This window comes from Bidens hawaiensis, unplaced genomic scaffold (assembly GCF_021521415.1).
Source record: "Bidens hawaiensis isolate Kalapana, Puna unplaced genomic scaffold, B.hawaiensis_p1.1 tig00001016_1, whole genome shotgun sequence".
NCBI lineage: Eukaryota > Viridiplantae > Streptophyta > Magnoliopsida > Asterales > Asteraceae > Bidens > Bidens hawaiensis.
The window spans coordinates 3162005-3306183 of NW_027491059.1; the positions used below are offsets into that span (position 1 = coordinate 3162005).

At 37.8% G+C, this 144179-nt stretch overlaps 5 protein-coding genes, 5 non-coding genes and 4 pseudogenes across 13 annotated transcripts in view; 6 read left to right on the forward strand and 8 right to left on the reverse strand.

Moving 5' to 3' along the window:
- LOC143551793 (ubiquitin receptor RAD23b-like) overlaps positions 1-205 on the forward strand; it is a 3509-nt gene extending 3304 nt beyond the window's left edge. Inside the window, exons 11-12 of the mRNA XM_077042146.1 lie at positions 1-55; positions 129-205. The exon at positions 1-55 is cut by the window's left edge and continues 89 nt beyond it. Coding sequence (XP_076898261.1) covers positions 1-28 — 28 coding nt within the window. The 3' untranslated portion in view covers positions 29-55; positions 129-205. The remainder of the gene's footprint in view (positions 56-128) is intronic.
- Positions 206-6642: 6437 nt separating this feature from the next.
- LOC143551128 (uncharacterized) lies at positions 6643-9309 on the reverse strand. Its single transcript, XM_077041637.1, has 5 exons — positions 9090-9309; positions 7639-7856; positions 7121-7249; positions 6898-7029; positions 6643-6804 (listed from the first exon to the last, which is right to left on the reverse strand). Exons 1-5 carry the CDS (start codon positions 9307-9309, stop codon positions 6688-6690), a joined length of 816 nt encoding a protein of 271 aa, XP_076897752.1. The 3' UTR covers positions 6643-6687.
- An 8664-nt stretch (positions 9310-17973) lies between these two features.
- On the forward strand, positions 17974-21326 carry LOC143551137 (tubby-like protein 8; annotated as a pseudogene). Its single transcript, XR_013138446.1, has 9 exons — positions 17974-18379; positions 18784-18898; positions 19155-19331; positions 20075-20127; positions 20224-20320; positions 20546-20635; positions 20716-20808; positions 21028-21095; positions 21165-21326. The product of XR_013138446.1 is annotated as a tubby-like protein 8 (transcript).
- Positions 21327-39518: 18192 nt separating this feature from the next.
- Positions 39519-44991, reverse strand: LOC143551802 (AP2-like ethylene-responsive transcription factor At1g16060). The gene is made up of 7 exons (XM_077042155.1): positions 44864-44991; positions 44402-44484; positions 43567-43655; positions 43374-43447; positions 42610-42660; positions 42431-42507; positions 39519-40067 (listed from the first exon to the last, which is right to left on the reverse strand). Exons 1-7 carry the CDS (start codon positions 44989-44991, stop codon positions 39544-39546), a joined length of 1026 nt encoding a protein of 341 aa, XP_076898270.1. The 3' UTR covers positions 39519-39543.
- A 20307-nt stretch (positions 44992-65298) lies between these two features.
- LOC143551813 (putative folate-biopterin transporter 3) lies at positions 65299-68617 on the forward strand. Its single transcript, XM_077042165.1, has 4 exons — positions 65299-65614; positions 66694-66953; positions 67028-67123; positions 67778-68617. Exons 1-4 carry the CDS (start codon positions 65356-65358, stop codon positions 68540-68542), a joined length of 1380 nt encoding a protein of 459 aa, XP_076898280.1. The 5' UTR covers positions 65299-65355; the 3' UTR covers positions 68543-68617.
- A 671-nt stretch (positions 68618-69288) lies between these two features.
- On the reverse strand, positions 69289-71652 carry LOC143551823 (protein HEADING DATE REPRESSOR 1-like; annotated as a pseudogene). Its single transcript, XR_013138558.1, has 3 exons — positions 71511-71652; positions 70040-70370; positions 69289-69632 (listed from the first exon to the last, which is right to left on the reverse strand). The product of XR_013138558.1 is annotated as a protein HEADING DATE REPRESSOR 1-like (transcript).
- Positions 71653-72684: 1032 nt separating this feature from the next.
- LOC143552350 (U5 spliceosomal RNA) lies at positions 72685-72804 on the reverse strand. Its single transcript, XR_013138640.1, has one exon. It is a non-coding gene; the product is annotated as a U5 spliceosomal RNA (small nuclear RNA).
- Positions 72805-74401: 1597 nt separating this feature from the next.
- On the reverse strand, positions 74402-74522 carry LOC143552337 (U5 spliceosomal RNA). The gene has a single exon (XR_013138637.1). It is a non-coding gene; the product is annotated as a U5 spliceosomal RNA (small nuclear RNA).
- A 4263-nt stretch (positions 74523-78785) lies between these two features.
- On the reverse strand, positions 78786-78898 carry LOC143552380 (U5 spliceosomal RNA; annotated as a pseudogene).
- Positions 78899-92734: 13836 nt separating this feature from the next.
- LOC143552387 (U5 spliceosomal RNA) lies at positions 92735-92854 on the reverse strand. Its single transcript, XR_013138646.1, has one exon. It is a non-coding gene; the product is annotated as a U5 spliceosomal RNA (small nuclear RNA).
- A 5860-nt stretch (positions 92855-98714) lies between these two features.
- On the reverse strand, positions 98715-98833 carry LOC143552446 (U5 spliceosomal RNA). Its single transcript, XR_013138658.1, has one exon. It is a non-coding gene; the product is annotated as a U5 spliceosomal RNA (small nuclear RNA).
- Positions 98834-102432: 3599 nt separating this feature from the next.
- Positions 102433-105222, forward strand: LOC143551160 (4-coumarate--CoA ligase-like 9; annotated as a pseudogene). Its single transcript, XR_013138449.1, has 6 exons — positions 102433-103461; positions 104173-104359; positions 104440-104585; positions 104654-104721; positions 104859-104961; positions 105052-105222. The product of XR_013138449.1 is annotated as a 4-coumarate--CoA ligase-like 9 (transcript).
- A 608-nt stretch (positions 105223-105830) lies between these two features.
- Positions 105831-105954, forward strand: LOC143552365 (U5 spliceosomal RNA). Its single transcript, XR_013138644.1, has one exon. It is a non-coding gene; the product is annotated as a U5 spliceosomal RNA (small nuclear RNA).
- A 7478-nt stretch (positions 105955-113432) lies between these two features.
- LOC143551170 (mitogen-activated protein kinase kinase kinase 20-like) lies at positions 113433-114728 on the forward strand. Its single transcript, XM_077041666.1, has one exon. It carries the CDS (start codon positions 113433-113435, stop codon positions 114687-114689), a length of 1257 nt encoding a protein of 418 aa, XP_076897781.1. The 3' UTR covers positions 114690-114728.
- Positions 114729-144179: the final 29451 nt, after the last annotated feature.

A 144179-nucleotide genomic window follows, 5' to 3' on the forward strand; every position in this document is an offset into this window, starting at 1 on the left:
GGAGCATGCTGCTGATTATGAAGACTAAACAGAAGCCATCAGTGACTCTTGAAAGGTTAGTATTCAGTTTCTCTAAAACAAAAGCTTTTGTGCGAAATAAACGGACAAAAATCTTTCATTCTTTTCAGGTGATTTTGACTTGAACCAGTTTTAGGTTGGTGATTGATACAGATTGGACGTTTATTGTATTGTCCATTGAACTGAAGTTTTTTTGTTTTACTTAGTTTTATTGCACTTTTTTTTTTTTTTGCACTTGTCACCAAATGTGTGAAGGGATCAAGAGGATTTTGTTTGAGAAGAATTATGTGGTCTGACCAGTTTGATACTGCTAATATCCCAACTTCCATTTTTTTAAGTGGTTCATTTTTGTTTTAGTTTTTATCTTGTTGACTACAACTCTCAAACATTTAATTGATTTTTTTTTATCATTTTTCACTAAATGAAATAAATACTCTACATTTTCATGTGCGTACACGACACATCAGTCCCTTTCTTGTCTTCAAACCCGCCGTGAGTGGACTACTGCTATGTGCCATCCCCACTGTTACTCTCTGCTTTCTCTCTTTTTTTAGTGACATTTTTACCAGCCGCCCCTATTGGAGCTGTCACGTTTGCTAGGCTATATGTAGTGGGGCGATATCGCCTAGAACACCGGTTTCACATTGAAAATAATATCATTCTAATAATGTGTGTGTAATATTTATATATGATGTGATGAGGCAATATTGGGCTACAAACCATTAAACACTAGAATGAAAATCGCCCCCCTGCTGATGTGGTGCTACATGTAAAAAATCATCCCTTAATGTATTCCCTTCACTACACATAGCCTTATGCACAGATGGTTTTGACTGTTTTGGTTAATTCGTTTGCAGATTTTTACAAATACATAGGGTTTTCGGTTTCCAATTGGTTTTGTTACTGGCGTGTACTTAGAAGTGTTGGTTTTGGTTCTTGTTACAATTTTCCAACCTGTTTCACCCTCAAATTCATAAATAAATCAAAGCCCCAAATCCCAATAGCTGAATTCAGACCCCACATTACAATGTTGCTGGAGGCCTGAAGGTGCATTTAGGTTGACAAATGAAAGCGGGTTCTAATTAAAACGAGTCTGAATTAAAAACATGCCATTTTGGAAAAAAAAAACGGGTCTAAACAGGTGCTAACCAAAATTGTTGAATCGGTCGATTTAGAAAAGAATTTCACCTGCAATGCTTCTTTGTCTACCAGTGGCCACAGGAGGTGGAGACTAACCATGATCATGCGCAGTGCTAAGTCCCAACAAATTATTTTAAGCTAACATATTGACATAATTTGAGCATACCTAAGTTGGCATGTATATTTTAAGTTAAAAGGAACTTAACACTCTTACCTGTTTTGTTTTTTTAATTTTTGTTTTAAATTTTTTTAACATAAATCTACAAATCCTTAAAAATTGTTTAATAACTGGCAAGCAGACCCGCGCGTTGCGGCGGACTCTTGTGTTTTGTAAATTTCAAACATGTCTATATTTAGCCAAAATGAGAACAAACTGCTGAATAGCTGCAACAACATAAGGTTATGCATTTACATCATAGTTGGATGATTAGTTGCTAAATACATGAAATAATATTGTACTTTTGATATATACACAGGAAGTTTGCTGATACTAATATACGTTCTACTTACAACTTATATCGAGGATAATGCAATTTGGTGAAGAATGAATAAAAAAACGCCAATTGCCTTTAAAGCACTTTCACATGTCAGACATTGGGCATAGCTACAAAGTTAACAATATCTCATTCTCATTAAAATCGAAACGATTACAATAAAGTGGCAGACAAACAGGCAACAAGCTGCGCCGCAAAGTTTGATCAATACTTAAAAGTTTAGTAATGAAGCAAAGAAATAATGAGAATATATAAGCAATGTTACATTTGATTCTATAAATCACATCTTTGTGTAGATTTTGCAACAAAAAACAGAGTAATACTTTGTAGCAAAAGAGTGCGTTGATCTCTTTGCTTATTTTTTACTGCAAAATCACGCTACTACAAATGAGCGTCATATCTAAACATCAAGTTAGTAGAGGCAACAATGCACAAAACAGAAGATGCAAATAAGCAATCAACATACAGGGAAAGTAGGAAAATACAACATACAACAATAGACAAACAAAAATATGTATAGCAGTAGAAACATAGTCCAGTATATGCAGTGAATTCGAAGACTTGATAAATGACTTACCAGTTGCCTCTAGTCTTACTGTAGGCTTCTTTCTTATACTTTGAGAATTGTTCACTCATCAACTTGCCAACTAAGGTATAGTATCTAGCCTTCAACTGTCAAGTCCACATCTTGAACCCATACGATAAAAACAAAAACTTTTCAGATGACGAATTGTAAGAATCGTTATCTTGAGATAACTTTACGCTAAAATACTAAAACCGATTCGTCATATATGAGAATGACTTAAGAAGATATTTATTGCCCTAATTAGAGTTAAGATGGTGAACCATATAACTAACGAAATCTATAATTGGTAATAAAACGGAGAAAAATAACGATGAGGCTGAGAAGTAAAGAGTTGGCTTTGTACCAGCTACATCAATAAAAGAAGAATTCTGCAATCTGTTATCAAGATGAAATGCTTCTCAATAAGCTTTCCATTAAAGATACAAAAAAAAAAAGTGTGAAGCAACCATTTCCATGTGAATATGTCAACTTTAGGCAGAATTAGCACAACAAAATGAGTTCAAAAGTTCAATTTAGTAAAAACCATGCAGCACCAATTCGTAAACGCACCCACGACCATAAGACAAATGAAGCAACAGTAATGAAACAGAAAACAGACGAAGACGAATTTCAGGAGATAACCTTATAGCATCAGCGGAGAGCACAATGAAAATTCATTGATAATGAAACATCCTCACCTTTGTGGAGGTGAAGTCTGCAGAAGAGGATGGTGATATGGTTGTCTGATTACATTTGGCGATGGAGGTGCCCTTAAGGCTATAAGTTTAAATTTTAATAATTCGAACGATCAAACTATTCTAATAAAGTAAAATAATGGTGGACATGTATCAGTTTGTGGTTAAACCTTATAACCTTTTTCCCTCCAAACTAATAATTATGTCATAGATCAATAATTATTCACTTTTCTTTTACACTACATTTATATTATATCTATAACATGATTAAGTTATTCACTTTTCTTTAAACTCTATTTTATTATATATACTATATATTTTTATAAAAATAAATATTCTTATAAATTATAAATATATGCTTTAAATCTATTCATTTATTTTTTCAGTTAATTTACTAAACTACATATATGTTAAAATGTAATAATATATACCATTCACTTTCATATATAATAAAGTTTATCATAGTCAGTTTCTCGGTTTTTTTATCAATGATTGTTTCAGGTTTTCTTTTCCGTGGGACTTAAATTTGATTGTTACAGGTCAAAAGTTGATAAATAGATGGTGTGGTACAAATTAATTACATTTTGCTCAAAATTTGTTACGTGTCAAAAAAGGGTAATATGGGTATTTTTAAAAGTTTAAAAACACAAGTAGATTTATCATCAAATTTATTACGGATTGAGTTGAAAATATCAAAAAAATAAAAGTTAGAATTTTAAAGGTTATTTAGGTTTTGAATTTATTTTAAATGACATTTTTGGAAATAATGAAAAGATTTAGGATTTGGCTAATTAACTTTTTACCCACAACTATTAAAATTTAAGAAAAGACGGCGAACACTTTCGACATGCTACCTCCATGCCTATCAATGCTTCTAACTTTTATCAAATTTGAAACATTTGTGTCAGCATTGACTTTTCTTTTAATGATGATTACAATGTAGTGTGTGAAACATGTCATACAAAATTATGCTCAAATGAAGCAAAACATTCACAAAATTGAACAGGTTAACGTATTATTTTTATGTGTTGTCATTATGGCAAAGTCGAGAAGCCCCCCCTCAAAATTATAAAAATCATTTTCTTGATGTAGAGCTCAAAACTATTATTGTATGAAAAATCTTTTTTGAAATTGATTAATAACTAAAATTCTTTCAATTATATATATATATATGGTACTGAGAATCAAATTTCCAATAGATGGATCGTTCTCAGGTATGTTTTTGCACTTGCGTTATTATTATTATTATTTTTTATTCAGTTCATTTTTTTTGAAAAAAATCATTTTCCGATTTAAATAAAATCAATTTATGTACACATAGTATAGATATAAGAATAGATGTAATCCTTTTTTCATATAAAACATGTACTTATTTGCTTTATTTATAACTTTGTTATTTGGACCATCTCGTGTGTTACACGGGCTCTAAAGCTAGTTACTTTAATATTAAAGCATTTCTGGCAGATCCTCTATCTCTACCTTTGTAATTACACTAAAAATTGCTATTTTTTCTCTCTTCTTTTTAATTAAATAATATTTTTTTATATCTTTATCGTTGTCTTTTTTTTCTCCTCAACTCAAAATCATTTTCAACAAATATTAAAAAATTATAAATTATGAATAGTTTTTTTTTTAAATTTACTCATAAATAGTAACAATTCCCATTCCCTATCCATATTCATACAATTATACAAAAAATCATTACGTAGTCTATCTTCTATTTAATTAAATAATGCATTTTGATACATTTATTATTATTTTTTCTTTTTCTTCACTTATGACCATTTTTAAAAAACATTAAACATTATACGATGTCAACAGTGTAACCTCAAATTTAGTTTTCCTATATAATATTTTTTCTCTCTCACCTACTCACAATCACTCATAACTAGGGCTGAGCACGGTTCGGTTCGGTTTTTAGGTGAAACCGAAAAGTTGGTTTTTCAAATACACAAACCGATCGGCTTTTAATTTATCGGTATTTCGGCTTTTTTCGGTTTCGGTTCGGTTATAAATTGCAAAAAAATTCCTCAAAAATGAAAATGCATATTAGATCCAAAAACAAAATTAGGCATTTATTACTGGAACCAAATGAATACAAACTTGCAAGAGTACTAGAGTTTAAAATTTAACAAAGTTCTTAATAAAAAAACACTAAAAGTTTAGTTCCAATCTTTATTATTCATCTTATTCATCTTCAAAGTTTACTCCCAATCTTCATCATGTTCATAATCTTCATCACCATCAATGGTAAATCCTTTTGGTGTTTTATTTCCGTTCTAACACCTAAAAAAACACACATAATTGTATTAATATTTAAGTAAAAACACATATCGGTTCGGTTTTTTAAAAGTGGAAAACCGAACCGAAGCCGAAAATTCTGTTTTTCTAAAAAACAAAAAATTAACCGTCAATTAATACTTCGATTTAGTTATTTCAATATAGTTTTTTTGGTTAATTCAGTTTCGGTTCAGTTAATTCAATTTGTTGATGGTAACTATGGCTTATAACTTACAAATCTCCCTTGCATCACACCCTCAACTATTGGGCCTATCATCAATCAGTATATATAATTTAGTTGTCTATATTATTCGGCCTTTGGATCCAAACGACCCGACCCCCACAGGCCTCCAAGCGACGCTGCACGTCGTGACGTGGTGTTGTGTCCCACCCAAATCTTTATTTACTTTACTCTAGAAGACGCGTGCGTCTACAACCACCATCGTATTCGATCCAGTTTGTTCCTTGGTCGTCTTCTTTACTTAACAGATCACTATTCCGGTAAACATTTAGATCCGGTTTGTTTCTTTACCCTCTTTATTTTGCTGCTGTCTATGAAACCAAAAATACTGATTGATATAATCAAACCAAAACAATAACGGAAGGTTTGGTTTTATGTTTTTGTACAGTTAGTTTTATGTGTAATTAAAACCAACGATATATCCGAATTGAAACAGAAACTTATAAATTTTCATGTTTTTTTATTTGGAATTTTAAGTAATTTTTAATAATAATAATAATATTGTTTTACTTAAATATTTTAGTAATTAAATAATAATCAAATAAATTATTAACTCACAGAAAAATTTCGAAAGTCGTTATTTTGGCTAACTTTTTAATTTTTTTGGTACCAGATGCAAAACCAAGATAATCAAAACCGAAAAACCAAAACGAACATTTATAATAAAAACACAAAAACCGAAATTTTAATAATTTCGGTGGTTGGTTAGGTTTAAGCTCAAACAACCAACATGACCCCAGCACACCCCTACACCTCTATTTGCTGGTATTATTTTCAATAATTGGTTCTTATATGTGTTTAGTGATCATCAAACAATGGTTCTAGAGGGCATAATAACTTCACCGCACCGTAGATCGCAAACGACTGCATTTTCGACATCCACATTCAAAAAACCACACACAAAGGAGGATGAACTGGGTGACTTCTCAACCGTCGTTAGGCGGCACCGGTTCCTGCTAACCGCCCTCGTACTCCTCACTGTTTTATGCACGGTTTATCTTTATTTCGCGGTTACTTTAGGTGACGTTTGTTCTGGCTTAAACCCAACTCAAAAGGCTCTTTGTCGCGTACAATTAGCCAAAGAATCAATCGCCAAACGAAAACTGTTACTATAAGTTCTTCATTCATTCCCATTACTTGTATGATGATGCTTGTTATAGAGAAATTATTATTTGTTACAATTTATGAACAAAAATGTCAAATGTATGATTATTTAATATAAATAGTTATATCTGAAAGTTGAAACATTATGATTTATTGAACAATGTTTAGTTCTTTAAGCCAAGCTGTGTGCAAAGGACATGGATCTTGTTTCCCTTGAGCAATTGCTTTCTCCGAGAGCGAATAGAACCAACCGTTTCTCCATTTGAACTGTAAGATTTAGACCGCTCGGTGAATAGCAGATCAAGTGCAATAACTAACTTTGATATTATCATTCTTAAAATTGTTACGAATGACGCTTACCTCTTTCACGGCCGTTGGGAAATGGGAAACTGCTCGAGCATAAGCACATAATCGATCCTCAATCCCTTCATCAAAAACGACTCCTTTCTCTTCGGTTGCTACTGCTGCCAGCTCACCAATGAGGCTATTCACCTGAAAAGTGTAAATGATTGTTGCTTAAAATTATATGGTAGTAATATGAAAATTCAAAATTGAATTATAATGTCGACGAAGGTAATCTTACCTCAGAACGATAGTCCTTCTCGACCACTCCCACGGTGGCTCCAGGATGGCGGGCCCCAACGAGCATGAATGCTGATATCCATATAAGTTTTTCTAGCATTTGCTTCTGAAAAGCTTCTTTCTCAAGAACCTGGTTTCCATATTTTTACAAAACCAAAATTCAGATCAAATAAAGTCAAAATTATCAACGATTACGCTATGTGTGGTGGAGGGCTACAAACTCTGTGTGTGTGTGTGGGGGGGGGGGGTGGTTCGACACGTGGCAACACATCAGCAGAGGGGCGATTTTCATTTTAGGGGTGTAGTGGTGTTATAGCCCTTTGTCGCCCCCTTTTTAATTTTTTATTATTATTTTCATAACACATCCGAGAGACAAATCTATGTCCCCCCCACCCACCCACACTTATCGCGGGAATATCGCCTAGAAGGGCGGTGCTGTAGCCCATTGTCGCCCAAAAAACCACCAACTTATCACCCACTACGCATAGTCTTAGGATTTTAAAACTACTTATTAAATACCTTGCAAGAAAGACCGCCTGCGTGTAACCTAGCAGCAACAGCAGAACTCCATTTGCCAAAAGCTGCAGTTAACCCCTCGGGATTGGTATCGGTTATACCGTCCACAGGGGGTTCACCGAGCTTAGAAATAGCAAAATATGCCAAAACTTGGTTAGCATCATCAAGACCTTTGCTTTGGAGCCATGGCTCCAGCATCCCGTTCTGGAAAAACACCAAATCTGCTAGATTGTTATGATTCATTATAAGATGTACAGCAGTCATCTGATTCTGATTACTAAAACTGCTTTATTTCTCAGGTTTCAAGCAAAATGCTTATGATTGATTATCTGTTTACTAAAGTTGCTAATTCAAGTTGCTCATCTGGTCTTGACCTTAAAATATATAAAACTTGAAGAGTAGCGTTTATATCAAAATCAAAGGCAAACGGGCAACAGACTGTCCGCTAGCCCTTTTTGAATAGCAAAACAAAGTCTTTTCAAAAGCACGTTTATAGAAATTGGGGTCATAATATTATTATGCATGACCCGTTGGGACTGGTCTGGACCAAGTAACTCACTAAGTAAGCAGAATTGCCAAATCACAGCAGAAGCAAATGTGGTTATCTTATTACTTATTACAGCAGACTAATCGATTATCACAAAAGCATGAGCAGATTTAGCAATCAATCTGATTATCACAACTCGAAACAGCAGAATCACAATCAAAATTTGCAGCTGGTTTACTATAGCAGATTAAAATGCACAGCCACAATACTGGTTCCATGAACTATTTTAACTTGTAAAGCATAATATGCAGTATGGGTGCAAACGATCTGGGCGGCCCAAAATCTGATCGATAAAAAGCTCGAAACAAGCCGATCGAGCCCGAGCCACAAATAAGCTCGTTTAGTTATCAGGCCTTAGCTCAAGCTTTGTATGGGAAGATCGTTTAGACTGGTCGAGCCTTAATGAGCCTTGTGTATTTTAAGTTTCAAGTCTTTTAAGCTTCAATGTAGTAACTTCACACTTAACAGCCAAGCTCGAGCCGACCCTTACTCATGTAAGGTACTACATAGGAGCTTGAGCTGAGCTTACACTCGTTTAAGTTTTTTACTCAACATATAAAAGTAAATAATCATGTACATTAATTAATTTATAACTAATAAATGATCCAAGCCCGAACCGAGCTCAAGCCTAGCCTAGCTCGGCTCATATCATTTAAACTCTTAAATTATGCATGGATATTGAAGAAAATTAGAGGTGTAAATGAGCCGAGCTCGTTTTCACTTACGAGAGCTCGAGCTCGAGCTTGGCTAGTTTGGAGCTCATTTTTTTAAAGGCCGAGCTCATGAGTTGTTTTTTCAAGCTAGAGCTCGATTATAATAGGAATAATAATAACAACAACAAAATATAGAATTATTATTATTATTATTATTATTATTATTATTATTATTATTATTATTATTATGTTACCATTCCAACGGGACTGGGGAGTGAAGTGAAGCACAGCATCCAGATCATCGTTACGGGTGCACACTAATATCGGGCCTGGGAAATCAACTGGAACAGATTCGCCTCGTTTCACCAGAAAATCATCGCCGACGCCCAGTTTCTGTAAGGCTGTGCCGACACGCCCACTGCCTACAATGATTGAGGGTATTACTTTAGTGGCAGTTGTACTCGTAGCAGCCATGGAAGGTATTGTTGAAGACTGGAGTTTAGAAGAGTAGTTTGTTTAAAAGTGAGTTGCAGTGCCAGTGGTAACAGAGAGCCACGAAGACAACCCATATACCTGTTTGTGTCGGGTCAATGGGATGGGCTTATTGGAAAATCCCGGTTCAGCCCCAATCGACCGGTTGCAGCTCAAATGAGTTTGGCTCAAATTTTACCAGTTCGTAATCCGATTCCCTCAAACTGGTTTGGACCCGACCTGATTTGGAAAACAAGCCAAAAAAAAATAGTTATTCGTATGATCCTGACCGATTTGATTGGGCTGCACCTTCTTGCCCCTATACTGGTTTTAAACCTGATCCGGTTGGGTCACAAGGGCGAAGCTCTTTAGAGACATGGGTAGCCCCGATCACTGCAGCTTTTTCTGTTAGTAGGGTAAATTTGGTGATTTTTTTCTAAAAATTTTTATAGGTATTAAGCGCGGTCACCCCGATTAATTTTTCCAAAATGCAACCGGACTACTGATTTTTTTTTAAATATAATACCCCATAGTTTGATTTTTTTTATTATACCTCGCAATTTTTACGAACAAAAGTTACAAAATAGTAGTCGAATAGTAAAAAACTTTGTTTTTATAAAACTCAAAATTGAGGGGGCTATTTGTAAAAATAAAAACTTGTTTAAACAAAACATAAAAAAAGAGCAAGGATTGATTAGGGAGTAGGAAATTACTCTTTTACAGTATCAATTGCAGAATTTTAATTTTGAAATGCCAAAGAATACCAATCTAAGTGGTGTTTAAAGTATTTCTGATTTATGCAAAAGTCTTATAAACTAGTTTGGTTGATAGAGTGGTTCCGCTTAATCTTGATACTTCCAGTTTCTACTAAAACAGAGAAGGGGGTTTTCAACAATGAAAATATTCAAGAATCGCCTTCGAAATAAGATGTCAGATGAGTATCTCGCGAATAGCTTGATGGTTTACATGGAAAAAGAAATTACCGAAACATTTTACTCAGAATCCATAATTGAGGAATTCAAAAATCTTAAAGTTCGTCGAGCTGCTTTGTAATTCTTCTTCTAAGGTACTCACCCTTCCTCTCGGCTCTCGCATTATTATGAATATTTTAGGTCTTTGTTAGTTAAAAAATATTTAGTTTTTTTAATTGTAAGAACAATCGTTTGAATGAATGAAAAAAAAAATAGATATAGATATCATATTGTTCGATCCTGTGACATTTGTCAATTTCGGGTCTTGTTTGTATTCGTTTTTGTATTTGTTTATTATGTAAACCGACCCGATTTGTAAACCGAAGCTTATGTTATAATCAAAATGATGGATTTATGTTACAATATTGTTTCACACTTGTTGGGTCTTGAAAACATCCTATTTTTATTTTTATTTATTTATTTATTTTTTTGTTGTTTTGTGTTTTTGTCTTGATCCATTTTGCATGAAAACTCTTGTGTCTCACACCCATATTTGACCACCAACATTACCCTATATATACACCACATTTCCTCTTCATTTTCCCTTGCTACAACTCCAAAAAAAAAACTCTCTCAAACATCAAAGATTCAAGGTTATCTTCTTAAGTGTTCTTGAATGATTTTTGTCTTTCATCTTAATTAGTTTATGTAGCCTTATTAATACTTGTTTATGGTTGTGCAACATATATATAATATACACCCCTTGTTTACCTTTGGTAGTTACTTCTCCGATTCCGGTCGGTGAGGTTTCGGACCCCATAAGGCAAGGCTTCATGGAGGACTTCGTGTCCTTGATATATATACATCTATATAACTTGTTCATACATATTAATCTTGCTTATTTTAGTTTGTTGGTCATGTTTACAAGTTCCATGGTTATGGGTTTTTAAAAGTCTATGCTTCGGTTTAACCGTAAATAACTCTAAACCGTAAACCGAACTTTGTTACTAGTTTTGTTTGTTTAAACATACTTAGTGTTAGATCTAAGTTTCTAAAATCATTTTTACAAATTCTATGGTTATGGGTTTGTAGAATCTTACCGCGGTCTTAACCCGAAACACGATCCGAACCGAAAACCGAACTTTTGTTTAAAGACTTTATTGTTAACTTTTGGTATTTTTTTTTATTTGTACATTATTATACAAGTTCTTTAGTGTTTGGACATGTGGAAACCATCTATGAACTTGTTGTGAGATGGAAACTGAACCAAACCGATTCTTGCTCGCTTAAGACACACAAATGTGTTTTTTTAGCCATCAAGACTTGTATATTTCTTTAAAAATAGTTACAAATTGATTTTTAAATATTTTCTTAAGTACTTGGAAATGTTGGATCCAACTTGATCTCATAACAAAGTTTGGACCGACAAAACCGAACACTCGCTTAACGTGCGTTGTTAGTTCTAAAACAATGGAACTACATACTTGGTTAAGTCTTATTAAATTTTATTGAGTTATCTCATAACATTCAATATTTTGGAAAGTTGACTTTGGGTTTGACCAATTATCAAGACCCGAACCGACAATCCGAACACTCGATAAAAAAAACCCATTTTAGTATCTTTATTCCAAAGGGATTTGCATTCTTGCATTTTACCCATCTTATTACTTAACATAGGTTGAGTAAATATTAAGGTTAGATACTTTAACCCGGTTTCGAGCAAACTTACATTTTTAAAGGGTTATTATTATAAATTCTTAAATAGTCACATTTTAAACCTTGAACTTTAATTATTTACATTTCTCAACATTTATTTTGTTTAAAGACCTTCAAGACAACCTTTCTAAATTCAAGACTTCTTTTCTTTTTAGGCATTGTGCGTTAAACTCGTCGTTCCGACAAATCTCCAAATTATCATCTTTCAAATTTACCACTTGAAGGTGAGTACTTCATACCCCATTTTCCATCTTTTATTTTGGGGGTGACATTTCATACTTATTCAACAAAATGCTTTATATTTGAATCTTAAAACACAAACGTAGTTGTATACTTTACCTAAATAATTGCTCGATTTGGTGTTCTATGCTTATATGCCTATGTGTTTATCGCTTTTGGTTGGTGGAACTATAAAATCCTAGACTATTTGGCATCCCCTTATAGCAAGGTGTCGTCAACGTAATGCAATTAACGATAACTATAAAATCCTAGACTATTTGGCATCCCCTTATAGCTAGGTGTCGCTAATGTGTTTAGCGATATCTATTTATCCAAATTACCACTTTTATTTATCGTTTCGTATGCAAGTTTTGTGGCTATCTTTATTATATACTAATATGATTAAACTTATGAATTGCTCACCGACCTTTGTGTTGACAAACTTTATTTTATGAAATGTTGCAGGTTTGCATTTTGGTTGATTTATGATTGTGAAGAAAACGACATCAAAGACCTTAGGATATTAGTAAAAATGAACAATATCAATTTGCCATATTTTGTGATATCTTGTTTATGGTTATTTTATGGATAATTGTTATGTGACATTTTCGATGTTGTGAAATGAAATGAGTTTATTAAATACTGTCACTTTAATTAGTGTCATGTGCTTATGGACAATCGTTACACCTCGGCATGTTCCGCCGCCTTTGGTCGGGGTGTGACAGATTCGCCCTGAATTGAACCACCAACACGAACCGAATCGTCGACCCAAAATTTTTTGGGTCCGTGACGAAGCACAAGCCTCGCCACCGCTTGGGGATAAAACCCAATTTGTGCATGTCTAGCTTTAACACCCACTTGAATAGAGGTGCACAAAATACCTTGTTCCGGACCCGACCAGGAACGGATTCCCATCCGTACCCGACCCGCAAGTACGACCAGGTATAGGGTTTCTCACCGGAGGCGTACCCAGACCCGCCGAAACCAGAACCGGAAATACCCGGTTAAAACCTGACCCTACCCTACTCAAAACCCGGGAAACCGGTCAAACACTCGACTATAACCAGAATCGGTTTCTACCGGACCCGGTTTTGACCTTTGTTGACCATACCCAGCATCGGTTCCGGTTCCTGAAAATACCCGATTATGCATCTCTACACTTGAATAAGGCCCTATTTTTAAATATATGTAGATGCGTATTCAGTGTATATTAGGTTTACTCTGTGAGTTAAAAACCAAAATGTCTAAAACACACCTTTAGTATAGTGATAAGACTCTACGTTTGGTTTTGAAGAATGCTGTAACATTTCGAATTTTTTAAACCCGTATTCGTTTACGAACGAAACATTTTTAGACCTTTATTATTATTGAAAATCAAGTGTTTATAAATAATTAAGTTTATAATTTTCACTTTAGGCCCCTTATACTTTATATGTTGTTCAATCTTAAACTATGCATAAAAAGTTCGTTATATGACCTAAATCCAAACTATAAGGACTAAAGTTGACAAATGATGATATTTTCATCCTTTTGGCCGGAACACCACGTGGTGGGGTGGCCTAGGCCCACCACGCGGCGCTATGGGCTACCTGCACAGCTCGTTTCGTTTATTATTGTTTCCTAGTTCGTTTTTGGCCCGAAATCGCTTATTTTAGGACATAATCGAATGTTTTAAGATCCAAGAAGACTAATATATCTTAGATACATGTTCATACTCATTAACCCTTGATCAATAACGAAATTTACTGGTTATAATGTTGATTTGATCATTAAAGGCCCATCTAGTTCTAAAACGAGTAAGTTACCATATTTAGTTCGATTTTGGTGTATCCTATATAAACATATCATTATTTCTCTACCACAAATCATCCCTAAACCCTAATTCACAATTCCTAGCCGTCACCTACCTCCAACCTTCATCATCTTCTTCGGTTTTTGCACTATTGTTGAAGATACACTCATAAACGGTTGACTTTACTTATGCACCGACCTTTGACTTCCGTTTCTCATCGATCCATTCACTTTTCGGGTAAGTTGTAAACATAGGAAACATTCATATATATATTCCCTAGTCAATAAACTTCAATTAATTTCGGTGGTTGAAGGGTATTGACTGGTCAATTCGTTTAAAACTCGTTAAAGGGCAAAATAGTCAACAAGTTTGACTATCTGTTTTCTCGTACTTCTGGTCGGATTCAACGTTCGGTCCAGAAGACTTTTATTCTCGTAACGTGATTTTAAGGCTACTGACCAAAACCCGACTTCCGACTCGCTGTTCGGATTCTGGTCAGTACCAGCTCGCTTAAACGTTTAATTCAACATAACTAGAGTTCTACTGATCCGTTTGGATTGATTCTAGCGGCATTAAGTTCTTTTTTATTTATAGTTTCATATCACAAAGTTTCAGGTTCTGATTAATTATCTCGTTTGACGCGTATTGGACGACTCGCTTATCCGTTTACTCGTTTATTTTTAATTATATTCACTTGCCTTCCATCTAAGGTGAGTTTTATCATTCCCCTATTTTACTCAGTTTTCTAAATCGTTTTGGGGACATATGCGCATATCATACTACATATATACATATCTATACATACATATCAACAAATAGCAAACGTGTAATTGTGTGTGATTAATCAAATCTACTTGTTATGTGTTTATTTGTTTTTGTATGCAATCGTTTGACATATCCCCTTGGAGAGGGTTCTCATTCTATCGACCACCGCCCGATTCGCTTGGGAACGGTCTTGTTCTATTTATTTGCTCATGGTTGATTTACCGGAGCCCGATTCGCTTGGCAATGGTTTTGTCAACAACTTATTTGCTTATGGTTTGATTTCATAACCGCATTTATTACGTTTTGCTTATTTATTATATTAACATTATTTTTGGTGTCAAAATTGGTGGTAAACTCACTCAACATGTTTGTTGACAAAACTCCATTTTCTACACATATGCAGGTTGTCTGAGTTGAAAGATGAACACACTTAGAGTTATATTGAAGACAAACTTAAATTTAAATGATTGTACTTATTTATTTGAATGGTTTTGTTGTATTTGATTATTGTGTGTATTATTTGAATAAAATAATTAATTAGATATTGAAGACAAACTTAAATTTAAATGATTGTACTTATTTATTTGAATGGTTTTGTTGTATTTGATTATTGTGTGTATTATTTGAATAAAATAATTAATTAGATATTGTCATTTATAATTATGATAGTATCTTCGAGCTGTGAGCAATCGGATCACGCCCCGGCATTTCCGCCTTAGGTTGGGGTGTGACAGGTGCAAGTTCAAGTCTCATAGTTCCCAACTTCGTTTTTTAATGTTCTTTACATCTCATGAAAATGAATTTCGCAAGTGTGAACCTATCTTTTAAATGCCTTGGAAATTTTTTTCCACTTTAGGCTCATAAAAGGGTTTGAGCCACCTTGTTGAAACCAACCCTTAATATTCGAGTTCGACTTTATGAGACGGGATGTCAATCGTCAATAATGATAAACTTAAAATTGGTTCTAAAAGATATAATACATCTAAATAGATATGTTTTAAGTGTTTTAAAATGGGCCAATTAAGAACCAAGGCGTCCATATTTTATGATTGGGTCAAGTGAATCTTTACACTTTAGTGACCAAACGGTTAATATATATGTAAATCAGTAAATGTGCATAAGATTCACCACTGTTTTTTGCTAGTAGGGTAAATTTATGCTTTTTCATACAACAAGCTTGAGCTTGGCCACCACGATTTATGATTCTTTTTATACGTATTGAGTCCAGCCACATTGATATTTTCGTCCAAACTTCGCCACTGGATAGACTCACAGATAGAAACTAAAAACAAGAGATGCGTACATACGATATCATAGAAAATGTAGTGTGCCTAAAAGACATGTCATGGTATGATTATGTGCTAAAGCAGAATATACATCTTTGGAAAACTTTTCAAAATAAGTCAAATGGGAGAGAGAAACCCAAATTAATTCAAATTTCCAAAAAATTCCCATAATAGTCCAAGCAAAACTCATGGAGGCGCCGCATTTGGTTTCCCCCGTCAATGGATTTCGGTCGCCACTAAAATACTGACGTGTGTAAAGAGTCTGACCCCGACTGATAACTTTCTGATTAAATCCGTCTCCTTCGTTATTTTCGGTATGAAAAAGTCTTCGCAAAAACCATCTTATCCGTGATGTTAGGTCATATTTTCTTCTCCTCCGTGAGTTTTCAAAAAATATCGAAGATTGTGTTTTTTTGAAATTCGTCTTCAAAGACGAATTTCACGTGAATTTCGTCTTTGAAGACGAATTTCAAAAAACATGCATACACCTTAGGATCTACGGGGATATGCATAATCTTTAGGTTGCTCTCAAGTAGAAGAATGAAAATTTTGAGTTACTTGTGAATTACTTAGCAGGCACCATATCAGGATCCATGAGTATATGCTTTGTTATTGACTATAACATGTGAAAACAACCTCATGGTCCCAGAATCGATACCAAAAAGGGATTACTCTATGTTTTGAAGGTTTGGTGAAGATAAAAGTGGTGGGGAAGAAATGTGGGGATACATGCATGTTTTTGAAATTAGTCTCCAAAGACGAAATTCATATGAAAGTCGTCTGGTCAGACGAAATTCAAAAAAGCAAAATTTTTGATGTTTTTTGAAAACTCACAGAGGAGATGAAAATAGGACCAAACATCACGGAAGAGATGGCTTTGGCGGAGACGTTTTTCATACCAAAAACTCACGGAGGAGATGGATTAGATCCGAAAATCATCGGGTGGGATCAGACTCTTTACACGTGTCATTATTTTAGTGGTGGCCGAAATACGTCGACGGGAACCAATGTTGCGCCTCTGTAAGTTTTGTTTGAACTATTATTGGAAATTTTTAAAAAATTTAGATTAATTTGAGTATCTCACTCTATCATTGGAAAATTTTCTCTACATCTTCCACAATCAAAATAAGTTCTCTCATCTTTGTTTTAGACTATAATCATTTCAAAAAAATACCAATCATAATAAAGTTTAAGTTTTATTATTTAAATGTAAAAGTGATACATTATTTCAAATAACTGGTTGAACCAAAATTTAGAGCCTCTTCTATGACCTAGAGATCATCAATTTGAGTATAAAATTTGTTCTCTGTTCAAATTGCACAAATAAATTAACAAACATAATATTTTATTCAGACCTTAAAAGTAGCGAAATTTTGATTTGGATCCATATATGTGATTTCCTATTAAGAAAAAAAGATTTGTACAAAAATTTAATTAAAAACAAACATGTTTACTCCTTTATGTTCAAGGTAATTTTTTTTCCAGAACAAGCAACATGAATTTATATTTGTTTTGTAAAAAGTATCTGAAGGAACAAACAAATAGAAACACGCAAAGATATACATGCAAACACTTACAAACATATATTTACTTTTTATAAAAGAACCAAAGTAGTTTTCAAAAATCTACTTCACTACACATACAAACATTTTACCAAAGTTAACCTACAAGTTAAAATCCCAAATTTCTCTCATTTTTCGTACACAATTTTTACTATACCTTTAGACAAAATCATTTCAATAATTGAATTCTTTTACTAGAACATATAATAATAACTTGTGACCCCACCTAACATTAATTACACACCAACCTATTTACCTGTTCAAATATTATTCCTGCTTTATGGACGCACACATTCCAAATATATGTTACCGTTATTTGTAACCAAACTACACACACATAAATCCAACAACGTTTTAAACTCACTTCCCAACATGTTTCAAATTCAAATTTCTTACCTTAATATAACTTTATAACATCCGGACTCTCATACCAACCCGTTACAGTTTCTCAATAATGTCACAATCCAAAAATGACACCGCCTTACTCGCAGAGGTCAACAACTGTCAAAATCGGTCGGATGATAAAGAGAATTCGGAACCGAATAGGGTTAAAAAGAGTTTACACCCGGGTGTGGATAAGGAGAATGTGGAGTCTAATATTCTTGTGTCAAAACAACCGCCTATGGCGAAGTCTCGGGTGAAGGATCGAGCGTGGAAGCCGTCTTCGTTGCAGCTTTGTATGCAGTTGAATGACCCGAACCCGAATTTTGGGTTGGGGTTTTATGAACCGGTTGATTCGAGCAAAAATAATTCGGGGAATATTTGGGATTATTCAGATTCGGAATCCGCTCCTGCTTCATCTTGGTCTACAATTCCTAATAGGTGTGTATTAAGAACCTTTATTATTATTGTTGTTGTTATTATTATTATTATTATTAAGAACAAATAACTAGAGTAATTATCCTAACAATGTAGTACTTACAGTTTTTCAAATAGAGTAATTTTTAATAATGTAGTTCAGGGTGTTTGGGATTGCTTATTTTAGTCTACTTATAACTTTTTGAAAAATTAAAAAGGCGTTTTTGATTGCTTATTTGGTGTTATTATTTAGTTCAAAACTGTAGAATAATAATTACTATTATTTGTATGTTTAACCGGTTAATTTTACTTGTATCGGATCTCACCCTATCATCATCATTAGTATTATTATTATTATTATTATTCATAACTTATTAATTCATTTCAAGAAATAATAATCAATTAACAAAGTGTATGTTTATTTTCAGGTCTTTGTTATGTAGACCGTTACCGGTGGATATTGGAAGGTGTACATGTATCATTGTGAAGGAAAAATCAGTTGAAGGGTTAAATGGTGGGAGTGTTTACACACTCTATACAGATGTAAGCTTTAAGGTTCTAGTAATTAAAATGATTTTATAATGTTGATGTTTTGTGATTAATTATATGTAGGAGGGTCAAGGAAGACAAAACAGGAAACTTGCTGTTGCTTATCATAGGCGTCACAACCGAAGATCCGAATTCATAATTGCGCAGAATACGAAAGGGATATTATGTTGTGCAGATGACAGTTTTGTAGGGAGTGTGACTGCCAATCTCATGGGTTCCAAATATCATATATGTGATTAATTATATGTAGGAGGGTCAAGGAAGACAAAACAGGAAACTTGCTGTTGCTTATCATAGGCGTCACAACCGAAGATCCGAATTCATAATTGCGCAGAATACGAAAGGGATATTATGTTGTGCAGATGACAGTTTTGTAGGGAGTGTGACTGCCAATCTCATGGGTTCCAAATATCATATATGGGATCAGGTAACATTTTCTCAACAATTGTTACTATGCCACTTTGACTCGTTTGATTATTAGTTGTTGATTTGGGTTGTGTTGTATCGGACCAAAAAAGCTTTCACCTAAGGTGTGTGTTAAATTTTGCTAACCTAGCAGGGCATTGGTGGGTCAAGTGAGTTACACGTTTAAAGATTACTATGCAACTTTATTGTTTATCTTAACTTTATTTTATTGATTAGTTTGATTATTATTATTATTATTATTATTTTGATTTGGGTTGTGTTTTATTGGATCAAATAAAACACTTCACCTAAAGGGTGTTTATGAAATTTCGCTAAACGAGTAGGGTATTGGTGGGCCAGTGAGTTACACGTTTAAAGATTATTATGCAACTTTATTGACTCGTTTGATTATTATTTTTTTGATTTGAGACTTTGAGTTGTGTTTTATCCGATCAAATACAAATTTTCATCTAAAGAGTGTTTATGAAATTTCGCTAAACTAGCAGGGTATTGGTGAGTCAAGTGATTATTGTTTATCTTAACTTTATTGTGACTCGTTTGATTATTATTGTTTTGATTTGAGACTTTTGAGTTGTGTTTTATCCGATCAATTAAAAATTTTCACCTAAAGGGTGTTTATGAAATTTCGCTAAACTAGCGGGGTATTGGTGAGCCTAGTCAGTTACACCCTTACACGTTTAAAGACTATTATGCAACATTATTATTTATGCTATCTTTATTGACACGTTATTTTTTTTGGTCTAGGGAAGGCGACTTAACCCGGTGACCAAACAATCTAAACTTTTAGCGATGGTTTCGTAAGTTCCATCTCTTTTCACATTTCAAAATTCAGATGGTCATAAATTCATACTTTGAACTTATTTACTAATGTCTTTAAACCTCTTTTATTACAGATTTGTGCCTACAATAGCAACATGGTCAGGAAGTTATAGGAGCATGAAGGCATGGCTTCCCAAACACCAATCTATGCAGTTGAAGAATACAGCTCAGGTAAATAGGCTTGCTGGGTCACGCATAAAACGGGCCGGGTCGGGTCAGACTGGTTTGGCCCAAAAAATTTTTTGGTCCAAAGCTTACTCTTTCTGATTTTATGATCAATTAGTGTCAAACTGCCAAGAGTGATACAAAAGTATACTATCCAAACAATAATATGATTGCATTTGTTTATAAATATTACAACGAATAATGGGTCTAATATTAGATACTTTTGTTCAGGCACAACATATAAATGGGCTAGCTAAAAACTGGGAAGAGAGAATGGATAGAGTGCATCAGCTGTATTCAAAAGTTCCACACTACAACAATGTAAAGTTCAAATTAATCTTAAAGCTAAATAGTTTCGAGAAAAATAAATATTATCGGCTAAATATCATGTTCGGCTTCAGATTACGAAGCAATAAGAGTTGGATTTCAGAAATAGGGGAAAAGCGGGGCTTAAAATCCAGAGTTCCGTCAAGAATTTCTAGTTAACCATGGAGGTAAACTCGACTTTCCTTCGAATATTAATAAAATTGTCAGGCGGTATAGTTGCAAAACTTATGTTATAGCAAGTCAGGTTGGTTTGGTTAAATGTAGTTGCAAAACTCATGTTATAACAATAATTCTAGTTAACTTGTTCATAGGTAAATTGGTCGAAAATCGCCTCTAAAATGTGGAATTGATGAACCTTATATAAATTCATGTTTTATTTTGTTCAGAAAGATGGAAGACAAACAATTTTGCAACTTGGGAGGGTGGCAAAATCCAAATATGTGATGGACTACAGGTAAAAAAGAGCTGCAAGATTATTTATAACTATATCTTCAAATAATTATAAACCGCGTTTGGTTTTCAGATACCCGCTAACTGGTTATATCAAGCCTTCACCATATGCTTGGCTTCTATCGACTCAAAGCTTCACCATATGCTTGCCTTCACCATATGCTTGGCTTCTATCGACTCAAAATTTGAAATGAAAGTAATATTTTTGCTTTTAATTACTTACCATTCCTTATGATGATTGAAGAGGTATGTACCCGCCTCAACACCGAGCGAGGCGGGTCAACCCACAAGATACAGACAAGAGGCTTGAAATCAAGACATTATGAAGGCACAAAGCCAAAACCTATGCGCATGGCGCATATCACATATGCTCATGCATCACATGCTCGCATATCACATATGCTCACGCACCACATATGCTCACGCGTATCATATGCTCACGCACCACATATGCTCACGCGTATCACATCTGCGCGTGGCGCATCCGCGCGTGGCGCATATCACATGCTTGTGCATATCACATCTGCGCATGAAACATCTGCGCGTGAGAATAAAGAGAAGACCTCGCGCATCCTCAGGATAGGCGCGTATCACACATGCACATAATCAACCTCATCCTTATCCCAATCAGGATTAGGGCAACCTTGATTGTGCACGTCAGACAACCTTCCAGAAGGTATCATTGGAAACCCTAGCACTATAAATACCACATCAACTCCACAAGGAGAGGTATGCCCTGTCACACAGTATTCAGCTATATTAAGCAATACACTCCAATCTCCTTACTCGGATATTATTATCTTATCCTACAAATCTCTTATTCTCACACCGGAAGGTTACCCCAAAGAGGACCCCTCTGTCCCTTTCTGAGGGGTAAGTTTACGGTGCTGTTCATTTTGTAGGTGGAAGAATCCAGATCCCAGAGAACCATCGGTGAAATAGCATAATCACACCCGAGGAAAGTAGATCGTCTACCAGTGAGTCGATCCACGTTTCTTCATTGGCGCCATCACCTGTTACAACGGCAACAAAATCTCATCAGATCTCTAAAAAAAAAAATTTTTCACCATGGCTTCTGGTGTTCGTAACAGCGATCAAGTTCTGGAGGATATTGAACGTGAGGATGTTAATGAGGGACAGCAGTTTCTGAGGGTGCCGCGTGATTCTACGCGCACCACCAGTAACCATCCCTTCATCACAACTCCTCATGGCCAGACTGAAACTCCTCCAGACGATCTCACGTTCCAAAATCTTACCGGCGCGAAACAAAAAGGACCAATGGGTCCAGAAGATGAAACCAATGACCCTAAAGAATGGCTCATAAACGAGCAACGACGTCTATGGACAAGTACAATGAGATGGTCAAACAAAAAAAGTTAGCCTACTTAACACAAAGGCTAGCGTTTGATAAGCAAACCGTTCATGGAACAAGAAGGGGGCGCGCGCCGGAAGAGGGTCACTCTGTTCACACTGAACACGCTGAGTTTAGTGATGAAGAAGTGTGTGATGAGGAGGACGCGAGATACTCATGCAGGAGGCTCACAGCTCCGCGCGCACATGAACGTGGCGCCTGGAGCCAAAGCCGATCTGGATCTGCACACACCATACAGCCCACCAGTGAGAGGGCAAGTGGATGTAACCACACCGTACATACCAGCCATCTTGGTGAAACATTCAAAATTCACTGAGCGCATCGCGAAGGCCCCCAATCAGCACAAAACCAAGATGCCAAGTGGTTTGGGCAAATATGACGGCACAACAGATCCAGACGATTTCTTATAAGGTTTTTACAACATTGGAAACCTAGAAAGCTGGACGATGCCAATATGGTGTCACATGTTTGCTCGCTGCCTCACGGGCGCGGCGCGTGTCTGGTTCGAAAGCTTGCCCACTGGGCAAATCGATGGGTTCGAGGAATTATTGGAAAAGTTCCAAGCTCACTTCGTACAACAGCGCAGACACACGACATCATGCACTGCGTACGCAGGAATGATGAAACGATTGAAGACTACATAACTCGTTTCAATCAGGAGTCTCTGGCAATCGGAGGTATCACTGAGCAACTATTGCGCGTGGCCTTTAAACAAGGCGCGCGCAGTGATCAACTCCGCCGAGCTCTCGTGAGCAGAGATGGCATGCGTTGCACTTGGGCCAAGCTAATGCGTTGCACTTGGGCCAAGCTAATGAAAAACAAATTGCCCAAGATAGAGCGAGAGAAAGGGGGCATCAAGCAGAGGCACCGCGCAGCAACGAAAGAAGGGGAAAACAGAACACTGTATGGTCCAGGTTGCAACCAACCAGTTTTTCTCCCGCAGAAAAGCAGGCGCAACCAAGCTCACATCAGCCCCAAAAAGACATTCGTAATCGCGGGGAAGGTGATAAGAGGGAAGGCGGCAGAGATCCTAGCAGACCTCTGCCAAGAATATGGACTCCCCTCACTAAAACGCCTTCACAAGTGTTAAGCACTGAGAATGTCCAGTTCAAAAGCCCCAAGCCACTACACTACAAGGGACCATCAAACAGTGGCAAGTACTGTGAGTTTCACAAGTCCACAGGACACAACACTGATGCATGCCACCACTTGAAGGATGCAATTGAAAAAGATGTGAAATCAGGCAAGCTGGCTCACCTGGTAAACAACTCAAGACCAGAAAATGAACAACCAGAAGGAGCCTCTGCCAGTAAAAAGTTCAAAAGAATCTGTGTAGCCGAGGGAGGAACGCAAGGGCAAAGATCAAGAAAGAGAAGCGCGTAAATCCAAGGAGATTGGCGCGAGCAACAAGTAATCTTCCCAAGAATCAGGGGAGGCCCTTCCATCAGCAGTCCTCTTGTCATCACTACACACATTGCTCACTATGAAGTGTCAAAAGTCCTGGTAGACACTGGCAGCGAATCAGACATCATGTATGAGCAATGTTTCAGAAAACTGGATCCGGCAGACCAAGCAAGGCTTGAAATTGTGAAACACAAGCGAGCCGAAGTTGTCAACTTCTTGGTCTTGCCCACCACTTCATGCCACAATATGATCTTGGGTAGGGGAACGATTGCCCAATTCAACGTCATATACAATTTCAAATGAAATCATTCATCCCCTAGGTCAAATACAATTTGAACTAACCATGGGGGATGAGAAACACAAGCGAGCCGAAGTTGTCAACTTCTTGGTCTTGCCCACCACTTCATGCCACAATATGATCTTGGGTAGGGGAACGATTGCCCAATTCAACGTCATACCGTCGCCAGCGCACGGCGCGTTGGGGTTCCCAACACCAACAGGTGTAACTTTTGTATACCGAGATCATTTGTGTGCCACTAAGTACTCCGCGGGAAGGGAGAACGAAACTTCCAATGGCAGACAACGCGCCAGAGGAATGGATTCTCAACCCAAAATTCCCGGAGCAAACAATTACAATTGGCGCTATGATATCAGACGACACGAGGTTGAGAATGAAAAGATTGCTCACAGCATATATGTCGGTCTTCGCGTGGCAACACTCTGATATGACTGGGGTTCCGCGAGACCTGGCGCAACATTCTCTCAACACGTTCAAGTCTGTAGAGCCAATTGCTCAAAAGAAGAGAGTCATGGGGGATGAGAAGGCGAAGGCCATGAATGAGCAGGTTGAGGATCTACTGCGCGCAAACATCATCCGCCCGATACGATACCAGACATGGGTAGCCAATCCTGTGATGGTAAAGAAAAGTAATGGGTCGTGGAGGATGTGCATTGACTTCAAGGACCTCAACAAAGCATGCCCAAAAGATTGTTACCCCCTCCCAAACATCGACGCAAAGGTGGACTCCGTGGCGCCATTCAAGCTCAAATGTTTCCTGGATGCCTACAAGGGCTATCACCAGATTCAAATGGCACCACAAGACGAGGACAAGACTGCCTTCAGAACCGACAAGGGTGTTTTTTGTTACACAAAAATGCCCTTTGGTTTGAAGAATGCTGGAGCCACCTACCAAAGACTTATGGATGCCGTTTTCAGCGAGGAAATTGGAAGAAACCTAGAAGTCTATGTGGATGATTTGGTGATCAAAAGCAGGGAGGAAAAACAAATGCTCAAAGACATCGAAGAAACCCTTGGGCGCCTAAAGGAAGTTAACATGAAGCTCAATCCGAGCAAATGCACTTTCGGCGTACAAGAGGGAAAATTTCTAGGTGTAATGGTCACCAAGGATGGTTTCAAGGTGAACCCTGAGAAGGTGGAGGCCATCCTTGACATGCCCTCGCCATCCACCATGAAAGAAGTCCAGAAGCTGAATGGTAGATTGGTATCAATCAACAGGTTCTTAGCAAATCATGCAAGCAAATCTACCCCATTTGTCAACACATTGAGAAATTGCTTAAAGAAAAGCCAATTCAAATGGACTCCTGAGGCCGAGCAAGCTTTCAGTGAGATAAAAGAATGTTTGATAAATCTGCCCGCGCTCACAGCTCCACTTCCTGGTGAAATTTTGACATTGTACCTATCAGCAGGAGAGCGCGCCATCGGCGCAGTATTGTTGGTGGATCGCAAGGGAATCCAAACGCCAATATACTATGTGAGTCGGGTGCTGACAGATCCTGAGACGCGCTACTCCATCATGGAAAAGTTAGTTTTGTCACTAACACACGCGTCGCGCAAGCTTCATAGATATTTCAATGGTCATCCCATTGAAGTTCTGACTGGTTACAACATCCAGCAAGTCTTGCGGCGCCCCGCGCTCTCAGGAAGGCTGACAAAATGGGCGCTGGAATTAGGAGAGCACACGCCGCCTATAAGCCCCGTCCAGCAATAAAGGGACAAGTCTTAGCTGATTTCATCGCAGAAATCCCCGAGGGAAAAATTGAAGAGGCTCAGCGCGAGGTAGACCCTCCGCGAGCCAATGATGAAGAAAATATTTGGAGATTATTCACTGACGGAGCTTCAAACAACGAAGGATCCGGCGCAGGCCTCAAACTGGTGGATCCAGAGAATCATGAATATACTTACGCCATCAGGTTGGACTTCAAGAGCACCAACAATGAAGCTGAGTATGAAGCCCTGCTGGCTGGCCTGCGCATCGCGCACAAATTCGGAGTTAAAAAGCTAGAGGCCCTTGATTCATACTTGGTAGCAGCACAGGTCAATGGCCTTTCAGCCAAGGAGAACACCATGCCTCTATATCTAGAGCAGGCGAAAAAGCTCATCGAGCAATTTGACTGCTTCAGAATCATTCATATTCCGCGCAGTGAAAACAAATCTGCCGACGCGCTGAGCAAGATGGCATCAACCAGCTTCGATCACTTTGGCAAAGATGTCAGGGTAGAAGTAATGAGCAACCCGTCGGTGGTAGCGAAGTCTGTCCTTGTAACTCATACAACCCCTTCATCATGGATAACTCCAATAATGGAATTCTTGAAGGAGGGAAAGGTACCGAACAATCGCGCGCACAGGCGAGGAAGATAAGACACAAGTCGCAGAACTATGAACTGCTTGATGGTACATTATATCGACGCTCTTATCTTGGACCGCTCATGAAATGCCTAGATGCTGAGGAAGCAAGCTATGTGATCAGAGAGATACACGAAGGAATCTGTGGAATACATGCTGGCCCGCGTATGGTGGTTGCCAAGGCAATGAGCGCAGGTTACTATGTTTGGCCAAGGCAATGAGCGCAGGTTACTATTGGCCAGGCATGTACTTGGACGCTCTAAAAGAGATCCAAAAATGAAAAGCATGTCAGAGCTATGCGCCAAACACCATGCGGCCAAAGAACAACTTGATTCCGGTGACCTCCGCATGGCCTTTCCACAAATGGGCAATCGATATTTTGGGTCCCCTACCGCAAGCGCAAGGGCGAGTAAAATTTTTTGTAGTGGCAGTAGACTATTTCACAAAATGGGTCGAAGCCAAGCCACTAGCAAAAATCACAGCCGAGGCGATGAAGCAGTTTATCTGGAGCCACATCATATGCCGTTTTGGCTTACCCATAGAAATTGTGAGCGACAATGGCAAACAATTCACTGACAAGAAGATAACCAGCTGGCTCAAGGAATTGATTTCCTCACTTCAGTATACCACCCTCAGGGGAATGGTCAAGTGGAGCGCGCGAACCAAAGCTTGCTAAATGGGCTGAAGAAAAAGTTGGAGGGAGAATCCCATTCTTGGGTCGAAGAGCTACCTAATGTCCTGTGGGCGCACAGGACATTAAGCAAAACCAGCAATGGCGAATCCCCGTTCAGCCTAACCTATGGAACGGAGGCAATGATTCCAGCAGAAATTGGATGCCCATCCCATAGAGTGCTCATGATGAGCAAGATTGATAACGAGCGCGAAAGAAGGTTGGATCTCAACTTACTTGAAGGGCGCAGAGAGGCGGCTATCATCAGTGAAGCCAAATACAAGAAAAAACTGGAAAAATATTACAATCAGCGCGTGAAAGAATGCCACTTCAAGAAAAATGATTTTGTCCTTCGAAACAATGAAGCTAGCCGCGCGATACCCCCGGGAAAAATGTCCCCCAATTGGGAGGGACCTTATCAAGTCTCGGAAGAATTGGGAAAAGGCGCATACGCTTTAAAAGATTTGAATGGAAAGAAGATCCCACGCGCATGGAACGCGGCACAGCTTAGAAGATGTTTCATGTAAAAAATGTCAAGTTTGTAATCAAGGCTTTTTAAGCCATTATGAATAATGATACGCGCTATCTTCTCTTAATGTGGGTTCTATTACCTTTTGCATACATGTTTCACACTTCTCTTTATTAATTTTGAGCAATATAACAACATTGTATTACATCACAACAAAAAATAAAACGAAGTAAAACATACATGTGCGAGCTTCAAGCCATTATGAATAATGATACGCGCTATCTTCTCTTAATGTGGGTTCTATTACCTTTTGCATACATGTTTCACACTTCTCTTTATTAATTTTGAGCAATATAACAACATTGTATTGACATCACAACAAAAAATAAAACGAAGTAAAACATACATGTGCGAGCTTCAAGCTCAAACGCGTTAACGAGTCTTAACTCTAAAACGTCAGGGCCTTAGCCCAATAATATGAGCCTTAGCTCAGGGCCTTAGCCCAATAATGTGAGCCTTAGCTCAAATCACTCACAACATCCATCCTACATGCTGCGCAGCCTGACCATAAAAAAACCTAAGCGCAACTAAGGCAAAGCAAATGCCAAAACATAGTTGTTAAGGTCTCAGGTCGAGGTCGCGCATGAAATTGTAATGGATATCTGAGTAACACATACTGACACGTAAAGGCTAAAAAACTCATAATCCCCTATAATAAATGCGCGATAACGTCGCGCAAAAGAGGAATAATGTTTGCCAAGGCACGTGTCAACATAATCAAGATATGGCAAAATCACTTACAATATGACAAGAATTAAGTATTATAAATTACTTACAACCTTGTTCTTATTTAAAGCATTGAAATTTACAAGTTTACAAGATGAGGAATAAAAAAAAAACATGAAGGGCTTCTTAATTCTCCACGTCGACGTCAGCCTCTTCATCGTCCTCATCACCGCACTCAGCATCTGGCGCAGCCTGCTCCTCGTCATCTCCAAACTGACCATAGTCAAGTTGTTCGTCCTGAATGGAGTCTTCTATCTCAATAGTGTCAGGAGCGGATCCTTTGGCCACGCCAGAGCCGCTAGCAGGGGCAGCATTCCCCGCGCCATCATCGCCGCCACCAGCCCCTTCGCACTCGTCAAGTAATTTCTTTAGCGCGCCGAGATCGGGCTGGTCAGCAAGCGCGGATATCTGCAAATCATAAGGAAAAGTATGAGTACAAAAAGACTTGGAAAATAAATCAAGGTAATCTCATTAAGGTTAAAATACCTGCCCAAGGATGTGAATGGGAGTATTCAAATACTTCTCCCCCGACCATATCCGCGAAGACAACGTCGAGCTGGTAAGGGTAGTCGGATGGGTTCTTCTTCAGTGCGCTATATTCACAACCATCCTTGAACCCTTCAGCTCGACCCACCAAGCGCGAGGCAGCGTTGCAATCCATCACAAGGGCCTGAAACTCGTCTGAGTATTTCATCGCATAAGCGCAACGAGTCATACCCTGTGAGACTAGCCATTGGCGATCCTGCGCGAATGAAGAAACAGTCGTCTCGAGGGCAGGAATCTGAGAGTTTAACAACTCAACAGTTTCCTTGGTCTGTTTCAGCTCCTCTTTGTCGGACGCTGCTGCCGCCAAGGCTTCTTCCTTTTCCGCTCGCGCTAGCTCGAGTGCTTCCTGGCTAGACGCTGCCGTCGCCAAGGCTTCATCTTTCTCGGCCTGCGCAGTCTTCTCGTGGGGCTGGCGCTGACTTTTCTGCTTCATCCCCGCAGGTATTGGTTCGTTTTTGCTCCGCTCCGCGGACTTTCATATTAGTGTTTTGATGACTTAGATCATTACTTTGTGTTTGCAGGAAGCCGATCACATTTACCGCCCGAGATGGAATATTACTGAGGACAGCTCATTTCAGTCCATGGGTGTGTGTGCGGACTTCTGGGCTCATTCTGTGCCTCCAGCTGAAAATCATAAGGAAAAGTATGATTTCTTTAGCGCGCCGAGATCGGGCTGGTCAGCAAGCGCGGATAGGCAAATCATAAGGAAAAGTATGAGTACAAAAAGACTTGGAAAATAAATCAAGGTAATCTCATTAAGGTTAAAATACCTGCCCAAGGATGTGAATGGGAGTATTCAAATACTTCTCCCCCGACCATATCCGCGAAGACAACGTCGAGCTGGTAAGGGTAGTCGGATGGGTTCTTCTTCAGTGCGCTATATTCACAACCATCCTTGAACCCTTCAGCTCGACCCACCAAGCGCGAGGCAGCGTTGCAATCCATCACAAGGGCCTGAAACTCGTCTGAGTATTTCATCGCATAAGCGCAACGAGTCATACCCTGTGAGACTAGCCATTGGCGATCCTGCGCGAATGAAGAAACAGTCGTCTCGAGGGCAGGAATCTGAGAGTTTAACAACTCAACAGTTTCCTTGGTCTGTTTCAGCTCCTCTTTGTCGGACGCTGCTGCCGCCAAGGCTTCTTCCTTTTCCGCTCGCGCTAGCTCGAGTGCTTCCTGGCTAGACGCTGCCGTCGCCAAGGCTTCATCTTTCTCGGCCTGCGCAGTCTTCTCGTGGGGCTGGCGCTGACTTTTCTGCTTCATCCCCGCAGGTATTGGTTCGTTTTTGCTCCGCTCCGCGGACTTTCATATTAGTGTTTTGATGACTTAGATCATTACTTTGTGTTTGCAGGAAGCCGATCACATTTACCGCCCGAGATGGAATATTACTGAGGACAGCTCATTTCAGTCCATGGGTGTGTGTGCGGACTTCTGGGCTCATTCTGTGCCTCCAGCTGAAAGGAGGTTTCAGGAGGACCGCGCTCGCGATGACTTGCTCAACGATCATCTGTTTGCTGGGTCGGCTTTCTTTGCTGCCTCCCAAGAGCTTCGCTATACTGAAGTGAGGATTTGGTTGATGCGCAATTCCTTGAGCCAGCTGGTTATCTTCTTGTCAGTGAATTGTTTGCCATTGTCGCTCACAATTTCTATGGGTAAGCCAAAACGGCATATGATGTGGCTCCAGATAAACTGCTTCATCGCCTCGGCTGTGATTTTTGCTAGTGGCTTGGCTTCGACCCATTTTGTGAAATAGTCTACTGCCACTACAAAAAATTTTACTCGCCCTTGCGCTTGCGGTAGGGGACCCACAATATCGATTGCCCATTTGTGGAAAGGCCAGAGGTCACCGGAATCAAGTTGTTCTTTGGCCGCATGGTGTTTGGCGCATAGCTCTGACATGCTTTGCATTTTTGGATCTCTTTTAGAGCGTCCAAGTACATGCCTGGCCAATAGTAACCTGCGCTCATTGCCTTGGCAACCACCATACGCGGGCCAGCATGTATTCCACAGATTCCTTCGTGTATCTCTCTGATCACATAGCTTGCTTCCTCAGCATCTAGGCATTTCATGAGCGGTCCAAGATAAGAGCGTCGATATAATGTACCATCAAGCAGTTCATAGTTCTGCGACTTGTGTCTTATCTTCCTCGCCTGTGCGCGCGATTGTCCGGTACCTTTCCCTCCTTCAAGAATTCCATTATTGGAGTTATCCATGATGAAGGGGTTGTATGAGTTACAAGGACAGACTTCGCTACCACCGACGGGTTGCTCATTACTTCTACCCTGACATCTTTGCCAAAGTGATCGAAGCTGGTTGATGCCATCTTGCTCAGCGCGTCGGCAGATTTGTTTTCACTGCGCGGAATATGAATGATTCTGAAGCAGTCAAATTGCTCGATGAGCTTTTTCGCCTGCTCTAGATATAGAGGCATGGTGTTCTCCTTGGCATCATAAAGGCCATTGACCTGTGCTGCTACCAAGTATGAATCAACATGGGCCTCTAGCTTTTTAACTCCGAATTTGTGCGCGATGCGCAGGCGCAGCAGGGCTTCATACTCAGCTTCATTGTTGGTGCTCTTGAAGTCCAACCTGATGGCGTAAGTATATTCATGATTCTCTGGATCCACCAGTTTGAGGCCTGCGCCGGATCCTTCGTTGTTTGAAGCTCCGTCAGTGAATAATCTCCAAATATTTTCTTCATCATTGGCTCGCGGAGGGTCTACCTCGCGCTGAGCCTCTTCAATTTTTCCCTCGGGGATTTCTGCGATGAAATCAGCTAAGACTTGTCCCTTTATTGCTGGACGGGGCTTATAGGCGATCGTGTGCTCTCCTAATTCCAGCGCCCATTTTGTCAGCCTTCCTGAGAGCGCGGGGCGCCGCAAGACTTGCTGGATGTTGTAACCAGTCAGAACTTCAATGGGATGACCATTGAAATATCTATGAAGCTTGCGCGACGCGTGTGTTAGTGACAAAACTAACTTTTCCATGATGGAGTAGCGCGTCTCAGGATCTGTCAGCACCCGACTCACATAGTATATTGGCGTTTGGATTCCCTTGCGATCCACCAACAATACTGCGCCGATGGCGCGCTCTCCTGCTGATAGGTACAATGTCAAAATTTCACCAGGAAGTGGAGCTGTGAGCGCGGACAGATTTATCAAACATTCTTTTATCTCACTGAAAGCTTGCTCGGCCTCAGGAGTCCATTTGAATTGGCTTTTCTTTAAGCAATTTCTCAATGTGTTGACAAATGGGGTAGATTTGCTTGCATGATTCGCTAAGAACCTGTTGATTGATACCAATCTACCATTCAGCTTCTGGACTTCTTTCATGGTGGATGGCGAGGGCATGTCAAGGATGGCCTCCACCTTCTCAGGGTTCACCTTGAAACCATCCTTGGTGACCATTACACCTAGAAATTTTCCCTCTTGTACGCCGAAAGTGCATTTGCTCGGATTGAGCTTCATGTTAACTTCCTTTAGGCGCCCAAGGGTTTCTTCGATGTCTTTGAGCATTTGTTTTTCCTCCCTGCTTTTGATCACCAAATCATACACATAGACTTCTAGGTTTCTTCCAATTTGCTCGCTGAAAACGGCATCCATAAGTCTTTGGTAGGTGGCTCCAGCAATCTTCAAACCAAAGGGCATTTTTGTGTAACAAAAAACACCCTTGTCGGTTCTGAAGGCAGTCTTGTCCTCGTCTTGTGGTGCCATTTGAATCTGGTGATAGCCCTTGTAGGCATCCAGGAAACATTTGAGCTTGAATGGCGCCACGGAGTCCACCTTTGCGTCGATGTTTGGGAGGGGGTAACAATCTTTTGGGCATGCTTTGTTGAGGTCCTTGAAGTCAATGCACATCCTCCACGACCCATTACTTTTCTTTACCATCACAGGATTGGCTACCCATGTCTGGTATCGTATCGGGCGGATGATGTTTGCGCGCAGTAGATCCTCAACCTGCTCATTCATGGCCTTCGCCTTCTCATCCCCCATGACTCTCTTCTTTTGAGCAATTGGCTCTACAGACTTGAACGTGTTGAGAGAATGTTGCGCCAGGTCTCGCGGAACCCCAGTCATATCAGAGTGTTGCCACGCGAAGACCGACATATATGCTGTGAGCAATCTTTTCATTCTCAACCTCGTGTCGTCTGATATCATAGCGCCAATTGTAATTGTTTGCTCCGGGAATTTTGGGTTGAGAATCCATTCCTCTGGCGCGTTGTCTGCCATTGGAAGTTTCGTTCTCCCTTCCCGCGGAGTACTTGTCACTGCACACAAATGATCTCGGTATACAAAAGTTACACCTGTTGGTGTTGGGAACCCCAACGCGCCGTGCGCTGGCGACGGTATGGCGTTGAATTGGGCAATCGTTCCCCTACCCAAGATCATATTGTGGCATGAAGTGGTGGGCAAGACCAAGAAGTTGACAACTTCGGCTCGCTTGTGTTTCTCATCCCCCATGGTTAGTTCAAATTGTATTTGACCTAGGGGATGAATGATTTCATTTGAAACACCAGAGATTGGTGCATTCACAATTTCAAGCCTTGCTTGGTCTGCCGGATCCAGTTTTCTGAAACATTGCTCATACATGATGTCTGATTCGCTGCCAGTGTCTACCAGGACTTTTGACACTTCATAGTGAGCAATGTGTGTAGTGATGACAAGAGGACTGCTGATGGAAGGGCCTCCCCTGATTCTTGGGAAGATTACTTGTTGCTCGCGCCAATCTCCTTGGATTTGCGCGCTTCTCTTTCTTGATCTTTGCCCTTGCGTTCCTCCCTCGGCTACACAGATTCTTTTGAACTTTTTACTGGCAGAGGCTCCTTCTGGTTGTTCATTTTCTGGTCTTGAGTTGTTTACCAGGTGAGCCAGCTTGCCTGATTTCACATCTTTTTCAATTGCATCCTTCAAGTGGTGGCATGCATCAGTGTTGTGTCCTGTGGACTTGTGAAACTCACAGTACTTGCCACTGTTTGATGGTCCCTTGTAGTGTAGTGGCTTGGGGCTTTTGAACTGGACATTCTCAGTGCTTAACACTTGTGAAGGCGTTTTAGTGAGGGGAGTCCATATTCTTGGCAGAGGTCTGCTAGGATCTCTGCCGCCTTCCCTCTTATCACCTTCCCCGCGATTACGAATGTCTTTTTGGGGCTGATGTGAGCTTGGTTGCGCCTGCTTTTCTGCGGGAGAAAAACTGGTTGGTTGCAACCTGGACCATACAGTGTTCTGTTTGCCCCTTCTTTCGTTGCTGCGCGGTGCCTCTGCTTGATGCCCCCTTTCTCTCGCTCTATCTTGGGCAATTTGTTTTTCATTTCTCGCGAAGATTCGCGATGCTTCCATTAGCTTGGCCCAAGTGGTTGGCATGCCATCTCTGCTCACGAGAGCTCGGCGGAGTTGATCACTGCGCGCGCCTTGTATAAAGGCCACGCGCAATAGTTGCTCAGTGATACCTCCGATTGCCAGAGACTCCTGATTGAAACGAGTTATGTAGTCTTCAATCGTTTCATCATTCCTGCGTACGCGGTGCATGATGTCATCAGGGTCGCGCGTGTGTCTGCGCTGTTGTACGAAGTGAGCTTGGAACTTTTCCAATAGTTCCTCGAACCCATCGATTTGCCCAGTGGGCAAGCTTTCGAACCAGACACGCGCCGCGCCCGTGAGGCAGCGAGCAAACATGTGACACCATGTTGGCATCGTCCAGCTTTCTAGGTTTCCAGTGTTGTAAAAACCTTGTAAGAAATCGTCTGGATCTGTTGTGCCGTCATATTTGCCCAAACCACTTGGCATCTTGGTTTTGTGCTGAATGGGGGCCTTCGCGGCGCTCAGTGAATTTTGAATGTTTCACCAAGATGGCTGGTCTGTATGGTGTGGTTACATCCACTTGCCCTCTCACTGGTGGGCTGTATGGTGTGTGCAGATCCAGATCGGCTTTGGCTCCAGGCGCCACGTTCATGTGCGCGCGGAGCTGTGAGCCTCCTGCATGAGTGTCATCCTCATGCTGTGCATTTCTTCATCACTAAACTCAGCGTGTTCAGTGTGAACAGAGTGACCCTCTTCCGGCGCGCGCCCCCTTCTTGTTCCATGAACGGTTTGCTTATCAAACGCTAGCCTTTGTGTTAAGTCGGCTAACTTTTTTTGTTTGACCATCTCATTGTACTTGTCCATTAGACGTCGTTGCTCGTTTATGAGCCATTCTTTAGGGTCATTGGTTTCATCTTCTGGACCCATTGGTCCTTTTTGTTTCGCGCCGGTAAGATTTTGGAACGTGAGATCGTCTGGAGGAGTTTCAGTCTGGCCATGAGGAGTTGTGATGAAGGGATGGTTACTGGTGGTGCGCGTAGAATCACGCGGCACCCTCAGAAACTGCTGTCCCTCATTAACATCCTCACGTTCAATATCCTCCAGAACTTGATCGCTGTTACGAACACCAGAAGCCATGGTGAAAATTTTTTTTTTTTAGAGATCTGATGAGATTTTGTTGCCGTTGTAACAGGTGATGGCGCCAATGAAGAAACGTGGATCGACTCACTGGTGGCACGATCTACTTTCCTCGGGTGTGATTATGCTATTTCACCGATGGTTTTCTGGGATCTGGATTCTTCCACCTACAAAATGGACAGCACCGTAAACTTACCCCTTAGAAAGGGACAGAGGGGTCCTCTTTGGGGTAACCCTCCGGTGTGAGAATAAGATATTTGTAGGAGAAAATAATATGAGAGTAAGGAAATTGGAGTGTATTGCTTAATATAGCTGAATACTGTGTAATTGGGTTGTACCTCTCCTTGTGGAGTTGATGTGGTATTTATAGTGCTAGGGTTTCCAATGATTGGGCTCAGACCCAATTAGGGCCTTTTTGGCCTCCTCCTATTGCTTCGCGCCACGTGTCCTTGGGACACCTGGTGCTTTTTCATTGATTATTGCACATGGGTTTTGCTGAGTTGTCCACCTTTCATTGGCAGCTGTTAACATCAGCATATTCTTATTCCTTAAAAAGATACCTTCTGGAAGGTTGTCTGACGTGCACAATCAAGGTTGCCCTAATCCTGATTGGGATAAGGATGAGGTTGATTATGTGCATGTGTGATACGCACCTATCCTGAGGATGCGCGAGGTCTTCTCTTTATTCTCACGCGCAGATGTTTCATGCGCAGATGTGATATGCACAAGCATGTGATATGCGCCACGCGCGGATGCGCCACGCGCAGATGTGATATGCGTGAGCATATATGGTGCGTGAGCATATGATACGCGTGAGCATATGTGATGCCTGAGCATATGTGATATGCGAGCATGTGATGCATGAGCATGTGATATACGCCATGCGCATAGGTTTTGGCTTTGTGCCTTCATAATGTCTTGATTTCAAGCCTCTTGTCTGTATCTTGTGGGTTGACCCGCCTCGCTCGGTGTTGAGGCGGGTACATACCTCTTCAATCTTCTCCTACAAATCTCTTATTCTCACACCGGAGGGTTACCCCAAAGAGGACCCCTCTGTCCCTTTCTGAGGGGTAAGTTTACGGTGCTGTTCATTTTGTAGGTGGAAGAATCCAGATCCCAGAGAACCATCGGTGAAATAGCATAATCACACCCGAGAAAAGTAGATCGTCTACCAGTGAGTCAATCCACGTTTCTTCAATGATGATTGTATATTTTTGCAGTTATCTATTTGCTGTGATATGCATTTATTAATTATCAAGTTGCATCTAATTTCTTGTTGTGACACTAGCAGCTGGCTAGCTTAGCACTTGATGTTGATGTAGAACACATATTAAAAAAAAGTCAAATAAAATTAGGCTCTCCAATTGGCATTTATGAGGCCTTAACTAATAAATTGTGTGCCATCTTATTGCTTATTATTCCAATGCTAGCTACTACCAAATGTAGCTTTTATAACTCAACCCCAATAAGATTCTGGTAGGCTCTCCAATTGGCATTTATGAGGCCTTAACTAATAAATTGTGTGCCATCTTATTGCTTATTATTCCAATGCTAGCTACTACCAAATGTAGCTTTTATAACTCAACCCCAATAAGATTCTGGTTTGACATTTTTGGAAGGTTTTGAAATTTCAAATTATCAGTTCGAAATTAATGTTTAAACGGCTACCAATCAAAACGGCTATAACTAGTTAGAAACAGCTAGTTATTGTGTCACGTAGACAGTGGGACTATAACTTAACTGGTATGTTGTGGGTTAACCTGGTTTAACTAATATTTAAAGTAGAAGAAAAAAAATAGAAGCAATTAAATATGTGTGTGTTTGAATGTGATTATGATTGGTGAGTTTGAAGTGTACCCCATCCGCTAAGAGCATCTCCAATGGTTGGTTCATCTTGGTTCAAACCAACCCCAACTATTAGAGTGGTTGGTTCAAACCAAAAACTAATGTTTAAGGTTTGGTTTTTTAAACCACCAAAAACCATTCATTGTGGGCCTCAACATCACATCTTTCACGCCACACACACACACACATATATATATATACACATCATTTTATATTTATATATATGAAAGTATTATATATATATATATAGGGGAGGGATATTTTGAGAACCATGTTGAGTTGTAAGAACTTAAGAATTCCATTCTATGCCACACATTTAATATTAATTGGAATATGTGTTGAGATTAAATCTAGCAAAAGTCAAAGTAGGAGAGAGAATAAATATGTAACTGATTACACTAACCTTTACGTCCGTTACACATGTGTAAAAAGTCGACTCGGTGCGTAAAAAATTCTGTAATTTTTTTATGTGTGTGTAACATACATATATTACGCATGTGTAAAAAAAATTCGAAAAAAAAATCGTTAAACTGAGTTCTTTCGAGTTCTTAAAACTCAAAGGGGTTCTCATTTGAAATATATATATATATATATATATATATATATATATATATATATTTCTTTCAAAATTTATGTATTTTTTTGTTTGTGTATTTTTTTACATAACGGTTTTAACGTTTAAATTCTTTAACGGCTAGTTTTTAATGATTTTATTATCTATTTTACATTGCTTAATTCGAATAAAAAACATGACAAGAAATCTTAGAAAAAACACCAATAATAGGGGCCGCAATAACAGATTGGTCGAATAATGAAGATGAACCACATGAATCGTCATTTCATTGACCAACATCTGATTTCCAAGCGTACATGAAACGGTTCACGGATTTACGTAATCATCATGCACTTTAGAATGATTAAATGGAACATTTGTGGACGGTATAGAATAATAATAATAATTCATAGGTTTTATTATTAGGTAAAAGTATCAAGTTATCTCTTTTTCATTTTGTTAGAGATATTATCATTTTAAATTATATATTTTTTTATTTATTTGTTATATTTTTGTTAATCTATTTTTACTAATTTTTTATTATATTGCTATTTATTTAAATAAATCTATAAAAATTAAATATTTTATTATATTATGAAATTTTTATTTAAAATAAATGTAAAAGTAAAGGATGATGTGGAAATGTAAAGATGGTTTAAGAAGTTGTATTATCAGAGTAAAAATGTGGTTTTTAAAAAAGCTGATGCGACAATGATGTGACTGGTTTAAACCAAAAACTGTTGGAGATGGTATAAGAAGGAATAATGTCTCCATGGTAATGGCGCTAGAGGGCAAAAATGTATTGGGCGGCATCATGGTTAATGGCATGTTGTGGTTGTTTGGCGCCACGGTAATCTTTTTTAAATTTAATTGATTATATTGATAGTAAAAATATAATTCGACTTAGGAATTTGATATTTGATTTGCAGGGCGTCATTTTGGGGTTTGTGTTTCATATAGAAAGGATCGTTAAAACACGTTTAAATAGTTTGTGTTAAAATTGGAGGGAATACCATGAGCTAAAATGCCAAAATACGAAAGTATATAACCGACGAACATTCGTATAACTCTATTAAAACAACATAGAAGGTTTATGCACCATAAGATTTATAAACTTACTTTTGTCTAGTTGGTTTAATATAATATTTTTAAAGATTAAAGCCTAAGATCTTGTTACACTTCAAAGCTACCAATTGCATAGTGAAAGTAATCTTTTTTTCGCTTTTGTCACTTAAATGTAAATATCTTTAAGATCAAACAGCAACTATTTAACACTTGTAATAACTAAAAAGTACATTTGACATTGATTTTGTCAAACTTGAATATTTCTATTTTGATTCATCCAATTATTTTAATTATTTAAATCTCCTTTAACATTAAGCATTGTCTTTAGTTATAAACTTGTATACATGGCTTTATATACATTGTGAAACATAGAATAAGAAAGAAAAGGAAATTACCACAAAATATTTTTATAAAATCAATTAATTAATAAGGCTTTAAATGCATTAAACACCTTTATTGATATTCTTTTTTCGGAAAATAAAAAAGAAAATAAATATAGAAATAAATGAATGTCTATGGCATAAGTATATCTACAACCACTAACAACTCTTAAAATTTGAGAAAATAAATCAAACTCTAACCTAATAAAAACTCACGTCATGGCATATCATATCATATCATTAAATTAAATTACCGTCATGATAACTGCTTAATTCACCGTCAGTTTAACCATCTAACTCACACTGAAACATAGGTGCCGTTAACTCCGAAAAAATACTGTCTTCGCCTTCCGCATAACTGTTGGATTCGTGACACTCGAAATACGTTTGTATATCGTCTGGGAAGCTCCGCCGTGGCAAATCCGACTCTGGCGGCGGCGACAGCGAATCCGTCGTCGCCGTCGCTGAGGTCTGCTCAAGCATTTCCTTAAATTTCATAGACTTAAATAGTAACCCGACGGCGGAGGCGCCACGTGGCGGCGGGAGGCGGTCGGTAGTTGTTTCGCCGGAGCTTGAAGTTTCCGGTTGGTTGTTGTAACTGAAGTTTAACTCTAGGTCTTGACTAGGGTTAAATATTGGGTTACTGTTAAAGTTTGTTTGGATGCCGTCAGAAACGGAACTGTTGGAATCTGTTTCATTGGGTTTTGTTAAGTTGATGTAACGGCTGAGGTCAAAATTTGTAACGGCGTTAAGTCCTCTGTACTCTATTGCTGCCAAGTCATATGCGGTTGCTGCTTCTTCTTGAGTAGCTGAGTGACAATATGACAAAAGTTCAGGGGCGTATTTGTAATATTACAATATAAAATCAGACACTTTTTTGCTAAATTTAGGTAGAGGTGTATACTACTCGAGATCATCTTTTTTAGAAGCTCAAGTTCAGATAACTTGAGCCAGCTTGCGATTTTAAACAAATAAATTATATATATATTTAAAATAAAAACTCACTTAAGTTGTGAAAACTCTACAAATTCATTCTCAACTACATGTTTTTAATTAATGTTTAAATCTTGTGGTTCACAATTAAAATGAATAAAAAATGTAAATATAAAAATAATTTTTTCTCTTTTCTGAAAACATATATAAAAATTAGTAAAAAAATATTAAAAAATAGCAAAACATTTTTTGATGTTTCGATGTTTTGTATTAAATGTTACAACATATATTACATATAACAAAAAAAAAACGATGTTACATAGGGTTTTCGCAGGTTTTCACAACTTAAATGGGTTTTCATTTTAATTTTACCCTATATATATATATATATATATATATAGGTGGGTTATAGTGAAAACTCTTTTTAAAGAGAAAAATTAAAAACTCATAAAAACTTCTAAAAAACTATTTTTGACTTTTAAAAAAAAAATTTTTGAAGTTTCTTTTTTTTCTATTATTCTTATATGTTGTTATTGGTTAAAAAAAAAAATTTGTCAGTAACCTTGTCGGTATAGGGCGCATGTGTAATAGTGTGCATTGCATATATGCAAAAGTGTTTGTATTGCATAGAATACAACACTATTGCACATATTTGATACACACTATTGTATATATGCAATATAAGACTAATACATACATTGAATACACATTAGTACGTATGTGTAATACAACATTAACACACATGTGCACCACATCGACTTTTATTTTATTATTATTTTTTTTTCATATAATACAACACTACTACACATATACAATACACAAATATTGAATATATGCAATAAAACACTATTAAACTCAAAAATACATAGTAATACACATGTGTAATACAACGGTATCGCACAGTAATACGTATGTGCATTACAACGGTTTTTTTTATTTTATATTTTTCGAGTGAAATATAAGAAAATATAAGAATAATGGCTAAAACAGAATTTTGAAAATATTTTTTTTATTTTTAATTAAAAATAATTCTTTAGGAGTTTTTAAGAGTTTTTAGTGTTTTCTGTAAAGATGAGTTTTCTCTTGATCCTCTCCCTATATATATATATATATATGTTTACTTTAATTGCTATTATATGAAAATTATTATAAAAATAAGTAAATAATATAACTAAAATAAATAATTAAAACACGTCGAGCCTGAGCCGAACTCGAGCTTGAAAAATCGTAGACGAGCTTGGGCTTAGCTCATTTACACCTCTAAATTTAAAGCCTTGTAAATTAATCGAATAAGCACAAACGTGACTTATTCATGTGCATACATCTAGCTTTAACTAAATAAACGCATAAATAGGAAATGTTAGCCAAACTAATTTTCTTGTTCATGTTTGTTTGTTAAAAAAAAGGTTCGTGTTCGTTTATTAATATCCTAAGAACCTAAATGAATGAACAAGACATGTATTTATGTTCGTTGAATTAATAAATGAACTTTCCAATGAACAGTTTATCAAGCATTCGAATTATTTACATGCCCAACATTTCTTTGAATTTAAAGTAAAAATAATTAAATTATTACGTGCATGAAATATTTGGTAGGAGGTTGGGACCATGGTCCATGGAGTTAACAAGTTGACGTCAAAACCAGCTTTAAATTTTCATAACGTCACTAGTTAGCAGTTGAAGGTTGGTAATCTATTATACCAACTACGTCTTCATTTATTTTTTATAACTTTCCATTTTAATTTTTACTTAAACAATTTTTTTTATTTAAACCAATAAAGTTATCAAAAAATAAGTTCAGAACGGTATCAAGAAGAGACAATGTGGGCCCAGTCAGGATACGTTTTTTCCGGAGGCATGAAAACTTTAAAAAATTCCAATACTTATGAACGCACTAATGTGATAGACTCTTCTAATATTATGATTTTGTTAATTGTTATATTTATTACTATAACTTTATCATCGTTTAATAAACATTAGTTTACATCACTGAGTTTATTTAGGCCGAAGAGACATATTTTAAGAATCGACCAGGGCACGTAAATTATAAATATAGGGTAAGTGTTTATCAATAAGTCCATTACTTTTGAAGGGGATGTTTAATGTTTGATTACAAATAAAAAAAAGTCTTATGTCACACATTTAAAAGTATAATTTAGGGTTTTGTATTTTTCATTTGTAGGTAAGCAACTTTTGATTTGATGGCATAAAATAACAAAATGTAAAATAAAAAATTTACCGTATGTTCCAAGATAAAGATATTTATTGCCAAAAACCCTTCCAATACGAGCCTCCCACCTACCATTATGATGGTGCCTACACATTAAATATTAATAATAAAAAACTTATAATTATACCACCACAGTACCACACTATCGTTATCAACCTCCCAAAAATCAATGGACAAAAATAAAATACCTTGCTACACCTCTATATTTTGATACTCCACGTGAAAAACCGCTACTTTTTCTATCATGACATTAATAATAATTAGATAAGAAATAAAATGCGCAAATAAATTTTTATGTTGTGTGATTGGAATTTAATAATCTCAACTTTCTCGTATTAATTGAGATTAATCACTAATACCAACTACCAAGTGAGGAAATGCTTACAGGTAGTCCACCGTTAACTTTTTGATGGCGTGGAAAATACATATGGGACTGTAGGAGAAAAATACGTTCAAAGTTGAGACTATCTGTAAACATTTCCTGATTAATCCCGGCCAATAGGTGAAAGTTGAAATTAATAAAATCAATACACCTTTTATGCATCTACTTTATATTTTTCGGAATGACATGTTAATTCTACTATATTTTACATCAATAAATTTAAACAACTTCTTTGCTCTTATTAGCATCTGGGATCTTCGATCTATGAGGCACATGCCTCTATCAATTAAGCTAGCCTCACATTAAAAAATTCATAACGGCGCTATATTAAATATAACGAAGATGAGGGTAGTGGTTTTGTATATTGGTATCTACTTTATGTTAATGAATAATGAGAAAATGTTTTGAAAAATATAAACATTCTAGACAAAAATTTCGTGTCGACATGGACAATGACCTATGAATATATCTAAAATAATAGACATGTGTGACTTGTACGAAATACAGGAACATTACAAACTATTCAACGACAAAATGGTCGATTTTAAAATATTATGTCGATTGCTTTACCTTCGTAGCGATCCAATATACTCCTCTTTCGATAAACTCTCCATTTCTTGAAGCTCGTCTTTGTACGTTCCTAGCTGCGATTTAATTTAACATAAGTTGCATAACTATTAAAACTACTAATACGTGTTCATAAATAAATAATTAGGAGTTTAAATTAGAGAAAAAATATGGTAAATAAAAATAAAAAAATTACAGGAAAATTGAGGATGGTATCTTGTCCCCAATACTTCAATGCTGCCAAGTCATATGCATGTGCTGCGGCTTTTTCATCGTCGTAAGCCCCTAAATATCACCATTTTGGATAAGTTCAAATTTGTATTTTTGAACATCATTTTGAATTCAAACAAGTTTTCCCACTTTTTATATTTATATTATAATTTAATATGAGTCATGATATTTTGATATACATCCTGATATTGATGACACATTGGCATGGATGTTGCAAGAGTATAATAATTATCCGAACCATCCAAATCGAGCTAAATCAGCCGGTTCAGTTTTAGGGTTTGGTTTACGGTTTGAAACTAGTAAAGTAAACTGAACCGGCTGATATATTTAAAAATCAACTTTTCTTTAACCTATATGGGTTAAAGAAAAAATTGCTTTTATTTAATGTAAAAGAATCTTAATCTTAAAACTTATAATACGTAACTTTAAGTAATTTAATTATAATGAGAATAGATTATTAATTTAATCGATTTAGTGGTCCTTCGCTTTACATTTTCTCCCTATATTTAAAAAGACAAAACATTTGGTCTTTTAATGATATAGGCAAACCGCTAAAACGAACCATTTTGAACGGTTTGGCCGCTCCAGTGAACCCAATGATTCGGTTTAGTTTCTCAAAAACCGTAATTATCTGTTTGATCCAATAAGCTTACCTAAATATACTGTATGTATCAGCAAATTGCCACCGTTTCCACAAAACAGCAATCATAAACAAAAATTAAATCAGTAATTAAACAAAATCGAATCAAACAATTAAAATTAATCACGATATGATCTCAAAAAATAAAAGTATTAAAAACCTTGTCTTCCTTTTTTATTCTGTGACTGATTCCAACAATTCTTATCCCACAAATGAGCTTCATATCTACCCGTCCATCTATGCCTTCACATTCAATCAACAGTGTTTACATCGACACATAATGCAAACCGGCAACTAGCTGTTCTGCTAGCCCTTTTGGATCAGCTTCGCTATTCAAAATGGGGTTGCGGCGCAGCTTATTGTTCGTTTACGTGCCACTTCATTGTAATCGTTTTGATTTTAATGAAATTACTTTACGTTTCTTAAAAAAAAAAATTAAACATTAATGTTACTCCCAGTTTCATATTTCCTTTTACTGAAAAAATATCTCAATGCAAACCGGCGACAAGCTTTTGGATCGGCTAGTATTCGTTTTGAGTTTAATGAAATTATTTTATATTTCCTAAGAAGAATAAAAAAACTAACTCGTACATCGTGGGGTCATAAGATTAAAAAAACGTACCTGGTTACGCCTCGATAAACTGAGCTCCGCTGGGGCGGCGAGTCTCTCTGAACCGTTTTACGCGTTCTCTTAACCGGTTTCGTGTCGTTTGATGACACATTCTTCTTCTTCTGTGAGATCCTCGCCATTCAAATGAAATTCACCCAAACACTTTAACAGATAGTTTTTTAGACCTAAGAGGAAAAAAAACCAGACTGGCTCTCAGCGTCCAATAAGAATGGACAATTGTTGAAACATATAAAGCAAGCAATAGACGTGAGAGAAATAATAATAAATAAAAATAGAGTGAGTGGGAGCCGGCAAATGGATTAATGGTATTTGTAATGGTACTAGAGTGTTTTACTGTGTGGGTGGGGTGGGTGAAAGGAGAAAAGAAGGCCGCCTGTGAGCGGCTGGGATTGGTTAAATTGTATTAAGTTTTGTGTTGTTCTCACGTCATTTGGATTTGATGGTGAAAGCAAAAGGGGAGGTTTTTGGGGTTTAGTAGGTGTTTATAGAGCCCTAATTTCATTTGTTTGTTTTTAGGCCCAAATCTAAGAGCATTCTCATCGAACCCCTCATATTATGTAAGGGGTGTTTTTATAATTTAGAGAGTGATTCAGGGTGGTTATGAATAAAGAGATTTTATATTTTAGAAAAAGTAATGAATTTTCTGTATATTTAAAAAATTACTGTTCATCCCTTATAATTTTTTAATATATTTTGAGAGTAGTTGTAAGTGAAGGAAAGAGAAAAGGTAATGAGAAAAGGTATAAGAAGTATTATTTAATTGAAATAAAGAGAGAAAATATAGTGAGTTTTAGTGTAATTTTTAGTTTAAGAATAGAGGGTGGAATGAGAATGCTCTAATCTAATCTAATGGTGGACTTTGGGAAATGGGGATCCACCCCTAAAGTTAACTTTAAATTTTGTTTTTTTCAATCTTTCTTTTTTGTTTGTATTTTTTTTATATGTTTATGAAATATACATATTAAAGAATTATAGTTTAGTTAAGCAGATTTCTCCTGTTAAAAGAATAACTAGTTTTGGGCACAGACCGTTCCGTTTTTTTAATTCTTGGCTGGAGCCTAGTGACTTCGAGGAGGTGGTCTGCGGGGTGTGTGTTAATCGGACGTCAGTAGGTCCGGCGGATGTGAATTTGGGCAGAAAGTTTAAAATTTTGAGGAACGAAATAAAAAAGTGGTGGGACATAACCAAAGATAAAGAAGGAGAAAAAGAAGCAGTGTTGAAATTGGAATTGGAAAAGATTGAAAATGATGCAGAAGTAAAAGATTTGTCCGAGTAAGAAGAATGGGTTAGATGGGAGTGTTTAAAAGAGTTGTCGAACAAGAAAGTTTCAGATTTGAAACAAAGGTCAAGGACCCGCTGGGCCATACACGGAGATGAAAATTCTGCATTTTTCCATGGTATTATCAATAACAGGAAACGAAAAAAATAATATTCCTGGGTTATATATTGATGGAAGGTGGTGTGACAAACCAAAAATAATTAAAAAAGAGGTTATGGGTTACTTCAGAGATAGGTTTAAAGAAGAGGCGAGAGAGAGACCGAGTTTAAAATGCAAAAATGTCAAGAAATTATTGGAAGTAGATGCAAATTATTTAATTTCCAATTTCTCTAAACAGGAAATCAAAGAAGCTGTCTTCGAATGTAAAGGGGACCGTGCCCCGGGACCGGATGGGTTCAATTTCAAATTTATAAAACGTTTTTGGGAGTTTTTTGAAGGGGATTTTTGGAATATTATGGCAGATTTTCATGCGAATGGGAGTTTTAATAAAGGAGTCAGTTCTTCGTATATTGCGCTGATTCCAAAGAGTGTGGATCCGAGCTGTTTAAATGAGTACAAACCTATCAACTTAGTGGGTGTGATAAACAAGGTGATTTCAAAGGTGTTGGCCAACCGTTTAAAGAAAGTGTTAGGGTCGGTTATTTCTGAATCTCAATCGGTGTTTTTAAAAGGGAAGGTAATTCTCGATGGGCCTCTTATCGTGAACGAGCTCATTGCTTGGGCCAATAAGGCTAATTATAAAGCCTTTTTCCTTAAAATTGATTTCGAAAAGGCTTATGATAATGTGAATTGGAAGTTTTTGATATCAGTTTTGGGTTAGATGGGTTTTCCCTCGGTTTGGTGCTAATGGATTAATGGCATTCTTTCCTCGGCTAGGTCGTCGGTTCTAGTAAATGGGTCGCCTACCTTTGAATTCCAATGCAATAAAGGGATGAGACAAGGCGACCTGTTATCTCCTTTTTTATTTCTTGTTGTTATGGAAGCTTTTTCAGTAATGGTTAATCAAGCCGTAGCGGAAGGTATTTTTAAAGGAGTTAAAACTCCGAACAGGGGACCTTTGGTGTCCCATCTCCTTTACGCCGATGACGCCATAATTATAGGAGATTGGTCGAAAGAGAATATGGAAAATGTGAATAGAATTATGAGGTGTTTCTACATGTGCTCGGGGCTCAAAATAAATTTTAAAAAATCTGTCTTATTTGGAACCAATATTCCAGGTGCTGAAGTTGGAGAAATGGCGGGTGTGCTCGGATGTGAAGCTGGTAAAATGCCTTTTATTCACCTTCGCATTCTGGTGGGTGCCAATATGAATAAAGTGCACAACTGGAACGGGACCATGGATATTTTTGAAAAAAGGTTGGCGGTGTGGAGAGCACACTCTTTATCTATAGGTGGAAGGGTTGTGATGATTAAAGCGGTGCTAGAAAGCTTACCGGTATATTATTTCTCTATCTTTAAGGTGCCAAGTAAGGTGGTGGAGAATTTGGAGAAGATAATGAAGAGATTCTTATGGGGAGGGTCGTCTACTGCCAAAAAAATCCATTAGGTAGCTTGGGAGAGAGTTGCTCTTCCTAAAGGTATGGGTGGTCTTGGCTTATCTAGACTTAGAGATGTGAATAACTCGCTTCTTGCTAAGTGGGGTTGGAGATTCAAATCTGAGGTGGGCGGGTTATGGAAAAGAATTATTATTTCTATTCATACTCAAACTAAAGATCGGGAAGTATTGCCGACCAGGAAAGGAAATTCTGGAGTTTGGATTAATATAGCTAAGGTTGTGAATAATTTGGTTTTTGGGGGGAGCAAGATGGTGGACCTTATAAAAGGTAGGCTAGGAGATGGACAGTGTATGAATTTTTGGAGTGATAATTGGGTGGGATCTACAAGTTTAAAAGAGGCTTGCCCTCATTTGGTTAAGCTTGAAAAAAACAAAAGGTGTAAAGTAAAGGACCGGTTTTGGAGGAACGGAGGCAGTTTAGGGTGGGCTTGGGATTGGCATAGGAATCCTAGTTCTGCTCAAGAAATGGAAGAGTGGGAGAAGATTTTTAAATTGATGAATGCTGCAAGTTGGAAGGAAGGTACGGACTCATGGGAATGGTTGGGAGATAAAGATAGAGAGTTTTTGGTGAGCTCGGTTAAGAAGATGTTAATAAAAAATAAAGATGTTAGAAATAATTATGTCATGAGGTGGTGCAAATGGGTACCGGCAAAATGTAATATTCATGTTTGGAGGGCCTAGATGAATAGAATTCCTACGAGGGGCGCGCTTGAAAGAAGGAATTTATCGGTTCCTTTTATTGAGTGCGCTTTATGTGAGGCGGGGAGGGAGTCGGCCGATCATATAACCACAGGTTGTTTCATCTCGACTATTGTGTGGGATCATATTAGTCGATGGTGCAAGATAGCTCCCATATACGGCTTTTCGGTTAGAGATATGTTAGAACTTCACAAGATCATCAAGCTTGGTGAGATAGAGAAAGAGGTGTTTCATGGGATTATTATTATCGGTTGTTGGAGAATTTAGAAAGCGATAAACGAAAAGGTTTTTGAAGGCAAGGAGGTGAAAGTAGATGAGATAATTGGAGATATTAAAGCGCTTGGATTTTTATGGTTCAATAAAATATCAAAGTATAGGTCGGTAGATTGGTTAAAATGGTGTAAATTTGATTTCATGTAGTTTTGTTCTTGTTTGTGACTCTACTCTTCGGGATGTGGAGGGTGTGTTGGTGTTGTTGTTTGTTTCCTTTGTTGGTGTTGGTTCGGTTATAAATATTCACAGTTCAAAAAAAAAAAAAAAAGAATAACTAGGTTTTGTTAATGTTTAAATAAATTTATATAAATAACCTTATTGAGTTTTAAGAATTTAAATACTTCATTCTTAACCACACATTTAATCAAATAAATTAGATTATGTAGTTAGGATTAAATGCGATTAAAAAATTAAGTAGAAAAGAGAATAAAAATGTATATTGACAGCACTAATTTAAACGTTCGTTACACCTATGTAAAATATCGACTCGGTACGTAAAAAATTCTATAATTTTTCTACATGCATGTAACCTATATTATATATATTATATATATGTAAAAAAAATTTAAAAAAAAATTGTTACCTTAAAACATTTATGAAAAACTCTTATAATCAATTGGCTTTTTTTTCTCTTCATAGTTACCTTTTCGCTTGATATTAAACTAAAAAATAATGAATAAATAATAAAAAAAAGTTCCATATATATGTTTCCTTTTAAATAATTTAGTTTTAATATTGTGAAAAAACTAGAATGAAGTACAATTTAAAATTATAGTGGTGCTTAAAGTTGAAAAAAGAAGTGACTAAAATTAAACAATGAAGGAGCTTAATTACATATGGTATATTTTATTTTATATTTTGTATAAAACTTCTATTTTGTGGTTGTTTTAAATTTTTGTAATAAAAAACCATGTGATTTAATTATGCATGCAGTTGTTGACATATAAGGTCTAGTATTTTTTGGATTTTACAATCTATAAACGGTTTGAAGGTACAAAAGAGGTGAAGATGAAACCCCATGTGTAAGGGGCTATTAATCTTTTTAGAGTTTGATTATGTTCGACATTAATTTCAATTTTTCATCTCCAATCACAGCTCATTCAACTCTCAATATCTCGAATATTTTGATAAATTTGTATAATATTATGCTTTTTAGAAATCATATACAAAAATGAAAAAATGTATGTTATCATATTTTTAAGTGTCAGGATTCTAAGCAAAAATAACATACTTTGTATTTTTATCTTTTACGAAAAAAGCTTCAAATTTTATATTCCGCTTTACCAAAAAAGATCAAGCTCACATCAAATCATGTTCGTGGATAAAATCATGATCGCTTGGTGTTCATCGCAAAATTTTATAACAAAGTTCTAACTAAATATACATCTTTAAAAATGGCATTGGTTATTCACACACCCTTAACCTATTCATACACCCTTTAACGTGGGGTTCTATACGATCGTATAGCCCCTATACGATCGTATGTAAGATGTGTGGATAACCAAAAGGTGTACGAATAACGTATTGCTTAAAAATTAATGATTTGTCACAAACTTACAGATTAACTTATTTATCTTATTGTTATAAATAATGCTTGTGATTAAATACTATTTAACAGTACTGTCTGTTAAAGTAAGTTGCGTGGATTAATTTGCACCATTGGGAGATCACGTGCTCACGTGACTATGGCAAGATGTGGACATTGTTAAACAATTTGTTATTTGTTCCCAGGATATTAACATTGAACTTATCTTGATGACTCCTTTTGCAAATAATAATATTCCCAAAGGCATTCACTTTTATTGAATCATTTTAAATGATTTAAACTTGTTAACTATCTATCGCAAAGGCTCAAAAACATCTACAAATATACCTACTATGATCACAAGTTATGTATATATACTTTAAAATTTTTATTTTCTTCCATACAAACATCCTTATAAATCCTTACATTTTCACATAATTATTAGTTTTTATATTATTTTTTGTAATCAAATGATTTAAAATTCCAAATTATAATATATATATATATATATATATATATAATATTATTTAACTTATTTATAGTTGAAGATAAAGAATAGTTGAACCAAAGAGACAAGTTCAAGCACATGTAAATACAAAACTTTCACGACATATAAGAGTTTGATTGCTGCTCCAATCTCAACAATTCTTCTCTTCACATTGAGTCATTGATGTGCCACTTTACTATTGGAAAATTTAGTAAAATGTGTTTTTACTAATATAATAATGAACGAGATATCGAATGAGTGGTCAGTGTAAATAATGCTATGTCACTAATCATGTCATGACCAATACTATCTTGTATTCAAATTGATGGTTCATGTAACCTATTAAAAATGTTTCATATGAGCTCAAGAGTCTTTTTTATTACAATTTAATATGCCAATTAACTCTTGTTTATGGCATGATTAATGGACATAGAATTTATGGTTTGTATTCTTATAATGAACATAAAGGTTAATTTTATAAGGTAGACAAGAATAAGCTTTACCATAAATTCCACCAACTAAAGAAACATAACATATTTCTTTCTTCCAAGAATAATTAGAGAGGAGTACTCTTTAAACTTCATATTCTCTTTCCAAGTTCTAATACACTAATCTACCCGGTGTAACCTCGAGCGTGTGGTCTTCCCCGGCAGTACGAACTGCTTCGGCTGTTGTACCCTGGGAGATAGACGCGTTGTCTAATGTAGAGGCGCGAAATCTGTTTTAAGATTGTAGGACATGGGTCACTTTAGTAGAAATGGTTTCTTTTATATATTATATCATTGGAAAACATTATATGTAAACGTTCAGTTTTATAATGTGCGATATAACATGTTTTTTTTTCACATGCGTGCTGGAAACCATTTTAGTACAAGGGTCTTAAACCTAAACCATATAAATTGTTTGATGTTTTTGGTCTTGACTTTGTTTTTTATAAACCCTTATTATTAATATAGTATATTGCAAAAGTAAGAAAGTGTTTTAAAACAAAGTTTTGCATATGCTAGATAATTCAAATGGCTTGCTACTCTTGCAAAAAATAGAACATGTTAAACTAAGATAACGCTCTCAAGGATACTCTATAGTGGAAAACAACTTCGTGTTGTGTGAACAAAATTGATTGTTCAAGTTTCGTTACTCAAATGTAGTAATTGTAACAACTTTGATGTTGCTTTGAACATATTTGCTCAAGAATATGGTTCCAAAACTGAAACGAGGATATGAGGATATGTGTTGAAATAATTTAAGGGAGTACCTCGATACAAAGCATAAAATGATATCATTGAAATAATTTTGGTCGGATGATGAAAGTGTTGAAGATAATAATAACACTTTGAGATTTGATATCTAGACGTCGTTTATTTATCCATTTGAATATTTATTATTAAAAAGTGTGTTACTTTTTATGTTGTAGTTTCGGTTGTATTATTATTTGTGTTCAATATCTTCGGATAACACTTTTAGTTTTACAACCAAATACAACAATATTTATTGTGACACAAAATTATTTTACAGATTTTTTTAACGAAAAATTAATGTTAAAAAAAAGGAATAATTTCAAATGGATAGTGCAAAAGGAATTTGGCATAAGAAATAACTTGTGAGTTGTTGCATTGCTAAGACAAGACATCAATTGTATAAAAATATCATGAGAGTTTCATGAGAAACGTGGTGAGTGTATTGAGATAAAATACACAATAACGAGATACGTCATCTGATGTTGAAAGCATCAACATGGAAATGCACAATTGTATGTTTTTGATAATTATAACATATGAAAGAAGTATATGTTATTCTTGTAAATGGGTTTATAAATCTTGTGAGATCTAGTATATGAGATTTAAAATAGCTAGTGATGGACTTGTAGATGATTATATTGCCCTAAATGTTGTTGGAACTATTTGGAGGATTTATCTTCAATTTTGGAAAGGCGGTCTAATAGTTGCATTGAAACAACAATAAAAATGTTTACATCACCTTAGACAATTAAGAATGCGACGTTGTTGAAAGTCAATCTAATTGACTAAATCTCGAAATGTTAGTGATTTATATTGTTATTATTCATCATGTTTGTGATGAATGTGTTCATCAAAGCGACTTGGATTAAAGACTTACGTTGAAGCCTTGGAGGTTAAAGGCAACCGAGTTATGACTTTAGCGGATGAATTAACTATTGTTTAAAGGCATTCCTAAAAACGAGGCTTAGGAATAGTAAAATGAAATATGATTATTTTGTCTAAACCGATAAATGAATGTTTGGAAGAGATAATGCGTTATCTCTTAAAGCTGTGAAGGACCAGAATGATGCATCTTCTGTTCACCTGCTAGAGTATTGTAGTCTAAAGCATGCTAGACTAGTACTTGTTAATTATGGTGCTTTGCGAAGACTAATTAACTTGAAACATTCAAAACATACACAAAAAAGAATTTGTGTATAGACAAATGCAAAGAAGGTTTTCATCCAATCTAAGGAAATGACATAACTTATGAGGATCTTAAAAAGATCTTAATTTTATAGATTGTCTAAGATAGTGGATTTATGATGGTTTGTTAACAAGCTTTTATGACCAATTTAACTTAAAGGCTAGTAAGTGGTGGAAGCTTACACTAAGGCATGTATTGCTTTATGAGCAAGCATTGATGAACTCGCTGATACAATGACGTGATCTTGTTCAAATCATGAGTGTCAAGTTTGTCCTTAGTAAAGTTAAACAAACAAAATCCAAATGCAAGAAATGTGGGGGAAGCCATTTAAGAAGAAACCCCTTATGGGTATGTACAAATGGTAATTAAGGTGACTTCTCAAGCGTGTGAAGAAAGAGAGAATCTTTTCTTACCCCATCTGCAAGTTGGATAATGTTTTCCAATAACACTTAAATGTGGGGGTGTCTTGCATTTTAACTTGGATGGTTTATCAATGAGGATTGTTGTAAAATAATCTAACATTGCAAACACACGACTAAGTGAATGACAAAAAGGTTGTAGTACATTATGAAGATATGTTTGCCTTAATGATAAGTGTATCTTACAAAGACAAATATTATAACCAGATTCAGGTGGCCACTGAGGTTATAGTCTTAGACACTTGACAAGAGGCAAAATTAACTTATAAGTGAAGAACGCATCATGACAACTGATCTCAACTACGCAAGTTATCTATAGTGATTAGACAAAGTCAACGATAATGTTATGGATCCAACAACCTGAGGGTGGAGTAGAGATCATGTTGTGGAATGAGACTAAAGCCTATGAAAAAGGGTATATAAAGGAAAACCTAACTTAGTTGACTGGAGATCCCGAGATCTAAGTTCAATAGGACAACCTAATTATATATCTAAGGGTGGTCACTATGGGGGCATAGTTTATGTATAAGTTGACACATAAGCTAATATATATATTCTCCTAAATTATAAAGGGAGTCTAATTACTTCCTAGTCCATTCCTATAACAACAGTGATATGTTGGGAGGCTAAGCATAATATATGGTTAATGATTTGTGTAAATCATTATTGTCACACCCCAATCTAGGGCCTAGGAGTGTGACCATTAGTTGGTACCTGTTTTGTAAATATATCAGAGTAGCGGGTTTATTTTAGCGGAAGTCTTTATATATTAAAAATATTAATTTACATTATCATAATTACTCGGGAATTAAACACCCGAGTTTCAGTTTTACAAAATCATGATATTAATTATACAAGGATTTATATTTATCAAAAACGAGCCATCCGTAGCGATCTTCTAATGACTCCCATCCTTGTATATCATCTATAGTCATCTAGTTACCTGCATGGGTGGGAAAAACACGTCAGCTATATGCTGGTGAAACGTTGACTCGATAAAACATTTATAACAGTCGTTAAATACAAACATAGTTTTCTGTTTCACAATCTCAGCAGGAATGCCTGTCCATTCCCGGGAATTTGTACCACTGCCCTACACACACAATTCAAAGGTTCCCCGAGTATATAGCCCCTGTTCGGAGACAACCTTCCCCTAGGCTATATAACCCTGTTGGAGAACCGGTTATGATTGACTTGGTTTTGTATGCTAATTATCAGTTATGTTTGGATCCAGACACATGTGTATTCGGTCTGAGTTGCTTTTTATTATCTATGTTGTATTATAACGATTTTAGAGATTATATCTCATGCAAACATTTATCAGACTCTTTGTAATAAACAACCTGTTTATTACAAGAGTAAAATCAGTTCAGATAGAAAAAGGTTAACGTGTTCACCTCGTATATCAGTGGATAATATCAAACTCCTCTTCTTAGTATGCTTAACAACCTATATTCATAATAGGCATGCATAAGTATCTAGTTGATACTATTCATCAGACTTTAAGTCTGTTTCAGTTCAGCAGACTCAAGGTCTGATCAGCAGACTTAATGTCTGATTCAGTTCAGCAGACTCGAGGTTTGATCAGCAGACTCTTAAGTCTGACCTAACCTTAGTATAGTTATAGTCGTTTTATGAAAATACTTTGAATTTACATATGACGTTTGGAATAGCACGCTTTGGCCTAATAAAGGATATTACGTTGGCAAACTTCTCCAGGTAAGCAAACGGGTCCCGCGGTTGATTGGGATTTGTACGAATTGCTTTCCTTAGGCAAGAAGAGTCTACTAATGATATCCCCCTTCCAGTTACTACATGCCCGTCAAAATAATAGTTTTGATAACATTACTTCACGTGGAAGCAACGTCTTTGCTTTATAAAACATTACTTGGAAAATAATTATAGTTTAACGACTATACCCTTAACTAAGCTATATCTTATGTATTTAAAGTAACTAGTAAAGTAACTTAACCTTAATCCTACCTTAATCGGCTCGACGAGACTTAAGAGCTAAGAAATCAGCAGCAATTCAGCTTGTACTTCGTTACAAGATCAGCAGCTCGTTAAACAGCGTAACAACACCTCGTCTCTTCACAAAAACAGCCCAAGGCACCTCGGAACTCCCTTGCACGCTTACCAAGGTTAACTATGTGAAAACTAAGGTGAAAATGGGATGAAATGGCTTGAACCCGTAGCTGCCCTTTTATAGGTGAGTTTTGCAGACCATCGCGTAGCGCGATGGTCTTTTCCCCAAGGCCGTCGCGTAGCGTGACGCCGCAATTAATCAGAAGCTGCCACGTGTTGACACGTGGTTGGCCACGTGTCCCAGTTTACTTAACCTGGTCATCGCATAGCGCGATGAGACTAGTGAGTTTCTCCATCGCGTAGCGCGACGCCAACCTTTTTCTTGAGATGTGTGATTCTCTGTCGCGTAGCGCGACGGATTTCATCAGAGGACCATCGTGTAGCGCGATGGGTCTAAAAACCCAAAATTTTCATTTTCAGTCATTTAACTTATAATTTTGACATTTTTAGCCCCTTAACTTCTAATCTTTGACATTATTGGCCTAAAATTAGATGGGGTATTTTCACGGTGTTACAATTATAACCTTAATGCTTTTAATGATTTCTAGATAATCACCTATGTGAAAGAGAAGTGCGCAATTCCTAGAGTTTTCACAGAACCAGGCTAGTGTTCTAGGACCATAATGGACACGACAATGAGGGGATATGTCCGGCTAGGGAGAGTATTGTGTGAAGTGTATTGTCGTCTACACAAATAGGGGTTTGTTCAAGGACATCGCGTCTACTAACCGCTAGGAGACTAAGTATGCTTCACAAAGGAAAGTTTAAAGCTAACACCTACCTATCCTGCAATATTCAACTGTCGAGGTTATATTGGCAATTTTATGTGTATTTATCGATCTCTATTCATTTGGTGGATTGTTGGAAAATTTAGTAAAATGTGTTTTTACTAATATAATAATGAATGAGATATCGGATGAGTGGTCGGTGTAAATAATGCTATGTCACTAATCATGTCATGACCAATACTGTCTTGTATTCAAATTGATGGTTCATGTAACCTATTAAAAATGTTTCATATGAGGTCAAGAGTCTTTTTTATTACAATTTAATATGCCAATTAACTTTTGTTTATGGCATGATTAATGGACATAGAATTTATGGTTTGTATTCTTATATTGAACATAAAGGTTAATTTCATAAGGTAGACAAAAATAAGCTTTACCATTAATTCCACCAACCAAAGAAACATAACATATTTCTTTTTTCCATGAATAATTAAAGAGGAGTACTCTTTAAACTTCATATTTATCTTTCCAAGTTCTAATACACTAATCTACCCGGTGTAACCTCGGGCGTGTGGTCTTCCCCGGCAGTACGAACTGCTTCGGCTGTTGTACTCTGGGAGACAGACGCGTTGTCTAATGTAGAGGCGCGAAATTTGTTTTAAGGGAAGCGTGTTGAACACGTGCCTTAGCCTCAACCGTCAATATTAGTTTATTCGTTTTTATAGCAAAGGATCATACAAGAAGATACACATCAAGCCTTCGTTGAAGACTACACAAACGATCGTTCAAGAATACACGATTCAAGGAGCTTAGTCGATGACAAATGTGGTGAAGACACAAGACGAAGTTATTACATGAAGTACCCATCAAAGGCGCATTATCTTATCTATTTTGAATATAAAAATAAGTGTATATTATATTCATTTTATTCAATTTTGTAAACGGTATTGTACTTATATATTTCCTATTACTAACGAGAGTATCGTTAACGTTTATTTTATTTTTAATAAAAAAAGTGACCCATGTCCTACATTTACATGCTATGTTGGGTCATGAGTTATGTGTAAAAAAAATATCAAAAAGAATTATATTTTAATTTCAAAGTTGCGGTGATCGGAAGGGTAAAAATATCCAACCCAAGGCAAAAGCTTCATCTATAAAACATATGAAAGACGTAAAATTTTGACTCTGAAAAACAAAATCCATGAGTCCGTCATTGTGTATATAAGTGATTATTTGATTCTTACAATTTTTTTAAATTATTTTTTTTAAACACTCCCTCTGCAAATGTTCTAAGGTTAAAACATATATTATCTTAAATATATAAACGAAACATTTAAAAGCTATCTAGTTTCTCCGTATATTCTCTCAAATCACCAGCTTGCTTTTAATTATAAATAAAGGTTTCTCATACATTTGACAATAATTCACGGGTATGGGTCTTACCAAACCCAAATAACTCTTAAACAGGTTATAACATCTCATTATATTAAAAATTAATCTTACCAAATATTTGATATTGAAATCCTATAAAATAATTGCCCTGCTGGCGGTGCACGCATATAATGTATATATGTGTGAACTCTCGGGTGGGCAAAAGTAAAATTGCACTAATTTTGACGTTATTTTACTAATCTCGTGAAAATAACGTTAAAAGTGGGGGAAGGTTATTCAGGCATCATGTGGTGGCGTTGATAGCCGAAAGACAAGGGCACATGCACCAATCAGCCGGTGTCCCGATGATTGAGTGCTATGTGCCTTATGTCCAAGGCTTGATGCAAAACTACTATCGAGCCGGGGGTCTCATCGGAAGCAGCCTCTCTATCCCTATGGGGTAGAGGTAAGGTTGTCTACATCTTACCCTCCTCAGACCCTACCATAGCATTGCTATTGGTGGGATATACTGAGTACGATGATGATGATGATGATGATGAAATCCTATAAAATAGAGATATATTAAAAATTAATATCCATTTTTTTAAATATATATTATTTATAATTAAGTAACAATTTTATAGTGAAAAGAAATAAGCGGGTCATGGTTCTCACCAAATCAAGATAGCTTTTAAATGAGTTATAATATCTCATTTATTTGTGAAACCCTTTCATCATCAAACCCTAAGTATATTATTAACTTACTTACAATAAATAAAATTAAAATACAAAAAAACATATAAATACTAGAAACGATAAATGAAAACAGCCTCCGTAATACGGAGGATAAAACCTAGTAGTATAAATAAATTGGTAAGGTGAAATGTAAAAACATTACATATAATTTGATAAATTAAAAAAAAATAATAAAAAAAAACCCTATTTGATATTAACTTACATTAAATAAAAGCAAGTCTTTTATCTTTTTCAAGGAAAACTGGACACCGATAGAATGAGGATATAGGGCCAAAGTTATGGCTAGATTGATTGCCCTATATTTTAGGTGCACCATATTTGCGGCTCGTTTTTAAGACCACCACTCGAGGGGCCTGTTTTCTGTGCATGGCCATGGCAAAATTAATCAAACTCTTTATATATTCAATAACTTCACAAATCTATTGTATTTGGCAAAGGTATACGAAGATAGTCGGTTATTGACGAAAAGACGTACTATATTTAGGCGTCAACAAACATATATGACATTAGACCATTCTATTGATAGGGATATTTAATGACGTTGTTTTCTTATCGTTTGATTCAGAGTTGTCGGTCAATAGTAGTCAAAGGAAATATGTAAGTTATTATCCTTAAAAACATAAGAAATGCAAGTTGTTAAAAACGATCATAGACGTGTTCGGTTATATATCACATCAACAATGCACAATACTTAAGAAAATCATGATATTAATCTTTAAATCCAAAGCTATCATGTTTCACAAACATCCTTACATTTTCACATCGCGGTCATCTTGTGTTTTCTTTCATAACCATATTATTTATTACAATAAACTATTTATTTTTTATTTCGAGTATTCAATTTAATAAATCATGTGACAGAAAATGTACAAACTTTATAATAAACTATTTAGTTTCTATAACTTTCAAAAGTTATACGAATCTTTAAACTTTTTATAAAAATTTACATTCTTTTTATAAATTTTACAAATCATATAAAAAGAGAGCTTACTTATTTTATAAATTTTCAACAAAAATGAAAATAGAAATGCAAACAAACATGGAACCAAATCTCCCTTCCGCCCCCGCGACGACCACCTCACATTGGGGGCGTGTGAAGTCGGCGCCACGTGCTCTGACGAATGAGCTACGGTTTTCTTATTATAGATATTCTAATAATGCTGATGGTTAGAAATGTTTAACTAGCTGAAGCTAAAACTTGAACAGAATGTTGGGTGATTTGAGACTTTAGTGGTTACATGACACCTAAGAGATCGATGTAGCAATTAATCCACCTTATCTTTATCGTCATAAAGACAATTATCTCAAATGCATGATTTAAAGTGGTCACTAGTACAAAAATAACCGTAATATAAAAAAACAAAAAACAAAAAGTTAGTTAAATAAGTGGTTTTAGGAAAGTAGATAAACAAATTAATAAGTTTATTGAAAATCAATAAAAGATGGAAAATCAAAAGTTTGATTCTTTAAAAAAAAAAGTTATTATAACTATAATAAACTAGGTTTTATCCATGTATTACGGGATTGTTTTCATTTTTTGTTTCTAATATTAATATATTTTTTTATTTTAATTTTATTTGTGATAAGAGAGTTAATAATAATATACTTGAGTTTGATGATGAAAATGTTTCACAAATAAATGAGATGTTATAGTTCGTTTAAAAGTTATCTGGGTTTGGTAAGACTTATGACCTGCTTATTTTTTTTACTATAAAATTGGTTCTTAATTATATATAATATCTTTGGTTTTTTTAGTTTGGATATTAATTTTTAGTATATCCTTGTTTTATAGGATTTCCATATCAAATATTTGGTGAGATTAATTTTTAATATAATGAGATGTTATAACCCGTTTAAGGGTCATTTGGGTTTGGTGAAACCCATACCCGTGAATTCTGGTTATCTGGGTTTGGTGAGATCCATACCCGTGAATTCGGGTCAAATGCATGAGAAGCCTCCGTTTACAAATAAAATAATCTGGTGGCTTGAGAAAATATAGGAAGCAATCAGAGAGTTTTTAAAGTTTGCGTTTATATATATTTAAGATGAATTAAATGAATGTTGCTGCGGGTACATACGAAGAAATGAATAAAAAGGCTGTATTTGCCCCATAATTGAGAATAGGAACGATGGAGTAAATCCTAGAAAAATACCACTTCCTCATGAATTTATTCATAATTCAATATGTTACTTATTGAATACATGTAGGGAAAAATTAACGTGTAAACTAAAAAAACGTACTAACTATGTGAATCAAGTTGTGTAACTATCTATACAGCTAGTGTAATTATGCAAGTAATTACAATATGTTGTATATATAATTACACTATTTAAGTCGCACAGTTAACATGTTAAATTAATTTATATTTGGTCCATACCTAATACATGCATATCTTAATTATACAATATCTATTAACTACAAACAGAATACATTTTTGATACACTATGGAGCTATTTTATATCATCGCATATTCGCATATGAATTCAAATGGCATGCAAATGAATATAAGACGTAGACCAGAAGCCCAATTAGTTTTGTTTTGATAAATGGGCCGTGTTAAAATGTGAGCCCAAGTTATGCTTTAGTTATTCTTTAATCCTCTCCATTGAGGTGCACAAAAAACCCGAACCCAGACACAAAAAAAAAAATCCGGAACCGGTTTTTTTTAAACCCGGGTTGTTTATACCTGAATCCGGACCCGACCCGACCCTACCCGTAGGGTACGAATAGGGTATGACTTTCAATGTTGAAACTCGAACTCGTACCCGATATAAACCCGATAATACCCGAAACTCGGTTCTAGTTATACCCGAAACCCGGGTTTTTTGCATACCCGAACTGGATTTTTTTGCATACCTGATATTAGTGTTTGTGCACAAGTGTCTATGTGACACTTAACAATGGTTGTGTGGCTACCCACAGATCTATAGCCGTTCTTCAACGGATCTTTTTTAAAGCACGTATTTGATATAAATATTTTGTTTAGAGCAACGTCTTTTGATATATCAAACAACAATTTAAAACACATAAAATATATGTTTTTTTTATATCATTGTTTAGTTATTTACATATGTTTGAATGAACTTTGAAGTTTGTATGCAAAAAAAAATGGAGTTATAACTAAAAAACAAAGTAGAGGCTCGTTAACAGAAGAATGCTGCATAAAATTGGTTTTTTTAATACCCAGAAATAGGGTATTCAAATACCCGAAAAATGGGTTTTTTCAATACCCGAAAATAGAGTATTCAAATACCCGGGTATTGAAAACCCGGTTTTCAATACCCGACCCGGACCTGGTACATAGGGTATGGTTTTTCATGCCAATACCCGGACCCGAACCCGAGCCAGTTATTACTAATACCCGATTTTCCAATACCCGATCATACCCGTACCCGGTTCCATACCCGAACCCGGTTTTTTTAATACCCGATTTGTGCACCTCTACCTCTCTATAACAAAATTGAAACGTGTCATGTAAATTTGTATTTTTTTCATTAACGATCATATTTATACAAATTATTTGAGCTATGAAATGAAAAAAAAAGAGCATGCTCGAAGCAAGTAATGCAGCGAATGGGTTGTGCGCGTTGTTGAGTGAAAGGGGTTTGATTGATGGGGAAGAAAATGACAGAGGATCGACTCAAGATAATAATTACGATTTTTATACATGAAGTCGACACCATGCAAAAGATTCATGCTTCGATTAAGATGCTTTTGTCCTAATCAAAAGGTTTCATGCTGAGGCAGTAACGTAACCGTCATACTTTCTCTCTCCTGTTACTTAGATTATCTTTAATGCAACTTGTACAAGCGCATTATGCGGTTCTCACAGGTCTTAACATTTTTTGTTCTGAAAAATGCATCCTTGTATGTATATGTTTTTGTGTGTCTACATACATGTGTAGATGATGGTACAAATGAGAACCATAAGATATTTGATAATTATATTATTTACTAGTGAATACGCGTATTTTTCAAGATATGAATTAACTTGGAATGCTTTATACTACTAGTTAATTAAAGGTTGTGCATTGTTTAAAAACCCGACGTGACCAAATAGTTGAAAAAGATTTAGACTGAAAATCACACGATAACACATAAAATGTCGATCGTTGATGGTGTAGTACAAGTTATTTGGTAGATTGATTAACTATCTTGCCGGTTAGCTAGGTACATTAACACTTGCTAAATTAGAAATTTTAATTGATATGTATTCAATATATTTGCATGATATCCACTTTCTTATGCCAGTCACATGCTCCCAAACGTGTCACATATTTTTTATGATTGTTTTGTTTTCGGTTCTTACGCGGTTGTAGTTCTTTATTGAGTATCTACATTTATTATTTTTTTTTAATATATCTTATCTATGAATATAACTTAATCTGACTAAATAATCTGTGTTTAAAAGTGTGTGGTATTTAAAATATTATACTGAGTATTTTACAAAAATATCTACCCACATCAAATGGTACATTAAACATGAGTACAGATCCGAATTTTGTTCTTGATTGGAATAAGTGGGTCTCGTTAAAAGCGAATTTGTTTGGGTGGGAGGGGAGATGGGTCGGGTTGCAACTTCAGATGCATTACATAAACGCAGGGTGCTCGCAGAGACCAAATAATCAGGGCCATCACGAAGAATTTAAATATCTTAGTCGAGATGAAATAAAAAGGCCTGTAAACCAATGTTTTAAAAATCGGTTTTTTACTCGTACCGGATTAGGCTAAAAAACGGTGCAACCGGTTGAACCGGGTTATACCAGAAGGCTCAACCGGTTGAGTAGGTTACCTTATAATTTCCTATAAATACAACTTTAACTCCAAAAATAATCTAAAAGTAAACGATTCCATAATAAAAAATAATCCAAAATTTAATCTATATAAAAAAATAATTCAAAAAAGCACTCAAATCCCAAAGTTTACATGTTTGATGCTAATTGTTGGGTGAAAATTAATTTTGATAAAGTATGGGCCACAAATATCAAAAATTTCTCGAACTTAAAACCGGTTTGCTGGTAGAAACCATTATTTTAGAAAAAACCGCCGGTACGATGTTCTAGCAAACCGCCAAAAATACCGGGCTCAAAATACCGGCTTGCTATGCAAATCCGGTTTAACCAGTTCAACCGGCCGGTTTGTAAAACACTGCTGTAGACCATAGCAAGTAATGGAATATATAAGTTAATTATTTAATCGACGATTAACGTCTATTTTTAGTTTTTAAATTTTAGTTTGGCCAAATAGCTTAAATGGATTATGAATAAAAAAAAGTTGCAGATCCAATATATTTAAGAAGAATAAGATCTAAATCTATTTTATAAGTTTTTATTAAAATATGCATATAAAAAAATTTGGTCCTTCAAAAATTATATGCCTCTGCCGGCCGCCAGACTTGCCCTACCCTAAGGCCAGCCTTGCAAATAATGTCAGTTATACGAGAACTTGCTTGAGTCGTTGGACCATATACTAACGTCATATTATGTAACCTCGGTCATATGACTATTAGTAGTTTTTGACGCGGTATACCTGTGATCTATGCAATTGAGGTGAATAATTTATTAACACTACATCTTAACATAAATGGGTATGAAGTTATGAGATGAGCCATTCAATCGTTTCTTTGAGTGACAAATAGAGAGAAATTAACCGAGCTAGAATGGGAGGCGTGATGTTCTTTTTCATATTAAATATTCTATGTGGAATAGGTGACGTTAAAATTGGTGTAACATTGATGCACTTTTCTGACTAGTTGCTTGCTGGTCTCTTAGTTTAATCAAATTGGTTGTTTAAAATAGTCCATTTCAGAAGAAAGAGTCTAAAGATGTCCCTCATTTTTGCTATATTCCCAAAATTGCCCATCCCAATATCATATTCACAATGAGATTCATAGTCCAAGAAGAACCTGCCACTTTGTCTCAAATCTCATCGTCAAGATCAGATTAAACTCAAATATAATCTTCAAGATGAGACTGATATCAAATCCCATAAGTAAGATGAGTTTGAGAACAATTTCATCGTGAAGATGAGATTTGATAGCCACGTGTCGGCATGTCATTGGCAGATGAATGTCATTGTTTGACACATAAATCTCATCGTCATGATTGGATTTGAATAGACTATTTGTTAGTTATTTTAGTACAGTCGGGGGATTAACTTGTTGATCAAGTTAACTGGAATATGAATATAAATTAGTTGGGTACGACATGCCCACTTATTTTATCTTATTATAATTTATAATTCTATTGACACTTGGGGGCGAAAACCCTAAGCTACGGGGTTTCAAGAGGGGAACACCCCTTGTAGCAAGGTCAAAGAGTCAGCAGCCCACGGCATGGTCCAAAGGGCAGAGTCTGGAAGTTTGATAGCCGCCGCAAAGCAATTATCGCTAACCCTAACCATAATAATAATAATAATTCTTTTGATCATACGATCTCTTACTCTGGTTTATCAAAACACACACAAAACTACATATTTGATTCTTGCTTTCAATTTTGAGTTTTATCGATCAATTCATTTGTGAATCATAAATAATTTTGTTTTGAAAGTGTGATCTAAGATTATTAGAAATCCAAAAATAACCCATGCTATTATTTCTGGAATTTAGCAAAATTAGGGTCGATGGTTACTAGAATCTCAGAGGTTATTTTGGGAATTTTCCGGAAAAAGTAACCTTCTCTTTGCGGACACAACACATCACATGTGACGTACTCGTGGTCATTGTAGTCAGCGCCATTCAACCGTACATCCGCCGTCACCTACCCATAAATACTCCAATTCAAATCAATCAAATTAACCCATTCAAGATGGATACAAGAACAACAAAACACGGAGGGCAAAATGGTAATTTGATCTGGAAGTCCGTAAGTTGGTTCAGAATGCTGGGTGATGAGTTAAGCTGGAGGTTTGTTTTTTCGGTTATTATAGTGTACGGGATTAATCAGGGTGTGAGTATAGGCTTGTACCGTGTGAGTGTACAATACTACATGAAAGATGTCCTTAAGTTACAACCTTCAGATGCACAGTTTTATGCTGGAATCATTCAGATTCCTTGGATTATTAAGCCCCTTTGGGGGCTTATGACCGATATCGTTCCGATTTTTCGATTGAGGAGACGGCCTTACTTTGTATTTGCGGGTAATTTGAAGTTCTTGTTTTGCAATTTAGGGGTGTAAATGAGCTGAGCCGAGCCGAGCCGAGATCGTTTTGACTTACAAGAGCTCGAACTTGGGTCATGAGTTGGTTTTTTAAGCACGGGCTTGACTCACTTATTATTTATTAGTTGATCTAGATATGTTTTTAATTATTTTTATAGAACTTGAGAAAAACCTTAAACGAGCATAAGCTTGGCTTGAGCTTGTGTAGTACCTTAAACGAGCCAAAGCTTAGCTCGAGCTAGTTTGTGTGGTGTGAAATTAATAAATAGAAGTCTAAGGAGGTAAAACTTTGTTAGATATTTTAGTGTAATTGGATTGACTTTGTTGACCAATGTGTATCGTAATATTCATCAAACAAGTCAGAAGGTACGGGATGCACATTTGTTTGAGTTTATTATGATGTTAGGAGCGAAGCCCCTTACAATTGAGGGATTTTCAAGGGGACAACGTCCCTTTGACGGGGGTTTGGGGGCAGCACCCTTGGTAGTAGGGTCCAAGGCGCATTGTTTTATTAAAAATTGACCGTTATTGTTGTATCAAAAATTCATTAGAAATTGAATATTCGGAATTTGACATGTGAAATCCATGGTATGGCGCATTTAATGGCAATTTAAATATCAAAATGAAACTGCCAGTTTCTATTCCTAATCTGGATATATGATATATTGCCTTTTTGGTCGAACTCTCTGGTTCTCAAATTCACAAAAATACGTAGAAACTTCTTGTCTCTTATGAGTTTTATCTGGTTGAATATTCAGATGAACCACTGAATTAATTCGATCTGAAAGTGTATCACGACTCTTAGATTATCTGGTTGTTGTAACTCACGAGTTCCCAACAAACTTAAAAATATAGAAGGCTCGTTAAGGCTTGACGAGCCTAAATGAGCTTCCCATACCAGGCTCAGGATTGGGCTCGATAACTAAACGAGCTTTATGTGAGGCTCGGGCTTGAAAAATCTCAGCTCGTTTGCACTCCGACTTTGCATTTTAATTTAGTTTTCAAGTGCAAAATCAATTTGAATCATGTTAAAATAAATTTGTTTGTTTACTGTTTCAGGTTTAGTTGGTTCAATAGCAATGCTAACACCAGCTTTTAGCACAAACTTGCCAGCAGTATGCGCTGTATTATCTTTTATGACAGCTGGTGCAGGGGTCGCAATAGCCGACGTGACAATTGATGCTTGTGTAACAGAACACAGCATAAGCCATCCTACTCTTGCGGGTGACATGCAAAGCTTGTGTGGAGTTAGTTCCTCAATTGGCCAACTTGTTGGGTTTGCATTGAGTGGTGTCCTTGTTCATATAATCGGACCGCAGGTTCGTTGCTAGTAATTATTTTTATATCCAAAGTTTTCATTTCACATATGTTTGTGTTTGTGCGCATGTTTCAGGGTGTGTTTGGAGTGTTAAGTATCCCGGCTGGATTGGTTATCTTGGTTGGAATGATGCTGCAAGAGCCACTTGTCAATAGCTACTCTCATAAGCGGGTAAGGTTTTTATGTTCGGGTAAACATATTTTGCTTTCGAATTATTTAAGGTTTTTATTGTCACTAGTAGTTGCAATAATAAGTTTTTAATGTTTCGAAAGATAAATTTTTGTATCTTAATATAAGGGCATTTTGGTCAATTCCTCAAAACTTAACTGAAAATTTAACGTCTATCCACGTCAAGGACCATTAGTATAGACATCTCACAGGGGCTATCTGGGTAGTTCTTTCTAACTTTAAACACTATATTTGACTATTTGTATCACGCAGCGTCTAACGGTTGATTATTTGGTAACTGGTAAGCCTTGGATGAATAGTTATTAGTGGGAACTTATAAATTAGCTTTTAGACGAGTCCTAATAATATTATTTTATCATATATTTGATACGACTCATTTTAGATAACCGTTACAAAATAAAGTTTGATTAGGAATAAAAATACTCGGGAAACAAGTAACCACTCCTGCAAGTATTAGGATTAGTGTAAACTGTGGAGAACCGACCGCTCATTGATTAAATTATCGTTTTATTAATTTTCATTCTAATATCTGTTTAATTTTGATCATTGCAGCTCTTAAGACAATAAACACACATCCAAACATTATCTTGTATAATTCATTTTATTACAGCTGATTATTTTATTCTGATTTTAAAGGTAAAGCAAAAGTTTCTTGATGCTATTAAGACCATGGTGATGGCCCTGAAAACACCCGAGGTTTGGAGACCGTGTTTATATATGTATCTATCACTTGCATTAGGTATAAGTATTCATGAAGGAATGTTCTACTGGTACACCGATGCAAAAACGGGCCCATCTTTTTCACAGGAGGTTATCGGGTCCATATTCTCAGTGGGTGCAGTCGGGTCACTTTTGGGCGTTCTTCTATACCAAAACGTGTTCAGAAGCCACCCGTTTCGTGGTGTATTGTTTTGGACACAATTACTGTATGGTGCTTCAAGTCTGCTGGATTTAATGTTGGTGTTGCGGTTAAACTTAAAACTCAACGTACCCGATTACATATTTGTAGTAATGGACGAAGGGGTTTCTAAAATGATTGGGCGTCTCAGATGGATGCCGCTTCTTGTTCTCAGCTCCAAATTATGCCCCTCGGGTATCGAAGGCACGTTCTTCGCTTTGTTAATGTCAATTGACCATATTGGGACGCTCACATCATCATGGGCTGGAAGTGTTTTGCTTCGTGCTCTAAATGTCACGAGAACTCGGTTTGATAGTTTATGGGCTGCTATTTTGATACGAAGTGTCGCGAGGCTTCTTCCAATTGGGCTTTTGTTTTTGGTGCCCCGTAATGACCCGAATTCGACTATTCTTCCGTCTGAATTGTTGATGACAAAAAAAGGTGATGATGTGTTGGAATCTGGTAATTCTGAAATGATTTCTTTGGTTAATAGTAGCATATGACAAGATTTAGTTTATTAAATTTACTTGTTAATCATTAACTGCTTCCAAACAATCATAGTTTTGTAACTTAAGTGTACTATAAGTTTATAAAGTACACCCATTTCCTTTTTGAGTTTATTTGACCTATTAGAGAGAATATTAACCGACGGAGCAGTGTTCTAGTGGTACCCTTCTGACTTTCTCTATGGAAGGTCGTTGGTTCAAGTCTCGTCTGTGACAAAATGTCGTGCCAACGGAGCGGTTATCTAGTGGTACCCTTGTGACTTTCTCAACAGAAGGTCGCCAGTTCAAGTCTCGTATGTGACAAACTGTTGTGCATGAGCCATGATTTTACCATAGTAGGCCTTTAGGCGGTGGGTTTCCTTGGAATTGGTGACGGGCCAGGTCACCAGCGTTGTCTGTGATCGCAGGCGTGAGTGACATTTTGCCACCTTCCACTTCAAGTCTTGTCTGTGACAAAATGTCGTGCGTGAGCCATGGTTTTATCATAGTGGGCCTTCAGGCGATTGATTTCCTTGGAGTTAGTGACGGGCCTGGTGACCAGCGCTATCTGAGATCGCAGACGTGAGTAACATTTTGCCAATGAGTGTATTCGTTAAAAAAAATTAGAGATGATAGTGCTAATAGTAATAGTAATAGTTATAGAAGAAGAAGAAGACCTCCTGAAGCTAATTTGATCATGATCAGATAATATATGGAAAATAAATACATGTGAATTTAACAGAAACTGGCTAAGTGCAAAAAAGTACAAATTATACATGTAATTTGAATATTTGATACATTTGGTGCTATATCTGCAGAAAATAGTAGATAATCTATGTATTTTGATAGCTTTTCATATGCCAAACAAACAAGATAATGAACATAAATAAATATATTTATATATGTAAACTTAAGATTCTTCTTCGTCTTCTATGTTCTCGGGCTCCTGAAGCATGTTCATCAACATATCAACCTGGTTCTGCAACATAGCGTTTTGTCGTTCCACATCCGCACGTTTACTTCTTTCGTCCAGTAGCAGCAGTTGGAGATGTTCCAGCACACATGAATCCTCTTCCAATTGCTCGTTTAGGCCGCCAATCTCTCTGTCCTGTAATATTATTAACCAGTAATCCATTCATATAGATAATACGGCTAAGGTTTATCATCAGAGAAAAGTGAAAACACGATAATATATAGGAAAGCTATCTAGTGGCAAAGGTGTATGGCCATCAACCAAAAGGTTGTAGGTTCTAGTCTCGCTTGAGACATCGAGTAAAATATGAGTGAAAAAAAATATTCACCGTTAAAAAAAAAAGAAGCATTGTTGTCTCTATGAAGAGAGGGGGGGGGGGGGGGGGGTCTTGTGGCCCGATTATCCAGGTAGATCTAGAAGTTAAAATTTTTCGCGATTCTCAGGGATGGCCCTGTTAAAAAGTTCAGTGAAGGCCTAATATAGAAAGAGCTTGATATAACTTATTACGCTAACAATCCATAGTACGATTAAAGGCAGTGTACCTTTCGGTTCATTTCTTGTACTGCAATGCGGCGCATGCTTTCAACAACATCAACATTTACAAGCTTTCTCTTCTTTCCAATGAGCCATCCGCGTGGGTAACTGGCAGAATCAAAGTCGGGTGGAGGAAGTAAAGATTCAGCCGAAGGCCTTCTACCGTTCAAATCCATTATTGGCTCAAGAGGTTCAAAGAGGGCCTTACGCTTCTCTGAAAGAACAACCGGCGGTTCTTCCATAACACTGTCTGCTAAAGCTTCTCCTTCCATTGTTTATCAGCTTCTTCTTTAGCGTCTTTAGCATCTTTAGCGTCCTTGTGCAAGTTCTTCGTACTACCTACACCCATAGTTACAATTTAAAAAATAAACACATGGATCATTATCCACCCATGATTAATAGTTTAAATTATCAGAATTCAATTTGGCTATATTTAGTTATGAATGGTTTTATGTAGGCATCTTGATTATTTATTAAATGTTGTATAGAATTATAAATCATTGTCAAACTTACTAACTTTATTGATTTCTAAGTGGTTAGTTGGGGGTGAAGATAACCAAACTTCAACAAGTTACCAACTTTGTTAAATTCAAGTAGCACAAATAATAAAAAGAATTATAATATTTATTACAAGTAGTTTAATGAATATATTATGATTAGTAATGTATGATGTTTTACTAAAACCATTACCAAAAATCAAACTTACCAAGTTTATTAAATTCAAGTGATTAGTTGGGGACAAAGACATGATTGCAACTTTTGTTAGAAGCTTACTGAAAAGAGTATGGCCCTTTATCTTTTGAAAAAACCAAAGAGCACGCACGAGGGTAGTTTTATACCTTTATTATTATTATCACAATTTTGTTTAAAATCACCAGTCGTTCAAAAATTAAATTTTACACCCGCTCATTTAAAAGATCTATTATCAACTAATTAACCTACTTTTGGTTCTTAAATAAATAAAATACTAATTTTACTATCATTACCAAGTTTCTTTTTAAATGCATTCTTAATCTTTTATCTAATTTACTTTTGATTCTTAAATTAAAATACTTTATGCATGTTATTTTTTATTTTTAATATTATCGAATTACATTAGTGAAAATTGAGAAATAGAAATGTAATGGTATATTAACATTTGAAAAAGAATGTATTTACAAGGGATCTATAGAGTTTGAATGCTAGATGAGTAGATGAAGACCAATTATAGCATTTACTCTTATTATATAACAAACAAAAACACATGACTTTTTAGTTAAGTCTTTTATGTTTTTATCAAACTCTACAATTCACAAACATTTTCCATGATCAAAGTTGTTCAACAATAAACACATAGATCTAATAATATCATATATTCACAGTTAAATCCATATCTTAATCAATATAAAACATAATCGAAAAACAGTTGTCGGTAAGATTTTACTGGATATGATTGTTGTTATTTAATCAATAATAATAATAATAATAACAACAACACACCTGATCTCTTACGAGACTTCCAGAACACAGGAGTTGAAGACACCGGTGAGAAGCCATTAACAACAACAACCTTATTATTATCTTCTTCCATAATAATAAATTCACTTGTCTTCAATTCCTTATGTTCTTCAAAACATATATTGGGAGACTATTGTTTTGCTTCCTAGTTCTTCTAATGTTTGTTGTTATTATTAAATCTTGTAAAACGTGTTGTTGTCGTTAACCCACACGAGGTTCTAATGGCACCGATAAGACCGATGGTGTGAAATGGACGGCTGAGATTTTGTAAGAGTTGGGTTGTCTGCTTTCTTATTACTCTATCCACGTGGGCCCACCTTTTCTTTTCCTGCAACAAGGGAATACGAAATGATTTGGATAATTACCCGGGTGTTGTTGATAATCATTAATTAATCAAGTCTCTAGATGTGGGCAGAATGGTCAACAAAGGAATATTTCTGGTAAAGGACTCACTTTCATTTATCACACATTTCAATAAAGATATATTTTAACTTAATTTTTTTTTAACTCATACACCTATACCAGGGTGTACTGTCGGTTCGGTTACAGATGGTTAACCATATTCTTACCCGAATGGCCGGTTAACCATAAGTTGGTTAACCATCGGTTTTAAGTCAATTTCGGTTAATTGTCTAATGTAAATTTGATGTTTTTTCTCTTTGTTTCGGAGTTTTAGTTGAAATTGGTTAGGCTATGGTGTAAAAGATGAGAAAAGAGTGATAAAATGTTGAAATTTGTGTATAAAATTTGGAAATGGAGGTATAAAAATGAAAATGCGTGTATAAAAGATAAAAAAAAGGCATAAAAGATGGAAATAGAGGTATACAAATGGGAATAAACATAAAAGGTTTGGTTATAGAAGATGGAAATAGAGGTATGCAAGTTCGAATAATCATAAAAGGTTCGGTTCGGTTAAAGTCAGTTAATAGAGACACGTAAGCCGTAACCATAAATAACGGTTTTGGTTAATTTTGATTGATGGTTCGGTTTGTCCTCACGACAGTTAACCACAAGTCCGCAACTAACAGCTACCTAACAAGAAAATACCTTTTCACACATTTTGGTGGCCATTATTTTCACACTTTGGTACTTCTAAGAAGGTTGCCAAAAAGTTTCGTGACTGTCTAGCTAAAAATTAGAACAATGTTTTGCTGTAGTCCTTTCAAAGAGAAAGGAACTCCACAAAAATAGGCGTATCCTATTTTAGCGCAACGAGCACACGGAATCTTTTAGTAAAAGGCGAAAGAATAGTTCGCTTTGTGCTCATTGCATAGCTGCATGGTTTTCCCCATGGCTGTTGGGCTGCTTACATGCACTCGTCCTCATTTCTAACTTGTCTAATAAGCCGATGTGGGACAAACACAGCCCTCAACTCTCTTCATCTTAAGTTTCTAGCCACTATCCTGCAAATCTGCAACGACCTACATCTCTATCTCACTTGTGTTTGGTTAACCATCGATTATGGGTCAGTTTTGGTTAATTGTCCAATGTATATTTTATGCTTGTTTTTCCTTTGCTTTAGACTTTTAGTAGAAAGTGGTTAGGCTATGGAGTAAAAGATGAAAAAAGAGTTTAAAATGTTGAAATTAATGTATATAATTTGAAAATAGAGGTATAAAAGATGAAAATGCATTTATAAAGGATAAAAATTAAGGTATAAAAGATGGAAATAGAGACACAAATTGAAATAAACATAAAAGGTTTGGTTCAGTTTCGGTTAAAGTCGGTTAACAAAGACACATTAATCGTAACTATAACCATCGGATTTGTTTGGTTTGTGCTTAATGTCGGTTATGGTTTGATTCTTGCTCACCCCTAAGTCCTTTACTTATTTCTAAATTTACACATTGTTTATTATAACACTGCAACTACCGAACAAGAAAATACCTTTTTACACATCATGTTACTGATAAGCTGCAAGCTCTTTGGCACCGCTAAGGCAGTTTGAAACTAGACGCACGTAGGCCATCCGTGGTGACCTGGATTTCATCCGCCTCACATGCGGCGTTGTTGGTTGTTCCATCAGCGGCTATCGCACATAGCCATGAACAGTTGTCGTTTATCAAACTTTTTCCTTTTTTGTCTCACATACCAATAAATTAAATATTAAAAAGTAGGTTGCATATTGAAATCAGGATGAGTATGATAATGTTGTAGGTAAAAGTATGTTTGTGTAACAATGGGTAAATAAACTTATTTGGCATCCTATATAGGAAGGATGAGTTTTAACGTTGCGGATAGTATAATCAATTAACCATCATACATCGATCTCTAGCTATTAGACTTCACTGGTACCAATATATAGGTCACTTGTGATGCAAAAAAACACTTTTTTGACATGCCTTGATTATCCTTAGATCACACACATTTATTACTAAAAAACTCAGCATAAAATGGCTACAAATAAGTTATAGCATCTTCTATATTAAACTGAGTGAAGTTATGAATATGGAAGGATTGGACACAACTACCTTAACAATTTTTAAAAGTAACTTTTACCAACAAATCCTCAATGGCCTACTAATCTTCATTCGCATATTGGCGTGAAACATAAAACACTAGAAAACCAAAATAAACCAAGATTCTTACCAAATAGCGCTCTCTTACACAAATTGGCTATTCCTGTAAAACAACAAAAAAGTATTATCAAAAACTTTAATGGACAAGATAATAAAAATGTTAGAAGATTACTATTATAGTGTGTGCCAACTCCAGTTCATTCATGTTGATTTGGATTGTGGCTTACATAGATGTCTAGATTGGCTATAAAAGAAACTTTGATTTACAAGTTAAGGTTGTCAAACATTAAAATGTCACTATGTTTCTGTAACAATTTAGATTCAATATAAAGATTGGAACTATGTTTTGTTGGAGCCCTTTCAAAACAAAAGGAACTCTCCAAAAATAGACGTATGTTATTTTAAAGCAATAAGCACACGGTATTCTTTAGTAAAAGGCAAAAGAATAGTTCGCTTTGTGCTCATTGCATAGCTACATGCCTTTCCATAAGGCTACTGGGCTGCTTATGTACACACTTCCTCACTTATAATTTCTTCAATCACCCGATGTGGGACAAACACAACCCTCAGCTGTCTTCATCCTCATTTTCTAGCAACTATTCTGCTTCTCCCATTTGTGTTTGGTTGTTACTTGTTACTTTACTTTATTTTTTAAGTTTGAAACTCAAGTTATTATCTTGCTATTATAATTTTGAATCCTTAGTTTGCTGATTATTAATAAATGACATCATGATTACATTTGCTTATGCTTCCCACTCGAATCACAAGTCTCTTGATCACTTATTCAAGCCAAATACATTTGGTATTCGGTGGTCATAAGGATAAGACTTTCCTAGTAGCAACTTATTTTGTGCACAAGCTTAAAATATGACTTTACTGTTAGCAACTTATTAAAACTGTATTGGTTGGAGTCTTTCAAGAAGAAAGAGCTCTCGAAAATTTGGTGTATGCCACGTTAAACAACTAACACATGGTATTCTTTAGTAAAAGGTGGAAAATAGTTCCCTATGCATGGCTGCATGACTTTCCATTATGCAGCTGGGCTGCTTATATACAAATGTCCTCACTTCTAATTGCTTTAACTAGCTGGTGTGGACAAACTGAGCTTGGGGGTCCTTCAGCTCACTTTATCTACGTTTCTCCTGTTTCTCAATACTGACTTGTGTATGTTGATATTTTACTTTCTTTTTCAAGTTTTAAATTCGGGTATGTTTTTTTGATACGATATTGCAAATCAAATCACATTTGGTTTCGCACTTTCGCTGTGCGCGGGCCAAGTATATAAGTGAAAGAGAGGTCAGTCTTTAAGTTTAGGCTTCGATATCGTAAGGTTTGAACAAAACCACCTAAACAGAAACACTTTATAAAACTAACTTTTGCCATCAAATCCTCAATGATCGATACCAACAAAAAAACCTTAGCAAAAACTTTAATGACAAGATAATTAAAATGTTGATTACTATTAGAGTGCCATTCTAGTTCACTAATGTCGATTTGGATTGTGGTTTATCTTAGACAAAAAGATTTGACTAAAGATGACTTTTTAAACATGTTGAAGGTTTCCAATATTGCATACGAATTTCAAAGTAACCGTTTTACCTGTAACTTTGTAGTTTACATGTGGATAAAGTTCAGCTATATGCTTAAGATTAGATATGTGTTTTGTTGAGTCCTTCCAAAAAGAACGGATGAAATAACCGTAAAATATATATAAATAAATATATGTGTTTACTCCTGTAATATCCACTATTATATAAACTGCCATTGCCTCAACAAGATATCCAAAACTTTCAACCCATCTCTTTCAAAGGAACTAATATATTATCCGGTGACGGAGTTCTCATATTCGAACAACAATTTTTCACTCATAATCTCCACCACCGCATGCTACCTCAGCCAACCACCCGAAGTACCGCATGAATCACTAACCGATGCTGCTGATTTTCCGGCGAGTTCCGACACCAAAACTATTATCGTCGAGGAACATGCTAATGCTACCATCATCCACCTTCATCGCCTCCTAACATCCCTATATGACCCTCGGATGAGTGAAAAGCGCCACCGCCGCAGTTCTCGTTTTTTTTGGAAAGTATCTCCGCCACCGAATCGCGAGTCCCACTAAGGTAACCCGAACGTAATCCTATATTAGTCATCTGCTTGCTATTTGAATGCAAATCATAATGCAAACAATAAGTTTTCAACGTGAATTCATAAGCTTAGGACTATGATTAGTTTATATGGAAAAGATGAACCAGCGAAATTAATTAATAAATTATTAGCATTCTGAATCTTTTACAAAAAAAAAACTGACAAGCTCAAATGGTTAAGACGTTTTAGTTTTAAAACCCAGGTCTAGGGTTCGAATCCTCCTTGCTGCATTTGCTGAGTTTTTAATAGTTATCAGCCCATTTGACTATATAGCTGACTGTTTCTGAGACCATTAATGCAAACTGACCCTTGGTTCAATTGTTAGCTCATTTGGGTTTTTATTGGAAGGTCATCGGTTCGAAACCTTTATGCAACATTTATTTTATTTTATTAGTTAACAGCTCACTTTGAAAGCTACTTAATAATTAAATCTTTCCATGATTATAAACATATAGCCTATTGCTTCACTGGTTAAGTGAATTGAGTTATATAAACAAGGTCATAGGTTTGATTCCAACTAATAACACTTATATTTTTTTAGTTAAGCTGGTTATATAAATATTTTTGGAAACAATTTAAGTGAAACTAGGGCTGGCAATTTATACACGAGACACGAATACACGACACGTACCTGCACGACCTTAATAGGTAACGGTAAGGCCTTAACAGGTTTCGTGTACTAAACAGGTAGACACGAATTTACCTGTTAATTTTCGTGTCTAAACAAATAAAATACATGTTTACCTGTAAGTACCTGGTTAAATTTTTATAATTAAATATATATATAATATTATAATTATAAACTATTATTGTCCTCAAACCCTAACTCACGTTTCCACTTTCCACATTCAGATTTCAGATATCCATATTCACTCCATCGCCGCCACCACTTCTCTGGACAAACCCCTCTCCGCCCGCCGCCCCTCTCCAGTGATTCCCTCGCCGCCGCCGCCCCTCTCCGCCCGCCGGTGATTCCTCCGCTGCCACCACTTCCTTACCGGACTTTCTCCTCTCCGCTGTCAGAGTCTCCGCCGCCCGCCGGTACTTCCTCTTACTTGGTAAGTTATTAATCTTTACCTACCTATTATTCCCTAAACAGGTTGTCAAATATGTGTTACTAAACAGCTCTTATCGTGTAGTATCGTGTATTACAGGTATTAACAGGTTCGTGTTCGTGTTTAGGATACAGGTACACGAAAAGTTTTCGTGTCGTGTACAGGTATACCCATTTCGTGTTCGTGTCTTATCTTGTACGAGTATACACGATATGCCAGTCCTAAGTGAAACACTAAACAAAGCATGGTTCACTATTCGGTCTTTGAAAATTTATTATATGGGTTTAAACTTGTGACTTTCAATCATTTTTTTTCTTTTTCTCTTTTCTTTTACTAACACTCTGTTTATTTAAAACTATAATTTTATTTTATACTTTTCAAATAATAAAGTAGAGTCATTAAATGATTTTATCAATCCTTGCTAATGAAACAATTGTTTATGTTCCTAATCTAAGTAATCGAAAGTTAATATTTGAAACTTAAAATTTCGCTAAAATGAGATAACACAAACACGACCTTACGAGCTACATGAACATGATGTAGGTTGATAAAAGAGCATAACGTATATCACTTACTTGTGTAAGACAACTAATCAACAAACAAGGTACGGATCCTAACCCCCCTATTGTTATCATATTCAATTGTTATAAACCCCGTTGATATTATATACCTTTGGAACTCCTAACGTCTTTGACATCTCGATTCATTTGGCCATCCGTTCGTTTCATGTTCAGATTATAAATTGTTATTTGACTTGTTAGCGTGCGACATATTTATTATTAAATTGTACTCATTATCGCATGTTCCGTGAATTGTTAAGATATGAATTTTTATTGTATAACTCAGATTATTTGTACTCTGTTACCCTGAGCACTCGCTTCCCGTGGAGTGTCCCACGGGCATAACATTGTGGCATCGATGTTATGTGCTCCTTCCGTGACGGAGAGATCAGTTCACGGCGTCTCTTAAGTACAGGTGTGGTACATAGCTATTAGGAGGCGTATGGATATATCCTAGTTTAGTTTTTTAGTTTCAGTTTCAGGAAATGGTTGTGGGTATGCCAACTTACGCCATTTCGGGTGATTGACATACAGGAGTGGCCCCCTATATGTCGTCACATATTTTTAGACTCAGTTATGCTTATGGGTATATCCGTATGATATGTTTCCGTTCAGTTATTTTAGTTATATAATTTTAAATCAGTTATGTGTTAACCTATATTGTGATATCGTATTCAGTTAATTATTATTTGCTTTTGAGCCTTAATATTCCGTACTGGGCATTCGGCTCATTCCATAAACAGTTTACACTTCAGGTTCACAGGATACTTTGGGCGGGATCAAGAGAGAAGCCTAACACTTAGGAATAATCTGAAGATGTCTGTTAAGCTTATGTTACCTGAATAATATGTATTTTAGACTTAGTATCTGATCTATCAGTAGTCTGTACTTTTTACTCTAATGAAGTAATGGAATTATGTCTTTTGTCTCTGTATACCTCCGTACATTGTGACACGTCAGCCCATCCGGGTTGGGGTGTTACAAAGGAACTCTTCAAAACGAGGTGTATTCTATTTAAGAGCAAAGTGCACATGGTATTCTTTAGTAAAAGGCGAAAGAATAATTCGCTTTGTGCTCATTACATAGCTGCGTTATTTTGTATGGTGCAGTTTGGGAGCTTACATGCACACGCCCTTACTTTCTAACTCCTTTAACCAGCTGATGTGGGACAAACACAACCCTCAAATGGTAAAAATATCAAGTGTTCCAAAGAGAGGGTATCTCTAGCAGATTATATTATATAAAATCAAGTAACGCAAACTAATTCAATCAAAATTATGTGTTGATTTTAAAATATCAGAAACTAATCAACATAAAAACCATTACAACTTGACTGTTGATCAGACGATAAATCAGGTACATCTTAAATGCCAAATGCACTTATGAAGTAAAAGCTATGTTTTTATTGTGTACAACTTAGTGTTTAAACTTCAATTGTTAGTGTAAGTTTAAGAATTAGTTATATGGATGGTCCATGTGGTATGTTCATATTAACGTTTCGGTTATAAATTTCAGTAATCATGCACTTGCGTCACGCACAATACCCAAACCACCACAGTAACCAAAGTATCATAACTGCTACTTGACCCATGTGTTGCATGGTATAAAGTGAAACAACCCTTCCATATCTTTACTTTAAAGGTAAATAAAGTTCAGTTATAAAAAGTGAACTAAAGACCCTTTATGCCACTATACTAATAGTGGCTAATAAAAAACTTTACTTACTAAAAGAAATAACTTAACTTCCACATAATCTACTTTTCGGAACTGATATTGGCTGGAGTCTTTTAAGAAGAAAGAGCTCTCCAAAAATTAGTGTGTGCCACTTTAAACAACAGACGGTATTCTTTAGTAAAAGGCGTGAAGAGGTATGTACCCGCCTCAACACCAAGCGAGGCGGGTCAACCCACAAGATATAGACAACAGGCTTGAAATCAAGACATTACGAAGGCACAAAGCCAAAACCTATGCGCATGACGCATATCACATATGCTCAGGCATCATATGCCCAGGCACCACACATGCTCAGGCATCATATGCCCAGGCACCACAGATGCTCAGGCATCACATATGCTCGCGCATCACATATGCTCACGCATATCACATATGCGCGTGGCGCATCCGCGCGTGGCGCATATCACATGCTCGTGCATATCACATCTGCGCATGAAACATCTGCGCGTGAGAATAAAGAGAAGACCTCGCGTATCCTCATGATAGGCGCGTATCACACATGCACATAATCAACCTCATCCTTATCCAAATCAGGATTAGGGCAACCTTGATTGTGCACGTCAGACAACCTTCCAGAAGGTATCTTTTTAAGGAATAAGAATATGCTGATGTTGACAGCTGCCAAATGAAAGGTAGACAACTCAGCATGACACATGTGCTACCACGTGATTACAACCAATGAGAAAGCACCAGGTGTCCCAGAGGACACGTGGCGCAGAGCAATTGGAGGAGGCCAACAAGGCTGAGCCCAATCAGTGGAAACCCTAGCACTATAAATACAGCATCAACACCACAAGGAGAGACATTCATTCACATTCAATCATATTCAATTACATTCAATCAGACAGTTACATCCAGTAACATAATCACACAGAGTATTCAGCTATTAAGCAATACTCTCCAGATTTCCTTATTCTGATATTGTTATCTTCTCCCACAAATACTTATTCTCACACCGGAGGGTTACCCCAAAGAGGACCCTCTGTCCCTTTCTGAGGGGTAAGTTTACGGTGTTGTTCATTTTGTAGGTGGAAGAACCCAGATCCAAGAGAAACCATCGGTGAAATAGCATAATCACACCCGAGGAAAGTAGATCGTCTACTAGTGAGTCGATCCACGCTTCTTCATTGGCGCCATCCACTGTTACAACGGCAATCAGATCTCATCAGATCTATATATAAAAAAAATCACCATGGTTTCTGGCGTTCATAACGTTGATCAAGTTTTGGAGGATATTGAACGTGAGGATGTTAATGAAGGACAGCAGTTTCTGAGGGGGCCGCGTGATTCTACGCGCACCACCAGTAACCGTCCCTTCATCACAACTCCTCACGGCCAGACTGAAACTCCTCCAGACGATCTCACGTTACAAAATCTTGCCGGCGCGAAACAAAAAGGACCAATGGGTCCAGAAGATGAAACAAATGATCCTAAAGAATGGCTCATAAACGAGCAGCGGCGTCTAATGGACAAGTACAATGAGATGGTCAAACAGAAAAAGCTAGCCGACTTAACACAAAGGCAAGCGTTTGATAAGCAAACTGTTCATGGAACAAAAAGGCCGCGCGCGCCGGAAGAAGGACATTCTGTTCACACTGCACACACTGAGTTCAGTGATGAAGAAGTGCACAGCATGAGGAAGACGCGAGATACTCATGCAGGAGGCTCACAGCTCCGCGCGCCTGTGAACATGGCGCCTGGAGCCAGAGCCGATCAAGATCTGCACATACCATACAGCCCACCAGTTAGAGGGCAAGTGGACGTAACCACACCGTACAGACCAGCCATCTTGGTGAAACATTCAAAGTTCACTGAGCGCATCGCGAAGGCTCCCATCCAGCACAAAACCAAGATGCCAAGTGGTTTGGGCAAATATGACGGCACAACAGATCCAGATGATTTCTTGCAAGGTTTTTACAACACGGGAAACCTAGAGAGCTGGACGATGCCAACATGGTGTCACATGTTTGCTCGCTGCCTCACGGGCGCGGCGCGTGTCTGGTTCGAGAGCTTGCCGACTGGGCAAATCGATGGGTTCGAGGAACTATTGGAAAAGTTCTAAGCCCACTTCGTACAGCAGCGCAGACACACGCGCGACCCTGATGACATCATGCACTGCGTGCGCAGGAATGATGAAACGATTGAAGACTACATAACACGTTTCAATCAGGAGTCTCTGGCAATCGGAGGTATAACTGAGCAACTCCTGCGCGTGGCCTTTATACAAGGCGCGCGCAGTGATCAACTCCGCCGAGCTCTCGTAAGCAGAGATGGCATGCCCACCACTTGGGCCAAACTAATGGAAGCATCGCGAGTCTTCGCGAGAAATGAAAAACAAATTGCCCAAGATAGGGCAAGGGAAAGAGCGCATCAAGCTGAGTCACCGCGCAGCAAAGAAAAAAGGGGCAAACAGAACTCTGTATGGTCCAGGTTGCAACCAACCAGTTTTTCTTCCGCAGAAAAGCAGGCGCAACCAAGCTCACCCCAGCCCCAAAAAGATGTTCGTAATCGCGGGGAGGGTGACAAGAGGGAAGGCGGCAGAGATCCTAGCAGACCTCTGCCAAGAATATGGACTCCCCTCACTAAAACGCCTTCACAGGTGTTAAGCACTGAGAATGTCCAATTCAAAAGCCCCAAGCCACTACACTACAAGGGACCATCAGACAGTGGCAAGTACTGTGAGTTTCACAAGTCCACAGGACACAACACTGATGCATGCCACCACTTGAAGGATGCAATTGAAAAGGATGTGAAATCAGGCAAGCTGGCTCACCTGGTAAAAAACTCAAGACCAGAAAATGAACAACCAGAAGGAGCCTCTGCCAGCAAAAAGTACAAGAGAATCTGTGTAGCCGAGGGAGGAAGGCAAGGGCAAACATCAAGAAAAAGAAGCGCGCAAATCCAAGGAGATTGGCGCGAGCAACAAGTAATCTTCCCAAGAATCAGGGGAGGCCCTTCAATTAGCAGTCCTCTGGTCATCACTACACACATTGCTCATTACGAAGTGTCAAAAGTCCTGGTGGACACTGGCAGCGAGTCAGACATCATGTATGAGCAATGTTTCAGGAAACTGGATCCGGCAGACCAAGCAAGGCTTGAAATTGTGAATGCACCAATCTCTGGTGTTTCAAATGAAATCATTCATCCCCTAGGTCAAATTCAATTTGAGCTAACTATGGGGGATGAGAAACACAAGCGAGCCGAAGTTGTTAACTTCTTGGTCTTGCCCACCACTTCTTGCCACAATATGATCTTGGGTAGGGGAACGATTGCCCAATTCAACGCCATACCGTCGCCAGCGCACGGCGCGTTGGGGTTCCCAACACCAACAGGTGTAACTTTTGTATACCGAGATCATTTGTGCGCAGTGACAAGTACTCCGCGGGAGGGGAGAATGAAAATTCCAATGGCATAAAACGCGCCAGAAGAATGGATTCTCAACCCGAAATTCCCGGAGCAAAAAATCACAATTGGCGCTACGATATCAGACGACACGAGGGTGAGAATGAAAAGATTGCTCACAGCATATATGTCGGTCTTCGCGTGGCAACACTCTGATATGACTGGGGTTCCGCGAGACCTGGCATAACATTCTCTCAACACCTTCAAGTCTGTAGAGCCAATTGCTCAAAAGAAGAGAGTCATGGGGGATGAAAAGGCGAGGGCCATGAATGAGCAGGTTGAGGATCTACTGCGCGCAAACATCATCCGCCCGATACGATACCAGACGTGGGTAGCTAATCCTGTGATGGTAAAGAAAAGTAACGGGTCGTGGAGGATGTGCATTGACTTCAAAGACCTCAACAAAGCGTGCCCAAAAGATTGTTACCCCCTCCCAAACATCGACGCAAAGGTGGACTCTGTGGCGCCATTCAAGCTCAAATGTTTCCTGGATGCCTACAAAGGCTATCACCAGATTCAAATGGCACCACAAGATGAGGACAAGACCGCATTTAGAACCGACAAGGGTGTTTTTTGCTACACAAAAATGCCCTTTGGTTTGAAGAATGCGGGCGCCACCTACCAAAGACTTATGGATGCCGTTTTCAGCGAGCAAATCGGAAGAAACCTAGAAGTCTATGTGGATGATTTGGTGATCAAGAGCAGGGAGGAAAAGCAAATGCTCAAAGACATCGAAGAAACCCTTGGGCGCCTAAAGGAAGTTAACATGAAGCTCAATCCGAGCAAATGTACTTTCGGCGTACTAGAGGGAAAATTTCTAGGTGTAATGGTCACCAAGGATGGTTTCAAGGTGAACCCTGAGAAGGTGGAGGCCATCCTTGACATGCCCTCGCCATCCACCATGAAAGAAGTTCAGAAGCTGAATGGTAGATTGGTTTCAATCAACAGGTTCCTAGCGAACCATGCAAGCAAATCTACCCCATTTGTCAACACATTGAGGAATTGCTTAAAGAAAAGCCAATTCAAATGGACTCCTGAGGCCGAGCAAGCTTTCAGGGAGATAAAAGAATGTTTGATAAATCTGCCCGCGCTCACAGCCCCACTTCCTGGTGAAACTTTGACATTATACCTATCAGCAGGAGAGCGCGCCATCGGCGCAGTATTATTGGTGGATCGCAAGGGAATCCAAACGCCAATATACTATGTGAGTCGGGTGCTGACAGATCCTGAGACGCGCTACTCCATCATGGAAAAGTTAGTTTTATCACTAACACACGCGTCGCGCAAGCTTCATAGATATTTCAATGGTCATCCCATTGAAGTTCTGACTGGTTACAACATCCAGCAAGTTTTGCGGCGCCCCGCGCTATCGGGAAGGCTGACAAAGTGGGCGCTGGAATTAGGAGAGCACACGATCTCCTATAAGCCCCGTCCAGCAATAAAGGGACAAGTTTTGGCTGATTTAATTGCAGAAGTCCCCGAAGGAAAAATTGAAGAGGCTCAGCGCGAGGTAGACCCTCCGCGAGCCAATGATGAAGAAAACGTTTGGAGATTGTTCACTGACGGAGCTTCAAACAATGAAGGGTCCGGCGCAGGCCTCAAACTGGTGGATCCAGAGAATCATGAATATACTTACGCCATCAGGTTGGACTTCAAGAGCACCAACAATGAGGCTGAGTATGAAGCCCTGCTGGCTGGCCTGCGCATCGCGCACAAATTCGGGGTTAAAAAGCTAGAGGCCCATGTTGTTTCATACTTGGTAGCAGCACAGGTCAATGGCCTTTATGATGCCAAGGAGAACACCATGCCTCTATATCTAGAGCAGGCGAAAAAGCTCATCGAGCAGTTTGACTGCTTCAGAATCATTCATATTCCGCGCAGTGAAAACAAATCTGCTGACGCGCTGAGCAAGATGGCATCAACCAGTTTTGATCACTTTGGCAAAGATGTCAGGGTAGAAGTAATGAGCAACCCGTCGGTGGTAGCGAAGTCTGTCCTTATAACTCATACAACCCCTTCATCATGGATAACCCCAATAATGGAATTCTTGAAGGAGGGAAATGTACCAGATGATCGCGCACAGGCGAGGAAGATAAGACACAAGTCGCAGAACTATGAACTCCTTGATGGCACATTATATCGACGCTCTTATCTTGGGCCGCTCATGAAATGCCTAGATGCTGAGGAAGCAAGTTATGTGATCAGAGAGATACACGAAGGAATCTGTGGAATTCATGCTGGCCCGCGCATGGTGGTTGTCAAGGCAATGAGCGCAGGCTACTATTGGCCAGGCATGTACTTGGACGCTTTAAAAGAGATTCAAAAATGCAAAGCATGTCAGAGCTATGCGCCAAACACCATGCGGCCAAAGAACAACTTGATTCCGGTGACCTCCGCATGGCCTTTCCATAAATGGGCAATCGATATTGTGGGTCCCCTACCGCAAGCGCCTGGGCGAGTAAAATTTTTGGTAGTGGCAGTAGACTATTTCACAAAATGGGTTGAAGCCAAGCCACTAGCAAAAATCACAGCTGAAGCGATGAAGCAGTTTATCTGGAGCCACATCATATGCCGTTTTGGCTTGCCCATGGAAATTGTGAGCGATAATGGCAAACAATTCACTGACAAGAACATATCAAGCTGGCTCAAGGAATTGCGCATCAACCAAATCTTCACTTCGGTATACCACCCTCAGGGGAATGGCCAAGTGGAGCGCGCGAATCAAAGCTTGCTGAATGGGCTGAAGAAAAGGTTAGAGGGAGAATCCCATTCTTGGGTCGAAGAGCTACCTAATGTCCTGTGGGCACACAGGACATTAAGCAAAACCAGCAATGGCGAATCTCCGTTCAGCCTAACCTATGGAACAGAGGCAATGATTCCAGCGGAAATTGGATGCCCATCCCATAGAGTACTCATGATGAGCAAGATTGATAACGAGCGCGAACGAAGGTTGGATCTCAACTTACTTGAAGGGCGCAGAGAGGCGGCTATCATCAGTGAAGCCAAGTACAAGAAAAAACTGGAAAAATATTACAACCAGCGCGTGAAAGAATGCCACTTCAAGAAAAATGATTTTGTCCTTCGAAACAATGAAGCTAGCCGCGCGATACCCCCAGGAAAAATGTCACCCAATTGGGAGGGACCGTATCAAATCTCAGAAGAATTGGGGAAGGGCGCATATGCTTTAAAAGATTTGAATGGAAAGAAGATCCCGCGCGCATGGAACGCGGCACAGCTTAGAAAATGTTTCATGTAAAAAATATCAAGTTTGTAATCAAGGCTTTTTAAGCCATTATGAATAATGATACGCGCTATCTTCTCTTAATGTGGATTCTATTACCTTTTGCATACATGTTTCACACTTCCCTTTATTAATTTTGAGCAATATGACAACATTGTATTGACATCAAAATAAAATAAAACGAAGTAAAACATACATGCGCGAGCAACAAGCTCAAACGCGTTAACGAGTCTTAACTCTAAAACGTCAGGGCCTTAGCCCAATTCTATTACCTTTTGCATACATGTTTCACACTTCCCTTTATTAATTTTGAGCAATATGACAACATTGTATTGACATCAAAACAAAATAAAAAGAAGTAAAACATACATGCGCGAGCAACAAGCTCAAACGCGTTGACGAGTCTTAACTCTAAAACGTCAGGGCCTTAGCCCAATAATGTGAGCCTTAGCTCAAATCACTCACAACATCCATCCTACATACTGCGCAGCCTGACCATAAAATACCTAAACACAACTAAGGCAAAACAAATGCCAAAACATAGTTGTTAAGGTTTCAGGTCGAGGTCGCGCATGCAATTGTAATGGATATCTGAGCAACACATATTGATACGTAAAGGCTAAAAAACTCATAATTCCATGCGCGATAACGTCGCGCAAAAGAGGAATAATGAAAACGCCAAGACACGTGTCAACAATATCAAGATATGGCAAAATCACTTACAATATGACAAGGGTTAAGTATAATAAATTCCTTACAACCTTGTTCTTATTCCAACGTGCAAGCATATCTTATATTCAACAAGCAAACATTCAATATAAAGAGATGAATGGGGAATGCGCAAGATGCGAAGAAGGGAAGAACAAAATTTCATTCCATTGAAATTTACAAGTTTACAAGATAAGATACAAATTACAAATAAAAAAAAAACATGAAGGGCTTCTCAAGTCTCCACGTCGACGTCAGCCTCTTCATAATCCTCATCATCGCCCTCAGCATCTGGCGCAGCCTGCTCCTCGTCATCTCCAAACTGACCATAGTCAAGTTGTTCATCTTGAATGGAGTCTTCTAGCACAACAGTGTCAGGAGCGGATCCTTTGGCCACGCCAGAGCCGCTAGCAACGCCAGCATTCCCCGCGCCATCATCGCCGCTACCAGCCCCTTCGCACTCGTCAAGTAATTTCTTTAGCGCGCCGAGGTCGGGCTGGTCAGCAAGCGCGGATATCTGCAAATCATAAGCAAAAATATGAGTACAAAAAGACTTAGAAAATAAGTCAAGGTAATCTCATTAAGGTTAAAATACCTGCGCAAGGATGGGAATGGGAGTATTCATATACTTCTCCCCCATCGCGGCCATTTCCGCGCAGGCAGCGTCGCTCTGATAAGGGTACTCGGATGGGTTCTTCTTCAACATGCCATATTCATAACCATCCGTGAACCCTTCAGCTCGGCCCACCAAGCGCGCGGCAGCGTTGCAATCCATCACCAGGGCCTGAAACTCGCCTGAGTATTTCATCGCGTAAGCGCAACGCGTCATGCCCTGTGAGATCAGCCATTGGCGATCCTGCGCGAGGCCAGCAACAGACGTCTCGAGGGCAGGAACCTGAGAGTTTAAAAACTCAACAGTTTCCTTAGTCTTTTTTAGCTCCTCTTTGTCGGACGCTGCTGCCGCCAAGACTTCTTCCTTTTCAGTCCGCGCAGAATCAAGTGCTTCCTGGCTAGACGCTGCCATCGCCAAGGCTTCATCCTTCTCGGCCTGCGCGGACGCCAGTTCCTTCTTCAGGCGCGCAACCTCACTCTCCAGTAACGATTTTTCAGTGATAGACTGGACAAGAGCTTGGTCACGCGCCTCCGCCTCGAGCTCCAACTCGCGCGCTCTGCGCGAGTACTTGGCCGCGTCCGCCTCCGCCGCCTGCAGCTTCTCCCGCGCAGCCTGAAGCTCATGACCGCGCTTCACGAAGGCGCTGTTGGCACTGGCTCTGTTCTCACTGAGCTCTGCTTGGAGCTTCTCAGCTCTCTCGCGAGCATCAGAAAGATGCCAAGCAGACACCTTAGCCTCTTGCTTGGCTTCCGCAAGAGCATCACGTACTTTTACGTAATCAGATCGAAGCTCTTGGGAGGCAGCAAAGAAGGCCGACCCAGCAAACATATGGTCGTTGAGCAAGTCGTCGCGAGCGCGGTCCTCCTGGAACCTCCTTTCAGATGGAGGCACAGCATGAGCCCAGAATTCCGCACACACACCCATGGACTGAAAGGTGCTGTCTTCAGTAATATTCCATCTCGGGCGGTAAATGTGATCGGATTCCTGCAAAAGCAAAGTAATTATCTAAGACATCAAAACATTAAGATGGAAGTCCGCGCAGCGGAGCAAAAAAGAACAAATACCTGCGGGGATGAAGCAGAAAAGTCAGCGCCAGCCCCACGAGAAGGCTCCGCCGCGAAGCCTCGTGGCGCTGCAGGACTGGCGCGACCACGGTCGGAGTCTTCAACTTCAAACTCCTCATCCTCCTCGGAAACAGGCCTTTTCTCCTGCGACCTAGAGCCAAAATCGGTCTCGCCAGGAGGGCTGTGCGCAGGAGGAGGTGAGGGAGGTCTCGACGCCACCAGGTCGGCGCGCAAAATGGCCTCCTGCTCCTTAGTAATCCCGATGAGGGGAGATTCATCGCTTGCAGGAGCAGGAGCAGAGCCAACGGCGCTGGCACCGGCGCCAGGAGTGCCGCCAGCAGCTTGTGCGCCAGCTACGGCTTCTATGAAAAAATCAACAAAAAGAAATGGTTCAGGACTTGATCTAAAAGAAAGTCAGAAAATAAGAGCGCAATACGTACCTTGGCGCAACTCCGTTCGCGAAGCAAACATCGCCATGAAGTCCATTCTACCCTTCTTTGAGGGTAAAACAGGGGACTTCGAAGCGACCGCCGGCGCAGCCTCGGCATCTTGTTGCGCTGTCGCCGGCTCTACAAACATTTGAGTGAACAAAGATTCATTAGTAAGTCTATCAGAATCGCGCTCATAGAACCATAAAAGATAAGCAAAGGATAAAAAAGTATACCTGTCGAAGGCGCAACACCGCTTCCCTTTTCCGCCGCGCGAAGGGAAGAGCTAGTGGCACCATGCCTCAGGTGGACAGGAGGTCTGCCCACTTTTTGAGGCAGGGAAGACAAGGAAACCTTGGTGGTAAACTCCTGGGTTTTCCCAAATCCCCCCGCCTGAGTAGGAGGATCCTGAACAACAGGGGCAACATCTTTCTTCTGTTTCTTACTGACCCCTGCGCCAGTTTTCCCCTTAGCTTTACGCTTTAGTTGGGGCGCCTCCTCTTCCTCCTCCTCTTCCGCGAGCTCCAGCTCGTAGTTTTCGAGCGCATCTACAATACACGCAACAGAAGTGTTAGCAAAATTTGGTATTATAAAGGAAAATGCATAAGTACAAAGGCTTACCAGGCGCATCGCTGTCGAAGACAAACCCCAGATCAACAGGGATGAACATGTCATCGAAGCGATCGGGGAAAGCAACCTCCCCAGCGCCGAGCGCGACGGACCCACCCTCCATATGCTCATCATATGCGGCGTGGATATACTCCTTGGTGACTGCACAAAACAAGTCGAATGATATCAGCAAAAGGAATTATAATCGCGCAGAAGTAAAGCATTGAGATTAACTTACACAACCCGTCGACTTGGATAACGGGCTCAAGCGCGCTGTCCGCCCACCTCCTGCTCATACCAACCCCCACCAGCGCCTCCTCACAAATGTTCTTGGCGGGGGATGGTTCAGCGGTCAACTTATTAACCCAGGCGCCAGTTGGGTTCTTGAGGACACCCACATCCGCAGGCGCAGAAGAAATCGCGCGCATAGTCATGCGGATGGGGATCACACCAGCCCTTATATAGAAAAACCTCTCAGACCAGTCATGAAGGCTCTTGAATGAAACAGTGGAGCACTTCACCTTCTGACTACGAGGAATAAAAGAGAACCAAGAGTCTTGGATCTTGGGCTTGTAAAAAAACTGAAAGCGCCGAGGGGTGGGCTCCTCGCGCTGGGATTTGCACATGAACTCAAAGTGAGTCATGCGCACAAGTCCAAACGGATGGACTTGGGATATATGAATCCCATAAAACTGAAGCAGTGCACCCACAAACCTTGTCATCGGGAGACGAAGGTTGCAGTGGGTGAAAAAATGGCTATAAAGGGATATATAGCCGGTAGGCGGGTCCGCCGCCGTTTGCCCGGCCCCAGGCAACATGCAGCCAAACAGGGGGGGAAAACCCTGAGAGGCAATAAGGCTGTCAAGATCAGCCTGCCTCAATTTGCAGGGGATTTCATTCCACCTCTTCACAGCCTTGGTCCTCCCTACCTCCTCCGATGAGACCTCAGCAGCCTTCTTCCCCTTACCGGTCTTCTTCAATGTAGACATTACTAACGATTTTCTACGGCAATGGATGGGGGAGATTGTGTTGTCTGAGCTATCAGACATACAACTGTGACAACGAACAAAGATTGCTTCTGAATAACAGATATTTGGGAAGCAGAACAAAGATAATCAGAAGACAAAGAAAGAAAAGCTCTGAATAATAAACAAAAAGATGAAGGATAAAAAAACTCTAAGGGCTGGCTTTTATAGGCCCAGGAGAGAGAAAAAATGGTGCTGATCGGACTTCACGCGCCCCCACTCGCAGCTGTAAGCCAACGCTAGCGCAACACGTGTCCCTGACACTGTGTGAGGGGACACGAAAACAAACTTTACAGCTGCTGCCAGAGTTCACGCGCCACCACTCGCAGGAACGGACCAACGCGAGCGCGACACGTGTCCCTGACAGCATGTGAGGGGACACGAAAGGCAACTGTAGCACCTCGAGCACACGAAAGGTCTGACACGTCTCCATCACTGACCCACGTCAGCAACCAACCACGTGCAGAGACGATTCGTTTGCAACTAAAAGGATAGAATTTCGCGCAACGATGAATAATAAGAAGAAAAAGACAAACCCCTACTAAAAGAGCAAACTATAGTCTAATATCTATCTTACCTCGCTCGCGCGAGACAAGACACACATTAGACTGGGGGGGCTTGAAGAGGTATGTACCCGCCTCAACACCAAGCGAGGCGGGTCAACCCACAAGATATAGACAACAGGCTTGAAATCAAGACATTACGAAGGCACAAAGCCAAAACCTATGCGCATGGCGCATATCACATATGCTCAGGCATCATATGCCCAGGCACCACACATGCTCAGGCATCATATGCCCAGGCACCACAGATGCTCAGGCATCACATATGCTCGCGCATCACATATGCTCACGCATATCACATATGCGCGTGGCGCATCCGCGCGTGGCGCATATCACATGCTCGTGCATATCACATCTGCGCATGAAACATCTGCGCGTGAGAATAAAGAGAAGACCTCGCGCATCCTCATGATAGGCGCGTATCACACATGCACATAATCAACCTCATCCTTATCCAAATCAGGATTAGGGCAACCTTGATTGTGCACGTCAGACAACCTTCCAGAAGGTATCTTTTTAAGGAATAAGAATATGCTGATGTTGACAGCTGCCAAATGAAAGGTAGACAACTCAGCATGACACATGTGCTACCACGTGATTACAACCAATGAGAAAGCACCAGGTGTCCCAGAGGACACGTGGCGCAGAGCAATTGGAGGAGGCCAACAAGGCTGAGCCCAATCAGTGGAAACCCTAGCACTATAAATACAGCATCAACTCCACAAGGAGAGACATTCATTCACATTCAATCATATTCAATTACATTCAATCAGACAGTTACATCCAGTAACATAATCACACAGAGTATTCAGCTATTAAGCAATACTCTCCAGATTTCCTTATTCTGATATTGTTATCTTCTCCCACAAATACTTATTCTCACACCGGAGGGTTACCCCAAAGAGGACCCTCTGTCCCTTTCTGAGGGGTAAGTTTACGGTGTTGTTCATTTTGTAGGTGGAAGAACCCAGATCCAAGAGAAACCATCGGTGAAATAGCATAATCACACCCGAGGAAAGTAGATCGTCTACTAGTGAGTCGATCCACGCTTCTTCAAGGCGAAAGAATAGTTCGCCATGCGCTCACTACATGTCTTCGTGCTATTCCATTATGCATCTGGGCTGCTTGCTTATATACAAACATCGTCACTTCTAATTGCTTTAACGAGCCAATGTGGGACAACATCCTCACTGCTTATATACTTTATCCTCACTTCCTAAAATGTATCTTGTTTCTCAATTCTGACTTGTGTATGTTATTATTATTATTTTATGTTCTAACATCCAGTATGCTATTTTGATTTCATATTGCAAATCAAAGCACATTTGGTTTTGCTGTGTGCTGGTCAATTATATAAGTGAAAGAGAGGTCACTCGGCGTACGAAAGAGAGATTAGTATTCGATGTGGTAATTTCTTGACCTTTGATCTTTATTTTCTAGGTCCCAGATGAAACTTGGAATTTAATGCAATCATGGTCAAAAGTATCATTTATGCTTTAAAAGAACCTGAACTGTTAATACTGTGTTTTGTTAAGAGTCCTCTCATAAAAGAGAAGAGCTCTCCAAAAATAGGCGTATGCTATTTTTGTACAACAAGCACACAATATTCTTTAGTAAAAGGCGCAAGAATAGTTCACATTGTGCTCATTGCATAGGTGCTTGTTCTTATTTGTTGCTGCTGTACTGCTTATATGCATGCATCCTTACTTACCAACTCCTTTAACTAGCCGATGTGGGACAAACTTAACTCTTCACCCTGCTTCAGTACTAAAAGTCGTCGGTGATTTTGGTTTAATGGGTTACTTCGCGTGCAAGGTTAAGTAACTGGTTTTGGAGTGGAGAATTATGAATAATTAAAAACGTTTATGATTTAATTATTAGGGATAGTTATCATGTCCTAGATTAAATCAATTATAATTATCTAGTATCCTATACGAGTTAGGTTAGGATGCTTAAAGATAATTATATAGCAATCCTAGTCATAGTCTAACGTGATAGGTTAGATTATAAATACCTTACATTTGAGATTGTAATTGTTTTGTGAAGTTTCTCAATAATAAACGTGTTTGGGTGCTTAGCCAAACTAACGTCTCCGAGTTCGTGTTCCGTTTAACATAGGGTATCAGTTTCATTAAAAACTTTTGGTATTGAGTTGGCATATTTGACTAACCTGTTGTTTTCCATCACTTGTGCTACTACTATGTAACATCCCGAAATTTCTAAAGTAATATTTATTATATTATTTTGTCGGGTGAAATAAACGAGTTAGTGGAACGATAATAATAATAGCAAAATATGAAGACTTAGTAGGATAATTAGATGGGATTAGATATGGACCAAAAGGAAATATGGGCCTTCGGTCCATGGGCTTAAGGGAGTATAAATACCCCCTTAAACCCCAATCCTTTCCATTCCATCCATTTATCCATCCTAATCTCTACACACTCCAAAACACACACAACCCGAACCAAGATCCAAAGGCGAGGACCCGAGCTCGTTGGTGCTAGATCGTCGTGACGAACCAAAGCAACAAGACCAGCTCGTGTTCGTAGTTCGACTCATTTACGGTACGTTTATATCGAGAACTTGTTCGTTTAGGTTTGGATTAGTATAGAAATGATAGATCTGTGTTTGTATGGTAAAAACGAATCCAACAAAGCTAAACTTACTGAAAATGGATATGATTTGATGGGTTAATCGATTGATAAAAGAACCCGTAACCTATATGCCTAAATCTCACCCTTTAAACATCGATGTTAGGTCGATTTTTTGGTTGGGGTTTGTAGGCGCTGGTCAGACGATTCCGTGGATACCTAAATCGAGCTATTTGGTTAAGAAACGAAGATGATTAAGGGATTTAAGGACGAACAGTACCTGCAGCTGGACAACTTCGCCTGCAAGCTAAGTTCGCCTGATGAACTTCGCCTGCAAAGCTAAGTTCGCCTGATGACAACTTCGCTGCAAAGCTAAGTTCGCCTGATGACAACTTCGCCTGCAAAGCTAAGTTCGCCTGATGAACTTCGCCTGCAAAGCTAAGTTCGCCTGATGACAACTTCGCTGCAAAGCTAAGTTCGCCTGATGACAACTTCGCCTGCAAAGCTAAGTTCGCCTGATGAACTTCGCCTGCAAAGCTAAGTTCGCCTGATGACAACTTCGCCTGCAAAGCTAAGTTCGCCTAAGGTTTAACTTCGCCTAAAGCTAAGTTCGCCTAAGGTTTAATTTCGCCTAAAGCTAAGTTCGCCTAAGGTTTAACTTCGCCTAAAGCTAGAGATGGCCAAAAAAACCGGTTGGGGAACCGGTTTACCGGTTTAAACCGGAAACCGGTTTTTACGAAAACCGGTTTTTTAGAAACCGGTTTGACCGGTTTAGAAACCGCCGGTTCGTCTTTCGGTTACAAGTTCTAGATCCAAAACCGGTTAACGAACCGGTTAATGGAAAAACCGGTTTTTTTTATTAACCGGTTATGGAAAAACCGGTTAACCGGTTTATAAAAAAACCGGTTTATAACGGCTATATGCCCGTTTTTTTTGTTTTTAGACCGTTTTTTTTTTTTTACCATTTTACCCCCACAAACATCTATATATAGTTTAGGTTGGGTATTGGTTAGATCACACTCGATTATACAACTCCAAACGCTCTAAACGTTTATTTCATACGCGATTATTTTGTTATCTCACGCTCAATTATACCACATTACCACTCCATACGCTCTTATTTCGTAGTCGTTTATTTCATACTCGAGTATACCACTCTTATTTCGTAGTCGATTATCATGGCCTCCCAAAGTGCTGCTTCATCCGTCAACATGGGTGCCTCGAACACGGGAGAAACGGTCGTTCGGGTCATCCCCACGAAACGAAACCATGATGTTTGGCAACATTTCGACCTATGCGAAATGTCTAACGGTAGCCAAAAAGCTCGATGCAAACATTGTTTGAAGTTTTATGGCAAAGCTGCAAACTCCACTTTAAAAGCGCATGTACAAAGGCCCTTTTGCAAGGCCTTGAAGGACGAATCGGGAAGTAGTTCGCAGCCGGAGATGACGAATCAAGGAGCGGTGTTTACGTACGACGTTGAAGCGGTATGTCAACAGTTTTCAAACTTTGTGATTCAACAAACACTTCCTTTCAACGACTTCGACAACCCTCAATTCACGGAGATGATGCAAAACTATGTTCAACCACGCTACCAACACGTAAGTCGTTCGACCCTTAGAAGAGATTGTCTTAAAGCATGGAAAAACGCTAAATCCGAACTAATTTCATACTTTTCAAACTTACAAACTGGTGTAAACTTAACAACGGATGTGTGGTCGGTACCTCATGGTTCGCCCGACTCATACATTTGTGTGACGGCTCATTGGGTTGACCCCGAGTCGTGGCAAATGATGAAACGAACCGTTGCGTTTCAATTGTTTGATTACCCGCACACGGGTAGAAATATTTTTCAAATCTTGGATAAAGTCATTCGACAATACAAGATTGAACATAAAATCTTTTCAATTTCGTTTGATAACGTGTCCAACAATACGGCCGCGGTTGGCCATTTAAAATTAAAGTATAAACCTATTTGTGATGGAGCGTTTTTTCATAGCCGATACAAGATTTACTAACGGTCCAAGCTTCCACGGTAGCTTCGGAGTCTGCTTTTTCTGTTTCTGGCAGGGTTATATCGATTAGGAGGACTCGACTCACTGCACCAGCTATAGAGATGTCGATTTGCTACAAGGATTACTTGGACTCTTTAGATAGGGCACAACATCAACGCTCACTCGAGGGGGAAATGGAGTATGAAGTGGGCTTGTATGAAGACGAGGTCAATGAAGAACACACTCAACCAATGACCGATGAAGAAGCCGCGTACGACGATTACCTAAGAAATAGCTCGGGATCGGGTAGCGAAGAAAATTAGTTAAAGAAACAGCAAACATGGAGGCAAATCATGAACAAACTGCGATTGGGAACAACAGGAGCATCTGCTAGTTCACGATTTAATGTTTGTATTTTTGAGTTAAATCATGAACAACAGTTCTTGGCAAAGATTTCTTCAGTGTTAATGATTTAATGTTTGTATTTTTGAGTTACGAATATGCGATAACGATTTAATGTTTGTATTTTTAATGTAAAAACTATAAATGAAAGTTATGTGTTTTTAATCTTTGGTTTGTTGAAAACACATTCACCAACACACACTCATACTCATCTTCCAAGCAAAGAACCCTAACAACGAAAGCAAAGAATTGCTTCGGTCAGTCCGTTTTGCCTTGTAGTTACCGTTTTGCCTTGTAGTTACCGGTTTGTTTATACTGTGAAAAAATAATGGTCTTCATTAAGTACAAAATATAAAAAACAAATATTCGTATTTGAAACCGCGAAATTTATAAAAAAAAAAAAAAAAAACCGGTTAATAAAAAAAACCGGTTAATAAAAAAACCGGTTTATTAACCGGTCCTAACCGGTTTCTAAACCGGTCCTAACCGGTTAGACCGGTTAGGGTTTTGACAGCAAAAAACCGGTTATTAACCGGTCCGGTTATTAACCGAACCGGTTTTTTTCCGGGCCAAAAAAAACCGGTCCGGTTAATAACCGAACCGGTTTTTTTAAAAAAACCGGTTTGTGCACCTCTACCTAAAGCTAAGTTCGCCTAAGGTTTAACTTCGCCTAAAGTCAAGTTCGATTAGAAAATAAATTAAAAACGATAAGTAAAAGTAAGCTAATACTAGACCACCAGATTAAATCAGGCGGGTATTGATACGTGTAACTTATACAGTCAGCCGAGCTCAGTTAAAGAAGGGATTTACAACTATCGGAGGAAGAAGCAGAGTTCAGGTGAGTTCTAGCCCCATTTATGTGTTATGTTTTCGGGGCTGTGTGCATACTCGATATGTTTGTTAATACGCTTATCCAAAGAGATAAGTGTATGCCTTATGTGAATGATGTGATATGTATGAATGATTGCTTGATGGTACGTGAACGATCTTCGGATATTGCATGTACTGTCAGGTTGTAACGCTATGTATAAGGTAAGTATGATATGTATGCTTACGTGTATGAACGTGATAAAGTTAATAAAAGAAGGAAATGATGGTTGTATGGTTGTATGGTAACGAAAAGGGTACCAAGCCCTAATAATACTCGAGGTATGATGTATGGTTGTATGGTAACGAAGAGGGAATCGGACCCTACTAATATTCGAGAACTAGGGAACCGAACCCTACTAATATTCGAGGAAAGAGGGTACCGAGCCCTAATAATACTCGAGGAAAGAGGGTACCGAGCCCTAATAATACTCGAGGAAGGAGGGTACCGAGCCCTAATAATACTCGAGGTATGATGTATGGTTGTATGGTAACGAAGAAGGAATCGAACCCTACTAATATTCGAGAACTAGGGAACCGAATCCTACTAATATTCGAGGAAAGAGGGTACCGAGCCCTAATAATACTCGAGGAAAGAGGGTACCGAGCCCTAATAATACTCGAGGAAGGAGGGTACCGAGCCCTAATAATACTCGAGGTATGATGTATGGTTGTATGGTAACGAAGAGGGAATCGAACCCTACTAATATTCGAGAACTAGGGAACCGAACCCTACGAATATTCGAGGAAAGAGGGTACCGAGCCCTAATAATACTCGAGGAAAGAGGGTACCGAGCCCTAATAATACTCGAGGAAGGAGCGTACCGAGCCCTAATAATACTCGAGGAAGTAGGGTACCGAGCCCTAATAATACTCGAGGAATGTAGAGCGTAATGCTCTTTATAACGTAAGATATGAAAGTAAGTTAATACAAAAGAAAGTATGAAAGTATGAAAGTATGAATGAAAGAATATAAGTTTATGTGTATTGTATAGTGTATGATTAACTAGAACTCACTCAGCGTAGCTGACTTTTAGTATGCACGCAGGTGAGTAGAATGAGACAGCTAGCTTGAGCGGGCACATGGTGGGCGAATAGGAGACTGGCATCTGAAGACTCAAGATGTTTTAATGTAATTGACGTTTATTTTGAAAGACAAGAATGTTTAATTGAGGCAAGTTTTGGATTGCTGTAACGTTTCATGAAAGTTTTTATATTCCGCGAAAGTTTTAATGAACTCTGATTTGTACGAACTGTGTTTATGAGTAAATCCGACGCTAAAGTAGGGCTACCGGGTTCGGGGCCTTACATACTAAAGAGGTCATACTTGTTTATTCGTGTTCTAGTATTTGTTTCAGTAATTAAAGGTTCATAAATTTAAAACTTTCTTGCTAGACGAGCTTACACGAGGCCCTTAGTTCTCCACGAGTTTGCCTACAGACATTACAATAGAACCGTTACATGAGGCCTTCATTTCTCCACCAGTGTCTGCTAACTAAAACTGATGGTATTGGCCTCACTGATTTTGCTTCCAGGTTCTCACTTTATACACAATTGGAATCTTTTAGGGGTTTCTTCATCCAATGATATTAGACATTAATGTCACAAACATACACACATTATATTGATCATTGAGTAAAATTAACTGGGTTTTGTTGGAGTCTTTTCAAAAAGAAAAGAACTCTCCAAAAATAGGCGTATGCTATTTTACACAACGAGCACACGGTATTCTTTAGTAAAAGGCGAAAGAATAGTTCGCTTTGTGCTCATTGCATAGCTGCATGACTTTCTTCATTGCTGCTTGGAAGCTTATATACACACTTCCTCACTTTCTAACTCTTTTAACCAGCCAATGTGGGACAAACCTATGTTTGTTGTTGATGGTAAGGAGTCCTACTTATGGGCTAAGATGAATCGATGTTCAAGTATAAAAGAGAAGGTGTGAGAAGTTGGCTCGTTAGGCGAAAATGGAAGAATAATATTAATCAGTTAAGCGAGTCACAAACTGCCAAGCTGATTGTTCATTTTGTTGACAACATGACTCAACAACGGGGGACTTGTACTATACATATTTCATGGAAGAATATGTTGAAAGACAGTGACGAAGCTTGAACATATACGTTTGGGGGGGGGATGCAATATGTATAATTTTCTTTTGTAAATGAGAGGGGGCTGGGCTCAAAATTTTGGTCTAAAACGGGTAAACTTATATTATGTATAAAAAATTTCGACAGAAAAACAATAAATTTACACTACTTAGCAAAATTAGAAGGGGCCACCCCTGCCCCCAACAAAGCTACACCCTTGGATGCATAAGGGTTACAAATGGATATAGAAACTTCTTACCGACACACTAGGATCTCATTGGAGGAAAGTAAGGAAGAAAAAGTAGGGGAAAAAGAAGCAGAAAACAACAGCCGAAACTGTAGAGCAACTCGAAAAGTGTTCCAAACATAAGTCCACTGACTATGTAAAAAATCGAGGAAATCAGTGGCGAAGCTTGGACGAAAACACCAGGGGGGGGCTCAAATTTTCGGCTGAAAACGGATAAATATACACTGCGTATACAAAATTTCGGGCGAAGAACAAGTTAATTTATTATTGCTCAAAAAATGGGGGGGGGGACCCCCCGGCCCTCGATAAGCTTCGTCAATGGAGCAAACCATCCACCTGTTGGAGCCTTAGTAAAAAATGGGAAGAATAGATCTTTGCAAGTGTAACGGAATCGGAAAATGGTAAATATAATCAGAGAAGTATTTGGAACTAGGAAGATAGTAATGATTCAATAAAATATCGCAAAAAGTGAAAATCTTTGAGTTGATGCTAACGGTCAACTGCAAGTGTGTTGGGAATTTCGGTTCAAGTGCGTTACTTGGCGTGCAAGGCAAAGTAACATGGTTTAAGGAGTGGATAACTATAAACAATTAAATGTGCTCAGATTTAATTGTTAGTATAATTATCAGGTCCTATTATTTAGCAATCCTAGTTGTAGTCTAAACGTGATAGGTTAGATTATAAATACCAGTGCTTTGGGGTTTAGGAGATTGTAATCTGAACAATTGAGTTTTGTGAAGTTTCTCAATAATAACAAACGTGTCTGGGTTTGTATTCGGTTTTGTGTTTCGAGTTCGTGTTCGATACCTGGTACCAATTCCATTAAAGTGGACATAAACCATGGGACTACACTAAAAGCTATTAGGAAACATAAGTTTGGAGTAGATGGGCAGTTTTGGGAATTGAAAGTTGAAAATGTAAAGAAATCTTGTTGGCTTGCATGGGTTACAACTGGGGTTATCATTAGCAGTATGGATCTTGTGTTCAACCACATGAAGTGTGACAAGAAGGCAATGGTGCATTTAATTTTGGGGTCAAAATTCTTTAAAGGGAGGAGTATTGTTACATGTCAATTAGTCTCGGGACTTAATTGTACTTTTGATAAGTAGAATGACTGGTTGTGTAAACTCTTGTAATTGTTGTGTCAACGAGTCGGTTAGGTTAATGTGTGCTTAAGCTAATAGTAGTTGAATGTGAAGGTATCAATTAGTTTTGTGATCAATTTCTTAATGTTCTTTCTCTCTAATTCTCTCTATCATTTTAGCAGGTACAAAGAGGTTCAGTTGAAAAGTCATGTTCATCACTTGAGTAAAGAAAGAGTGTTTAAAATTGGGATGGTGGCATAGTGACCAGTCACCATCAAGTATCTTTTTGTCACGTATGGCACATGTGACTTTGTTTAATTTGGACAAATTAAAATTGCATCAACCTGTAGAAAAAGGGTCTAACACAAATAAGACTTATGTGCATGAACCCCTAATTAAACACATCAACTTCAAAATGCAACTTATTTGTGCATTTGTTTATTGCCACTCACGAGATCCAAAATTAGTTTTATTCAAAAAGTCACGAGTCACGTAACGATGAGTGACGACAGCTTTAAATTTTTTGTGTGCATTAACAAGCCTTACATTACTTATTAAGATTCTAATACATAGGTTTGCAAGGTATACCTTCATAAAATAAAAACTTTTAGTCGTTGAGTGATTGTGCCATCTTCATAGTCACCATTTTTGTTAAACATCCGAGGTTGTTACTACTCGTTTTATAAAGATTTGTTGATCTATTATCATGCTTTTATCGAATTATGAGATGCCTAGAGGGTTTCTTCCAGACAAATGGAGTGAAGTGCAGATTCGTCTTTGGATCAATATAGAGGATGGAACATCCAAGCCTAATGTGTTTGCTAATGTGAGTTGGGTCAGCCCAGCAAGCACATTACCAATATTATGACTCGGGCTTCGCATTCAGCCCGATATGGTACACACGTCATCAAGCTTCCAAACCTTAAGTAAAGCTACATCACAACAAATAATAATCTTCCAAACCTTAAGAAAACCTACGTCACAACAAATCACCAACCAAACTCACATATATAAAGGATACATGATAAAACTTGAATACTAAGCAATGGCAACAGGTTCTTTTATAGAAATCACTCTCTCTTAAAAAAGCTATAATTAGACAGGACAAAGTGAGTGGAATTCTAAGCAATGATAGCCAAAATTGACACATTTAGAATGAAAGTGTCAAATAATAAAATTAAAGAAAATACAGCAATGACCATATATGATACATCCAATCATAACACCACATTCAAAAGCATAAAGAAAGAAATACATGCTCCACGTCATCATTTCGATCGAATTAACCTACAAGGGAAATCGGAATATCCCTTTGAAGAGAGAATTCGAGAATCGTCCTCAAAACAATTGAATTCTAGGAATGTCTATTCCAAATTTGTCGCTGACAATTAGTTTTTATGTCCAACAAGAAGACGAAACGGGTCATCAAAGAAGTTGGCCCGACGTGTTTGCAAATATTTGGCCACATCGCATAAATATTGTCCCCGTATTTGGTCAGGTTACATAGATTTTTCAAAATTTTGATCAGGGTGCATAGATTTTTAAGTTCTAGGTTAAGACGTATAGATTTTTCAAATTTTTTGTCAGGACCATAGATTTTTCAAGTTTTAGTCGGAACGTATAGATTTTTCAAATTTTTGGTTGGGCCGCCTGTTTTTCATGGCATGTGCCATCTTCTTGCCGGCCGAAAAAACTCATCAACACGCCGCTAATGACATGTAAGAGAGGACAAAACTGAAATTCGAAATTTTAAAAGGACAAAACAAGAATCTATCTCATCAAAACGACATTTTAGAATTTCATTTTTTCCCTAAAATTATCATTTCTTCTTTAATCATACGCATGTAACAACAATAATACATTAATACTAGAAGTGCCTTTTTGCACACTTGGCTATATCATGTCTACGCCATCACTCATCTACTGATATTTCAAAGCCACACCATCACCAACACACCCATGGCAAATGCAACCTCTATAGACCCCCAAACCGGCTTCTGTCCAACCACCAAAGCCTTCCACAGCCTCCGCCCGCCCGCCCGCTCCCCTCCCGCCTCCGTCCCAACCACTCTCGATCACCGACTACACATTCTCCCTCCTTCGATCCAACCCTGCATTCTCATATTCTACTGATTTCCTCATCGACTCCACCACAGACCACCGTCTCTCCTACGCCGAATTCATTCGTCAAGTCCACTCTCTAACCGCTTCACTCGCTACAATATTCCCTCCACATGCCGAAAACCAAGTCGCATTGATCCTATCTCCAACTTCAGTTCTCATACCTGTAATATATTTCTCGCTTTTATCCCTCGGTGTCACTGTCTCCCCAGTTAGCCCGGTCTCCACTGAATCCGAGTTAACTGGCCTTGTTAATCTTATTAACCCCGTCATGTCCTTCACTACTTCCTCTCTGGCGTCCAAACTAACGACGTCATTCCCATTAGGGACAATCATCATTGATTCCCCGCAATTCATTTCCATGTTACAAAATTCAAAAACTAATATCAATCCACCACAAGTTACCCAGTTCGATACGGCAGCAATCCTGTACTCGTCCGGCACAACCGGACGAGTAAAAGGTGTGGAACTCCCCATCAGAATTACATTGCCAGAACGTCCATTTCACACCATAACAGATTCGTTAAACACGAAAACGCCCCTCAACAAACTCATGAAATATCGTTGTTTCCACTACCATTGTTTCACTCATTTGGGCTTTTTATGCTAATCAGGGCGGTGTCTCTGGGCGAGACGTTGGTGCTTATGGAGAGGTTTGATTTTAGTAAGATGTTGAAAGCTGTGGAGGATTATAAGGTTACTTATATGCCTGTGGCACCGCCACTCGTGGTGGCGATGGCAAAATCTGAGCTGGTGACGAAATTCGACATGAGCTCACTTGTGTCACTTGCATGCGGTGGTGCTCCGCTAGGAAAAGAAGCGGCCAAGAGGTTCAAGGCGAGGTTTCCCAATGTCGAGATCATCCAGGTAGTTGCCACACCGGAAATTAATCGTATTGGATTAAACCATAGACCGAAGATCAGCTGTAATGAAACTGATCATAACGGTTTAAGGTTTAAACCAAATGATAAATAATGGTTATTTAAGTTTTATGACTTTATCATGTAACGCATTTAAAATAAATAGTAACACAATCATGTTTTGAGGACTATAGTCCAACCGTTGACCGTACTAGTGATCTGGGGAGACGTCTGGTTCAATATCTGATTCAATGTTGTCCGGTTTTAAAAAGATTGCTTATCAATGCCTTTCTGTACAAAAAAAATATCTTTTCTATCGCACTTATGCAAGTGCGTTGAGTGCTGGCTCGATTATATGACCCGACAACCTGAAATGATTGAGTAGATACCATTATTGAGCAAAAGCATAGTTTTCTTGTCACATCTTCAGAATTTGAAAAACTTTCAAAATACACTTTGTGAATAGGATGCATATAATATCTAAAGCAGTAATGATCAAACTTTGAGTTTGCAGTCCATGTGGGAAAAAGAGACCACAACTTAATAATAATAATAATAAGGGGGCAATTATCGACTTGAGGCCTATTTTGATGTTGTTAACAACCTTATTTACAACACAAATTAAACAAAAAATGAGAATGTTGTGTTCAAAGTAAAGATCTTTAGCTTATTATGTGGTAAATGACCATTTATTTTTTGTTTTTTGAATAATTTAAAGGGATACGGTTTGACAGAGACCGGGGGAGGGGTTGGGATGATCAATCCTGACGAGTGTGAACGCTATGGATCCGCAGGCCGTTTATCGTGTAACGTAGAGGCCAAAATAGTTGATCCTGAAACCGGTGAGGCTTTATCTCCTATGCAGCAAGGAGAACTATGGCTAAGAGGGCCCATGGTCATGAAAGGTGATACATCTTCTACTTGTTTGTTGTTTTGAAATAATGATTTTTTTTTTTAATATTTGATGTTTAAATCTGAAAAACAGGTTATGTGGGAGATAAGGAAGCAACTGCTGCAACTATAGATTCTGAGGGGTGGTTAAAGACTGGTGATCTCTGTTATTTTGATTATGACGGCTTTCTTTTTATCGTTGACCGATTAAAAGAATTAATCAAGTATAAGGCGTATCAGGTAATGGCTCGGTACATGCTAATTGTTTCAAAGCTAGCACATACAACGTTACGATGAATATATTGTAGGTCGCACCAGCTGAATTGGAGCGCTACCTTCAATCAATCCCAGAAGTAGTAGATGCTGCTGTGATTCCGTAAGTTAGTATGCAAAAACCTTGTTGAATGTGATCACTGTAACAATATCATTACAATCTGTCAATCTTCATACATATCTTTGTATAAAAAAATAGTTGTATGTTTGTGACATACCGACATTGAAATATAAAATCAGATATCCGGACGAAGAAGCTGGGCAGATTCCCATGGCGTACGTGGTAAGAAAACCGGGAAGCACAATCAGTGAGGCCCAAATCATGGACATAATTGCAAAACAGGCATGTATACTTGTTGTATACATACTTCTTAACCTTGTTCATCTAGAAAAGTTTGTAAGTGTGTGTGGATTAATGCATGTTTGGTTGCAGGTTTCACCATACAAAAAGATTAGAAAAGTTGCGTTTATAAATGCAATTCCAAAGACTCCGGTAAGAAAGATATTGAGAAGGGAGTTGGTTAAGCATGCTTTATCCGGTGCTTCATCAATTTATGATCGGTTATGGTTCACCAGTATACAACAGACACCAATGGAAAAATGAGGCATCTTGTAACGGCTCTTTTATAAATGCAAACTTCAACCACGGGACGATATTGGGGATGATGTGTGTCTAAAAATAAAGTTTTAAAATTTATACTGTTTTTATTGTAACGGACATGAGAACACGAATAAACAAGTATAACCTCGTTAGTATTAGCATCGTTTTTACTAAACCTTTTTGGTCCTCGTTTTCTTAACTCATGGAAAGAAATTAACTTTACTTTGAAGTTTAAACAAGAAATGTTAAGAAGGCAAATAACTAGCAATAACAGATTGGTTTAAATCAACACCAAAGAAAATACTACTGTGAATCCACTACTACTTTACGAGTCACTATATTTGAAATAAACGGTCCAAGAAGGGTAAATGTAGCTTTTGTGTTCTTTCCTCCTGTCATTATTATTGACATAGAATTGAAAGATTAAAGATTATACAAGCAAAATAATGAACTTGAATTTGAAATAGAAATTTAAGAAAAACAAGAACCAAAATACAAGTGAAGATGAAGAGAGCTGAAAAATCCTTTTGTCCCACGTCCGTTAGTTAAAGGAGTTAGAAGGTAAGGATGTGTGTACATAAGCAGTCCAGCAGCAATTAATCAAAGCACACAGCTATGCAATGAGCACAAAGCGAACTATTCTTTCGCCTTTTACTAAAGAATATCGTGTGTTTGTGCTAAAATAATAGTATACACTTATTATTATTTTTGGAGAGTTTCTTCTTTAGAAGAACTCCAACAAAATATAGTTCGGTGTATTTTAGGTTACAATAAAATTTGTTATGCACCTTCAACTACTCCACAAGAAAACAAGGTCACTAAACGCCTCCTTATGGTTGGTTGGTTGAGGGATTAACAGATCTTCCAAGTTTTACCGTCATCGCAGATGTGTCTAGTAAAGGACGTGTAGTGATGAAAAACACCAATGTTCAATAAACTTTCAACAAAGCAACAAAAGTAATGGATTTCTTGTACATATCCTAAATATCACGAACACAAAAGTAATGGAACCTTACACCATTGAGATACTACTTGCCAAGTTGCCTAAGCAAAGCAACATGACACGAAAATATGATTGGCCGACTCCTCTACCTCACCACAAACCAGACATAACTCATAAAGTCATAAGACTGAGGGAACAATCACGTGTCGCTTAGTTAACGACACCAAGGATGGTATTATCTCCACGTGTCGGCTCGATTATTAAATATCATATAAAGACCGAAAAATTGTGACCAATATAATATTTTTTGGATGGTCACAACATAAAAGGTTAGTTTGGCTCATGGGTGTACGTTGGCTCGAACATATGTGATCTGTGTCCATGAACCTGGCCTTGCATTTACAGGCTGGTCACGTGATGGTGGTGCTTGTGGTTACGGATCATCGATCTCTGAAATAAGTATTGTGGCCATAAGTAGTTTGTCCACTTGCAAGTCCACCACTAAATTAATATAGATATAAAATACAAAAAATATTTTCTCATAAATTAAATACAAAAATATATTAGAAACAATATATGATTTCTATATTTTCTCATATAAATTTCCTTGACAATTTCTTTCATACAAGAAAACCAAAATATTAAACCCCCCCCCCCTAACACACATGTTAAATTTTAACAAAATTTAAATTATTTTACTTATTTGTACTACGTGAGGAAAGAATTGATATAAATTAATGTTCTAAATTAGACACGCGGCGATGCAAAGCCCGTTTAATGCGAGTCTATTCTTTGCTATTTTTTATAAAAAAAAAACGACAATAACAAATAATATGTCGAAAACAACATACTAAAAATATGTGATCGTGATGTAACCAAAATAAAAACTAAAAACATAAACAAATCATTTTTAACGCTATTGTAATGTAATCTATTAAATAATGTTTTCATGATTTAATCCAATCATAACTAAGAAAAAAATGTGTAATTTTCTTTTTAAATTTTGCATTCTAAAAGACTTTTATGATTAAAAAAAGACGGAAGTTAAGTTGGATTTTGTGTGTACAAATATTGTTAAGAGACTTTAACGAAAAACATCAAAATATATGTTGGTATTTATATAAAAAAATGTTAAAGGGCTTTTATTTGCATAAAGTTTAAGAGAAAACGTTTAAAGGTTGTCAGTTGTCTTTTTTTTTTAAATAATATTATCCCACATTTAAAAACTAATGATTTGTTGAGTAATTTTTGAAACTACTAAGAAACTATTAGATCAGTTTGGTTCAGTTATGGGTAATAATTTAAGAGTTTGATCGAGTCGAAGAAATTGACAAATGTAAATTGTGTGAATTTTGATTTGAAATGAAGACGGAGTTACCTCTAGATGGGGCGTGTTATCGATCAAAGTTCGTGGGAACACCACCCCATGATGGTTGGCACCGAGGTAAAAAAAAAGTTGAGGTGTTAATGATGCCGAATCCATGAATAAATAAAGAAGCCATGAATAAATAAAGAAGGAATGGCTCAAACGAGTTGAGGATCGGGAAGAATGATGAAAGATGAGTGGGAACAGGTGATTTGTACTAACCTTAAATCCTTCCGGATCCATCATTCAGAGCACCACCTTGTCTAACCTGATAAATTAAAGGTTTGGGGTCCACCCTGTCTAGTAGATAAAAATTAAAAAAACTTGATGATTTGCTAAAAAAAATGTGTTTTTGTCATTTTTTTTTGCTTAAAATGCAATAAACTATATATTTTTGAAAATTGAAAGAGTTCTATTGACATAAATAGACTGCGTTTTACGATTTGAAATTATGATTTATTTAAATTACAAAATTTAACAAATGCTTCCCCGCATTACTTTTGTATTTCTAATTTTTAAAAAATTATGACCGTTTTTGTATATCAAGTTATCGACTATTGTATGTTAATTTATTTTTATTGTATCTTTCTATAAAAATTGTGCCCATAAACACAACCCAAATTACAGTCAGTCTTATACTAAAAACCTTAAATCATACTAACACATAATCTAAAGAACGATTAAAACACACTTCTAAATCGTAAATATTCCCAAATACACAAGAACATCATACTTTTACACAACTAAATATCACACAAAAATTGAAAGAGTTCTATTGACATAAATAGACTGCATTTTACGATTTGAAATTATGATTTATTTAAATTAACAAAATTTTACAAATGCTTCCCCGCATTACTTTTGTATTTCTAATTTTTAAAAAATTATAACCGTTTTTGTATATCAAGTTATCGACTATTGTATGTTAATTTATTTTTATTGTATCTTTCTATAAAAATTGTGCCCATAAACACAACCCAAATTACAGTCAGTCTTATACTAAAAACCTTAAATCATACTAACACATAATCTAAAGAACGATTAAAACACACTTCTAAATCGTAAATATTCCCAAATACACAAGAACATCATACTTTTACACCACTAAATATCACACAAAAATTGAAAGAGTTCTATTGACATAAATAGACTGCATTTTACGATTTGAAATTATGATTTATTTAAATTACAAAATTTTACAAATGCTTCCCCGCATTACTTTTGTATTTCTAATTTTTTAAAAATTATAACCGTTTTTGTATATCAAGTTATCGACTATTGTATGTTAATTTATTTTTATTGTATCTTTCTATAAAAATTGTGCCCATAAACACAACCCAAATTACAGTCAGTCTTATACTAAAAACCTTAAATCATACTAACACATAATCTAAAGAACGATTAAAACACACTTCTAAATCGTAAATATTCCCAAATACACAAGAACATCATACTTTTACACAACTAAATATCACACAAAAAATAGACACATAGGCATCTAAAGGGGAATGGACTTGGCCAAATCCATAAAAAAGAAAAAAAAAACTTTAGTGCTATATATTTATATGTATTTCGACATTGCACATTGGTACCCGTAGAAATTTCGACATTGAACCTGTATAAACCTTTACACAGAACCCTTAGAAACCTTGACAACGGAACATACACATTTTAACGAACCTTAACCCTTTGAAACCTTGACAACGAACATTAATCTACATCGTACCTGTAGATACCTTTCGACATCACACCCACTTAATGCAGTGGCGGAGCCAGGTTTTGTTTTCTATGGGTCCGGAGATTTTCGTTCCTTGATTTATTTAAGACTGCCTTTGAGACTTTGGTGCCCCGAATGAATACTAAAAATATAAGCCTTTATATAATTTTTTTTTCTCATAAATCAACAAAAAATTGTGATAAAAATACATAAACAAAAAGTTATTGCAGCAATAAACATATAAAGTTAAACAATAAAGAAAACGAAGTTAATGATGTCCTGTAGTCGAATGCTACTGAACCGATTACTCTAACAATAACAAAATATATCATCATATGGAACTTATCACAGTTATTGATTAACTAATAAAAAAGATATAGCCTCATCGTAAAATTCTAAAATAAATATACTAGGAAACAATTTATAGAAAAAAAGAAATACTATAAAATTGCTATAAACTATTGTTTAAATATGTGTGTTGTCAATGTTCTCCAGGAGACCAGGATCTTCTTCTAAACCTTCCTTTGTCTTTCTTTATTTTGAATAAGAGTTAGTCCAATGGCGTGAAAACTGAAAAAACGACTCCGACTATCTTTCTTTAGTGTTCTCTTCCTTCATCTTAAAATGATAATGGGTTCGATAGCCGAAAAAGAATGGGTTCAGTCGTTAACACGATACTATACGTTCTATATGAAACCGAAATGGACCAGGTTCGGGCGAACCCGGTCTTGTAAAGGTGGCTCCGCCACTGACTTAATGGGACTGTAATAGAAAAACCCAAACGTTAGTAATAGACATTTCCTTTAAAATTTCCAAACCCGAAAAAAATCCCTAGCTACGTTACCGAAATATATATTAATCAAGCAGGTGAGGAGTGGTCCCAAGGCTGACCAGTTCTAAATGGCACAATCAAATTATCTAAATAAAATAAAAGATTTGTTATTTAGATTCTTATTAGACCTTATCAAGACACAAGTTGGAATATGCATAAAAATAGGCATTGTTAAAGATAATATAAAATAAACAGAAGTCGAGCATAAGTAGGCTTCCAAACGAGTAAATGTGAAGGCTTTAAAACAAGTACTCTGTCCACAACCCACATATTACTTTATTTCCAGTCAAGTCCTTGCACCTACACGCTAATTCAATTACTTGGTCAACTAATCACAACTTAATACTGTTTGAATGTGTTTGTCTGACTGTATAAAATAAGAATAGTTTTAATTCCTCGCGTCTGAAGCTGTGGAGCTACTTATCCGTGTTTAGCGGGTCATGCATAGTAATGTTATGATTCCAAGATCAGCAAATATAGTTTTTAAAAGATTGGGTTTTGTGATTCAAAAAGGGATAACGGCGCAGCTTGTTGCCCGCTTGCCTTCTGTTTCGATGTAATCCAAATAATTTTAAGCTGATAAAAAAATTATAAATAACTTCTAATCATATGTTTTCAAACTTTATATTTATCAATTTTTTTCCCAAACTAGTGATGGTGGAAAAAGTATTTACCACTTTGGTGTTCTTTAAAAAATATTTACCAAACTAGTGTTGATAGAAAAAAGTATTGACCATTTTGGTGTTTTTTACTTATTTTGTATTCACCTTTTACTTTTAAATTTAATATTTCTATTTTTTAATTTATTTTTTATTTTTATCATTTTTAATCTAATAAATCTATAAATTTTTTTTGTCAATCAACGTTTTCTTATTTTTTTAGTAACTCGTTCTAAATCTTTTTTTTTTTGTTTATTTTCTCATTTTATTTTTTTTTTGTCTTCAAATATTTTTTTTTGTTTTTCTGTTTAAATATATTCATTTTACGAATTTTATTTGGGTTTAGTTTTGTACCGTAGCAAACCTAATCGATATTGATTGAGTTTGGATTAAATATCACAATGTTTGCGTTTTACCAATGCCCGGGTTTTACTGTTTTAAATTGTTTTTTATATTTTGTTTTAAATATGCGCGCTTTACAAGTTTTTATTTTTGGTTAAGATCTGATACCTTAACAAACCTGGCTCATACTGACCAAATTCGCGTTGAATAGCCGCCACGACTCCTGGTTGTTATCAACACTCGGGCTTTAGCGATTTTTTTAATATTAAATATGATAGTTCTACTAAATTATTTTTTAGGTTTAGTTCCAACAGTGTAACGAACATACCCGATACTAACCAAATTCTTATTGAATAATCGCTGCAACGCATGTGTTTTTACCAACCTATGTGTTTTACTGACTTTTGTTGGTGTTTTTTCTTCAACATTAACATTTAAGTGAGTCAAATTTAATTGCACGTTTTCTTTTTTAGTTACAAGAAAAGATTTAGAACGAGTTAGCAAAAATATATAAATGTTGACTATTAAGAAAAATAATAAAAAATAAAAACATTTTGGATTGATTGGACATAAAAATATTTAAGAAATATGATATAAAATTAGATAATAGATTAACCGAATCAAAATGGAAAGTAAAAAATATGTTGATTGGTAAAATGAATATAATTAAACAAAGAGACAAAAAAAATGCATATATTTGAGAAAAAAAATCAAAAGAAAATATTTAGAACGAGTTAGTAAAATAATAAGAAAATATTGATTGATAAAAATATAAAAAATATTGGACAAAAAATGTATAAGAAATATGAAACAAAAATAAATAATAGATTAACTAAAAGAAAAACTATATTTGAAAGTAAAAGGTGAATAAATAAATGAAAAACACCAAAATGGAAAATACATTTTTCCACCAACACTAGTTTGGTTAATATTTTTTAAAAAACACCAAAATGATAAATATTTTTTCCACCAACACTAGTTTGGAAAAAAACTATATTTATCTATTCTGATAATCAATATATACAATAAATAAATATTACTTTTGAGTACAATAAAACAAATTTAAAGTTTTAAACCAAAAAAGGAGTTTAAAAAATGTATCAAAACCCCTACCCCACCAATGCACAAATTCAACCAATAACATCCTTCTACCAAACCTTCATTAATCATTTAACCAAACTTTAATTTGAATAATAATAACTAGCAATTAATTATTTAATTCACAATTTCACCATTTAAATTTTTCAAAAAAAAAAAAAAACAATTTCACCATTTAAAAAAGTAAGTAGCATGCACATGCCATGTTAAACACACATAATTTGCTACATTAATAATGTAACCTCACTTTCTCAGTTTCTAGCCAACTATCTACAACAAGGCATATTCATAACTTGGGAAATAAGCATCATATCTTAGTAAATATCTTACACTTGTTTTGATTATACTTTTAGAAACTTTATCCCAAAGTTTAAAAATGGTAATATCAACATCGTAACAGCACTTTCCATATACACTGGAACAAATGCATGATAGTTTAAAAAAAAAAATAGACAGTTAGCTGTTAATATTCTTATTCTGTTAAAAAGAAAAACATAGTTTGTTGAATATCTTAGACATGTTTATATATTTAGAAACTTTATCTCATAGTTTAAAAATGGTAATAACATTAACAACACAACCTTAACATCAACAACATCGTAACAACAATTTCCATATACACCGGAACAAATGGATGTATACTTTAAAATAAAACTTAACACTTTTTTTTAACAGCAACTTTCTTTATATGTTAGGTCATCACACTCTTTAATTTTGGAGAGCTACCGTTGCCCCACCCCGACCTGACTATTTTTCCTAAACCGGACCCATGCTCGCTTCAGAATTTGACTCGGGGATTCCTAGAAAACCATACCGCCGACTTTCACTTGGCACTCGTTGTGCCATCAAAAGAGCATAACTCTATGACGTAACACACGGTCGGACTAAAACCAATGTGGGCTTGGGATTTAACTAACAACCTCACAAAAACCATCTCAAATCCTTTATTCTAATATCCACCTAAAACAACACTAGTGAAGATCGAACTTGACATATAGTTATTAACTTATTATTATTATTATTATTCTATTAAAAAGGAAAAATACTGCTCCTTGTGCCATGATAAAAACTTTTGTAAGATGTAGGAAACGCGGCTGCCTGTTTGCCAATTGCCAATCCCCACATGCCTAATTTTAGAAACTCCATAGAAACAACCAATTTGCACACCCCACATGACTCGTAAACCCTAAATTATTTAATTTAATTTAATTTTTTTCCATTTGCACATCGCATATCCTCTTTCTTCCACCCTAATAATGAAGAAGAGGAGTCGAATTACTGAACACCACAATTCCAAGAGACGCAAGCAGCAGCAGCCACCACAAGTCCGTGTGTTCGAATTTACAATTACAAACAACAACAATTATTATTATTATGGGGACGGAAAAGCGTGGGTCCGAGGCGGGTGTATCGGCAAAGGGTGTTTCGGGTCGGTTTTCATGGCGACTTTGAAGAAACCCAAATCGAGATACAGCTCATACCCACAAATTATGGCAGTGAAATCGGCTGAGGTTTCTGCGTCAGCTTCAATTCAGAAGGAACGAGAGGTGTTGAACAATGTTAAAGGGTGTCGTAATGTGATCAGATGCTTTGGGGATGAGATTACCAATGCGGGTAATGGGCTGATGGTGTATAATTTGCTTTTGGAGTACGGGGCTGGTGGAACCCTAGCTGATCTGATTAAAAGATCGGGTGACATTGGGTTGCCTGAATCGGATGTTAAGCGGTATGCTCGATCGATTGTTCGTGGGTTGTGGCATATTCACCAGTGCGGGTATGTGCACTGCGATTTAAAGCCTGATAACATTTTACTAGTTTCCGGTGGTTCTAATTGTTCAGGTTTGGGTTGTTCTGGTTCGGGTGGTGATGAATTCGTAGCTAAAATTGGCGATTTAGGGTTAGCGAAAAGGGCGAAACAGAGCAAGAAGGGGAGGTTGATGTCGTACTGGAGAGGTACGCCCATGTATTTATCGCCCGAAGCGGTAACCGACGGTGTTCAAGAAGCTCCGGCGGATATTTGGGCGATCGGGTGTATTGTGCTCGAAATGCTGACTGGTAGCCCGCCTTGGGGTCGGGAATCGGACACCACGTGTGAAGATGTTGTTAACCGGATTGGTGAAGGTAACGAGTGTCCGCCAATTCGAAGCACGTTGTCGAGTGAAGCCAAGAGTTTTTTGAAAGGGTGTTTCGTGAAATCGAAGTTTAGATTAACGGCTGATATGCTTTTGGTTCATCCGTTTCTCGAAGGGATTGATGATAATGAAGAAGACGATGACGAAGATGATGATAGTGGTGACGTTTATGACATAAACGCAATCAGTTCGTTAATTATGTCTGAAAACGATGACGGGTATTCATCGTATTCAGATGGAGTTTGTTGGTCAGAAGACGACGGTGAGGGTACCCAAACCGACATAAATTCGTGTTTTTCTATAGGGGAAGAGACCAGTATAGTTCCCCCATTGAATGGAGTACAGTACCCTATTAGTGTAACTATTGCTTCAAGAGTATAAGAGTTTTGTTACTTTTGTATCATGTTGTGTGAGAGTTTAAGGTAGTTGCATACTTATTTATGTAGTCATATGTTTATGATACAGAGTATACTAAATGTATGTGAAATTTGATTCATTCTTTGTGATGTTTTCTTTTGTCTGTAGCTGGATTTGGTTAAAGTTAAAAGTTTTGCTGTAACTTTATATAATATAGGTTGTATGTTTCTTCAATCAATCAATATGATTTTGGTTTAGAAGGTGTTAATTGCAGTTTTTGTTAGGTCTATGGTCAAACATGGGTATCAATTAGAGAATTTGCATGTGGATTTAGATTAGCAGAAGCTTCAATGGCATTATGCAAGTTTTAGCAGCAATTCTTTGATAAGTATTAACAATAATTTCTAAATAGTATGTTACAAATAGGTTAACAGAGATTAAAGTTTGAGCAATGTGCATTTATGGTATATGTGCTTGATGCTCTGACCTGTTTTGCAGAGGAAAGTACAATCAACATTGATCTCAAAAGATTTTAATATGATAGAGATGTAAATTTATTAGCAACTCTTTGTAAAAATTAGGTTTTGTTATGATTCAATAAGAAATAATCCATCAATATAATTCAACCGTAGAAAAACCGATCGGAATAAACTATTCATTGAAACTCGATCCATCAATGAAAGTTAATCAATCAATTCCTGTAACTGAGTGAACAATAGTGAAAATTAATCAATCAATTCTTGTAACTGAGTGAACAATAGTAATTGTGTTCCTGTAACTTTATGATCAATAATAATTGCATGATCGATAGTTAATATGCGATCACCATAAAGTTAAATCACTACTGGCATAAAAAGCAGGTTTGAGGTGCGTCAAGATGCAAAGCGACATTAGGCGCAAATCCTTAACTTTTTTGTAGGTAAAGGTGCGCACGGTACAAAAGACGCAGTTGAGTCGCAAAGGTGCACAAAATAAAGCACAAGTGAGGCGCGCCTCATGTAAATGGAAACTTTTTTGAATCAGGATGTTGAACAGCAGATTTTTTGATTGTACATATGGTAATATTTTGAATTATCTATACAACTTATTTGCTAATTTTGGGTAAAGGATGCAAAAAACCTATTTGAGAGATATATATTTTTTTACATAAGTATCTTGCGCTTTGCATACGAAAGCTAGTGGGCTTTCGCTCTTTGCGGCTCGCTTTTAGGCTCTATTACCTTGGTGCGCTTCTTGTTTTTTGAAACAAAACATAAACCATCATTAGTAGAAACTAAGTACCAACTAACAAGGCCAACCATCTAAGTAACTTTACTTGTTATTTATAGTAACTAAATAACATAATTAACTATCAATCGTTTTAATCGTCAAGCTAACACACTCTCATCAAACATTGTGCCTAAACGTTTTGATGGTTCACAACCTATAAACGCAAAATTTAGCCTATTTACGGGACTGCTTTTTCATAACATATTTGATTATTTTCAATTTATCTGATTAAAATTTAAAATATGCTATAAAAACACTTTAATATGAAATTGATTACACGATTTAAAAACTACTCGGTACCTTAACTAATATGAAACATATATTCTACATTTAAATACATTTATGATATATTTATTATTATTTTATTTTTTTGCGAAAGCTCAATATTATAAACGAAAAAGAAAAGGTGGAAGACCCACAAGGAACAAACAGCCCAGGAGTATAAACAACTGATAACAAACAAATTAAAACCATAATAAGAAACAAACTATAAAGAAAAATTTTTTAAATTAGAAGTAGAAGATTACATAATATATTGATATTAAAAGGATTTTTAGACAAATCCTATAAAGATTTATTGTTTCCCTTCTACCAAATTTAGAGAAGCAAAAGTATCTAACTAAATTTAGGCAAACTTATATTTATGGTATATAAACCTACAACTTATCGTATCTTAATACAACAAAATCAATATGAAATTATCTTTAATTCAACAATCTTTATGATTGAATAATTCTAACTCTAAGTTGCTTTTTAACTGATAATATCGTATTTCATTAGTTAGTAATTAGATAGTGAAGAGTTAATGGAACTCAATAAGTGATAATAACAAATGGAATAATTGTTGAGTCTGCAGATTACAAGATGATCTGATATACAAAGGTTTTCACTCATTAGGATTTACCCTATCCTCATGAGCTCAAGGGTATATAAAGTACGTTAAGAGAATATTTATGAGATCCTCTTTCTAACGGATTGATATTGACTCCCCTCTTTTAATAGTGAGCGTTTTCCCATGTTTCTTTTCCCCTTATATTATGTCACCAATGCACTCTTTTCTTTCTTACAGCCATTTTATTCTAAAAGGGGCTTAGTAAAGATCCCCTAGGATGTATTTCACCATAAACTTTATGTGTCGTGAGATAGTTAATTAATTTTAAATATATTTACAATTACAATAAATACGTATGCCATTATTTTGTTGCTACTTTTTTTTTGTTGTTTCAACAAGAGCATTCCCAACCCATTCCCCATCCTATATTCATATATATCATAAAATTATACTAAAAATCACTGTTTTTTTTCTCTTCTGTTTAATTAAATAATACTTTTTATACCTTTATCATTATCTTTTCTTTTTCCTACACTCACAATCACTTTTCGAAAATATTAAAAAATTATACGGTATGAACAATGAATCCCTAAATTTAACTTTCCCCTATAACATTTTCTCTCTCCTCTACTCACAACCACTCATAACCATACCATATAATTTACAAATCCCCCTCACAAAAGTATAGGAAATGGGCTGAGAATGCTCTAATATCGTAAACGTAAATTTCAATAAATAAACAAAGGATAATGTTCTTATAGTATAACTTAAAAGTTATTTTAGTACACCTATTAGAGCATTTTCATCCCACCCCCTATCTTCAAACCAAAAATTACACTAAAATTCACTTTATTTTCTCTCTCTTTATTTCAATTAAATAATACTTTTTATACCTTTTATCATTACCTTTTCTCTTTGGGAAAATTCCCAAAATAGGTATTTATGAAAACAAATTTCTAGTTTTAGATATGATTTTTAAAGAATTTCAAAAATAGGTATTATAAACTAGTCGTGACGATTAGATTATGTTTGTGCACGAGTAGTTTGCAGATCCAATCAAAAAATGCCACGTGGCCATAAACTAACAATGACGAGTAAATTCACTAACTATCTAGTCGTCACGACTAAAGAAGTTGCATGCCTGGTAATCAACAACCACGAGTACTGCATAGATGTTTTAGTCGTGACGAGTAGATTACAACTTTTCGAGACACCAGTAGTTTACTAAACTAACCATAACGAGTTGTTTTGTTTACCAAATTCATCAAACCGGTTAGTTTTACAAGAAACTAACTGTACCAGTTAGTTTGAAATCTCAAATAGTAACTACGAGTAGTTCTTTCTTATACATTCCCAATACGAATAGTTCTTCCGTAAACATATCCAATACTAGTAGTTTGTTACCAGTTAACCCGTCGCGACTAGTTTGACCTTATAATCTACTATTGGCTACTCATTTTAGAGTTAATACGATTTAAATATAAAATATTCTAAAAGATTACTCGCCGCGGTGCAATTAATTGTAGTCATGTAATTGCCGTTTGCAAATGCATGAATGGCGCGCCTACTTTAATGGAACCCACTTCTTCAAACCGCGGCGAGTAACCTTTTAGAATATTTTATAATTAAATTGGATGGTTTTCTGATTCGCATCACCGTACCACAAATCGTATTTACGAATAAAAAACACCATTAGGTGATAATCAACCGATTAGAGTCACATCCGTTGTCACACCCTCAAAATCCACTAACGGAGTTTTACCGTCAGAGGGTGTGAACTAACAGGATCGGAATCATTAGTTATAATCAAACCATAAAATAAAGTTTCAAAACCATGAAAACGTTTACGAGTAAATAAATGCGGAAGCGTAAAAACCTTTAATCAAAAGTTGCGTCACGCAGGACGACTTAAAACCAAAGATAACCGTTAAAAATAAGTTTGCATAACAAAAGCGTTTTCAATCAATGCATGTTCCTAAACCGCGCGCCCGCATCGGCTACCTGAGAATAACATACTAAAAGTGTCAACACAGGGTTGGTGAGTTCACAAGTATATAAAATAAAACATTTAGCGTTTGCGTTCAGCGTGTTGCGTTAAGCGTTTTGCGTTACAGCGTTTTGCGTTAAGCGTTACCAGATAGTGTTATGTCAATTATATATCTATAGGTAGCTAGCCTATAAAGCAAGTATTACTAAGTGTTCGACACCGAAGCTGACTGTTTATCAATTTGCCTTGCCACCAGGTCATCCAGACCATGGTATGTGTTTAGCCAAGATTACACCCGCTCGACATCCAGTCGAGTTTAGCGTTGGGTGGGGTTGTCAAACCCAGTAGTACTACTCAACAGTGACTCGCTATTGTCCAAATATTAACCGGTTCGATGTTATGAAGGACTTTTGTTATTGCGTTTGTGCCACTTAGTCTTTACAAGTGATATATAATCTATATTAACAAAATCTTAAATGCGTTTCGGAGTATGTTATCTCCCCCAAGTGAAAAGCGTTTAAAACAGTTTAAAAAGGGAAAGTGAAACTCACTGTTTGCGAAGAATTTCCCAAATTAAATCACCAAGATGCGCGTCACCGAAAAACTCTCTCTAGCGTTCTAAAACAACAAAGAGATTTTTCTAAATGTCGGAATATTATCGAGTCTCTAGACCCGGCACATAATACCTATGCACATAACATGTTTCGTGTTTCGTTTGTGAATCGTGTGTGACTTTAACAAGTGTATTTGTGATACATTACATGTGCAAGCAATCATATACGTGTCATGCATTCATAAAGTACATCACTAGCAATTACTCCCAGTAAGGGCAATTTGGTCAACTCATAACAATTAACTAGCAACTATTCCCCACGAGGGCAATTTGGTCAAATCATTAAAATCAATTAGCTATTATTTCCCGCAAGGGCATTTTGGTCAAAACACGACAATTAATTTGCAATCATTCCCCTCAAGGGCAATTTGGTCAAAACACAATAATAAATTAGCAAGTATCATGTTTCATGCATTTTCACAAAACTCAGCAGCTAGTTTCACCGAGACAGAAATTCTACTTGAAAGATTGTACTATTCCACCGATCATAGCATTTCAATTAATTTACCAAAAATCATCACAGAAGCACATATGTCTTAGGTTTCCAGAACATATTTTTATTATATTTTTATTCCACATAGTTTTCTCACAATCATCAAATCATTACAGCAAACTCATAACAGTCAAATTCATGCGCAACAGAATGTTATTTGCAATTCCCGTTAAACGAAAAATCCAATAAATGCAAGACCACTTGGGTTAGATTCCTAACTCAATGAGTCAACTTCCAGAAGTGGAACCAACCCAATTGGTCTCGTAGTTCATGAGATATAACATTTACAACACAACCTAACAGCAGGTCTAACAGCTCAGCTTTGCACAACGTTTTTGTAAAATCATAAAAGTTAACCTTTACTTGTCCAAAAATTACAAATTTATACTCTATAGAAACTAGACTCAACCTAGTTTACTGTAGTACCAATAATCTCAACCAATTTTCATATTTACACTTCATTACAGTCACTTAAACATCAATAGCACCTTCTGTCCAGAAACTGTTTGTATCCAAACTCAACATATTAGCAATCTATGAACTATCATGCATTCATATAACACTCTAGACTCCATAAACACCATCCATGCACATCATTACACACTACATACATGATTAGGGTTTTTGTTTGAACTCAAATCAAAGACACAACAATCAACATGCAACAATATTCAATCTAGTTATCAAATCATCATCAATCAACAACAATCATATTAACTTCATACATACATGAAAAATCGGCAGCTAGGGTTTTCAATTAACCCATTAAACATCAAAATCAAGTAGCAAGGATGTATAGGATAATCAATTATACCTTCCTAGCACCTAGTTCTTCAATCAAAAGCTTGGATTGATGGTTGTATGTGTGTGTGAAGGTGACGGCAGCCAAGGAGCAAGGGGAGGGGGGTTCCGATCGGCACTTGTGGGGTTAATAATAAGTTAGGGTTAAGTGTTAATGATGTATTTATAAACATAACATGTTACATTCAAGTCCCTCCACTTCTAAGTATTACTTTTCTAGCCTAACTAACTTGTTTACATCTTGAATTAACGTTTATAACCATGTTATCACACAACACATAAGTCTAACACATAATTATCACATAATTACTGTTTTGACGTTTTTCGTTTATTCATCAATCGTTTGCGTCGACTCGTTTGCGTTTCGGTGCAATTCCCGAAAGACTACACATGTAGTAAGTGTTAAGCGTCATTTAAACCCTAGTTTAAATGTAATGAAGTGTGCGTTATAGATTCAGTGATCTTAAGTTTGAATTGACGGAGTTGATTTAACGGAGTTAACCTGAAATTGACGATTGTCACATCATTCCCATGTTAAAGAATTTTCGTCCCGAAAATTTGAGTCAAGTCGTGATGAGTGCCTGAAAAAGTAAGAAAAATTTCAGTTTGTCATATCATCCCCTAGTAGAAAGAAATTTCGTCCCGAAATTTAATTCATACATCCGGTGATTTCTGACGGTTTGCCGAGTTTCGCGGTTTTCGGTGTTTGGTTAGCCCTTCAAAAAGGTGAGGATACTTTTTCATCATTTGATCCTCGTGTTCCCACGTGAACTCCGGTCCACGTCTCGAGTTCCATCGAACCTTAACGATTGGAATCTTGCTGTGCTTGAGTGTTTTGGTTTCCCAATCCAAAACTTCGACTGGTTCTTCAATGAAGCGTAGCTGTTCATCAACTTGCAGTTCCTCCAAAGGAACTACTTGGGTTTCATCAGACAGGCATTTCTTCAAATTGGACACGTGGAATACATTGTGTACGCCACTGAGTTCCGTTGGTAGGTCCAGTCGGTACGCCACCGGACCAACGCGCTCAGTTATCCTGTAAGGACCAACATACCGTGGGTTGAGTTTGTTTCGCTTACCAAAGCGAACCACACCTTTCCAAGGTGAGACTTTGAGTAACACTCGATCGTTCACTTGAAATTCGAGAGGTTTTCGGCGCTTGTCGGCGTAACTCTTTTGGCGATCTCGTGCTGCTGCCATGCGATTTCGGATTTGAACAATATTTTCCGAAGTTTCGAGTACCAGTTCTGGACCAGTGATTTGGCTGTCACCCACCTCTGCCCAGCAGAGTGGTGATTGACACTTCCGTCCGTACAGCGCTTCAAACGGCGCTGCTTTAATACTTGCGTGGTAGCTGTTATTATACGAAAACTCTACCAAGGGTAAGTGGGGTTCCCAACTTTTTCCGAAATCCAATACGCAGGCACACAACATATCCTCCAGGGTCTGAATAGTTCGTTCACTTTGCCCATCCGTTTGAGGATGGTATGCTGTGCTCATATCAAGACGGGTGCCTAGTGCGCTTTGCAGCGACTTCCAAAAGTGCGAAGTGAAACGAGAATCTCGATCAGAAATGATTGAGACAGGCACTCCGTGTCTAGACACTACTTCCTTCATGTAAACACGAGTCAGTCTTTCCATTTTGTCCGTTTCTTTAATTGCTAGGAAGTGTGCAGACTTAGTCAACCGGTCAACGATTATCCAGATGGTATCGCATCCCGTCGGTGTCTTAGGTAAACCCGTGATGAAGTCCATTGAGATGTGTTCCCATTTCCACATTGGGAGTTCCGGTTGTTGCAGTAGACCAGATGGTTTCTGGTATTCTATTTTGACTCTGGCACAAGTCAAGCATTTGCTCACGTAGGTGGCAATGTCGGCTTTCATGTTCGGCCACCAGTAAAGTGCCTTTAGGTCATGATACATTTTATCTGAGCCAGGGTGGATAGAATATCGGGACTTGTGAGCTTCGTCCATCACTAGAGTTCTCAACTCTCCGTACCGTGGAACCCAAATCCGGTTCTCAAAATATCGGACCCCGTCCGATCTGGTTTCAAGTTGCTTGTTCATGCCCCGCATGAGTTCTGATGGGAAATTTTCATCTTTCAAAGCTTCAAGTTGCGCATCGCGAATCTGATCGGGTAAGCTGGCATGAATCGTGAGTTGCAATGCTCGCACTCGTCTGGGTTTATCTGTTTCTTTTCTGCTGAGGGCGTCGGCCACTACATTGGCCTTGCCAGGGTGGTACTTGATGGCACAATCATAAACTTTGAGCAGCTATACCCAACGACGCTGTCGCATGTTCAGCTCCTTCTGATCGTAGATATGTTGGAGACTCTTGTGGTCGGTGTAAATGGTAAACTTGGTACCGTACAAGTAATGCCTCCATATCTTAAGAGCAAACACCACAGCTCCAAGTTCCAAATCATGGGTCGTGTAGTTCTTCTCGTGAACCCGTAGTTGTCGAGAGGCGTAAGCTATAACCTTCTCGAGTTGCATAAGCACACAACCGAGACCTTGTATAGATGCGTCACAGTGTACCTCAAAATTTTCCGTTCCCTCGGGGAGGGCTAGAATAGGGGCGCTACAGAGTTTGGTTTTCAACAGTTGAAAAGCGGATTCTTGCGCGTCACCCCAATTGTACTTAGTGCCTTTGTGAGTCAAAGCGGTGAGGGGTTGAGAAATATTTAAAAATCCCTCGATGAAACGCCGGTAGTAGCCGGCCAGTCCTAGGAATTGCCGCACCTCAGTCGGAGTCTTAGGTGCCTCCCAGTTTTTGATGGCCTCTACCTTACCGGGATCGACATGGATACCATTCTCGTTGATCACATGTCCTAGAAAGTGAACTTCACGAAGCCAAAACTCACATTTCGAGAGTTTAGCATACAGTTGTTCCTTCTTCAATAATTCCAGAATTACCCTTAGGTGCTCTTCATGGTCAGCATCGTTCTTGGAGTAGACGATAATATCATCGATGAAAACAATCACAAACTTGTCGAGGTACGCCTTGCATACTCGATTCATGAGATCCATAAATACGGCTGGTGCGTTGGTTAGGCCAAAAGGCATAACCGAAAACTCGTAGTGACCATACCGTGTTCTGAAAGCCGTCTTTGAGATATCTTCTTCACGCACTCTTAGTTGGTGATAACCAGATCGCAGATAGATCTTCGAGTAGTAACTCGATCCTTGAAGCTGGTCAAACAAGTCATCGATTCGGGGTAAAGGATAACGGTTCTTGACCATCACTTTGTTCAACTCCCGGTAGTCGATACACATGCGGAAAGTCCCGTCCCTCTTTCGGACAAATAAGACAGGGGCTCCCCATGGCGATGAGCTAGGTCGGAAAAAACCCTTATCCAACAAATCTTGCAACTGAGTGGACAGTTCCTGAAGCTCCGCCGGTGCGAGCCGATACGGGGCTCGGGCTATGGGTGCTGCACCGGGTGTCAACTCGATTTGGAACTCGACTTGTCGTACAGGAGGGAGTCCAGGCAAATCCTCCGGGAAGACTTCCGGAAAATCTCGCACAACCGGTATATCTTCAATTCGCATCTCCTCCGGGTTTCTCAACAATCTGCGCCAAAATTGCCGGATGACCCTTTCGTAGGTACTTCTGCGCCTTCATAAGGGTAATGACGCTGGTGGTCATGCCGCTTCTCTCACCTCGGATCGAAACGATCTCGCCGGAAGGGGTAGTAATGTGAACTATCTTATCGTGACATATAATCTCCGCTCGGTTCTCGGATAACCAGTCCATGCCGACCACGACATCGAAACTACTAAGCGTAAAAGGAATAAGGTCGATATCAAAGACATGACCTGACAGTTTTAACTTACATCCCGCAAGTACATGAGTCGTTACTATAGTCTCCCCGTCAGCTAATTCAACAGGAATCTTAGCATCTAACAGAATTGGAGTTAAGTCTAAGAGTTGGCTAAAGGCTTTCGACACAAAACTCCTATCAGCTCCAGTGTCAAACAATACAGAAGCAAACAATCGTTTACAGGGAACTTACCAGTCACCACGTGCGGATCATTGCGGGCTTGACCCGACCCAATCACAAACGCTCTTCCCTTGCCATTGCTTCCACCACTACTGCCACTTCCATTCCCTCCATTGTTGTCGTTCTGTTTCAGCTTGGGACAATCTTTCCTGAAATGACATTCCTGCCCACATTCAAAACATCCCTTCGTCGTCATAGGTGGCTTAGGAGCACCCTTTGCCGCAAGGTCTCCTCTACATTCTTTCGCTTGGTGACCCATCTTTCCGCATCTTTGACACTTGACACGGTCACACTGGCCAACATGATGATAGTTGCACCTATTGCACTTCGGATATTTCCCAGCATATCCGCTCGAAACCTGCCTGCTACCGTTGTTATTGTTGTTGTGACTCTGAGCGTTAAAGCTCCGAGTGAATTCGGGCTTACGGTAGTGTTGTTGCGGTGGGAGGTTCGAGGATGAAGATCTGGTGTTGTCAAACTTCCTCTTTCCGCTGCTCGGGTTGTTGTTACTGTTGTTGTCATTACTCGGGTTGTCACGGGCTTTAGTGGTCGAACCCCTAGGTGGTAACGCACCTTGGGTCACAGCCTGATCCGTCAGTCTGTGAGCTAAACGGATCGCTTGTTGTATCGTGGCTGGTCTGGAAGACGTCACCATGCCCTGAATCTGCGGTGCTAACCCATCAATGTACATTTCGATCCTCTTGCTCGGCGGATCCACCATCCGCGGACACATCACAGCCAACTCTTGCGAACGGGTAGTGTAGGCTTCGATTTCTGAGCCCACCATCTTCAGCGACCAAAATTCTGACTCTAACTTTGAAATTTCTTCTCTCGGACAGTACTCCTCTCGCATCATGTTTTTGAACTCCTCCTAGTTCATCGCGTTAGCCAGTTCCAATCCAAGGATCTGGACGTTCGAATTCCACCAAGTGAGGTCGGAATCCTCAAGTGTTCCAGCAGCGAATTTGACCCTACTGGCAGGGGGACAATTGCACATCTCAAATGCCGACTCGGCCTTCTCAGCCCAACGCAGGAAGCCTATAGCTCCCTCAGTGCCCTTAAACGTACTGGGCTTGCAGTCAAGGTAGTTCTTGAAGGTACACGTTCCACTCGGACCTCCAGCTTGATTCTGAATGTGTGCGGCTAAAGCGGCCGCTGCATGGTCGTTCAGCAGAGTTTGGAGTTCAGCTGCAGTCAAGCTGATGTTACCACGTCCTCGTACAGCGTTTCTTCCAGCCATTTCTTAGAATCACAGTATAAAATGTTAAACATGAATTTTTCTTTCATATACAACACACCATACATGTAATAAAAAGATAGGTAAGAGAGAAATAAGAAACAACATCACATCACAACCATATATTAATCTAATTAATAAATCATGATTAAAACCATTGTATTCGCTACAAAGTATTTCCAATTAATCCTTAAAATCATAGAAAATAATAGTTCGGATGGAGACAACCTCTCCATCTAGGTGTCATCATCACTAGATGTCATCATCTGAGGACACCTCTGAGTGTGCCTCTTCCTCCGCCGGTTCTTCCTCCGGTTCTTCTTCGGGTTCCTCCTCGGGATCTTCCTCGGGATCCTCCTCAGGCTCCTCTTCGGGGTCTTCTTCAGGTTCCACTTCAGGCTCTGCCTCAGGTTCGGCTGCGTTCTGAGCAAGTTGCATTTGTAAGACATCGCAACGCTCTAAAGCTATCTCGGTTCGGGTCCTTGCTTCTTGGAGTTGCTCTTGCAAGTCTATCATCTCAGCTTGCATCTTCATCATAGTTTTCATCTGTTGATCACTAGCCTCTTGCATTTTTTTCATTGCCGCTGCCATGCGGGCAATCTCCTCCTTAGTCTCGGTTCCATCTTTTAACAGTCCGGAAACGTTTGCTCTCGTATAGCGCATGTAACCCACGTCACGCTCCAAGCAGGAAACAACAGCTGCGAGAACTCGCTCTACAGGTTCGGTTATGGGTGGCAGGGTGTTGGGGTAAGCAGGGTGGTTAGGGTGAGGTAACGGGGGAACTTGTTCGCGATAGACCATACGTCTGATCATGTTAGGGTACCATTCCCAGCTAACGTCGTTTTCGTATATGCCTCCGGATAGGCGGTACCTCTTCGGCGCGGGAGCTTCGAGTTCCGGGACTACTCGAGGTGGCGATGCGGTAGGTAACTGCGGTTCCTTCCCGTGTGAATGCGTCATTGAATCGGATGATGATGAGGGTGGCGTCGACATTCCTACAGGTAAGCCGTGTATGCGCGTGCGTTTGAGTGAAAGAGGTAAAAAGATAAGATTACAAGACTACACAAATCTATGCAGTGCGTATCATTATAACTAATGGGTCGTCGTGGTTATAGTCTAGTATGCATGCAGCTTCTAGTTCGCTATAACCAATGGCTCTGATACCAATCTGTCACACCCTCAAAATCCACTAACGGAGTTTTACCGTCAGAGGGTGTGAACTAACAGGATCAGAATCATTAGTTATAATCAAACCATAAAATAAAGTTTCAAAACCATGAAAACGTTTACGAGTAAATAAATGCGGAAGCGTAAAAACCTTTAATCAAAAGTTGCGTCACGCAGGACGACTTAAAACCAAAGATAACCGTTAAAAATAAGTTTGCATAACAAAAGCGTTTTCAATCAATGCATGTTCCTAAACCGCGCGCCCGACTCGGCTACCTGAGAATAACATACTAAAAGTGTCAACACAGGGTTGGTGAGTTCACAAGTATATAAAATAAAACATTTAGCGTTTGCGTTCAGCGTGTTGCGTTAAGCGTTTTGCGTTACAGCGTTTTGCGTTAAGCGTTACCAGATATTGTTATGTCAATTATATATCTATAGGTAGCTAGCCTATAAAGCAAGTATTACTAAGTGTTCGACACCGAAGCTGACTGTTTATCAATTTGCCTTGCCACCAGGTCATCCAGACCATGGTATGTGTTTAGCCAAGATTACACCCGCTCGACATCCAGTCGAGTTTAGCGTTGGGTGGGGTTTGTCAAACCCAGTAGTACTACTCAACAGTGACTCGCTATTGTCCAAATATTAACCGGTTCGATGTTATGAAGGACTTTTGTTATTGCGTTTGTGCCACTTAGTCTTTACAAGTGATATATAATCTATATTAACAAAATCTTAAATGCGTTTCGGAGTATGTTATCTCCCCCAAGTGAAAAGCGTTTAAAACAGTTTAAAAAGGGGAAAGTGAAACTCACTGTTTGCGAAGAATTTCCCAAATTAAATCACCAAGATGCGCGTCACCGAAAAACTCTCTCTAGCGTTCTAAAACAACAAAGAGATTTTTCTGAGTGTCGGAATATTATCGAGTCTCTAGACCCGGCACATAATACCTATGCACATAACATGTTTCGTGTTTCGTTTGTGAATCGTGTGTGACTTTAACAAGTGTATTTGTGATACATTACATGTGCAAGCAATCATATACGTGTCATGCATTCATAAAGTACATCACTAGCAATTACTCCCAGTAAGGGCAATTTGGTCAACTCATAACAATTAACTAGCAACTATTCCCCACGAGGGCAATTTGGTCAAATCATTAAAATCAATTAGCTATTATTTCCCGCAAGGGAATTTTTGTCAAAACACGACAATTAATTTGCAATCATTCCCCTCAAGGGCAATTTGGTCAAAACACAATAATAAATTAGCAAGTATCATGTTTCATGCATTTTCACAAAACTCAGCAGCTAGTTTCACCGAGACAGAAATTCTACTTGAAAGATTGTACTATTCCACCGATCATAGCATTTCAATTAATTTACCAAAAATCATCACTGAAGCACATATGTGTTAGGTTTCCAGAACATATTTTTATTCCACATAGTTTTCTCACAATCATCAAATCATTACAGCAAACTCATAACAGTCAAATTCATGCGCAACAGAATGTTATTTGCAATTCCCGTTAAACGAAAAATCCAATAAATGCAAGACCACTTGGGTTAGATTCCTAACTCAATGAGTCAACTTCCAGAAGTGGAACCAACCCAATTGGTCTCGTAGTTCATAAGATATAACATTTACAACACAACCTAACAGCAGGTCTAACAGCTCAGCTTTGCACAACGTTTTTGTAAAATCATAAAAGTTAACCTTTACTTGTCCAAAAATTACAAATTTATACTCTATAGAAACTAGACTCAACCTAGTTTACTGTAGTACCAATAATCTCAACCAATTTTCATATTTACACTTCGTTACTGTCACTTAAACATCAATAGCACCTTCTGTCCAGAAACTGTTTGTATCCAAACTCAACATATTAGCAATCTATGAACTATCATGCATTCATATAACACTCTAGACTCCATAAACACCATCCATGCACATCAATTACACACTACATATATGATTAGGGTTTTTGTTTGAACTCAAATCAAAGACACAACAATCAACATGCAACAATATTCAATCTAGTTATCAAATCATCATCAATCAACAACAATCATATTAACTTCATACATACATGAAAAATCGGCAGCTAGGGTTTTCAATTAACCCATTAAACATCAAAATCAAGTAGCAAGGATGTATAGGATAATCAATTATACCTTCCTAGCACCTAGTTCTTCAATCAAAAGCTTGGATTGATGGTTGTATGTGTGTGTGAAGGTGACGGCAGCCAAGGAGCAAGGGGAGGGGGTTCCGATCGGCACTTGTGGGGTTAATAATAAGTTAGGGTTAAGTGTTAATGATGTATTTATAAACATAACATGTTACATTCAAGTCCCTCCACTTCTAAGTATTACTTTTCTAGCCTAACTAACTTGTTTACATCTTGAATTAACGTTTATAACCATGTTATCACACAACACATAAGTCTAACACATAATTATCACATAATTACTGTTTTGACGTTTTTCGTTTATTCATCAATCGTTTGCGTCGACTCGTTTGCGTTTCGGTGCAATTCCCGAAAGACTACACATGTAGTAAGTGTTAAGCGTCATTTAAACCCTAGTTTAAATGTAATGAAGTGTGCGTTATAGATTCAGTGATCTTAAGTTTGAATTGACGGAGTTGATTTAACGGAGTTAACCTGAAATTGACGATTGTCACATCATTCCCATGTTAAAGAATTTTCGTCCCGAAAATTTGAGTCAAGTCGTGACGAGTGTCTGAAAAAGTAAGAAAAATTTTAGTTTGTCATATCCGTACCGTGACGAGTAGGATTTAATTAATTGCACCGCGGCGAGTAATCTTTTAGAATATTTTATATTTAAATCGTATTAACACTAAAATGAGTAGCCAAGAGTAGATTATAAGGTTAAACTAGGCGCGACGGGTTAACTGGTAACAAACTACTAGTATTGGATATGTTTACGGAAGAACTATTCGTATTGGGAATGTATAAGAAAGAACTACTCGTAGTTACTATTTGAGATTTCAAACTAACTGGTACAGTTAGTTTCTTGTAAAACTAACCGGTTCGATGAATTTGGTAAACAAAACAACTCGTTATGGTTAGTTAAGTAAACTACTCGTGTCTCGAAAAGTTGTAATCTACTCGTCACGACTAAAACATCTATGCAGTACTCGTGGTTGTTGATTACGAGACATGCAACTTCTTTAGTCGTGACGACTAAATAATTAGTGAACTTACTTATCACAGTTAGTTTATGGCCTCATGGCGTGTTTCGATTGGATCTACAAACTACTCGTGCACAAACATAATCTAATCGTCATGACTATTTTATAATACATATTTTTGGAATTATTTGAAAATCATAACTAAAACTAGAATTTTGTTTTCATAAATACCTATTTTGGGAATTTTTCCCTTTCTCTTTCCTTCACTCACAACCACTTTCAAAATATATTAAAAAAGTAATTTTTCAAATATACAGAAAAATCAATACTTTTTCTAAAATATAAAAACTCTTCACTCACAACAACATGAATCACTTTCTAAATTATAAAAACACCACTCACATAATATAAGGGGTTGGATGAGAATTCTCTTACATTATAAGATTATTATATATATTGTTATTTTCAGTTAAAGTTAAAATTTAATATGCGTAAGAGCATTCTCAGCCCGTCCTCTATTTCCATCTATATAATTATATTAAAAAACACTACATTTCTTTCATGTCAAATTAAATGATATTTTTATACCTTTATTATTACAATTTTCTCTCTCTTCTCCTTACAACCAATTCAACAAATATTAAAAAAATAAATAATGACAAATAAAGTTTTCCTAAATTTACAAAAAATCATCATATTTTCTCTCTCCACCCTATAATTTACACTCTCAACCACTCATAACCCCACCCTATAATTTGCAAAACCTACTCGCATAATTTTAGAGGATGGAACTAGGGATGAGCTCGGTATCGTACCGGTAACGAAAATTCCGATCCTGAAAATTCGCAAATTTTTTGTACCGGTACCGAAACGTTCGGTTTGGTACCGGTACCGTACGGTACTGGGATGGTATCGGTATTTAAGGTAAAATTCAAGAAATATTTACCGGTCCGAAAACTCAAAACCTTGGTATCGATTCGGTACCAAATCGATACTGACTTTGATACCGGTATCGATTAGTACCAATACCGATTTTGCTCAAATCCGTATATGTCACTGTAAAAGTAATATTTGCCACTTTTCTTGAATTTCCTTCCAAATTAATGACAACCAACCAAACTTTATGATATATTTTATTTTTCTTTGGTGTAGCTTCTATTATGAAATTCTATTTTGACTGTTCGATTATGATACGTCTCATTTACTTATTTTGTTATTATTTATTTATTATTATTTTTTTTGGTCTTCCAAACTAAATTTTGCGAATCTATTAGCGTAGTTGATTGATTCGGATTTCAAGTGATGTTGACATAGGGGTTTCTTTTATGTTGAGTCCTACTATAGTCACATGTTGGTTTGATCACATATGATAACGTGTTCAAGTTCTTTTCAAAATAGAAGAAGACAACAAAACCATGTGTACTAATTTAACAAAAAAGTGCAAAACGTCCCGCTATGTCACTGTCACGTAGGCGTAAAGGCTGTACCTAACTAACATCGTCATGGTTTAAATGGAAATACAATTATTATTTTACCTTTATATATAAAAATGTGAATGCCATTATGTGATTGATTGGAAAATAGGCTGGCCTCACACTCCCTGACGCTCAGCCTTTAACTGGTTTGCGCCAGCCGGCCAAGGGGTTTCTTCATGTTTGGCGCCCATGTTTTGGATGGTGAATTGATTTGGCTGAAGAACTATCGGTGAGGTGTAGGGATGATATCCGTACCGTACCGGTACCAAAAATCGCAAAATTTTGGTACCGGTACCGAATGTTAGGTTCGGTACCTGTTTAGGTTCACCGGTACGGCACCGGTATTTCATGCAAAATTCGGGAAACACCGGTACCGTACCGATACCGAAAACTTAAAACTTGGTACCGATTCGGTAACGACAGTATCAAATCGATACTAGTACGAATCGATACCTGTACCAAAAACGCTCATCCCTAGGGTGGTGGTAGCAGCACCGGGGCGCCAGCAATCAGCTGATGCCATCAATCAGTCTAAAGTTAAAAAGGAAATAATAAGTTTTTGAAGAGATTTGTGTGTGGGCCGAGGAAGGTACACCGTACACAGGCAACATCCTCTTTGCAGATTTGCATTGTTTTGGGCCTTTGCATGTGGAGGGCCTGGTCCTGGAGGCTGTTCTTTCTTTTTTTTTATTATTATTATTACTATTATTTATTTTTTTAAGTGTTATTTGTATGTGAAAATACATACCCCCTCTCTTTAAAATTAGTGTTAAGCCTCAATGAAAATTTTTGGACCTGACTGATTACTTATACACTTTGTAAGATAACTTTGCTTTATATTTGATGCTCATTCATTCAATATATATATGTAAAGGTTATGTATTGGCTGTCCCATTAAAGGCAAAATATTAAAGTAAAAGCTTCAAAATGAAGTTGCTTTCACATGATTCTTCATAAAACAATAAGTAGCCATTATCTAGAATTAAGCTAGTTATAATGTACATCTGTTCTAGATTAGTGAAAATGAGATCAAAGATGATGGTATATCTTTTCTTTATCTTTTTATGTAATCGGCTAATTTTTAGTTCCGCGGGCCTTTCACACTCGAATAATCCAACTCGCAAACAAGAAATTCATGGTTAGTATTCATCTCCAATCTCACCTCTTTGTAGATCTATGGTTACATTATATTTCATACATAACATGCAGGGGTAGTGGCAGTGACCGGCTCAACTAGCGACAAATATGAACCTAATGTACAACATGGGAGCAAAGACACATTGAAACAAGGAGAAAAAGGACACCAAGGCGCACATGGTGGTGACGGTGCAGCGAATCTGAATCGCAATCACCATGTTCCACGCAACATAGTACATCCGAGGCATGCTAAGTCGTTTATTGTCACTTTTGGATTGTTATTCCTTCTCTTTTTTGCCATCTAAGACTATAATTCATATTGTTAAGGGTTTGTTTGAAAATTCGACCGCCAAGATCCAGGGCCGGCTCTACCATAAGTTTGAGATTCTTTATAAACCGACTCCTTCACCGATGGTTCCTCTGTCGTCCCTGACCCCTACACCATCATCGCTACCGACTACTTTTCTTCTAAAAATCTGAGTTTTCATCTTTAAACACTTATGTGCGAGCCAATCTCGTATGAACACAATTAACAACAAATGGGGGATTTTAATTTGCTTCAAAGATATTTTAGTGGTGGTCTTAAATAGCTAAAAAACTTGGCATGGTTTGTTTTGTTTGGGATTTGGAGATTTGATGAATGGTGCACAAAGTGATTGTTGTATAATGATTTATGAACTTGAGCATATATATTAATGTGATAAACTATTATGTATGTTGTTTGATATATAATATATTAATTTGCTACGATATATTTAGTTGCATTTGATAATTTACTTCAGGGCCGGCCCAACCTTTTTGGAGGCCTAAAGCGAAATGAAAAATCGAGGCCTCTTTTTATTTAGTTTCGTTATTGCTTAGGCTTGCAAAAGTATGTCATTTTTGGTACTCTATATGGTTGTACCCTATATGTAGTTTTTAAAAACTTAAGTTTTGGAATTCAAAAGGGAGTAGCGGCGCAGTTTGTTGCCCACTTGCCTTCTGTTTCGATGTAATCACTACTTTTCATACAAAAATAATAAAAATAAAATCATTTCACTTAAAAAAAATATAATTGGATTGTTAAACATGCATTTAAAATTGCTAACAATAACAGTTTTCATGTGCAGTGCAGCTTTCTTTGTAGTCAGTTAAGAATTAGTGTAATGTTTTGCAATCAAAGTTGTTTTTTTACCGGAGATATGTTTGATATGTATATAAGAATACAAGGCGTAACAGCTATCTATGGTATTGTATAACTACATATCATTTACAATAAAGATGAAAACATACTCCTAAAATAGAAACGATAATGGATCTTGATTGTGGAATAGACACATCCCAAAAATAAAACAATATAAATTCCGAGGAAACTGCTACTATTTCCAAATGTATGGGCCAAAGTCCAAACATGTTTATTAATTCATAGCCTGTAATTTAAAATCCCAGTTATTTATATATGACTTCTTTTTGAATTGGGGCCTTAGAAAATAGAGGGCCCAAAGCCCTTGCTTGGGTTGCCTCAACTATTGGGCCGGCCCTTTAATCATTTATCAGATTAATCAATTTCCAAAACAAATCATATGTAGCTAGATGCCTTATTCACTTTTTTTATGATTTTTTTTTTAATTTGAATGCCTGGGTAAATTTACACAGCATATAAAAATTTTCAGACTAAAACACATAAATTTATATTACTAAGCAAAAAATGGAAGCAGGAGGGGGGGGGGGGATCCCGGGCCATGAGTAAGCATCGCCATTTAGTGGCACTAAAGATTATATAAGGCCATCTTTTTAATAGAAGTGGTTTTCAGTACACAACAAATACTAATTCTCTCGTCGAAATCTGACAGCAGGGATAACATCCCGGTACTTATTGTGACGAGACAATTGTTTCTATTTGTGCATATTAAGGTCTAAGCCCGAAGGAGACCCTATATCAACAACCCAACACTACTCTCGAGAATGCTAATGGGTCCACATGTTTTAATATTTGATTATTTTCTAAGTAGTGGGTATAAATGTTATTACACGCTCACTTAATTGGAAAAGTTAACGGCCATCAACACCATGGAGCACTATTGCTACTCGCTACAAACAATTGAGGATCATACTTGTGAATGTTAAATAGTGAGGAGAAAAATGCAATATGGGTATGGCAAAGGAAGCATCCGAGCAATTAAGTCCAAATAATGGCTAATGCAAATTGGCAATAACAAATCAAACTCTAACTTAATTCCATAATTTGTCTAATGAATGATATCCATCCCCAAAACAGTTTTACTGTACATAAAAACCGGTTTGGGACCGGTTTTAGGCAAACCGAACCGAACCGGTTTGGGTTTAAAACCAGTTTCACCCAAACTGGTTCCCAAACCGACCCAAACCGCCAGTTTCAGGACCGGTTCCCCTTAAGATCGACCAAACCGGTTTTAAAACCGAACCGGTTTGAGAAAAACATGTTTAAAACCGGTTTAACCGATTTATAAACCGAACCGAACCGAACCGACGTGACCAGACAGACCTATCTTGTGTCTAAACCGGTTTATAAACCGAACCGGTTTGAGTCAAACCGGTTTTAACCAGCTGTTGAACAAACCGGTTCGGTTTGTGTTTAAAACCGGTTTTGTACACCTCTAGTTTTACCCTACACCTTTTAGTAGAACAAGCAGCGCCAGCCCGTGGGCCAGCAAAACCAAGTGAGGGCTTTGGGTCCACGTTTAATTAAAGCCTTGAAATATAAAAAATAAAAACACATTAAATATAGATACGTATTTTTTTCACACTTGTCATATAGGGCCACAAAATCGCATTTCGATTCAGCCTTCAAAATTGTTAAGCCAACCCTGAGAACAAATTGCACCTGATCTTGGCCAAAAGGATGATAAAGGAAGTGGGAACATGTACTTCTATCCCTTGCATCCATTCATTTCCTTAAAATAAACGAGCATTAACAAATATGAACCTTTAAAGTTAAATTCCCTTGAGCACTAACAAGTAGGCTTCCTCTCATCTATCATTAGTTGACTGCTTTAAGTCTCAATAAAGATGGTCCCACCAACTCCTTATCACAAAATAGATTTGGTGATTAATTTCTCATATTATTACTGTATAACAATTGAGATTGTTGGTGCCGTAAAGGCAACTATTGGTCCACGTGGCGGCCAACAATTGGGTCACATTAAATTTTTGTTTTTTTTTGTTTTTTTTAAGTTCTATGTTTTACTTTTGGTGCGGTATCTAACATAATCGAAATCAACTAAATTTGTATCAACTCACTGCTTCAACGGTTAGAACCGGCACGCTCGGGTTTTACCCACTGATCATTGTAACACCCGAGACTGAAAATGATCGGGGTTTACCAACGTCCGGGTTTTACTAATCGAATAAACACCTTTTTAAATATCTATATTTAAAATCGACGAATTTATATTTTGGGTTTTAACACTTAGGTTTTACCAACGTTGTTTATATGATACCATAATAAGCGTAACCAAAACCAAAGAAATTCATGTCAACTACCACTGTGACACCCCGACAATGCTCGGGTTTTACCGACTCACCACTGCAAGCCCAGGCTTTACCAGTGCTTGATTTTACCAACGTTGTTTAAAATATTTTATTTGCTTATCTATTATTATAATAAGTATAAAATATAACTTTGGTGCAACAAAGATATGATTGGGCCAAGTGGCGGCCCTACATTAGGCCACTTCACTTTTTTTTTAGTTACGGTATCGTAATATACGTTAACTTTGTTTTGTTTTAATTTCGTTGTCGTATCAAACATGGTAGATACTTACTGAACTCGAGTAGACTCACTGTCATTGTTTTAGTTCCGGTACTGTAACAAACCAACGAAAAACCGACCGAATGTCAATTTTGCTTTTGTATTTTTTGACTTAGTTTTGGTTGCATAAAGAACATGACAAAAACTGACCAAATTTACATAGACTCGCCTCCTTAACGTCCCGGAATCGACAACACTCGGGTTTTACCAACCCGCCCGCCGCTACTAGTTTAATAATAAAAAGGCTTCAAAATGAAGTTTACCATGACATGTTTCTTATTAAAACATATGAGTATACACGAAAATTATTCATAATTGTAAATGTATAAATCAAATAAAAAGAATAATAGTAAAGATGAAAGATATATGCTGCTTAGACGTTGGTTTTAAGTTTCAAAACATAAACCGAACCGTTAAATTTTGCTAAAAATGATAAATAGAGAATTAACCATAGTCACATCCTATAAACATAAAGGTTATTTCATTAAAATTAGTAAAAAAAGAACGTAAATATACTACTCAAAATAAAATTAACTTAAAACCTACTAAAATGACTAGAAACTTGATCTTTATGACACTCCAGAGTTTGAAGGATGCCTGCAATTGCTTGTAGCTGTTCAACGTCTTTCGTGTTCCTGATTAAGACAAAAGAAATGTATATCTAATATATTATGAGAATCGAAAGCAACTATTATACGGGTAAATTAAAAATGCACTGCTATAGATAAAACTTTTTTGCACAAATTTGGTTTAAAATGTTGCAGCAAATAATTCTCTTTGAGGTTAACATATCGTGCAGATTTTGGTTAAATAATGCCCTTTCTTTGGGGTTAGAATAATGCAATCAAGATGTGATGGTGTTTCATACATTATTTCTTCTTTTAATCATGATAATAATCCATATATGAACGTTCTTCAACTGCTTGCTTGAGGTTTTAAGTTGGTGTGTATACTTTGTAAGGGTAAGAACATGAAACACTTTTTTCATCAACATGTAAAGTAAATTAGGAAACTTTTATTATTATTATTATTATTATTATTATTATTATTTTAATAAAAAGGTGGTTTGGGAAGAAAAAAAGTGGTTTTAGGTGCCAGACTTTTTGTTTTGAGTTGCTATCTGAGATACGGATCTCACCGTCCCTTCCTAGTTGGACAAGTGATGCAACTTTAAGAATGAGCTGCCGTGCCATGCAGGATCCTCTATCTGAGATAGCGGACCACACGCTCTTATTTTTGCAGCCCATGAGCAGATACAGTACATGTCTATGCCCCATGAAGGATGCTTGCAGCCCCGAGCTCTCGGTGTAAAAATAACAGATCATCATTGGTTGGACCTATGAAGTTTAGAGAATATTGAAATATCAACTACAATGCTTTTCATTTACATTTACATTGGTTTAAATATACAAAAAATGATAATCAACCTAATTACATACAACTATACATTCCATAGTTAAAAGATGCTCACAATCATACTATAATGAGATGATTTGAACATATTCTCACAATCATACTATAATGAGATGATTGGGAAAATATTCAAATTAATTTGAATCAAGAGAAAGTTATGTATCATCTTTAATATGGTCCCGCAAGATGGACGGTCATGAGACAAGTCCAATCTTGTTTATGAGATGTTGGAATCTCGGTCGTAACAGTGATTTGGTGAAGGCATCAGCCAGTTGGTCATCGCCGGCGACATGTATAACTCGTATGGACTGATCATGAACCTTTTCATGGACAAAGTGGAAGTCAAGTGCTAAGTGTTTCATACGGGAGTGAAAGATGGGATTAACCGAATATTGTGTAGCACTGAGATTATCACAAAAAATGGTTGGGTTAGATGTTGATTAAAACCCAAGTTCTTGTAGTAATGATTTGAGCCATATGACTTCAGTGGTGGTTGATGCAACTGCACGAAACTCAGCTTCGGTGGATGACAGAGCAAGGGTACATTGCCGTTTGGAACTCCATGAAATGGGATTTGAACCAAGATATACTATGTAACTGGTTGTGCTTCAATAATTATTTTTGTCGCCTGCCCAATCGGCATCTATGAATGCGTGGAGCTGTAGGGGAGATGCATGGCGCATCAACAGACCTGTGTGAACTGTCCCGTGTAGGTAACGAAGGACTCGTTTAAGAGCAATCCAATGCAGAGATGTAGGAGCGTGCATAAACTGAGACAATTTGTTAACCGTAAAAGCGACATCTGGTCGGGTGAGAGATAGATATTGTAAGGCTCCAACAATAGCTCGATAATCAGTTGGAGAAGATATGGTTGTTCCACCATTTAGAGCAACTAATTGGTGTAGAAACAGGTTTGCAATCACTCATATTGGCACGGTGTAATAGATCAAGAATTTATTTGGTTTGGGATAATAGAAGACCGTTGGGATGGGGAATGACTTTGACATCGAGGAAGTATGAGAGATTGCCAAGATCTTTTAGAGAGAACTTGGCGGCAAGAGAGGAGATGAAGTTATCAATGTTGGGAGGAGATGGGCCGGTGACAATGATGTCATCGACATACACAAGAACATAGATGGCGGAGGGCCCTGATGTGTGAAAAGGGCATATAGTGCTGTGGAATTGATGAGTTATCTCCCAAGGCTTCGAGACCCTCAATGGGAGCTTCTTTTGCTTCGCTCATGTATGGGGGTCGCAAAGCTGTTGTTTGGCTTAAGAACGTGCCAACCTATGTACGTGGAGGAAGCTGTTTCTATTTTTGATAATGGCCTTCGAGGGGCGATTGAGGACATCGTGGTTTGTCGGGGGCCGTTCTTCTGCGATTTCCAATGGAGGTTGCATCTCTTCCGACCCGTTTTGGGGGGTTGGGTTTATGTTCGGCCAGGGATGTATCTACATATGCTTTTGTGGCTTCGAGAGCACAATCATGGAGTTTGCAGGACCACATTCTTCGAGGATGTGTTATTGATGGGTTGGACACTGATTACGGGTGTGCGATGGATTGTTTACGTACTTCACTTCCCGATTTTGATCTTAGCGGGTTCTCTAATAAGGACACCGCCCCCCTAAAGCCCAACATGCTTTGGCGAGTGCCTTATTTAGTGGAATCATCAAGAGTTTAGAAGCGAAGTTTGATCTATCTCCTCGCCAAAAAGCGGTGTTTGAATGCCTTCGAGCTCCTCGGGCTCAGGATTTTCTAACGGTCATCCCTATTGAAGGATTAGGCCAACACATGTTGGGGTTGGAGTACCGGGCTATCCTTAAGTACCGGTTAATGACCCATATGTTTCCGATTGATGAGCCTTGCCCAGTTTGCCGCAAAGTGTGTTTGGATTCCTTTGGAGACCATGCGGTGCATTGCAAAGAATTACCCGTTTTTAAATATAGGCTAGATTTGGTTAGGGATGTTTTGTGCGATGTTCTTAAACGGGCAGGGATTTTTGCAAAAAAGGAGGCCCCAGTTGACTTTCTTACAGATCCGCTCGAAGGGAGGTCCACGTTACGACCAACTGATATTCTTGTGTTTGGGTGGGCAGGGGGGAAACACGCTTATGTGGACCTTACAGGAGTGTCTCCTCTTGTCGGGCTCAGGGACCGCGGATTTGTTGTGGGTCAGGCTGCGTTGAAGGCCGAATCGGGCAAAGTTGCCAAATACGAGAAAGCCTGTTTAGAAAATCAACACGTGTTTCTCCCTTTTGCTTTTGATACATTTGGGTTTCTGGCCCCGGAGGCTGTGAATTTTCTAAACAGGGTTCAGCGTGTCGTTCATGGTACTTTGTCGTCTCCTTCGACCCAACACTTTGTTTTTAGTAGAATTGGTTTTGCTATTCAAAAGGGGTTGCGGCGCAGCTTGTTGCCCGTTTGCCTGCCACTTTATTGTAATCATTTTGATTTTAATAATGTATAGAGATAATGATCTAAATATATATATATATATATATATATATATGTATATATATATATATATATATCTTTGCTTGCTTTCTCTCAAGAGGGAAGGGTCAGAAACTGTAGGCAAGAAGTTTAGAGATTGAAGATAGGTTTTGAGTTCTTCGTACCAAGCTCGTGATGCTTGTCGAAGGCCGTAAATGGCTTTACTCAATATGCAAATGTGAGTTGGGAAGGATGGATGGATGAAGCCCGGGGGTTGTGCCATGTAAACGTCCTCGGTCAACGTGTCTTGAAGAAAGGCGTTATTTATGTCGAGTTGGCAAAGGTTCCAATTATGGGAAATGGCGAGAAAAAGAATGAGTCGTAAGGTGGCGGGTTTAACGACGGGAATAAAAGTTTCAGCATAATTGATACCAGGCCGTTGGTGAAAACCTTTGGCGACGAGTCGGGCCTTTAGACGATCTATTTGTCCATCGGATTTGTTCTTGGTGCGAAAGACCCATTTACACCCGACAAGATTAAAGGCAGACTCGGACGGAACTAGACACCATGTGTGGTTCTTTTGAAGTGCCTCGAATTCCTCGGTCATGGCTTTTCGCCAAGAAGGGTGTTTGAGGGCTTGAGTTATAGTGGTTGGATCGTTGATTGGGCTGGTAGTGGTGGTATAGAGGTGAAAGTCGGGGTTGTGATAACGAGGGTTGGGCTTACGGGTTCGTGGTCGCGGTGGAGAGTTGGGAATAGGCGTGGATGCAACAGATGGTGGCATTGAGGTATTGGTTGTGGGGACGGTTGTTGCTCATCAGTTGTGGAAGTGTTTTGAGGTGTTGGGTAAGTAGGTGAAAATAGTGGGTGGGTTCATTATTTATGGTGTTAGGTGAATTAATAGGATTGTTTATAGGATTTAGATGTGAGGCGTCACTTGGTTCGGTTTGGTGAGTGGGAGGACTAATTGGTGTGGGTGATTGAATAAAAGGTAGCCATGTGGTGAGATTGGGTGGTTGGGAAGTTGTCTGGTTGGTGAGGGTTGGAAAGGGGAATTCATGTTTAACAAAAGTTACATGTCTAGAGATATATATTTTATTTGTAAGTGGTTCAAGAGCATAGTAGGCACTTTGGGTGGATGAGTACCCAACAAAGATGCAAGGTTTGGAACGGGAGTGTAGTTTGTGTGGAGAATAGGCGTGAAGCCATGGGTAACAAAGACATCCAAAGCTTCGAAGCTTATTGTAGTTTGGTTCTTTGTTAAAGAGTCAGTGGTAGGGAGAAACATTTTGAAGGGTGGGTGTAGGGAGTCTATTTATTAAATAAGTGGCGGTGGTAATGGCAAAAGGCCAGTATGTAGTAGGTAATTTAGCATGTGTGAGGAGAGACAGCCCGGTTTCAACAATGTGTCTATGTCGCCGTTCGGCGATTCCATTGTGTTCGGGTGTGTGAGGGGGAGATGTGAGGTGAGATATGCCTTTTGATTGGAGATGAGAAGTGAGTTTTATGTATTCTCCTCCATTGTCGGAAAAGAGTTGTTTGATTGTAGTTTGGAAATAGTTCTCAACCAAGTTTTGAAAAGGAATGAAAGTAGAAAGAGAATCCGATTTATTTTTGAGTGGGTATAACCATATATTTAGTGTAGTGATCAACAAAAATAATATAATATTTGTACCCATCAAAGGATGTAGTAGGTGAGGACCAAACATCGGAAAAAATTAATTGTAAAGGTGCGTTAGAAGATAAAGTAGATTGATAAAATGGTAATTTATGACTCTTGTTTATTTGATAAGAGTTACAATTATTTTTCGAACAAGAAATGCAAGAAACATGAGATGATAATAGTTTAAATATATTGTTGCTCGGATGACCCAATCTATGATGCCAATGGTTGGAGTCGATCTTGTGCAAGGAAAATAGAGATGGTTGACATGAGGACCGGAGTTCATAAACGCCATTACTTGCCGTGCCCTTAAGAAGAGGGATTTTGGAACTTCGATCCTTGATAACAAAAGCACAATCAAAAAAGTTGATTAGAAAGTTATTATCATGACACAGTTTAGAAATAGATATGATGTTTCAAGAGATAGAAGGTACACAAAGTACGTGTTTTAGTATAAGGGGGTAGATTGTGTATGAATAATAAGAGAACCAATATGAGTGATAGCAGGGGACGAACCGTCACCAATTACGAGTTCCTCGGTTCCATCATATGGAGCATGGAGAGACAAGGCGTTAAGGTCGTTGGTAACGTGGTGTGATGCTCCGCTGTCAAATAACCAGTTTGTTGGAGCATTGCTTTGAACACCCATCATGTTCACCTGTGGAGTTTTCTTCCCTTGCATAGAGCGGTTAAAAGATGGTATAGTGGCATTGGGAAACAACTTTTTGAAAACATTGCAAGTATCAATGGTGTGGCCTTTTGTGTGGTACCACTGGCATCGCCCAAGAAAGGGTCGGTTTCCAACAATTTGTTGATTGGTTGTAGGTGTTGGGAGTAAACCAGGGCTGGAGTTTGCTTGGTTGTTGTGACGTCCAGCCCATTGTTTGGGGCGATTTTGGGCCGCAAAGGCCGAAGCCGGTTGGTGTAGTTCGGGTTTTTTGGTGGCGGCTTGGGTAATTGCGAGCTCTTGGTTAATGAGTTTTTCATGAAACTCATTGAAAGTGATCGGGTTGTCACGGGCATGAACGGATTCAATGGTGGATTTATAGAGCTCTTGATCAAGCCCGTTAAGGATGGTATCTGTGACATCTTCTTGGTCAATTTTCGTACCAAGAATTGAGAGTTCGTCCACAATGGTTTTTAAGCCTTGAAGATAGTCGGTAATGGACTGATTTGGGCTTTTGCGACATTGATTCAAGCGGTGTTTGAGTTGTTTGATGTGCCCTCTTGAGGTTGAAGTATAGGTAGCCGCCAGGATTTTCCAAGCTTCAAGAGATGATTCGGCATTGACAACAATAGGTATAATATGAGGAGAAAGGCTACCGATAAGGGCTCCAAAGAGCAACCAGTCCTGTCGAAACCAAGACGGATAGTCTGCGTGGGGCTTAACCGTGCCATCGGTGGCTGTGGTAGGTTTAGGAGGAGGATGCGATCCGTCTATGAACTTGTAAAGGTCAAGTCCATGTAGAAGAGCCTCGATTTGAGTCTTCCAACCGAGGTAGTTTGTAGAGGTGAGTTTGAGAGAAGTGGGAAAGCTAACAATGGTGAGATTGGTGGAAGTATTGTTAGAGGTGGTATTGATGATGAGAGGCTGTTCGTTATTAGTAGTCATAGTGTTGGAAGTGAAGGTTTGATAGGGGAGTGAGTGAGTGGTAGAAGGGGAGGTAGTGGTTGTAGTAGGGTTTCACAGGAAAAAAAATCGTGGGATTAGGAATGCAGTGATACCATTTGAAGTTTAGAGAATATTGAAATATCAACTGCAATGCTTTTCATTTACATTGGCTTAAATATACGAACAATGATAATCAACCTAATTACATACAGCTATACATTCCATAGTTAAAAGATGCTCACAATCATACTATAATGAGATTATTTGAACATATTCTCACAATCATACTATAATGAGATGATTGGGAAAATATTCAAATTAATTTGAATCAAGAGAAAGTTATGTATCATCTTTAATAGGACCTTGGTATGAAACTTGAAGATATGGGGTATCTATGTCCTTTGCAACACGTACATAGATATAAAAAACTAAATTCTAGTTTTAAAGCTGCATGCA

What these genes read in the sequence shown, in the direction of transcription:
- LOC143551128 (XM_077041637.1), bottom strand. Translation starts at nt 9,309, where the DNA reads ATGGCTGCTACGAGTACAACTGCCACTAAAGTAATACCCTCAATCATT. An exon ending in CAGGCGGTCTTTCTTGCAAG is followed by an intron (nt 7,250 to 7,638) that starts GTATTTAATAAG and finishes TATGGAAACCAG; the next exon opens with GTTCTTGAGAAAGAAGCTTT. An exon ending in TCCCAACGGCCGTGAAAGAG is followed by an intron (nt 6,805 to 6,897) that starts GTAAGCGTCATT and finishes TAAATCTTACAG; the next exon opens with TTCAAATGGAGAAACGGTTG.
- LOC143551802 (XM_077042155.1), bottom strand. Translation starts at nt 44,991, where the DNA reads ATGGCGAGGATCTCACAGAAGAAGAAGAATGTGTCATCAAACGACACG. An exon ending in ATACCATCCTCAATTTTCCT is followed by an intron (nt 43,448 to 43,566) that starts GTAATTTTTTTA and finishes ATTAAATCGCAG; the next exon opens with CTAGGAACGTACAAAGACGA. An exon ending in TATATTGGATCGCTACGAAG is followed by an intron (nt 42,661 to 43,373) that starts GTAAAGCAATCG and finishes ATGTCATGATAG; the next exon opens with AAAAAGTAGCGGTTTTTCAC.
- LOC143551813 (XM_077042165.1), top strand. Translation starts at nt 65,356, where the DNA reads ATGCTGGGTGATGAGTTAAGCTGGAGGTTTGTTTTTTCGGTTATTATA. An exon ending in TTCATATAATCGGACCGCAG is followed by an intron (nt 66,954 to 67,027) that starts GTTCGTTGCTAG and finishes CGCATGTTTCAG; the next exon opens with GGTGTGTTTGGAGTGTTAAG. An exon ending in ATAGCTACTCTCATAAGCGG is followed by an intron (nt 67,124 to 67,777) that starts GTAAGGTTTTTA and finishes CTGATTTTAAAG; the next exon opens with GTAAAGCAAAAGTTTCTTGA.
- LOC143551170 (XM_077041666.1), top strand. Translation starts at nt 113,433, where the DNA reads ATGAAGAAGAGGAGTCGAATTACTGAACACCACAATTCCAAGAGACGC.